Source organism: Oncorhynchus tshawytscha, linkage group LG12, assembly GCF_018296145.1.
Source record: "Oncorhynchus tshawytscha isolate Ot180627B linkage group LG12, Otsh_v2.0, whole genome shotgun sequence".
NCBI lineage: Eukaryota > Metazoa > Chordata > Actinopteri > Salmoniformes > Salmonidae > Oncorhynchus > Oncorhynchus tshawytscha.
The window spans coordinates 29,744,285-29,886,366 of NC_056440.1; the positions used below are offsets into that span (position 1 = coordinate 29,744,285).

General features: G+C 41.6%; 1 protein-coding gene and 1 long non-coding RNA gene across 7 annotated transcripts; both read right to left on the reverse strand.

The window, feature by feature from the left end:
• Positions 1–7,543: 7,543 nt before the first annotated feature.
• On the reverse strand, positions 7,544–17,246 carry LOC112262904. Of its 3 annotated transcripts, none has more exons than XR_002955428.2 (4): positions 16,984–17,246; positions 16,747–16,856; positions 14,954–15,575; positions 7,544–12,602 (listed from the first exon to the last, which is right to left on the reverse strand). It is a non-coding gene; the product is annotated as an uncharacterized LOC112262904 (long non-coding RNA). The 3 variants fall into 3 exon arrangements; XR_006084816.1 differs by having other exon boundaries at positions 14,954–15,061; positions 15,475–15,575; positions 16,747–17,246; XR_002955427.2 differs by having other exon boundaries at positions 16,747–17,246.
• Positions 17,247–72,202: 54,956 nt separating this feature from the next.
• Positions 72,203–121,604, reverse strand: LOC112262905 (transcription factor 7-like 1-B). Of its 4 annotated transcripts, XM_024438744.2 has the most exons (13): positions 121,441–121,604; positions 120,651–121,195; positions 120,413–120,485; positions 120,181–120,308; positions 94,262–94,345; positions 78,375–78,510; positions 78,089–78,191; positions 77,254–77,337; positions 74,674–74,820; positions 74,261–74,423; positions 74,030–74,137; positions 73,743–73,794; positions 72,203–73,097 (listed from the first exon to the last, which is right to left on the reverse strand). In XM_024438744.2, exons 2-13 carry the CDS (start codon positions 120,834–120,836, stop codon positions 72,622–72,624), a joined length of 1,740 nt encoding a protein of 579 aa, XP_024294512.1. In that variant the 5' UTR covers positions 120,837–121,195; positions 121,441–121,604; the 3' UTR covers positions 72,203–72,621. The 4 variants fall into 4 exon arrangements, with proteins under 4 accessions (XP_024294512.1, XP_024294511.1, XP_024294513.1 ...); XM_024438743.2 differs by having other exon boundaries at positions 120,651–121,604; XM_024438745.2 differs by having other exon boundaries at positions 74,261–74,420; positions 120,651–121,603.
• Between the last annotated feature and the right edge of the window lie 20,478 nt (positions 121,605–142,082).

Here is a 142,082-nt window from a genome sequence, read left to right on the forward strand (position 1 = left end):
AAACACACACACAAACGCACGCACGTGCACACACGCACGCGCACGCGCACACACACACACACACACAGGCATTACGGGAAGAGAAGAAGAGAGAAGAGGAGAGAAGAGAAGCAGAAAAGGAGGGAGCTGAGAAAGAAAAATAATTGGTCAAATCTGAAACATTCTTGAAGATGAGATCATTTGGACAAAGCTAATAATTATTTCTAGCCAACATGCTTTTCCTTCTTTAGTCTTTCTCCTCTCTGTCTCCCTCCATACACCACTCATATGCATAACTGATGTAGGACTCCATGCAGCATATTTATTTATTTTATTTATCGAATCTGCATTTTACCAGTCAGGTCAATTAAGAATTCTTATTTACAATGACGGCCTGGCAAAATGACAGGTATGAGAGTGAATACCTAAAAAGTCAAGTTTACTGTGCAAAACAAAATACAAGAAACTCTGATGAATATGCTTTTTCGTGCTTACATATTAAACTCCAAACAGTATTGCAAATGAAAATGATATTTTGTAAGCTGAGTTGCCACTACGATATGGTAATGAATAAAGGTGTAGTGTGTAAATTCATTCCCGGCCTGGTCTGTGAAGGGGTCCTGTGTGTTTTGACTCTGTGTGCTGAGCTCTGTGGTGAATTAGAGGTGACCCGTGAAGACCCCGGCACCACCTCTCCTACCTATGGAAACCACGCGTCATCTGGATCACATTGGGCTAAAATGGAGAGCAGAACCCCTCTGAGACGGCGAGAGGGGATGTGGGAACAGAGTTCTACCAGGATGGACACTGGTGTTTCTACTCAAGCCTGTCTGTATATGTGTCAATGTGCAATACAATACCTTGCCTCTTTCTAATCGAATCAAATCAAAATCACAGTTTATTGGTCACATACACATATTTAGCAGATGTTATTGTGGGTGTCATGAAATTCACACACACACGCATGCACACACACACACACACACACACACATTTTCCAGTCACATTATCAGAATGGAGAATGAGAGGCAGGTGTGTCCATAAACCCAGTCAATGTTTAAAATGGTGTGCAAGTACTAAAGCTCTATTTACCCCAAGCAAAGAAATTAAGTACAAATAAGTAGTGCAGAAGTTTCTGTGGTTAAATTGATATCGGTTACCACTGTACACATGGTGGCTGGATAGCTTTACCATTAGAGAGAGAGTTTCTCAGTCCCACAGTCTTTTACAGAAAGGTAAAAGACTGTGGTCTCCATGGCAACAATGATGGCAGGAAAAAGTGTTCCAGGAGCTCTGTTTTTGTGAGCACTCCTGAACTGTTTTTTATAAATCAATAAATCATCTCACAATGTCTATTATCACCATAGAAAAGTCAGAGTATGAACAAATTATGATAATCTACATCAATGATTTTTTTTTTTGCAAATGGTCGCAATTAGCTACAGCTCTTTGATGAGTTACAATAATGAGGGCTAGGTGAGGGAGGGAGGGAGGGAGGGAGGGAGGGAGGGAGGGAGGGAGGGAGGGAGGGAGGGAGGGGGAGGGAGGGAGGGAGGGAGGGAGGGAGGGAGGGAGGGAGGGAGGGAGGGAGGGAGGGAGGGAGGGAGGGAGGGAGGGAGGGAGGGAGGGAGGGAGGGAGGGAGGGAGGGAAAGAAATTAGTGAGTGACTTGTTGTGACTAACTCTTGCGTGAGACACAGATGTGGGGTGTAGGTTCCCTAGTACCTACAGATGTTGGACCTTAAGTTGATCACCCTGATGCAGGATAACTTTTAAACTTGTAGTGTATTTGAGGTTGAAAAATCATTTCCACCTTAATTTCCTTTGTGAAAAATGTATCAACCCATTAATTAGAGCACACTGCTTCAAATTAAGATCCTACATCTGTACATTGATCTATATGACTACTGTTTTAACCATATCTGTATGAGGGTGAAAAATGTATGTGATTTTCAGCTTACTGGCTCAAACTGAGCCAAAGAGCTTTGGAGCACTTACTGTAAGAGCATGATCCAGGAAAATGTAAAAGCCTTATTATAATCAAGAGCCCAGAGAGTACTGATCAATGTATAGATGTTGAATCTTAATTTTAGCCAGATCGCGACAGCAGGAAAATAATCATGTTGCTTATAATTATTGGACATTTTTGAAGGTATCGATACATTTTTTGAAAGGGAAAATCAAGTCTTAAATTTCAATGTGGAAATGACAAACATCAGGAGTATTTTTAAACTTCAAATACATTACAAGTTTTAATGATTCTGCATTGCAGGAAAGTTGTCCTACAACAGGGTAATCAAATTAAGGTCCTACATCTGTACAATTGCACCACTGCCAGAGGGATTCACAACGACCACAATACACCCTGCACTTTTCCCTTAAAAGGAGTGTGTGTGTGTGTGTGTGTGTGTGTGTGTGTGTGAGAGAGATCTTCTGCTATTATGATTTGTATAGCCATTTAAGGCCATGTGATTTCAGATCATATTAGTCCTTCACATCCCAGGTGGCTGACTTAACCCAGGAAAAACACATCTTTTTAAAGTGGAATAAATGACTCATGTAATGGGATTAAAAATTTGGAGTAAAATATAGCTTTCTTAAGTCATAATAGTGTATAAATTCGCACAAATCCCCAAAGTACATGCAGTCCTTGGTCAAAATGGTATTGCCCAATCATAATATATTATATAATCACTTTAGGCGCAATCTATGGAATTGTGTTCAAGATAAAATGACAGTACTATCATCCTTATTAGGAGTGTTGCAGACCTTGCCCTGGACTGTGTGTATGTATGGGATGGGAGGGCACATCAGTCCAGGAGAACAGCATGGTCTTATTTTGACCTAGTACCTAACCTGGCTAACACACCTGATGCAATGTGACACACCAAGTCCAATCACACCTTTCCCATTGGGCACAGACGTCAATTCAACGTCTATTCCACGTTGGTTCGATGTAATTTCATTGAAATGACATGGAAACAATGTTGATTCAACCAGTGTGTGCCCAGTGGGTTATGACCAAGCAGTTGAGCTATCACAACCAGAAGAGAGTGTGATCTAAGCATGCCAGGCTTATTCGCATCTGCCTTACCTGGGGCGTTACTGCCCCCTGCTGTTAAACACTAAGAATAAAATATGATAACAAGACATGGAGGGTGGGGGAGACCTTGGACCATAGAGCATGATAGAGCACTCTTCTTTGTATCTGTCCTGTGTGCACACAGGCAGCGCCATTGAGACCATCTCCATTTTGACATAGTCAAAGTTCTTATTCTACTACTTCTATGAGTTGGTAAACAAACTAAAGGGTACATACTGCCACCTGGAGTGTGTTGTTTGAACAGGTGTGAAGCCAAGGTTGATGATTTACTGCCACCTGCAGTTCTGGAATGTTTTCTCATGGGTATAATTCATTGGCTGATCCCTTCTGATGACCTGAATTCAATTACGAGATCCTTCCTTAACCCATAGGAAGTCCCACCCGGTTGACAACTTCAAAAACGAAAGTCCTCAATGGTCGCGCCCATGCTAGAACCAGCTTTTGGACCCAAGAGTCCTCTATGATTCTCTATGCCTTGGACACTATTATTCTAAAGAAGTGTACTTATATACAATACCAGTCAAACGTTTGGACACACCAACTCATTCAAGGGTTTTTCTTTAATTGTACTATTTTTCACATTGTATAATAATGGTGACAACATCAAAACTATGAAATAACACGTGGAATCATGTATTAACCAAAAAAGTGTTAAACAAATCAAAATATATTTGATATTCTTCAAAGTAGTCACCCTTTGCCTTGATGACAGCTTTGCACAATCTTGGCATTCTCTCAACCAGCTTCATGAGGTAGTCACATGGAATGCATTTCAATTAACAGGTGTGCCTTGTTTAAAGTTAATTTGTGCGATGTCTTTCCTTCTTAATGCGTTTGAGCCAATCAGTTGTGTTGTGACAAGGTAGATAGCCCTATTTGGTAAAAGACCAAGTCCATATTATGGAAAGAACAGCTCAAATATGCAAAGAGAAACGACAGTCCATCATTACTTTAAGACATGAAGGTCAGTCAATCCGGGAAAATTTCAAGAACTTTTAAAGTTTCTTCAAGTGCAGTCGTTCCATCAAGCACTATGATGAAACTGGCTCTCATGAGGTCCGCCAAAGGAAAGGAAGACCCAGAGTTACCTCTGCTGCAGAGGATAAGTTCATTGGAGTTGCCAGCCTCAGAAATTGCTGCCCAAATAAATGCTTCACAGAGTTCAAGTAAAAGACACATCTCAACATCTGTTCAGAGGAGACTGTGTGAATCAGACCTTCATGGTCAAATTGCTGCAAAGAAACCAGAACTAAAAGACACCAATGTGAAGAAGAGACTTGCTGGGACCAAGAAACACGAGCAATGGACATTAGACCGGTGGAAATCTGTCCTTTGGTCTGATGAGTCCAAATTTGACATTTTTGATTTCAACCGCCGTGTCTTTATGAGACGCAGAGTAGGTGAACGGATCTCTGCATGTGTGGTTCCCACCATGAAGCGTGGAGGACGAGGTGTGATGCTGTGGGAGTGCTTTGTTACTGACACTGTCTATTATTTATTTAGAATTCAAGGCATCCTTAACCAGCATGGCTACCACAGCATTCTGCATCCCATCTGATTTGCGCTTAGTGGGACTATCATTTGTTTTTCAACAGGACAATGACCCAAAACACACCTCCAGACTGTGTAAGGGCTATTTGACCAAGAAGGAGAGTGATGGAGTGCTGCATCAGATGACCTGGCCTCCACAATCACCCAACTTCAACTTAATTGCGTTGATTTGGGATGAGTTGGACTGCATAGTGAAGGAAAACCAGCCAACAAGGGCTCAGCATATGTGAGAGCTCCTTCAAGACTATTGTAAAAGCATTCCTCATGAAGCTGGTTGAGAGAATGCCAAGTGTGCTAAGCTGTCATCAAGGCAAAGGGTGGCTACTTTGAAGAATTTAAAATCTAAAATAGATTTTGATTTGTTTAACACTTTGTTTGGTTACTACATGATTCCATATGTGTTATTTCATAGTTTTGATGTCTTCACTATTATTCTACAATGTAGAAAATAGTACAAATAAATAAAAACCCTTGAATGAGTAGGTGTGTCCAAACTTTTGACTGGTACTGTACATATACCCTGATTTATTTATATTATAAGTCATTCAACCAGATGATGTCTCACAAAGACACAATTTAATATTTAATTTCCTGGGTAGATTACTGTCAACTTGTGGACATTTTGACCATTACAAAGGGTTACAAATATTATACTTATGATGTAAAAAAAAAAAGTGACAATCTGGCATCTTGAAAGTATGCTTTCTTGAATGGACATTGTTGTTGAAGTGCTCCTCACAGTTTGAAGGGGGTTGTTAATCACAGGCGCTTTTCAGCGTTGTGAATATTAAGGGCTCTGCATGTGTCAAACACGCTGTGGTAGTAATCACACTACGCTATGATTACTGCAATCAGGGACCAAATACATAGCCCCAGTCACCTGTCTATCACTCCACAGAGGCATGCTGGGGTGGGCTAGGCAGCCCGGGAGAGGAGTGGCAGGCTAGCTGTGACTGTGTGAATGCTGCCTCCTGAAGACAATATGAGAGAGCCTCCATGGGGGATTTTCACACACTGGAATACAGAGAGAGAACACAGTGAAGTGGCAACCAGCTGTTCTCACAGGGTGATAATATACTTCAAGAAAAATCATTATTGAACTTAAAATCGGTCCAAGAATCACCAGGCTCAGGGGAATGTTTTTGGAACATTCAAAAAATAAATACTGTAGAGGGAAGACGCAAGACAAAGAAGTACTTTTTAAAATAGTTTATTCAACAGAGACAAGGGAATGGTAAATATGTTTTATCAATACAGCAGATGAAATAAAAGATAGTAAGGCTATTATCAGTTTTTCAACATCCCAGCCATATTTTGTGAATAATTCTGTAGTGACACCACACAAAGGACAAGGATCAAAACCACTTAGACACTGTGTTGACTAGTGACGCTTTTGATTGAAGCTACTCTGAAAGACACTAGGTCCTCCAAAGCAAAACTGAACCCACCTTTGACAGTTGAGTCTGTATAATAAATGTGGTCTTAGTTTTTGCTAAATCAGTTCTAAATGTGCATTTGTTTTTACTATTAATCCCCATTAGCTGCTGCCAAACAGCAAAATTAATGCAGTTGTACAATTTGAAAAACATTACAATACATTCACAACAAATTTCTCAACATACTGTGTGCCCTCAGGCTCCTACTCCACTACCAAATATCTACAATACAAAATCCCTGTTTATGTGTGTGTATAGTGCGTATGTTATTGTGTGTGTGTGTGTATATGTGTGTGTGTGCCTATGTTAAGTGTATGTGCCTATGTTTGTGTTGCTTCATAGTCCCTGCTGTTCCATAAGGTGTATTTTATCTGTTTTTTTAAATCAAATTTTATTACTTGCATCAGTTACTTGATGTTGATGTTGAGTTCCATGTAGTCATGGCTCTATGTAGTAATGTGCACCTCCCATAGTCTGTTCTGGACTTGGGGACTCTTGTGAGACCTCTTGTGGCATGTCTTGTGCATGGTTGTCCGAACTGTGTCCAAGCTGTTTGTTACAGACAGACTTTTCTCCATCTTAGCTTCTGTTCTATCAATATGTTTTGACCATGACAGTTTACAATCCAGGGTTACTCCAAGCAGTTTAGTCACCTCAACTTGCTCAGTTTCCACATTATGTATTCCAAGATTTAGTTGAGGTTTAGGGTTTAGTGAATGATTTGTCCCAAATACAATGCTTTTAGTTTTAGAAATATTTAGGACGAACTTATTCCTTGCCACCCATTCTGAAACTAACCGCAGCTCTTTGTTAAGTGTTGCGGTCATTTCAGTCGCTGTAGTAGCTGACGGGTATAGTGTTGAGTCATCCGCAATTGAGTAGAGCCAGTGGCATGTCATTACTACAGATTGAAAAAAGTAACGGGCTGCCCTGGGAAATTCCTGATTCTACCTGGATTATGTTGGAGAGGCTTCCATTAAAACACCATCTGTGTTCTGTTAGACAGGTAACTCTTTATCCACGATATAGCAGGGGATGTAAAGCCATAACACATACGTTTTTCCAGCAGCAAACTATGATCGATCATGTCAAAAGCCGCACTGAAGTCTAAGAAAACAGCCTCTACAATAATTTTATCATCAGCCAATCATCAGTCATTTGTGTAAATAGTGGATGAAGACAACATTGCTATAGCATAACGTTACTCCATAGAAAAAACTGATAGAAAAACATACACACTTAAGGCGTCCTCATGCTTCCCAGTCAACACAGTTCGGAAGAGTTTGTGCATATATTATGAAGACATTATGTGACGTTTTTGTTAGTTTTGGACTTCGGTGGGCTGTTCTGACACATCCAAAACATTCTAGAGGCAAACCGAAGTTCTGAGACGAAATTAACCCCCATTCATCGGTGATTGGTCAACCGTAGGGATTCTTCAATAAAGTCTTTGTTGTCATTTAATGATAGACGACTCGTTTTCATGCACATTTATTAATTGAGAAATACTGCACCAAAAATCTTAGATGTACTATTGCATGACTAAGATCTCCTCTGCAAAAAAGTCTAAATTAATGACAGATTTCCTGAATTATCTTCGATTAATTCTGACTATTTTAAGGAAGCATGTACTGGCTATGGCATCTCAAATTGATAAACAGTACTATTGCTGCTTTTTCAAATTTTCAAGCAAAGGTCTTTTAAGGGAGTATGCGGCAGACTCATTCGGTTCACCTAGCCGAATTTGGCTAGGCGCCAGCCGAACTGGAGCATGCTGAATCCTTAACACTCATTCAGACAAAAACAATGACGGCATCATGCACACAGTTTGAGAATCAATGTACACACACACACACACACACACACGCGCAACACACACGTACACACACACGCACACAGGGGGGGATGGCTTGCTGAACCAAAACCTGATAACTCTCAGCACAACAGTCATTTCAGTTAGTTTGTTAGATAATTAGTTAATTAGTAGGTTAGTTAGTTTGTTAGTTTCTGGGAAGCTGTTTCATGCCCCAATAGTTAGTGCTTTCTCACTCTAGTGCAGGTTAAGTAAAGTGTCACACGATCAAGGACACAGGGATGTCTATCCTCATGACGACTCAGGAAGTAAAGAAACGATACTGCATGGCCTACTAGATGCTGTTTGATCTCACCAAAGGGCAGGATGAAGTGATGGGTGATAAGTTGGTCGCAGCATGGTTAGACAGCATTGAAAGCACCACCACATGTTAGTCTGAGAGAAGATACAGTATGTTAGTAAGAGCAGCAGGTTAGTGTTTTTTGTCATGAATGTTGTTCTGGAGTTCACTCTGCAGAGTGGTCACTAGGTAGCACAACCACAAAGTCATGAAATCTGATGTTAAACCTAATGTTAAATGTATCCTTACCCACAATGTTAGTGCTAATGACCAAAAAACAAAAACATTTATTTTTACAATATAGACCATTTTGACTTTGCAGCTGGCCTATCTAAGGGGAAATCGGTCAGTTCTGCCTTCAGGACAAGACTCATGACAATAAACGTCAACCTGCGTAAGAGCAAAGAATCAATGGCCAAATTCTGAGGCCTCATCTGGGGTTGTTAGTACCAGTCACCACTCAGTTAGTAGTAAAACAGGTAAGGGTTGCTATTTGCTTTGGTTTATCTAATAAGAGAATACACATGTGTCTATGCAGGCTACAAACCAAGCACTGAGCTGCAATACCTTTTAGAGGTTGGCCACACAATGGACAGGGGGACAAACATTTGTCAGCCATTATTTGTTAAACTATTAAGATGGAACACTTTTTACAAAAAATAATACAATTCTTTAGCATAGTTACTGAAACATTTGTAACATGTTTTTAGGCGTCCCCTGAGCAGAAGTGTGTGGTCAACCCAGTGAGCTACAGGTAGGTAGGTGCGCTTTGTCTTTAAATCTATTGGTTAATCCAGCTTCCCATCCCAGATCCTGGAATCATTCTCACCGTTGTGCTTTAGGGGCCAAAAGTAAAACATCTCAACAAGCAACTTACTGAGCTTAAGGTTATGACAGATAGATAAATACATAGTTATTGTATATGATTTTGGGTGATCTGTGTCTGGTGGAAGAAAGGTTTCAGGAAAATGGGAGAAGATTCTGTCTCAGACTCGGTGCACAAAGCAAAGAGTAGTTAATGTTAATGTGTTTGAAATTACAAGCCCAGCCAACATCATCCACAGTACGTACAGGTTAGTATTAATAACCACAGGTCTGCTAGCCAGATCATCCTCGATACAAGTCAATATTCAACGTCCTTCCATGTCTGAGGACGTCGGGAGATGATGTGGAAATTGGCCTCTAAGGGCAACAGTGAGCGCTGTTAGATTCAAGTAGGTTTCAGTTTTTCTAGGGGGTTATAGGTAGGGATGGCAGATAGCAAATGGCATCTGCCTCGTGTCCCAAAAGTTGCGTGTTCAAATCCCTCAATATGAAGTTGTTTTTGAGATTTTTGTTTTAAGCCTATTCCAAACCTTAACCATTCGTAGTTGATACCTAACCTTAGCCTTAAACACTGAAATTTGAAATGTGATGTTTGATAAACATGGATGAACGTCTATTCTGACGTGAGACTGTCAGAGCTAGTTGCAGCATACATTACACACACACACACACACACACACACACACACACACACACACACACACACACACACACACACACACACACACACACACACACACACACACACACCAGAGAGGGGATGGATTGCTGAACATAAACCTCCAAACCTGATAACTCTCAGTACACAATTAGTCATTTCAGTTAGTTTGTTAGATAATTAGTTAATTAGTAGGTTAGTTAGTTTGTTAGTTTCTGGGAAGCTGTTTCATGCCCCAATAGTTAGTGCTTTCTCACTCTAGTGCAGGTTAAGTAAAGTGTCACACGATCAAGGACACAGGGATGTCTATCCTCATGACGACTCAGGAAGTAAAGAAACGATACTGCATGGCCTACTAGATGCTGTTTGATCTCACCAAGGGGCAGGGAGAAATGATGGGTGATAAGTTGGTCACAGCATGGTTAGACTTCATTGAAAGAAGCACCACGTGTTAGTCTGAGAGAAGATACTAACATACTGTAAGAGCAAGAAATCAATGGCCAAAGTATTAGGCCTTATCCAGGGTTGTTGTTCATATACCAGTCACCACTCAGTTAGTAGTAAAACAGGTAAGGGTTGCTATTTGCTTTGGTTTATCTAATAAGAGAATACACATGTGTCTATGCAGGCTACAAACCAAGCACTGAGCTGCAATACCTTTTAGAGGTTGGCCACACAATGGACAGGGGGACAAACATTTGTCAGCCATTATTTGTTAAACTATTAAGATGGAACACTTTTGACAAAAAATAATACAATTCTTTAGCATAGTTACTGAAACATTTGTAACATGTTTTTAGGCGTCCCCTGAGCAGAAGTGTGTGGTCAACCCAGTGAGCTACAGGTAGGTAGGTGCGCTTTGTCTTTAAATCTATTGGTTAATCCAGCTTCCCATCCCAGATCCTGGAATCATTCTCACCGTTGTGCTTTAGGGGCCAAAAGTAAAACATCTCAACAAGCAACTTACTGAGCTTAAGGTTATGACAGATAGATAAATACATAGTTATTGTATATGATTTTGGGTGATCTGTGTCTGGTGGAAGAAAGGTTTCAGGAAAATGGGAGAGGTACAAGTTAGTATAGTACAGGTTAGTGTAAGTAACAAAATGTCTGTTACCAGACATTAGTACTGTTAGGTATTAGAGGGTATTTGTTAGTGTATTTATTAAGGAATGCCAAGAGAGCTGATGGTTTGGTTTCAATGGGTAAGGAAATTAATTACACTAAGAGCCACACTCTTAAACTCAAAATGTACACCTACACCACAGGACTTTGTTGGCACCTTAATTTGGGAGGAAGGGCTCATGGCTGGAGCAGAATGAATAGACTGGTATCAAATATATCAAATATATGGTTTCCATGTGTTTGATAACATTCCATTTGCTCCGTTCCGGCCATTCAAATGAGCCGTCCTACCCTCAACGGGGCTTGGGGTTTAGTTTGGTTGATTATCTTGATTAGTGACTGTTAGATTGTTAGTCCAGGTTAGCAAACCAGGATTACTCTGGTGTTGGTTAGTTCTATATGACTCTAGCTGAGGTTATTGGGAGTTGCAGTACATGCAGAAATCACAAGACAAACCAGGCCTCGGGAGACCATCCAAACACCGCCACAAACACTGACACAACCCTATTAAAGTCATAACATCCTCATAACACTCCTGTAACATTAGAGTAGACTAACGATAACAAGCATGAGCTGCTGGAGTGGTATGGGTATGTCAACTGGGTTAAGACGTCCGCATGCTTCCCAGCCAAAACAGTTCAATAGAATTTGTGCATATATTATGACATCATTTTGTGATGTTTTTGTTAGCTCTGGACTTTAGCAATGTTTTTTTCGGCTGTTCGAGCTCAACATTTTTTCTAGAGGCAAGCCAAAGTCGGTAGCCGAAATCTACGCTCCTTCGTTGGTGATTGGTCAACAGTAGGGATTCTTCAATAAAGTCTTTGTTGTAATTCAACGAGAGACGACATGTTTTCATGCAAATGTTTTCATTGAGAAATACTGCACCAGACATCTCAATTAGATGTCAAATTGCGCGACTAAGATCTCTGCAAAAACGTCAAATTGTATGACGGATTTCTTGAGTTATCTTAGATTCATTCTGAATATTTTGAGTAAGTTTATACTGGCTACGGTATGTCAAAATGGACAATCGGTACTATTGTCGCTTTTTTATTGTTTTCCAAGTGAAGATCTTTTAAGGGAGGATGCAAGCCCACTTGTTCGGTTTGCCTAGCCAACTTCGGGAAGGCGTCAGCCAAACTGAAGCATGCTGACGCCTTTAGGAGCACATCAATTAAATTAGCAGGAAGGCCATCTTAGCAGACTCAACCTTGTTAGTCATGTTAGACATCAGAGGTAGAAGGAAGTGAGTAAGGTGTTAAAAGTGTTGCCAAGGTTACCGAGAAGAGAAAGGTGCTGACAGCATGAGGAGAAGCAGGCATCAGAGAGAGGTGTTAGTCTCTCGCTGCTTTGATCAGCTGAACAGTGTGGAAGGGGATGATAAAGTGTTATTTTACAGTGGAGGGGAGAGAGCTCCCTCAGGTAAACAATATTTAAAGAAATGAAAGCGCCAAAGCATCAGACAACACTAAAACCCCACCCTTTATGGGTCTCTCTTATGGCATGAAATGTGGTCCTGAATGACGTCCTGAATGACGTCGGCATAAAATAGACTACAATTAAAGGGGCCAGCAACATGCCAATGGTACTTCCAAATAATAATAATAACAATAATAATCACTGTAAGATCTCCTTCTAACACAAATCGATAGCAAAAGAAGTGTGCTCCGTCAGTAGCCTTGTAGTAATGTTCATTCGTCAGTGGGTGAAAGCCATAGGTCCCAGTTCCTGTCCCAGTTCCAATTCGGTAAGGATGAACCGCGTTGACAACTGCAGGGGAGATGACATGACAACACAGTCACTGAGTTCTGTTCTACATTACACAAGATGTGTAGACAACTGAGCAGCAGAGAAAGACTGATGGACTGAATAGCAGACAGTTTGACAGGCGCAAAGAAGTGACACCTCAACTAAAACAGGTGGAGGGAGCAGAGAAGCAGCCATTAGTTTAGGCTGACATGGTGCTAGGGTGAAGAGGACAATAGACATTAATTCTGCACCCGAAATGTCACACATTTTGTCGCAAAAATTAAAGTCAAGAGGGCTCTTTGAGTGTGTGTGTGTGTGTGTGTGTGTGTGTGTGTGTGTGTGTGTGTGTGTGTGTGTGTGTGTGTGTGTGTGTGTGTGTGTGTGTGTGTGTGTGTGTGTGTGTGTGTGTGTGTGTGTGTGTGTGTGTGTGTGTGTGTGTGTGTGTGTGTGTGTGTGTGTGTGTGTGTGTGTGTGTGTGTGTGTGTGTGTGTGTGTGTGTGTGTGTGTGTGTGTGTGTGTGTGTGTGTGTGTGTGTGTGTGTGTGTGTGTGTGTGTGTGTGTGTGTGTGTGTGTGTGTGTGTGTGTGTGTGTGTGTGTGTGTGTGTGTGTGTGTGTGTGTGTGTGTGTGTGTGTGTGTGTGTGTGTGTGTGTGTGTGTGTGTGTGAAATGCATGAAATCAGGATTATTGGCCAGGGGCAGGATTTTAAGCTTTAAAGCTTCTGCAAAGAGAGATCCAGAATATGTTTGTGTTGCCTTGGTGAGGACAATCTCCCCCACACCACGGTCCCCCACCCTCAACTCCACTCTCAGCACATATGTAGGCTACCCTTCCACAGCCTCTTTTTCTCTAGCTCTTGGTTGACCTGACCCAACCAAACACATTTTATAGGCTAATCTGGCATACGTCATATTTTAAAGATAATCAGCCATGAAAGCAGGTTAGACAAATCTGATTTAGTTATGGCTCTACTTTCAGGTTGTTTTGCTCTCCACCTCTTCTCTGTGACAGTATAGGGCGACTGCACTGTTATAATGCGGTGGATTTATGAATTAACACACTAAACTAATCCCTTACTTTCCATGTCACCCTCCCTATCATATACCCTCTCATATACCCTCTCTTTTAGATCACTCACAGCCGAAAATATTAATATGTTATATTCATCCAATGTCTGCCACAATTTTGGATGACGTGATGATGTCCCCGCTACTCATGCTGCTCCCTGTGCGCATTGATTGCTAGTGCGCATGTGATGTTGGTCCACTTAAACCAGATGCAACCCGGATATAGACAGTCCATGAATCGGCGTAAGCGAACGTGAGTAGATTACCTTGAAAACAACAGTCAGACATCTTGGACGCATTCTCCATTTCTTTATACCTCAGTGGATAGATCAGGTTAGATACACACAGACCTCGTAGACCGCATGAGAGAGGAATGTACACAACACAACAACGAGAGGGATAGAGACCATTCGTGAAAGTATGCCTTATCTACTTTGAAGAACCAGTAAAATGATTTTGTCAGACAGCTAGGCAGGCTAGCCTAGCTAAATAAGATTACTAAAGCCAGTAGTACAGTATGGGGAGCACAGAGATACCATTCGATGGTTGTCTGGCTGGCTGGCTGTTACTGCCTAAGCAGAGATGAGCTATGACTAAGGCAGTGGGGTCCCCAGAAATAATGGCAAAAAAAATGGGTCCTGCTGAAAAAGTTTCAATACCACTGCTTTAAGGAATTCAAAATAATAAAGTCATCAAATAAAAACGAAGTAATATACACTACTGAAATATTGTATTATTTCATAGTAATTTACTATTTTTCTATTGGATGTCTACCCAATGTGGACCTGACAGAGACAATGGAATATGTTCAATGTTTTGGCAATTAAAGGTTCACTATTGTGGGGTTTGGAATTTCCATTAAAAACTCTAAAATCATTTTAATGCCATTATTCCATAATGCATTTAATTAATGTAAAAAAATATTTAAATCGGATAAGAAGATTATATTTTAATAATCAAACCAACTTCAAAAAGCACTTATCGCTCAGCATGAACCTTCTCTCTTGGCATGAGAACATACTGTACAGTACATCCTCAAACGCAGCACTGGTCTTTGTGTCAGTAGAAGGCCCTTGAACCAGTGTGCAACGAGAGGTCTCATTTGCTCAAAAGCCAATATTCTAACAAAACCTCACAGGCATATCGGGGGAAGAGAGTCCACCTCAGCGTAGGTTTCTGGATTGTCTTTCTAACAAGGGCATTTGAAAGGGTTTTGGCTCTCTCTGAATATAGATTGGCAACAAATATACTTTCTTAATTAATCAATGACTTCAACAAAAATAAATTAGTTTGAGAAATAGTTGTACCTGTTTAGAAAACAGCTTTGTAGACAGCTCTGTCAGTCTGGTCATGTTGTTGACTCGTCTAAATGGCATCTGAGGGCTGGCACCATCTCAGTATCCTCCTCAGCATATCTGGAGAGAAACACAGAGCAGCAAGCAGCAGAAAGTGGAACGCAACCCCCTGGAACACCTGCCCCCAAAACCCTACCAAAGAGAGGCTGGACCGTTGGACTTGACTACTGCCTAAAGATACCATGGGATGCAGGAGGGAAGGGTTAATAAAATTCCCAGAATCATAGGTGATTAGGAACAGTTACTAAACAGTTATTAACCTTTTTTTTAAATCTTATTTGAAATGTTTTACCTTACACTGACCTAATTGAAATTAATATCTTGCTTCGGTAGCTCCCCTAATAAAAACAATAGTCAATACAAATTTAATGGAGGAACGGAGCCTACAAGACATCATTACCACCAATAGTAGTGGTTAATCCTCTGTCTTTAGAAGAACCCCTTCAATATGTGTGGATATACTGGACGCATACCTGTCTCCCTACTCCTGTATTCATCAGTCCATCGGGGACCCCAGGGAATCTCAGTTGTCATGGGGACGTGCCTCCTGCCAGCTGGGCTGTGGGTTTGGCCACTGTAGACAGAGGGCATCCATTAGCCAGCAGCACTGTTCTATTTAAACAGCAGCAGTGGAGGTGGACAGGGTGAGATAAGAACTGTTTATAATAAAACTAGATGGATGCACACGGCCCCTGCTTCATCACAAACTGATGTGGTAGAGGGGCCGCAGGCATGAATTTCTCCTCAAAGAAAAATGTATGATGTATAGGCATATCCTATAATTATTTATTTATCTCCATCATGGAACAGAATAGCTAGCCTAAACGAACAAGGCATATGATACAGTGGTAGCTGACTCACTGTGCAGTTGCTGCATTCGAATGTCTAAATTATTTACTATGTAGGGCTAGACTAGTTGGTCCTGCAGAGATTTGCCTTTAAACTGAAATGGGGGCGTTGAAATGGTATTCAGCTCTCATAAATCCGCATATACAACGAGTGTAAAAAATATTAAGAATACCTTCCTAATATCGAGTTGCAACCCCCCAACCACCCAAAGGCACTTCAATATTTTGTCTTGCCCATTCACCCTATGAATGGCACACATACACAATCCATCTCTCAATTGTCTGAAGGCTTCAAAATCCTTCTTAAACCTGTCTCCTCTCCTTCATCTACACTGACTGAAGTGAATTTAACATCAATAAGGGAGCATAGCTTTCACCTGAATTCACCTGGTAAGTCTATGTCATGGAAAAAATGCAGGTGTTCTTAATGTTTTGTATACTCAGTGTATGCCTGTCACTGAAAGTCTCTCAATTAGCCCATGTCAGTAAAAACAAATTTGACTAGTAAATTAGTCTAGCCAGCTATCTAAATGTATAGTAATTATATCCAAATGACCGACCATTTCATATTCATAATGTTTTGTACGTTGTGTTACAAGACATACTTTCCAAATGCACCTCAGAATGAAGCTTCGTCACACAGATTGATGATTCAATTATGATTAAAACCATTGAACACCATACATTATGACTGTTTTAATCATTTCTCATCCTATATTCTCTTCGGCATAATGATCACGGGTATTATTCTCCCCAGGACAGAAACCAGGCAATGGGACAATAATTGTAGGCTGTCTGAAGCTACGGTTTTGTGAGCGTTTCACAGATTAAAATGAAGAATCAAACATATTTTTAAACGAATATCAGAAGATAGAAAATCGGTCAGTGGTCTCTTACCTTTTGCATTGATGCAAGTTTGACCATCGGTCCAAAATGCACCTGTCTCGCACCATCTGTGTCAGCAAGGATGGCGCGATAAAGGGCTCCAACTGTGTCCGACTAATCCTCTTCGGGTAGAATGAGCGATGTACAAAATTGTCAGTGATATATAGTATAGATATTCGGAATGAAAAGCGAATCTTTATCATCAATGGTTTTGTGATGCCGAGCGCACAAAAACCTATTCCAATTTACCCGTGGAGTGCGTCAGTTTGCCTTGAGCAGAGAGGTCGGGTGAGAGCGGAGCAGCTGCCTCTGATGGGCGGTTAATAATGGAAAGTAAATAACAAGACTGAAGCCTGGACAAAGGAGTGTTTGGATGGCACGAGGAATTAACCCGCAGATGTCTGTATTTTGTATGCGAGCGCTTGTAGGCTACGGACTCCAGCTGCCACAGATCTACGAGTACGTTCTATTGTAATGCAAACTGGTGACAGAATGAATGCCCGTCAGTCTCCTCTACCATCTGCGTTCCCTCGGTAACCAGAAACTTGCCTGTAGGCGCCATCCAAGCGTTTTCACATTGGCTACAGATTATGGCTAAAACAATATAATCTCTGCAGTGAGTCTGAATACAATAGAATGAAACACTTAATCCGGGGATGTCTAGGCCAATGCCATTTTAGCCCATATAGTGTCCAGTTTGGTAAGAAATTATCATATGATTAGCCTTGCCTGCACAGTGCCATGGGGAAATTGAAAGAAAGAACCCTCCTATATGTGTGAACCCCTATAATCTATTCTAAATAATGGCCTCATCTCACACAAAAAGCAATTATATGCTAGAATGGTCATTAATTTTTTTGTAAACTCAGCAAAAAAATAAACGTCCTCTCACTGTCAACTGCGTTTATTTTCAGCAAACTTAACATGTGTAACAATTTGGATGAACATAACAAGATTCAACAACTGAGACATAAACTGAACAAGTTCCACAGACATGTGACTAACATAAATGGAATAATGTGTCCCTGAACAAAGGGGGGGGGTCAAAATCAAAAGTAACAGTCAGTATCTGGTGTGGCCACCAGCTGCATTAAGTACTGCAGTGCATCTCCTCCTCATGGACTGCACCAGATTTGCCAGTTCTTTCTGTAAGATGTTACCCCACTCTTCCACCAAGGCACCTGCGAGTTCCCGGACATTTCTGGGGGGAATGGCCCTAGCCCTCACCCTCCGATCCAACAGGTCCCAGACATGTCCCATTGAGATCCAGGCTCTTTGCTGGCCATGGCAGAACACTGACATTACTGTCTTGCAAGAAATCATGCACAGAACGAGCAGTATGGCTGGTGGCATTGTCATGCTGGAGGCTCATGTCAGGATGAGGCTGCAGGAAGGGTACCACATGGATGTCTTCCCTATAATGCACAGAGTTGAGATTGCCTGCAATGACAACAAGCTCAGTCCGATGATGCTGTGACACACCATCCCAGACCATGACGGACCCTCCACCTCCAAATCAATCCCACTCCAGAGTACAGGCCTCTGTGTAACGCTCATTCTTTCAACGATAAATGCAAATCTGACCATCAACCCTGGTGAGACAAAACCGCGACTTGTCAGTGAAGAGCACTTTTTGCCAGTCCTGTCTGGTCCAGCGACGGTGGGTTTGTGCCCATAGGCGATGTTGTTGCCGGTGATGTCTGGTGAGGACCTGCCTTACAACAGGCCTACAAGCCCTCAGTCCAGCCTCTCTCAGCCTATTGCGGACAGCCTGAGCACTGATGGAGGGATTGTGCATTCCTGGTGTAACTCGGGCAGTTGTTGTTGCCATCCTGTACCTGTCCCGCAGGTGTGATGTTCGGATGTATCGATTCTGTGCAGGTGTTGTTACACGTGGTCTGCCACCACAAGGACGATCAGCTGTCTATCCTGTCTTCCTGTAGCTCTGTCTTAGGTGTCTCACAGTATGTACAATGCAATTTATTGCCCGGCCACATCTGCAGTCCTCATGTCTCCTTGCAGCATGCCTAAGGCACATTCATTCAGATGAGCAGGGACCCTGGGCATCTTTCATTTGGTGTTGTTCAGAGTCAGTAGAAAGGCCTCTTTAGTGTCCTAAGTTTTCATAACTGTGACCATAATTGCCTACCGTCTGTAAGCTGTTAGTGTCTTAATGACCGTTCCACAGGTGCATGTTCATTAATTGTTTATGGTTCATTGAACAAGCATGGGAAACAGTGTTTAAACCATTTACAATGAAGATCTGTGAAGACATTTGGATTTTTACGAATTATCTTTGAAAGACAGGGTCCTGAAAAAGGTACGTTTCTTTTTTTGCTGAGTTTATATTCATTAGCATCCAGCATGGTGCTGTCATCCAACAGTCTGCACTCGGAGCCATTTCTCCACTCTTGTTTGAAGGTTGTTCATTCACTGTTCTCTTTTCTCTTGCTTCCTTTCATCTCTCACATAAATTAATTCTATCCACGATTAAAGCTATCACACAATTTTGTAATTTGGCAGAACTATCCTTTAAACGAAACGCGTTGTAAGATTTGGTCACTTTGGGATTTTGTAGCTGAGGGAAACAAACATGACGTCACGTTGCTACTTCCTGAAAAGATTGAGAGCTTGTTCACTGAATTTAGATTATTTGTCTTTCTTTTTTCCAATGTGTGAAGCATGTTTTGGCATATGATATTAACTATTTTAATAAAACAGAGCTACTGTCAAGTTGCTGTAATGTCAAGCCAAAATAAGTTCATGAGTAAGAATTTGCTTAACAAGTCACATAATAAGTTGCATGGACTCTGTGTGCAATTATAGTGTTTAACATGATTTTTGAATGACTACTTCATCTCTGTACCCCACACATATTTATATGTAAGGTCCCTCAGTCGAGCAGTGAATTTCAAACACCGACTCAACCACAAAGACCAGGGAGGTTTTCCAATGCCTCACAAAGAAGGGCACCAATTGGTAGATGGGTAAAAAAAAGCAGACATTGAATATTCCTTTGAGCATGATGAAGTTATTAATTGCACTTTGGATGGTGTATCAATACATCCAGTCACTACAAAGATACAGGTGTCCTTCATAACTCAGTTGCCAGAGAGGAAGGAAACCGATCAGGGATTTCACCGTGAGGCCAATGGTGACTTTAAAAATGTTACAGAATTTGATGGCTGTGATAGTAGAAAACTGAGGATGGCTCAATAAAATTGTAGTTACTCCACAATACTAACCTTATTGACAGAGTGAAAAGAAGGAAGCCTGTACAGAATACAAACATTCCAAAACATGCATCCTGTTTGCAACAAGTCACTAAAGTAATACTGCAAAAAAATGTGGCAAAGCAATAAACTTTTTGAAATGAATACAAAGTGTTATGTTTGGGCCAAATACAATACAACACATTACTGAGTACCACTCTCCATATTTTCAAGCATAGTGGTGGCTACAACATGTTATTGGTATGCTTGTAACTTTCAGGGACTAAAAATACAGAAGGGAGCGAAGCACAGGCAAAATCCTAGAGGAAAACCTGGTTCAGTCTGCTTTCCACCTGACAATGGGAGAATAAGTCATCTTTCAGCAGGACAATAATCTAAAACACAATGCCAAATCTACACTGGAGTTGCTTACCAAGACGACAATAAATGTTCCTGAGTGGCTGAGTTATAGTTGACTGAAATCTATGGCAAGACCTTGTCTAGGAATGATCAACAACCAATTTGACAGAGACTGAAGAATTTAAAAAACAATAAAATGGGTAAACATTGCACAATCCATGTGTGGAAAGCTCTTAGAGACTTACCCAGAAAGATTGTAATTGCTGCCAAAGGTTCTTCTAGAAATAATTGACTTATAACCTTTATTTAACTAGGCAAGTCAGTTGTGGGTTAACTGCCTTGTTCAGGGGCAGAACGACAGATTTGTACCTTGTCAGCTCGGGGATTTGAACTTGCAACCTTCCAGTTAGTAGTCCAACACTCTAACCGCTAGGCTACCCTGCCACCCAGGGTAGCCACACATTTAGCGTGAATAGGTGTGAATACCTATGTACAGTGCCTTTGCGAAAGTATTCGGCCCCCTTGAACTTTGCGACCTTTTGCCACATTTCAGGCTTCAAACATAAAGATATAAAACTGTATTTTTTTGTGAAGAATCAACAACAAGTGGGACACAATCATGAAGTGGAACAGCATTTATTGGATATTTCAAACTTTTTTAACAAATCAAAAACTGAAAAATTGGGCGTGCAAAATTATTCAGCCCCCTTAAGTTAATACTTTGTAGCGCCACCTTTTGCTGAGATTACAGCTGTAAGTCGCTTGGGGTATGTCTCTATCAGTTTCGCACATTGAGAGACTGAAATTTTTTCCCATTCCTCCTTGCAAAACAGCTCGAGCTCAGTGAGGTTGGATGGAGAGCATTTGTGAACAGCAGTTTTCAGTTCTTTCCACAGATTCTCGATTGGATTCAGGTCTGGACTTTGACTTGGACATTCTAACACCTGGATATGTTTATTTTTGAACCATTCCATTGTAGATTTTGCTTTATGTTTTGGATCATTGTCTTGTTGGAAGACAAATCTCCGCCCCAGTCTCAGGTCTTTTGCAGACTCCATCAGGTTTTCTTCCAGAATGGTCCTGTATTTGGCTCCATCCATCTTCCCATCAATTTTAACCATCTTCCCTGTCCCTGCTGAAGAAAAGCAGGCCCAAACCATGATGCTGCCACCACCATGTTTGACAGTGGGGATGGTGTGTTCAGGGTGATGAGCTGTGTTGCTTTTACGCCAAACATAACGTTTTGCATTGTTGCCAAAAAGTTCAATTTTGGTTTCATCTGACCAGAGCACCTTCTTCCACATGTTTGGTGTGTCTCCCAGGTGGCTTGTGGCAAACTTTAAACAAACTTTTTATGGATATCTTTAAGAAATGGCTTTCTTCTTGCCACTCTTCCATAAAGGCCAGATTTGTGCAATATACGACTGATTGTTGTCCTATGGACAGAGTCTCTCACCTCAGCTGTAGATCTCTGCAGTTCATCCAGAGTGATCATGGGCCTCTTGGCTGCATCTCTGATCAGTCTTCTCCTTGTATGAGCTGAAAGTTTAGAGTGACGGCCAGGTCTTGTAGATTTGCAGTGGTCTGATACTCCTTCTATTTTAATATTATCGCTTGCACGGTGCTCCTTGGGATGTTTAAAGCTTGGGAAATCTTTTTGTATCCAAATCCGGCTTTAAACTTCTTTACAACAGTATCTCGGACCTGCCTGGTGTGTTCCTTGTTCTTCATGATGCTCTCTGCGCTTTTAACGGACCTCAGACTATCACAGTGCAGGTGCATTTATACGGAGACTTGATTACACACAGGTGGATTGTATTTATCATCATTAGTCATTTAGGTCAACATTGGATCATTCAGAGATCCTCACTGAACTTCTGGAGAGAGTTTGCTGCACTGAAAGTAAAGGGGCTGAATAATTTTGCATGCCCAATTTTTCAGTTTTTGATTTGTTAAAAAAGTTTGAAATATCCAATAAATGTCGTTCCACTTCATGATTGTGTCCCACTTGTTGTTGATTCTTCACAAACAAATACAGTTTTATATCTTTATGTTTGAAGCCTGAAATGTCGCAAAGTTCAAGGGGGGCGAATACTTTCGCAAGGCACTGTAAGTATACTATCGAATAGGTCTTGCGGAGGTGTGGTTATAGTTAATTGGATCAACCGAATCTGCATGTAAAATGTCCTATTGATAAGTGTACTATCGAATAGGTCTTGTGGAGGTGTGGTTGGATCGACTGAATCTGCATGAAAAATGCCCTATTAAAAAGTTGTGTACTATTTAACAGGTTATGTAAGAGGTGTAGTCGAGTAGATATAGTATATGTAGGTTTGGCGTTCCACAAGACAGAGATCGGGAATGATGTGACCATTGCACATCAAACAATAACATAATATAGCCAGTTTGAAGTTCCGCGATTTTGTTGTGCCCAATTCGGAGAAAACATTTGTTGGGGAACAATTGCCATACTGTGAATGGATAAACGGGGTAATATTGACGGCCGCTGAGCCAAATACTGTTCAGTCGCCGAGCTGTGAATTGGCCCAGCCGCCGTGCTAAAATATTGACTGTTTCTGATTTCCCTCTTTCCGCTGTTGGTATTCCCCAGGAGATAAAATTATTCTGACAATTGTTATAGAACCGCTTGAATTTGCTAACATATTGTTCCAAGAGGTGATTGCTGAATTATTTTTAGAAAGTATTTAAATAATTAGCTGAACGATTTTTGGTTTTTCTCAATTCTATCGGTATTTCCTAAAGAGATAGAATTACTCTGACATTTGTACTAGAACCGCCTAAATTCACTAATATACTAATCCAAAAGGAAATTGACGAATCATTTCTAGAGAATACCTAAATAAATCGCTGAACAAATTCAAATTACATGCCGGAGAGGCACACACGTAACTGCCACCACATTACTGATAAAATCTTTCTGTGCGAGGGTGGGGGCGCATAAGATAAGATAAGCCTGAGCCAGCACCGCAGTACATCCCTGGTCTCGATCAAGGACGGGCTGAGTATACAAAGATAAAAATAAACACCACACAAAGGACTGACTAAAACCTAGATAACGCATTATACACATTATCAGACGAATGAGATAAAATATCTGCAGCCACCACCCCAAATACCCTCCCCCACAGTAGTATATCCTGCAACAGCAACAGCCACAATGGGCTCAACGGGGCCCCTACACTGGACCATACAGAGGGGGAAACTACCAGTGTTTTAACTGCGGAATTCCCAGTCACTATGCCAGAGATTGCATGAAACCACTCTCCCCGCAGCAACAACAATGGAGAGAAAGAGGACGTGGAGGAGCACCAGGAAGAGAGGAGAGGAGGACCCTCTCCTAATCACATGCAGCAGCAACAGCAAGATTACAACCAACCACAGTTCCAAAGTATGGCAGGGAACACCATGCCCTGGCCATGAAGATGCCCACCACCCACGGCAGGAGAAGGGAGACAACATTTTCAACAGCACACTGAACCAACAATGATGTGCGAAGTTGAGGGTGTCCCCCATCAGTTCCTGGTAGACACAGGATGCACCTATTCTACTATCAAGTTCCCTCAATCATGAGGCTGTAACATTCTCTGATTCCATGAAACACCAGTTCCTGTACTGTCCAAAATGGTCAACCTACAGACGGGGTGGCACCATCTGAAAGTGGAGTGGAAGTCAACCCTCCTTCAACACCTGACCAGTAAGAATTAGGATGCCACCTCCATGTCTGAAACCCAAGAAGTGTACTGGCTAAAGTGCCTACCCACAGGCCCCGCCACCCTCACATCCAGCTTAAGTTCAACCAACTGAAAACTCAAATCTACACTCTGCACCCTTATAAGACTCCCCAAGCTGAGACACTGATGACTGCCCCTACACTGAAGACTGGGACGAAGACATGATGCACCTGACCCCACCTATCAGGTGTTGTACCATTGTGTGTGGCCCAGAGGGGGTGGCAGCATCGGTCATCCTACGACCAAGGAACCTCCATGCACCCCTGGCCTGGACGGCTGAAGCATCAACAGCCATTGCACTCCTGAAAACAGATCTATCACCAGCAGCAGCTCTGACTGCACCTGACTACAAGAACAAGTTCCATTTGGATGTTTCTGAAAAGGAAGGATTCACCTCATCCGTCCTATTCCAGAAACAAGAGGGGGAGAGAAGTGTCTTGATGTACCACTCTTCCAAACTTCACCACATTGAGGTAGGACAGACAACATGCTCCAGATACGTTGCTGCAGTAGCAAAAGCTATTGGAAAAAACAGCTCACCTCGTGATGTGTGACCTGAAGAATGAACCACTGACTAATCCCGACCACTGGCTGTACACTGATGGCTGCTGCTACAAAGGAGAAGAAGGAAACATAGCAGCCTATGCGGTGGTACAGCAACTCCCAGACGGCTCACATGTCACCCTTGAATCAGCCATCATCCCTCAACCAGCACCTGCCCAATTAGCTGAAATCATCGGATTGACGCAGGCCCTCATCAGAGGAAAAGGAAAGACTGTGAATATCTATACAGACTCAGCCTATGCCCATGGAGCAGTCCACACTGATGGACCCAGAACTTTTACGAGAAGCACATGGCCCCACACACGAAGGCAAACTAAAGACCCTCCAAAAAGGTCTCGCACATCTGGTGGCACCCTCACATGAAAAATATGACTGACTTATTTTATGACGAATGCAATGTTTGTGACAGCCACAACCCAAAGAAACCATATCAAACACCAATGGGCTCATACCCAGTACCTAATGCATGTTTTCAGGACATTAGTATAGACTACACCGACATGGGCCCCAACAATGTATCTAACAGTAGTAGGAACAGTAGTGGAGAGGGTAGCAAGTTTTAAGTTCCTCGGCATACACATCACAGACAAACTGAATTGGTCCACTCACACAGACAGCATCGTGAAGAAGGCGCAGCAGCGCCTCTTCAACCTCAGGAGGCTGAAGAAATTTGGCTTGTCACCAAAAGCACTCACAAACTTCTACAGATGCACAATCGAGAGCATCCTGGCGGGCTGTATCACCGCCTGGTACGGCAACTGCTCCGCCCTCAACCGTAAGGCTCTCCAGAGGGTAGTGAGGTCTGCACAACGCATCACTGGGGGCAAACTACCTGCCCTCCAGGACACCTACACCACCCGATGTTACAGGAAGGCCATAAAGATCATCAAGGACATCAACCACCCGAGCCACTGCCTGTTCACCCCGCTATCATCCAGAAGGCGAGGTCAGTACAGGTGCATCAAAGCTGGGACCGAGAGACTGAAAAACAGCTTCTATCTCACGGCCATCAGACTGTTAAAGAGCCACCACTAACATTGAGTGGCTGCTGCCAACACACTGACAATGACACTGACTCAAATCCAGCCACTTTAATAATGGGAATTGATGGGAAATGATGTAAATATATAAACAATGCTACCTTATATAATGTTACTTACCCTACATTATTCATCTCATATGCATACGTATATACTGTACTCTATATCATCGACTGCATCCTTATGTAATACATGTATCACTAGCCACTTTAACTATGCCACTTTGTTTACATACTCATCTCATATGTATATTCTGTACTCGATATCAGCTACTGTATCTTGCCTATGCTGCTCTGTACCATCACTCATTCATATATCCTTATGTACATATTCTTTATCCCCTTACACTGTGTATAAGACAGTAGTTTTGGAATTGTTAGTTAGATTACTTGTTGGTTATTACTGCATTGTCTGAACTAGAAGCACAAGCATTTCGCTACACTCGCATTAACATCTGCTATCCATGTGTATGTGACAAATAAAATTTGATTTGATTTAAAGGCAAACGCTATCTCCTAGTTATGGTAGATAGGTTCTCCAAATGGGTAGAAGCAATACCAACAGCGAAGGGGGATGCTAGGTCAGTCGTTAAGTGGCTACAAACCAAACTAATACCCAGGTATGGCATCTAAAGACAAATCAGATCTGAAAATGGCTCACATTTCAGAAATAAACACCTAAGACAGGTGGAAGAAAGATTTGGCATAACCCACAGATTTGGATCTGTGTACAGGCCCCAATCTCAAGGTCTGGTGGAACGTCAAACCAAAAGCTGAAAGCTAAGATAGCTAAAGTGTGTGCAGGTTCGAAGTTGACATGGGTTGAAGCCCTGCCTCTGGCGTTGATGGCCATGAGAGCCTCACCAGGAGCAGGCACCCATCTCTCTCCTCATGAGATAATGACTGGAAGAGTCATGCCTGGTCCACCAAGGGAGGGAGGTCATATGCCCGCCCTTGATGTACAACAAATTGTAATGTCTAATTATGTGAAAAAACTGACGGTTCCCTCTGCAGCACTCTCTACCCAGGTTCACAAGGTCCAGGAGGGGGAGCTGCCGGGGGACACGCCACCACTGAAGGTAAAGGTTGGTGACTGGGTGAGGGTTAAAGTCCACAAGAGAAAGTGGCTGGAACCCAGGTGGACTGGACCGTACGAAGTGAAGGAGGTTACTTCACACTCAGTCCAGGTCAAAGGTAAATCAGGCGCACCGTGGCACCACCTTACACATTGCACCCCAGCCCCAACTCCTTCCAGAACACTGACTGAAGTCAGAGCTGATTTGAACAGCCTAATTTGATTCCAAATGAAGAAATTCCTGACTCAGGTGATGGGGCATCAAACCCCTCTAACCCTTATAAAGGAACCTCGCCCAGTTAAAGGGATATTTCTCTCTCCCTGGGCAAGGCTAGGAATATCTGAACCAATGTTTGTGATATTCCTACTGATATTTGGAGTAACCCTAGGCACTCTCACATGGTTAATAGAACAACAAACACATACTAAAGCATCAATCCCTCTCACCCCAACCCCTATCCCTGATAACATTCCTAGCACCACTCCCTTCAATCTCACACGCACCAAACGTAGCACTACAGCTACAGACCCACCATGCACACCAGACAAGATTAGAAGCACCACCTTATGTATACCCACGAATGCAACCACCACCAGTGCACTATAGTTTTCACGTCTTAAAAGACGTGAAGAGGGGGACTCAAAATTTTGGTTCCTACCAAATTGTTTGGTTGCTTCATATTTTTGGTTCTATGGTTCACGTCTAGTAGACGTGAAGAGGGGGATTTGTCATATATATATATATTCATACACATAGCTCATATATTATACAGCGCCAAACTAAACCGCCTGACTCAAGTCATTTTACGTATCCCTGCTAAAACAGGAACGAACACACACACCCAGCCCCCCTCAGCTCTTTTGTCTCACGACCCCAGGAAACACAGACATTCTATCGCACGAACACACACACCCAGCCATAAAACTGCCCCTCTCAGTTCTCCCTACCTTACGATCCCCTGACACACAAATACCTTCTTGAATAAACACACACACATCATCCCCCCTCTACTGGTCGGGTGCCCAGAGCAGAAGACTCTGCTGCGCACCAATGGGGCTCCTGCTCTGGCTAGAGCAGGTCCGGCTCCAACCCTTCAGAAGACCAACACGACAAGACTCCACCTACATATTCCATGTATAAAATCTGCTGTAACCAATGTCTGGGTCCCTTTTTGACCTAACTCCCTACTGAGTTGTATGAACTAGGTCCGTGCACGTTAAACTGCAGAACAAGATATCTTTTGACTCATTAAAACTGCCTTTTGTTACAACTAAAATCCACTCTGTCCAGCGTCCGTGATTTGGTCTCAACTCTCCAATAATTGAACACCAACAATTCCCCTCAAGACCTGTTCCCCTGTTCTACTCAGCCAACTCCAACCTCACTCTACACTCCTGTTTTTTTACAACTCATCTGAGATACCCCTGTTCTGCACACCCCATTTCTCTGTTCATTAAACATTTGTACATTCATCCCGGTTTCCACTTCTGAGTCCGCTTTTGGGTTCCCACCCTTCTCTCATCAAAACATTAGATTAGGGAAAGAAGGATTAGGGAAAGAAGGGAAAGAAGGGAAAGAAGGATTAGGGAAAGAAGGACATTTGCCTAAATAAAGGTTGGCAATAGGTTTAGATATCTAAAGCCTTGTTGAAATTGCCAGTTTGAAGTGACTCAACAACAAACAAAAAATGCTAGCTAGCAACTTGTAAACAATTACCTATTCCTATAAGTACTATTTTAATAGTAATGTTAAATAATACATATTGGCTGCTAAGCCAATTATATTATATGATTGTTGCCTCCCTTTGAAGTTGATTGTGATGGTAGGTGGAGGTTGTTAGCTACAATGGTATCTTCAACCTAGCCTAGCTTTTAGCTGGGCCTCCACCACTGCGCACACACCAGTCGTTACCATGACAACTAGTGTAGTCATGTCAGCAAATTACTGCTGTCTGAACACACAAATCAGATTTGGTAGCCCTTATGCACATTCCATGATTGAATGTTCTAAACACACTTCCTACTGGCGTGGCAATTTCCGGTGGCGCATACTATAGAACGGAAGTCAGTCTAGTTGTTATCGACGTTACTACCACTATGTCACAGGTTTTTACTGTGTCTTCAGGACTTGCCTCAAATTAATATTAATGACGTACATCGAATTGTTAAATCAGCCTCAGACTAGCAAGAATGAAAAGGGGTTCAAGATGTATATAGGAAGCTACATAGACAACTATGAAGGTGAGTACCAAGTCAGTGACAGATATAACGTTAGCTAGCTACAATCATATTGGCTCGCTAATTTAACTATTAACTGTAGCTAGTTACTTCGTAAAATGATGTAACGTTGACAGAATCTACCTGAGAATGTGTGTATTTTCGTTAGCTTGGTTAAGCTATGCTTGCTAGCTAAAAAAATACTTGTTATTCATGTCTTCTATATAGTATCTAACAAAGGTACATTGACAGGGGAGATCACCGTGAGGGCTGCCTGTCACAGGTCCATGAGGAATAGTGAAAAGCCGCACAGCATGAGAGTAGGGAAAGATTATAGATAGCAACTAGGGACCTTGTTAAACATCTGCTGTGGGACACTGTCATCATCGTCAAAATGTGTTGGAGACAGTGTCAACGTTTAATCTTAGCAGTAGATAGATATTAATGATTGGTCCCAATCCCAATTTAGAATTGCCCACTTAACAGCTTATTTGGTAAAGATCTGTTGATGCAGTGGTAATTGTGTTACCGAGACACAATGTATTCCTGTATAGTTAAATTAGCCCCTAGTTAAGAAGACTAGACACTACTATGTTTATTATTTATGGACCGCATCATTCTTGTTTCTCACTTATCTTATCTTCACAGATGGTGTTAAAGCACGCCGTACCAGTGATAGTGGTCCATAGCCACTGCTCCTGTGTTGCAGGAAGTTTTATGTGCAATCATCTGGTGGCCCTTCTTTACCAGACAGCGCACTACTCTCAACTAAACATTCCTGCTGCACCACCAGTTTACAGCTGCACAGACACAGAACAGTGTTGGCACAAGCCAATATTCATAAAAAATGCACTTGAAAAGTATTCAGCCTATGTAACAGTAAATCCTTGTTAATTAGGGTGGGAAGCCAGGTCTTGTTGATGGGATAGAGTTCTGTAAACCTACTAACTCATGTGCTGAAGGAATAAGGTAAGTTGGAGGTTACTAGAATGGAAACATTTTAGAAAACATTTTGTGATTTTGTTCAGATGGTGCTTGTGTTACTTTACTCTGCAGATCATTCTTTCAACATGCACTCTCAGCCTGGCAATGGATTGGGTCTCCCTAACCTAATGCGCTGGCATCTGTGTGCATCTTGACAGAAAGGCTGGCTGGTAGACCTTGCACTGAACAATGTCATCTACGAGGAAGCCCTCCACTATAATGGCCATGTCAGGGGTGAGTAAGGAAATAATTCCAGACTGCTTGAAGATCTCCTTGTCACTCACAGATCCAACATACAACAATGACACAAAAGTGACAGCTCCATGTGGTGACATTCCCAACATGCCCTTAAAGGTACAGTGTCTTGTAGGAAGAAAACACCTCACTCTGCAGTAGGAGTGAAGATGGTGTCTGCCAGCGGAGTTCAGTGCAGTCGATCACTACCTGGGTGTCTGGATAGTCCTTGAACTCAGGTGGCCTTTGATGGTTTCCTTGGGGATCCATATCCGTGTTGATCCAAGCAGACAGGGCAAGAATACTAATGTTGATTGATGGATGCTGAACCAATGGGCCAAATCCTTCTGCTTCAGACCCAATGACAGATGAGTCATAAACAAGAAGAACTTGTCGATTGATGGCAGTGATGACTGTTTTAGTACAATACAGTCCTTATATTCGATCCATAACAAAAAGTAAATAATGTTTAACAATTACAGTAAGATCAAATCATATCTTAAGTATTTAATGAAGTTGTCCCTTACCGGTTTTCTTAGAGGTACACTTGTTTCAGATGGATTGGTGCTTGTGACTCTTATAAACTTGGTTTCTGCTGCCCGCTCAATCAAGTGCCAGAAGGCCATCAGGTGGGTGTAGCTTGCAAATCTAAAGACAGACCCAGAGTATTTGAATACCACAAAAGCTCATTACTATTCTTGCCCATCTTCTCTAAGCATCAAGTAGCACTAGACATGACCTAGCTGCTATTGTAGCCTGTTTTTCTTGTTACTGCAATTCGTACTGTAATTCACAGCAGTGAATTTGTTTTAAGTGTTCCGTTATTTAACCTGGGAAGTGGACTAAGAACCAAATCTTATTTGCAGCAATGACCTGGGAGCATTTTGGGGGGTTAACTGAAACCAAATGTAAAGACAATATACATTCAATGTGCCTACTTATGCTAAGATATGCTAGCCTCGTTTTAAATAACAATGAACATGTTCTTAAAGTTAAGATGGACTTTGGGATAATAATAATTCATAGTAAATAATAATCAATAGTAATGTTGGATAATAACAAATCATGACTGTACCTTGTGTAAAAACGTATATCCTTGTCAGCTCACTGGTCACCATAGCAGCACCCACCCATAGCACGCGTTCCAGCAGGTATATCTCACTGGTCACCCCCAAAGCCAATTCTTCCTTTGGCCGCCTCTCCTTCCAGTTTTCTGCTGCCAATGACTGGAACTAACTGCAAAAATCACTAAAGCTGGAAAAAAATCACTAAACTCTTACCTCCCTCACTAGCTTTAAGTACCAGCTGTCAGAGCAGCTCACAGATCACTGCACCTGTACATAGCTCATCTGTAAATAGCCCATCCAATCTACCTCATTCCCATACTGTATTTATTTATTTATCTTGCTCCTTTGCACCCCAGTATCTCTACTTGCACATTCATCTTCTGCACATTCTACCATTCCAGTGTTAAATTGCTATATTGTAATTACTTCACCACCATGGCCTATTTATTGCCTTACCTCTCTTATCCTACCTCATTTGCACATACTGTATATACATTTTTCTACTGTATTATTGATTGTATGTTTGTTTATTCCATGTGGAACTCTGTTGTTGTATGTGTCGAACTGCTTTGCTTTATCTTGGCCAGGTCGCAGTTGCAAATGAGAACGTGTTCTCAACTAGCCTACCTGGTTAAATAAAGTTTAAATAAAAACATTTTAAATTAAAGAACCAGCAAATCGCTGTAGACCAAAGCTGTGTTGGGCGGTCAGTTTCTTTTTCTGATCTCTACATTGACCGGGAAGCTATAGAAGCTCACAATACGATTCGATTTGGAAGAAACTGAACACAGAGGCACTGAACAATGTTCATTAGCACCTCCTTCGCGGGGCTGTAATTTAAACATAGCCATTGCGAACTATTTCAGTCAAATGCACCGACAACAGTTAGAAAGCTAGTAAGCTAATGATAAAAACAATAGCAGAAATCATTCCAGAAGTCATCAACAAGTAAATTACAATGTTGGAGGCGGTATAATGCATAGAGCCTATTGGCTCAGTGTTCTGTCATTCATAGGGACACTATGTCACCGCAAAATCTACAGGGAGAGCTAGAAAGTTCAAGCCCCTTGGGTGCAGCCGTAGATTTACATTAAAAGTGCCCATCCAAGAAGGCTCAAGATCATTGGCCACATATAAAATTACATCAAATCACATTATCTACCATAGATTTGATTGGACTGATCATGTCAACATCATACTTTCAAAATCATAGCTAGCAAGTTAGACAAGCATTCATCATCATGAATCAAGTCTACAATCTACTGGGAAATCCTTTTCAATACTTGTCATATGAAGAGAAATTATAGATAAAATGTATCAGTGCTCATCGGCCATTGGACATAAACATTACACAACAAATTGGAAATTCAACAATGAGTGGTTTGGAACAAATCAGTGGCAAATCAACTGCAAGCATTGCAAAGCAATCATGAGCCAGCTATTTGGTGAAGAGGGTGTGTGGTCCAAGTCTGGGTTTAAGAGTCTCTTTCCAAGCTTAAAAGGATAAACATTCACATGCAACACCATCGGGCCAGAAAAGGTTAAATACATTGGCCATGCTGTCATTCCAGCATGACTTCTGCCGCATTCAAAACAACTGGAAACTTGGAACTGAGAAATCTCAGACTCTCAGTGAGTTCAAGACAACTGTGAACTTGGAAAAAAACAAGCTCAGAATGAGAAAATAAGTTGTGAACATTCATCCAACTCGGAATTCCAAGTCAGGAACTCTGGCCTCTTTCTAGAGCTCCAACCTGAAGATCCCTGACGTTATGATTCAACAGTTTTTTTCCCCAGAGTTCCCAGTTGTCTTGAAAGCACCATAAATCCAGAGAATGCTGCCGCGCCACCTTGTCAAAGTGAGCACAGCACAACAAGGTGAGTCCAAAAAGGTATTGTATGCTGCTGCATAAATGATGGAATATGCCAGGGAGATATGTATACTGTAGCTAAGAAAGTAATACTATGTGTATGTTGCAATTTGGTCCCTTTCCCCCTCATAACATAGCCCACTGTTCTGAATTGGTGGTGCACATGTAGCCTACAGCCTGTTTTAAAAAAGGTCATCGAATATTGGAAGAGCTTTCATTGTCTGCTTATATGCCCCCTTCATATATCCTATGGTTCTGACTTGGTGTACAGGGAGAATACTGTAGGAATGGCCCATATTCTGAATTATGTCTCTGTACATTTCAAAAGTGCTGAACAAATAGTTAGTTATATTGACTATATCGGTCTTAGCTCGCTCATTAATGTCTTAATCAAAATTACGGATTGCCGCTTATCCGCTCACGTTCCCTTATGCCATAGTTTGTACATCTCAATTGTCAGTAGAAACCACATTTGTTTTAGCAAGTCAGCCATATCAGCTATGTTTTTTTTAAAGGCAGTAAATGAGGCTGAATGAACTGTTTCGCTGCCAGACAAGGCTCAACTGATAGCCAGGTGTAGCAGTGGTAAGGATTCACTCCATGGTGCTGAAAAGAAAGCTCTTCTGTTGGGACAGCTTTATGTAGGCCCTACCAGTTTGCAGGCAACGTTTGTCACCGTTATAGTGCTATTAATGTATTGTTTAGTGTTGTGTAGTGGCTTGCTGGCATGCATCTAAAAAAATAATTGCCCCACCAAGATATACATGCTAAAATCACCACTGGTTCTTTTATATTCTCAAACGTACAGCAGTGCCTATATGATGTCCTTCCATACAGGCGTGACATGCTGGAGTGATGCTTCTATGCAAATGTTGTTGATCAGTAGGCTACTATAAGTCCCAAACTGAAGGCAAACAGATTGTTTATCTACTGTAGCACCATAGACTCCACTGATCAGCCAAAACAAGCACAATAACTCAATTCATACACACTCCTACTGAAAATGCATTCACCTGTATTGTGAGTAGACCTATGCCATCGTAATACCATTGGTAACAACAAATGTATTGTTTCATTTTAAAATTGATGCATTAATGCATGCATGGCTGTCTCTGGGAAATTGACATCAAATGTTCAAACTGAATGATATTGAAGAAAGTAATACAAAAATAACAAATCCATATCAGTCGCTCTCTACTTTATAGTTCGCCACTTTTGTCAGGAGCCCTATGGGCCCTGGTGGTCAAAGTAGTGCACTATATAGGGAAAGGGTTGCCATTTGATACGGAACACATGTCTGCACCAAATCAATGCTTTTAGATTTGTGGGATGTAGACTCCAGGTGGCTTGGAATGCAGCCAGATGATTATATCAATTCATGGGCACTTACTTAAAAATGTAATTTTGTGTTGTTGCCTAATAACGGTCTTTCTCCCATATATTTTAACAGTGCCATCGTCATCTGTCCGCCAGTCAGAGTTATCCATGGTCCACACACACGTCACAACGCTGCCTACATACTTCCTTTGGATAATCCGTTTCCATGTGTGTCAAGTCACCAAACACCTCTTCCTCCGCAACGGCAGAGCTGTAAACGACAAGGCTGTCATATCTCGTTTCAACATAACCTGCATCATCAATGCCACACATCAATGACATCACAAACACTTCCACTGCAGAGATGGACTATATCCATATACATGTTAGACCCTCCATCTTCACTTCTGAGTGACTTCTTTGATGAGGTAGCGGATAAAATACATCTCGTTGGGGAGCAGGGTGGACGCACATTGGTTCACGGCAGCGCAAGCATGAGTCGCTCAGCTACACTATGCTTGCTGGGTCTAATGAAGTACCATGGAATAACACTTTGACGCCCACAAACAGGTCAAATCTTGTGGACCTATTATCAGGTCAAATAGCAGATTCTGGTAGCAACTCATCCACCATGAGTGCAAGCTCAGCGGTTGTGCCACGATCACAATAACTTGACATTTATTAAGAGACTAGATATGCTTCCTCTTTGAACTGCACTGTTTGTTAAAATGATCCCCTCTAAACACGTCTTACTATCTTGTTTTATAGAGCCCCACAACGGAGGTGTAAAACCTAGAGGTCAAACAGGGAAATGGTTTCAATAGTTTTTTCCACCAAATTACAAAGGCATGCTTATCTTTCTCAGCTTCACAAATTCCCTCAATAAGGCAAGTGTCCTCTGCATTGTCATCTAATAAGCATCCAAAGACATATTGCGTAATATCAATTTGTTTTAAAAAAAAATGTAAAATATCTATACTGATTAAACCAAGCAAGTGTTCTTCACCAGGAATCAGGCTACTTTTGGATTTCACCGTCAGTTCCTGTCACAACTTGCAGACGTGTTGACGTGCTGCTGTGCGTTTTGTTGATAACCTTTCTTTGCTACCTGACAACTTTACGGTTTTTACTTTTTAATTACCGTTTATATTTTTAGCTTTTCCCTCACTCAACTTTTTTTTTTTCATTCATTCTGTTTCGCTCCAGAAGCTTTATCTGGACGTGGTTGGTCAGGACCTCCACCAGCCGGAGCTAAGTAGTAACATTAACATGATGCCTTCTTATTGCAGTCGCTGTTCTCATAATATACAGGAGAACGATCGCCTTACGGCGAGGATAGCTGTGCTGCAAGCCCAGCTTCAGACGCAATCGTTAGGCATGGGTAATTTCAGTGTAGGAAAGGATGAAACAGCGTCTGTGCCACCAGTAAGTACACATAGTAGTATAAATCCCCTCGCACAATCCCCGCAGCCGGACAACTTTCTCATGGCTTCTGGAGGGAAATGCTGTAGGAATGCTCAACCGGTGTCGCTCATTCAGCCAACAGAAACTTTCAACCGGTTCTCCCCATTAAGCAGCATGTCAGAGGCCGAGCCTTCTCTGGTCTCTACTCCTCCCATTATGGGGTCTGAGACGTCAAAGCCTCCCGCCATTAGCTCTGACAAATTGAAAACCCTAGTCATTGGCGACTCCATTACCCTCAGTATTAGACTTAAAATGAATCATCCAACGATCATACACTGTTTACCAGGGAGCATGGCTACTGACGTTAAGGCTAATCTGAAGATGGTGCTGGCTAAAGCTAAAACTGGCGAGTGTAGAGAGTATAGGGATATTGTTATCCACGTCGGCATCAACGATGTTAGGATGAAACAGTCAGAGGTCACCAAGCACAACATAGCTTCAGCGTGTAAATCAGCTAGAAAGATGTGTCGGCATCGAGTAATTGTCTCTGGCCCCCTCCCAGTTAGGGGGAGTGATGAGCTCTACAGCAGAGTCTCACAACTCAATCGCTGGTTGAAAACTGTTTTCTGCCTCTCCCAAAAGATAGAATTTGTAGATAATTGGCCCTCTTTCTGGGACTCACCCACAAACAGGACCAAGCCTGGCCTGTTGAGGAGTGACGGACTCCATCCTAGCTGGAGGGGTGCTCTCATCTCATCTACAAACATAGACAGGGCTCTAACTTCCCTAGCTCCACAATGAAATTGGGTGCAGGCCAGGCAGCAGACTGTTAGCCAGCCTGCCAGCTTAGTGGAGTCTGCCACTAGCACAGTCAGTGTAGTCAGCTCAGCTATCCCCATTGAGACCGTGTCTGTGCCTCGACCTAGGTTGGGCAAAATTAAACATGGTGGTGTTCACTTTAGCAATCTCACTGGAATAAAGACCTCCTCCATTCCTTCCACTATTGAAAGAGATCGTGATTCCTCACATCTCAAAATAGGTCTACTTAATGTTAGATCCCTCACTTCCAAGGCAGTTATAGTCAATGAACTAATCACTGATCATAATCTTGATGTGATTGGCCTGACTGAAACATGGCTTAAGCCTGATGAATTTACTGTGTTAAATTAGGCCTCACCTCCTGGTTACACTAGTTACCATATCCCTCTCGCATCCTGCAAAGGCGGAGGTGTTGCTAACATTTACGATAGCAACTTTCAATTTACAAAAAAAACGGACATTTTCGTCTTTTGAGTCTCTAGTCATGAAATCTATGCAGCCTACTCAATCACTTTTTATAGCTACTATTTTACAGGCCTCCTGGGCCATATACAGCATTCCTCACTGAGTTCCCTGAATTCCTATCAGACCTTGTAGTCATAGCAGATAATATTCCATTTTTTGGTGACTTTAATATTCACATGGAAAAGTCCACAGACCCACTCCAAAAGGCTTTCAGAGCCATCATCGACTCAGTGGGATTTGTCCAACATGTCTCCGGACCTACTCACCGCCACAGTCATACTCTGGACCTAGTTTTGTCCCATTGAAAAAATGTTGTGGATCTTAATGTTTTGCCTCATAATCCTGGACTATCGGACCACCATTTTATTATGTTTGCAATTGCAACAAATAATCTGCTCAGACCCCAACCAAGGATCATCAAAAGTCGTCCTAAAAATTCTCAGACAACCCAAAGATTCCTTGATGCCCTTCCAGACTCCCTCTGCCTACCCAAGGTCGTCAGAGGACACAAATCAGTTAACCACCTAATTGAGGAACTCAATTTAACCTTGCGCAATACCCTAGATGCAGTCGCACCCCTAAAAACTAAAAACATTTGTCTAGTTCCCTGGTATACAGAAAATACCCGAGCTCTGAAGCAAGCTTCCATAAAATCTGAATGGAAATGGTGCCACACCAAACTGGAAGTCTTCCAACTAGCTTGGAAAGACAGTACCGTGCAGTATCGAAGAGCCCTTACTGCTGCTCGATCATCCTATTTTTCCAACTTAATTGAGGAAAATAAGAACAATCCAACATTTAGTTTTGATACTGTCACAAAGCTAACTAAAAAGCAGCATTCCCCAAGAGAGGATGGCTTTCACTTCAGCAGTTATAAATTCATGAACTTCTTTGAGGAAAAGATCATGATAATTAGAAAGCAAATTACAGACTCCTGTTTAAATCTGAGTATTCCTCCAAAGCTCAGTTGTCCTGAGTCTGCACAACTCTGCCAGGACCTCAGATCAAGAGAGACACTCATGTGTTTTAGTACTATATCTCTTGACACAATGATGAAAATAATCATGTCCTCTAAACCTTCAAGCTGCATATTGGACCCTATTCCAACAAAACTACTGAAAGAGCTGCTTCCAGTGCTTGGCCCTCCTATGTTGAATATAATAAACAGCTGTCTATCCACCGGATGTCTACCAAACTCACTAAAATTGGCAGTTATAAAGCCTCTCTTGAAAAAGCCAAACCTTGACCCAGAAAATATTTTTAAAACTATCGGCCTATATCGAATCTCCCATTCCCCTCAAAAAAATGTTAAAAGCTGTTGCGCAGCATTTCACTGCCTTCCTGAAGACCAACAATGTATAAGAAACGCTGCAGTCTGGTTTTAGACCCATCATAGCACTGCGACTGCACTTGTGAAGGTGGTAAATGACGTTTTAATGGCGACAGACCGAGGCTCTCCATCTGTCCTCGTGCTCTTACACCTTAGTGCTGCTTTTGATACCATTGATCACCACATTCTTTTGAAGAGATTGGAAACCCAAATGGGTCTACACGGACAAGTTCTGGCCTGATTTAGATCTTATCTGTCAGAAAGATATCAGTTGGTCTCTGTGGATGGTTTGTCTTCTGACAAATCAACTGTACATTTTGGTGTTCCTCAAGGTTCCGTTTTAGGACCACTATTGTTTTCACTATATATTTTACCTCTTGGGGATGTCATTCGTCAACATAATGTTAACTTTCACTGCTATGCGGATGACACACAGCTGTACATTTCAATGAAACATGGTGAAGCCCCAAAATTGCCCTCACTGGAAGCCTGTGTTTCAAACATAAGGAAGTGGATGGTTGCAAACGTTCTACTTTTAAACTCAGACAAAACAGAGATGCTTGTTCTAGGTCCCAAGAAACAAAAAGATCTTCTGTTGAATCTGACAATTAATCTCGATGGTTGTACAGTCGTCTCAAATAAAACTGTGAAGGACCTCAGCGTAACTCTGGACCCTGATCTCTCTTTTGACGAACATATCAAGACTGTTTCAAGGACAGCTTTTTCCATCTACGTAACATTGCAAAAATCAGACATTTTATGTCCACAAATGATGCAGAAAAATGAATCCATGCTTTTGTCACTTCTAGGTTAGACTACTGCAATGCTCTACTTTCCGACTACCCGGATAAAGCACTAGATAGACTTCAGTTAGTGCTAAATACGGCTGCTAGAATCCTGACTAGAACCCCCAAAAATTATCATATTACTCCAGTGCTAGCCTCCCTACACTGGCTTCCTGTTAAGGCAAGGGCTGATTTCAAGGTTTTACTGCTAACCTACAAAGCATTACATGGGCTGCTCCTACCTATCTTTCTGATTTGGTCCTGCCGTACAGACCTACACGTACGCTACGGTCACAAGACGCAGGCCTCCAAATTGTCCCTAGAATTTCTAAGCAAACAGCTGGAGGCAGGGCTTTCTCCTATAGAGCTCCATTTTTATGGAATGGTCTGCCTACCCATGTGAGAGACGCAGACTCGGTCTCAACCTTTAATCTTTATTGAAGACTCATCTCTTCAGTAGGTCATATGATTGAGTGTAGTCTGGCCCAGGAGTGTGAAGGTGAACAGAAAGGCACTGGAGCAACGAACCACCCTGCCGTCTCTGCCTGGCCTGTTCCCCTCTCTCCACTGGGATTCTCTGCCTCTAACCCTATTACAGGGGCTGAGTCACTGGTCTACTGGTGCTCTTCCATGCCATCCCTAGGAGGGGTGTGTCACTTGAGTGGGTTGAGTCACTGACGTGGTCTTCCTGTCTGGGTTGGCGCCCCCCTTGGGTTGTGCTGTGGCAGAGATCTTTGTGGGCTATACTCGGCCTTGTCTCAGGATGATAAGTTGGTTGTTGAAGATATCCCTCTAGTGGTGTGGGGGCTGTGCTTTGGCAAATTGGGTGGGGTTATATCCTGCCTGTTTGGCCCTGTCCGGGGGTATCATCGGATGGGGCCACAGTGTCTCCTGACCCCTTCTGTCTCAGCCTCCAGTATTTATGCTGCAGTAGTTTGTGTCGGGGGGCTAGCGTTAGTCTGTTATATCTGGAGTATTTCTCCTTGTCTTATCCAGTGTCCTGTGTGAATTTAAGTATGCACTCTCTAATTCTCTCTTTCTCAGAGGACCTGAGCCCTAGGACCATGCCTCAGGACTAACAGGCATGATGACTCCTTGCTGTCCCAGGTCCACCTGGCCGTGCTGACCTGTTGCACCCTCGACAACCACTGTGATTACTATTATTTGACCATGCTGGTCATTTATGAGCATTTGAACATCTTGGCCACAGCTAGAAGAGGACTGGCACCCCTCATAGCCTGGTTCCTCTCTAGGTTTCTTCCTAAGTTCTGGCCTTTCTATTGCTTGCTGTTTGGGGTTTTAGGTTGGGTTTCTGTACAGCACTTTGAGATATCAGCTGATGTAAGAAGGGCTATATAAATTTGATGTGATTTGAATCAGTTTGGTGCCTTATTTAATTAAGACCTATATCCACAGTTCTGGTATGACAGTGATGCAACTTCGCTACTGAAGAAGAAAACTAAAATTAGTGCCAGATGGAAACAACAACCGATAAGCTTCTGACACCCTGCATTACACATTGGGAGCATCATATCAATATTCAGAAACCTCCATGCATTGATTGAACAATAAATAAAACAATGAAAGGGATTGAACTGACACTATGGAAACCATATCTTTTTTATACTTACTTTTTGTTCCAGTTTAGTGTACTGTGGTCTTGGGTCGGCATCCCGATCGCAACCTCTTTCCCTCGACGCAAAAGGTTATGATCTGGCAAAAATAGACAATAATAGGTCTGTGTCACAACTTGTTTCATTGACCGCTATCTTACATATTTTCATCAAACACATTCATGATATCACTACTGTCTTGGATTTACTTGTTTCGGAGGCATCTTTTCATGGTTTAATTACTCAGATTATGACCAAGAATCAAAAGCTGTAGTGTGTAAATTAGGAACTAAGTACCTTCTGCTTGTTGTGGTAGCTAATGTAGAGCACTGCCACCAACACAGCTGTACACACAATGTAAGCAAAGAAGCTACTGCTCTCTGCCTCATCATGCAGGCCATGGACGTTATTATTATTCAGCTCCTTCAGTTCCTTTCCAAGCTGCTGGTTCCTTTCCAGTAGATGCTCCCGCTTCTGGTTCCTTTCCCACTTCTGGTTCCTTTCCAGTAGATGCTCTCGCTTTTGGTTCCTTTCCAGATGGTTCTCTTGCTTCAGGTTCCTTTCCAGTAGAAGTTCCTGGTGCTGGTTCCTTTCCAGTAGAGGTTCCTGGTGTTGAGTTTTCCTTTGCAGAAATTGTCTGTGCTGGCATATCTGTGACAAGCATCAGCTTGCCATCCTTTACAGGGGAATTAGTTTGAGAATTTGGTAATTGCTCATTTGACTCTCCTTGATGCACACCTGTCAATTTAACACATTACATTAACATGTTGGGCTGATTAAATGCATTTGCTGGACTACCTAGTGAAAACTAAACTGACCGCAGCTACAGTTTTTCTAATTAATCAGACTGTGATACCAATTCTTGGTGTTGGTCATTTCAGCAAGCCATGACACCCACCATCTCAAGATTGTTCTGAAATCTGTTCTGTAGTTAGAAACAGATAAGAGGGCATTCCTGAAATATTATTTAGTATAAATGTTAAGATAATTGATTGCACCCAAATTGGCCCTTTTAAATGTATAGGACTCACATAACATTCAATTAATATACTACCCAACATCTGATTTGGAACAAACGTCTTCCTACCAATGAGTAAGACATGAGGAATTTAATAAAATTGTCACAAGCCACCCACAGACCCCCCTCCACACACACCGCACACCAATCCAATCCCAACAACCAATATCAATTCTCTGTTTGACAAGTAGTATGGAGCTGCGGCTTGGAGTATTGCCTCTTCACCATTTGTAATGTATTCTGGTGAATCTGGTGATGTTCTTTTCCCCCTGTTTAGAGAAATCTGCCTTTTAAGTTGCTTTCATTTACCATAAATTAGTGTGAAAGTGCTCATGATGAAAATAAATTGTGTGGTCAAGCCAGTCCTCCATGAAAGTAATTCAGTTTGTCCTTATCTTAGCAACCTAATGCTTCAACCAAACTCTCATTGAATAGTCCAACAAATGGCAGCTCTCTGAGGGCCATCCGTATGGTGCAATTCTCAAATGAAGACTTTTTTCTACAAGGCAAAAACTTTGATGAAGAAATGGGCTAGTAACTAAATGTGACAACCCCTAATAAAATAATACAATTATAAGCCATTGCATGGTGGTCATATATTTTTCAATACAATTCTTAGAAAAAATCTATGTAGTGTGAGATCAAATTATATTTCAACAAAATGTTTCAGGAATCCTAATCTTAACTGTTAACAACAAAGTATTTCAGAACAATCTGAGATGGTGGGTGTAAAATGATTTTGCTTTTGCTTTTTGAAATGGAATGACTTGTATACACCGAGTATTCAAAACATTGAGGACACTTGCTCATCCATGACAGACTGACCAGTTGAATCCAGGTGAAAGCTATGATCCCTTATTGATGTCACCTGTTAAATCCACTTAAAATCAGTGTAGATCACACGTGTCAAACTCATTCCATGGAGGGTTGAATGTCTGCGTGTTTTTGCTTGACCCTTGTACTTGATTGATGAGTTAAGGTCACTAATTGTATGGAAATCTCTCATCTGGTTTCTAGGTCTTAATTGAAAGGAAAACCTAAACACCCGCAGACACTGTCCTCCATGGAATGAGTTTGATACCCCTGTTGTAGATGAAGGGGAGGAGATGGGTTAAAGTAGGATTTTTAAGCGTTGAGACAACTGAGACGGATTGCATGTGTGTGCGATTCAGAGGGTGAATGCGAAAACAAAATATTTAACTGCTTTTAACGGGCTATAGTAGTAGGTGTCAGGCGCTTCGGTTTGTGTCAAGAACTGGAATGCTGCTGGATTTTCACACTCAACAGTCTCCCAAGTGTATCAAGAATGGTCAACCACCCAAATAACATCTAGCCAACTTGAAGCACCTGTGTGAAGCATTGGAGTCAACATGGGCCACCATACCTGTGGAGTGCTTTCGACACTTTGTAAAGTTCATGCTCTGACAAATTGAGACTGTTCTGAGGGAAAAAGGGGAAGCTGCAACTCAATATTATGAAGGTGTTTCTAATATTTGGTATACTCAGTGTACAGTCAAACAAAGCCCTTAAAAAATGTGGAAAAGTTCTTTACAAGCCAGAATGTTGAATAAAATTACATTTGGACGTACTCTACCAGTTGTCTGTGTGGTTGGTCCTTCAGTGGGTCGAAATTTGAGAGAAGGAAAGTATTATTTAGGACTTTTTAGGACGCTGCTACTGGCGTAAAAAAATCACTTGACACATGCGCAAAACCATGTAAACACCTGCAAGACTTCGATTAGTATGCATGCATCACATGTATGTCATTCTGTCTTGGGCACGTGCCTTAGGTCACGAGCAAACTAAATCTTGATTGCCACACACAGAGAGACACGTTTTGAAGTCAGTTTAATAATACTTTCCTGTGGATATGGTCTCAAATTTCAACCCACTAAAAGGACCAACCCCACGGGACAATCGGCAGAGTAAGTTAAAATATACATTTTATTCAACATTCGTGACAAACAAGGGACATTTAGGTTTTTTCTATGCAATTGTGCGTAGCTAAGCTGCAACCAACAGAGTGGAGCAGAGACCACCTGACTATGTCGAATCACCCAAGGTCAAAACCACTCCATGGTGAAGGAAGTTTCTGATGAACTCCACCAACGGAGTGGAGCATATTATAATTTTTTTGTATAGTTTTTGTAGTTCTGAACCTACTGCCCCCCCAAGTTGTCATGACATTGTCAAGTTCGCCACCCCCTAAACGTTCAGACAATCATGATATTCCCTTTTTTATCCTATTTATTGAATATTGCCACAGAGGCAGGGTGAGACAATGTTCAGCTTTAAGAGGTGGACCATTACTGTGGTGGGAGTTGCATGTTTGTCTGAGTAGCCTTAGCAGAGTTGTCAACAGGGTATAACTTTTACTTTTTGGTCCACCAGCCACTGTGATAGGTAGAGTTAAAATCGACCATTCACTCAAGATTTTTTACCAGCCAAAATATTTTTTCTCCACTAAAATTACACCAAAAAACAAAACAAATTGATAAGCATGCTTTGTAATTTTTCTAAAACAATAAATGTACTAATAGTAATAAGTATTGTGGTATATTGTTTAATTCGATTTTTTGTGACTCAAGTCTTTAACCAAAATATCAGACAAAAAACCTGCCCATTTAAGTGCGGGAGGTTACCGTGGTAGCGCAACTCGAGTCAAGTATGTGCCTGTGAGATTGAGTCTGACTAGTAGAAGTGTTATCTTCTCTTCCCTAGCAGTTGAAACTCAAACATAGAAAAACCTAGCTTGTGAACAAAACAATGTTCTTTGACTTTGTGCGATACATTTACCAGCTATGAAGCAGCAGAAATACTTTGAAAACTGCTACTATAGCATTTACTTTACTGTAAATGTGCTCCTACTTGACTAGTTATTGATATATGCAAGTTGAATGCTCGCACTGTGAAGCCCTGACCTCCCCTAACCTGGCTGGTGAAATATACATTTTACCCTCCAATGCCAAAATCTACCTGCACGTAATTCATTTTAGGCCCTGGTTGCCAACAACTGGATGTTCCGGTTTTCAAGGGGAAATGGTAGAGAGCTTTTTGATGCGACTTTTGGATGTTAACAGAGGAAGAGGTAAAGAGAGGCCCAACTCTGCGGAAATCTGTCTCCCTCCAGCGGGTGGTGTTTTTTCACCCCCACAAAGCAATTACTTTTTGTATGGAGGTCAATGTGAGTGTCGAATTTGGTCAACAAAACAATAAATGGATTATTTGCTACGTGAGGTTTATTTGGTTGAACAGAAGTTCCATAATGCTTAGGTTGTTACGAGTGTGCTGATATAAGTAGAACACGTGACATCCCCGCAACTTTATAGCAGAGTTGTCTCAAGATGACTAGTATCTTTCCAAACATACCCGAATCAAACAACATAAATTAATAGAAGCTTTGTAAGAAAAAACTGAAAGAGCGATGATGCTTATAAACGGGGCAAGGTGACTGGGGACAATAGTTTGGGTAAACGGTACAAATATGATTTACGCAGATCGATCAAGATGGCGAAACTCAAGCATAGAGACAAAGTGCAGGAGCAATTCAACGGGTCGGACACAATGCATATGTGGTAGGGCCTCCGGATTACAAAAAGAAAGCCAGCCACATCACAGTCAGTCACCAACGCCACCCTACCAGACGAGCTAAAGCACAATGACCCTAAGCTGTCGAGGAGCGCCCCCGATGACAACATGGGCTACACACTCACAGTTTCCACTGAGGACGCATGTAAGTCATTCAAACGTGTTAGCCCTTGCAAGGCTACTGGCCCAGACGGCATCTCTAGCCGTGCCCTCTCTAGTCTGCATGTGCAGCAGACCAGCTGCTTTTAAAAAATATTACAATTTGTGGGGTTTTTTCTCTCACTCAAATCACATTTTATTGGTCACATACACAAACTCCAGCCGTGCAGTCGTGTCTAACAATTTGCAGTAAAAACAATGGAATTAAGAAATATATAAATATTAGGACAGCAATGTCGGAGTGGCATGATTAAAGTGACTAGTGTTACATTAAAGTGAACAGCGATTCCATGTCTATTACAGTGCATTCGGGAAGTATTCAGATGACTTGACTTTTTCCACATTTTGTTATGTAACAGCCTTATTCTAAAAATGGATACAATTGTGTTTTTCCCCTAAATCAACACGCAATACCCCATAATGAAAAAGCAAAAACAGATTTTTAGAAATGTTTGCACATTAATACAAATTTTAAAAACACGGAAATAACAGTCATAAGTACTCTAGCCCTTTACTCAGTACTTTGTTGAAGCACCTTTTGGAAGCGATTACAGCCTCAAGTCTTCTTGGATATGACACTACAAGCTTGGCACACCTGTATTTAGGGAGTCTCTTCCCATTCCTCTCTGCAGATCCTCTCAAGCTCTGTCAGGTTGGATGGGGAGCGTGGCTGCACAGCTATTTTTAGGTCTCTCCAGAGCTGTTCGATCGGGTTCAAGTCCGGGCTCTGGCTGGGACAAAAGGACATTGAGACTTGTCCCGAAGCCTCTCCTGCGTTGTCTTGGCTGTGTGCTTAGGGTCGTTGTCCTGTTGGAAGGTGAACCTTCTCCCCACTCTGAGATCCTGAGCACTCTGGAGCAGGTTTTCATCTCTGTATTTTGCTCTGTTCATCTTTCCCTCGATCCTGACTAGTCTCCTAGTCCCTGCCTCTGAAAACAACCCCATAGCATGATGCTGCCACCACCATGCTTCACCGTAGGTTTCCTCCAGGCGTGACGCTTGGCATTCAGGCCAAAGAGTTCAATCTTGGTTTCATCAGACCAGATAATCTTGTCTGACAGTCCTTTTAGGTGCCTTTTGGCAAACTCCAAGGGGGCTGTCATGTGCCTTTTACTGAGGAGTGGCATCCATCTGGCCACTCTACCATAAAGGCCTGAATAATGGAGTGCTGCAGCGATGGTTGACCTTCTGGAAGGTTCTCCCATCTCCACAGAGGAACTCTGGGGCTCTGTCAGAGTGACCATCGGGTTCTTGGTCACCTCCCTGAATAAAGCCCTTCTCCCCAGATTGCTCAGTTTAGAAGCTCTAAGAAGAGTCTTGGTGGTTCCAAACTTATTCCATTTTAAGAATGATGGAGGCCGCTGTGTTCTTGGGGACCTTCAATGCTGCAGAACATTTTTGGCACCCTTCCCCAGATCTGTCCCTCGACACAATCCTGTCTCGGAACTCCTCTGACCTCCTGGCTTGGTTTTTGCTCTGACATGAACTGTCAACTGTGGGACCTTATATTGACAGGTCTGTGCCTTTCCAAATCATGTCCAATCAATTGAATTTACCACAGGTGGACTCCAATCAAGTTCTAGAAACATCAAGGATTATCAATGGAAACAGGGTGCACCTGAGCTCAATTTCGAGTCTAATCGCAAAGGTTCTGAATACTTATGTAAATTAAAACCTGCTTTCGCTTTGTCATTATGGGGTATTATGTGTCAATTGAGGAAAATGTATTTAATCAATTTTAGAATAAGGCTGTAACGTAACAAAATGTGGAAAAAGTCAAGGGGTCTGAATACTTTCCGAATGCACTGTATAAGGTAAAATAAATTAATCAGGCCCTAATCTATGGATTTCACATGACTGGGAATACAGATATGCATCGGTTGGTGACAAATATTTTTTTTTTTTAAAGTAGGGGTGTGGATCAGAAAACCAGTCCATATCTGGAGTGACCACCATTTTCCTCAAGCAGCGTTACACATCTCCTTCACATAGAGTTGATCAGGCTGTTGATCGTGGCCTGTGCAATGTTGTCCCACTCCTCTTCAATGGCTGTGCAAAGTTGCTAGATATTGATGGGAACTCGTTGATGCAGAGCATCCCAAACATGCTCAATGCGTGACATGTCAGGTGAGTTTTCAGGCCATGGAAGAATGCTGAAACATGAAGTGATGGTGGTGGATGAATGGCATGACAATGGGCCAAAGAATCTCGTCACGGTATCTCTGTGCATTCAAATTGCTATCGATAAAATGCAATCGTGTTTGTTGTTTGTAGCTTATGCCTGCCCATCCCATAACCCAACCGCCACCATGGGACACTGTTTACAACATTGACATCAGCAAACCGCTTGCCCAAACAACTCCATACATGCTGTCTGTCTTCTTCCCGTTACAGTTGAAAGCGGGATTCATCTGTGAAGAGCACACTTCTCCAGCATGCCAGTGGCCATCGAAGGTGAGCATTTGCCCACTGAAGTCGGTTACGACGTCGCACTGCAGTCAGGTCAAGAGCCTGGTGAGGACGATGAGCACCCAGATGAGCTTCCCTGAGACGGTTTGTGACAGTTTGTGCAGAAAGTCTTAAGTTGTGCAAACCCATACTGTAGCTTCCTCAGCTGTCCGGGTGGCTGGTCTCAGATGATCATGCAGTTGAAGAAGCTGGATGAGGTCCTGGATTGGTGGGGTTACATGTGGTCTGCAGCCCTGAGTCTGGTTGGACGTACTGCCAAATTCTAAAATGACATTGAAGGCGGCTTATGGTAGAGAAATTAATTAAATTCTATGGCAACAGCTGGGTAGACATCCCTGCAGTCAGCATGCCAATTGCTTGCTCCCTCAACTTGAGGCATCTGTGGCATTGCGTTGTCTGACAAAACTTCACATTTTAGAGTGGCTTTTGTCCCCAGCACAAGGTGCACTTGTATAATGATCATGCTGTTTAATCAGCTTCTTGATATGCCACACCTGTCAGGTGGTTGGATTATCTTGGCCAAGGAGAAATGCTCACTAACAGGGATGTAAACAAATGTGTACACCAAATGAGAGAAATAAGCTTTTTGTGTGAATGGAACATTTCTGGGATCTTTTATTTCAGCTCTTGAAACATGGACCAACACTTTACATGTTGCGTTTATATTTTGTTCTGTGTAAATAGCCAAGAAACAGGAGGACAAAGACACGGTATACTTTGGGGTAAATTTAACCAACTTCTATGCCTGTGGCTTCTAAAAAGGAATCGTTCATCAACACTTCACTCATAGCGCCCCAGGGACTGTTGCTGAGTGAGGTGGGATATATGGGACTACAATTCTTTGTGTGATTAACTACCAGCTTTGAAACAAAACGTCATAAATACTTTTCAAATAGCTACTGCAGTTTTTACTGTTGCTATAAATCACAATTGCACATGTGTCATACTCGACTTTTTCAGTTCACACATCTCATTTTAAGCTTATTATTACTTTTTTTATAGCCTGCCTGTGGTGGTTTGGTACATATTGCGATTTTGGGGTCATGGTTAGGTTTCCTTACAGAGAGAGAATTTAACTGTAGTTAATTTGTTTATTTAAGAAGGAAGAAAATCACGATTACTCAACAATAGCAATAAAATAAGTTGCAATATGTGTGTGAAATCAATATGTAAACATGGCTCAGACATTGTATAGGCCTATGCTTTATTGTTTTCTTACAAAGAGAAAAATATGCTCACTTGTGCGATTCTCATATAGTGCCTGTAGCACGGTACTTCTCATCTCCCAATCCAGGGTAATGTGATGGGCTGTCACTAAATTGCTCTCTGTAGCACTGGAGGTCTATCCATCTGTAGTAAACGCAACAGTGTTTGCCAACTTCAGATTTAGCTTGCTTATATAGAGCAGGCAGTGTTGCCAATTTAGCGACTTCGTCTCTATAATTACCAACTATTCAGGGCCCTCTAGTGACACATTTTCAAAAAAGCGACTAGTGACTTTTTCTGGTGTTTATTGGAGACTGAAGTGAAAGCACATATCGTTCTTACTCTTCTCAACGAGCAGCCCTTTCATAAAGCACTCACAGGCAGCCCAGTCCTCGCGCTGCAGTCAGAGCAGGAGATGTTCACCCCTCGGTGTCCAGACTGCAAATGAATCATGCATGCAGAAAGCTGCCGCTGGCTGATCCTGCCCTGGCTTACATTCAGGGCGGGATGTAAATGTAAAAACAATAATATAAAAAACTAAGTAACTCCGCCAGAATCTCTCTTTTGGGTCACTTTTGCCTTTCCCAAGCCCAGATAAAGGAGAAGGGTTTGAATTGTGACATAAAAAAAACAAGAATCGACAGAAGAAAGTTAATTTGTAGTTCTAAACATATTTGGGGTGTTTTTCACTGACTTTTTGTCACTCCCACACATTATTCCTCTCTCCTACAGCGCCCATCACAATTACATGCAGATGGCCAATTATGCTAAATGTGATTACGTCATTTAGCGACTTTTAGGACAGCCAATAGCTAATTTCCTTACTGAAGAGTTGGCAACACTGAGAGCAGGTACTACCGGTTTGTTGAAATGGGAGCGAGAGGGCGAAGTTCGTAGCGTTGCTCGATCACTTTAACCAGGTGCTGAAACCCCTATTCTCAACCAACAATAATGGGTGCACGTCCTCAGATTGAATGCAGAGGGGAAACAAAGTTGTTTTTTTTGCGTTTCCGTCTTGCTCCGGTGGTAGGAATACTGGGGTGATGTCAGTATTAACGTGTCAACATGTTAGTGTAGGTGTTGGCAGCTGCGTAGGCTATTCTCGTTTAACAGTGGCGACATGGTACTGTTAATTCGTTGTCCATCGCCATTGTAAAGCCAAAATGTTCCAAAACTGGAGATTTCAATGACAATGGAGAATACTCTTGGTTTATCGACCCCACCACTTGACCACATCATACAGAACTAGTTCCCGGATGCGCCTCACAAAAGGAATTTGAAATGCTCAGATTTAAGATTACAGTTTTTATTACAATGTTCTCATAGGCTATATTTTTTTCAGGTTCACAGTGTGGATGGAACAGATGTCCCCATAACGAACAGTTCGGTACGAATACGTGTACCGTTACTAGCTCAACTATGAAATACGATCTTACAGTGTTAAGCTTTCACAAGGCAATTCAGAGAAGCAGATTGTCATTTTTTTGCGCATAGAATGGAGTCATGAGTGCCTTCAGATGTGTGGTCGGGCAAATTTTCTTCACAATACAATGAACATATACAGTGCCTTCAGAAACTATTCACACCCCTTGATTTATTCTATATTTTCTTGTGTTACAGCCTGAATTCAAAATGGATACAATTTCAACAGAAAAATCTCACCCATCTACACACAAAACCCCATAATGACAAAGTGAAAACATGTTTAGATTTCTTTTGCAAGTGTATTGAAAATTAAATACAGAAATATTGTATTTACATAAGTACTCTCACCCGAGTCACTACTTTGTAGAAGCAACGTTGGTGGTGATTACAGCTTTGAGTCATCTTGAGTATGTCTGTATCAGCTTTGCAGATCTGGATTTGGGAATTTTCTCCCATTCTTCCTTGCAGATTTTCTCAAGCTGTTCATTTAGATGGGGAGTGGCAGTGAACAGCAATATTCAAGTCTTGAGTCCAGAGATATAAATGGGATTCAAGTCTGGGCTTTGGCTGGGCCCCTCAAGGACTTACACATTATTGTTATGAAGCCATTCCAGCATTGTTTAACTCTATAGTTTGGGTCATTGTCCTGTTGGAATGTAAATCTTTGCCCCAGTCAAATCTAATTTTATTGGTCACATACACATATTTAGCAGATGTTATTGCGGGTGTAGCGAAATGCTTGTGTTCATTGCTCCAACAGTGCAGTAGTATCTAAAAACGATTCACAACAATACACACATCTAAAAGTAAAAGAATGGAATGAAAAAAATATATAAATATTAGATTGAGCAGTGTCGGAGTGGCATTGACTAAAAGGTAGGAATAGAATACAGTATATACACATGAGATGAGTAAAGCAGTATGTAAACATTATTTAAACATTATTAAAGTGGCCAGTGATTCCAAGTCTATGTATATAGGGCAGCAGCCTCTAAGGTGCAGGGTTGCGTAACCGGGTGGAAGCCGACTAGTGATCGCTATTTAACAGTCTGATGGCTTTGAGATAGAAGCTGTTTTTTAGTCTCTCGGTCCCTGCTTTGATGCACCTGTACTGACCTCGCCTTCTGGGCGATAGCGGGATAAACAGGCTATGGCTGGGGGTGTTGATGTCCTTGATGATCTTTTTGGCCTTCCTGTGACATCGGATGCTGTAGGCCTGGAGGCCTGGAGGCTAGGTAGTTTGCCCCAGGTGAAGCGTTGGGAAGACTGCACCACCCTCTGGAGAGCGCTGCGGTTGCGGGCGGTGCAGTTGCCATACTAGGCGGTGGTACAGCCCGACAGGATGCTCTCAATTGCACATCTGTAAAAGTTTGAGTGTTTTAGGGGCCAAGCCAAATTTCTTCACCACTCTGTCTGTGTGGGTGGCCCATTTCAGATCGTCAGTGATGTGTACGCCGAGGAACTTGAAGCATTCCACCTTCTCCACTACGGTCCCGTCAATGTGGTTAGGGGCATGCTCCCTCTGCTGTCCACGATCAGTTTTGTTGACCTTGAGAGGTTATTTTCCTGGCACCACTCTGCGAGGGCCCTCACCTCCTCCCTGTAGGCTGTCTCGTCATTGTTGGTAATCATCCTAGTGCTGTTGTGTTGTCTGCAAACTTGATGATTGAGTTGGAGGTGTACGTGGCCATGCAGTCATGGGTGAACAGGGACTACAGGAGGGGACTGAGCACGCACCCTTGTGGGGCCCGTGTTGAGGATCAGCAAAGTGGAGGTATTGTTTCCTACCTTCATCACCTGGGGGCGGCCCGTCAGGAAGTCCAGGCCGTGGTGGTATAGGCTTGATGGGGAATATACACGTGTGTGACTATAACCAAAGATAATTCTCTTGGGAGGTAATATGGTCAGCATTTGATTGTGAGTTATTCTAGTTCTGGTGACACAAAGGACTTGAGTTTCTGTATATGTTATCACAATCACACCATAAAACATACACCCACGCCTTTCTTCTTCCCGGAGAGTTCTTTATTCCTGTCTGCGACATGTACTGAGAACCCCAATGGCTGTATTGACGGGGACAGTATATCCCGAGAGAGCCATGTTTCAGGTTCACATCAAGGATTTTCCTGTATTTGGCTCTGCCTTTTTGCAAACTCCAGGCGTGCTGTCATGTGCCTTTTTTCTCAGGCATAGCTTCCGTCTTGCCACTCCCATAAAGCCCAGATTGGTGAAGTGCTGTAGAAGCTGTTGTCCTTCTGGCAGATTCTCCTATCTCATCCAAGGCAGTCTGTAGTTCTGCCAGAGTGGTCATTGTTACCTCCCTGAACAAAATCCTTCTTGCCCAATTGCTCAGTTTTGTCAGATGGCCAGCTCTAGGCAAAGTATTCCACCTCTAGGCAGAGCATACCACCCTGCATCCTGCTGCTGGCTTGCATCTGAAGCTAAGTAGTTCAGTCCCTGGATGGGAGACCAGTTGCTGCTGGAAGTGGTGTTGGAGGACCAGTAGGAGGCACTACTACCTCTGGTCTGAGGAGATCCCAGGGCAGTGAAGGGAACATTTCCCTGCATAGAGTGCCTTCTTTCAGATGGGATGTTAAACAGGTGTCCTGACTCTGGTCATGAAAGATCCCATGGCACTCATTGTAAGAGTAGGGGTGTTAACCCAGGTGTCATGGCTAAATTCCCAACATGGCCACCTAATCATCACCCTCATGTGTAATTGGCATATCACTCCTCACCTCTCCACCTGATAGCAGTTGTGTGGTGAGTGTCCTGGCACAAAAATGATTGCCGTGCTACACATTTATGGTGGTTGACAAGAGTTTCCCCTACTATGTAAAGTGCTTTGAGTACCTCAGTTGGTAGAAAAACACTGAAATTAATTATTAGTCCCATACTTTTTTCAATTTCCCAATGATGGAGACCACTGTGCTCTTGGAAACTTTCAACACTCTAGAAATAGTTTTATACCCTTCTCCAGATATGACCAAGTCTATCTCGGTGCTCTTTGGACAGTTCCTCGGACTTCATGGTATAGTTTCTGCTCTGACATGCACTGTCAACTGTGAGACCTTTATATAAATATATTAACAGGTGTGTTTCTTTCTAAATCATGTCCAAACAATTGAATTGGCCACAAGTTGACTCCAATCAAGTTGTAGCGACATCAAGGAAGATCAAAGGAAATTGGATGCACCTGAGCTCAAAGGGGTGTGAATACTTACAATATGTAAATTAGATATTTCTGCATTTCATTTAATACATTTGCAAAAGAATTCTCAACATGTTTTCACTTCATCATTATGGCGTTTTGTGTGTAGATGGGTGAGAATTATTTTTTTAATCAATTTTGAATTCGGGCTGTAAGACAAAATGAGAAATGAGCCAAAGGGTATGAATACTTTTTGATGGCACTGTAGGCTCAAGGACAACCCAAGGTATAACACCATGTCATCTTGTAACTGTACATCAAACATAGTAGTGATCATAAATGTTGAAACTGTATATTACATGAGTTTTATGATATGGAAATGTGAAGTGCACATTTGGACACAGGTGTTTGGCTTGCTTGTATGACAAAAAGCGGTATTTATTTACTGTAATCCCCAGCGTGTCATCTTTCAAAATGCATTGAGTTCTCATAATTTACAGCATTTTCCTCACTCAGACAGTTGAAGTTGGAAGTTTACATACACCTTAGCCAAATACATTTAAACTCAGTTTTTCACAATTCCTGACATTTAATCCTTGTAAAAATTCCTTGTCTTAGGTCAGTTAGGATCACCACTTTATTTTAAGAATGTGAAATGTCAGAATAATAGTAGAGTGATTGATTTTTATGTCAGCTTTTATTTCTTTCATCACATTACCAGTGGGTCAGAAGTTTACATACACTCAATTAGTATTTGGTAGCATTGCCTTTAAATTGTTTAACTTGAGTCAAACATTTTGGGTAGCCTTCCACAAGCTTCCCACAATAAGTTGGGTGAATTTTGGCCCATTCCTCCTGACAGAGCTGGTGTAACTGAGTCAGGTTTGTAGGCCTCCTTGCACGCACACACTTTTCCAGTTCTGCCCACAAATTTTCTATAGGATTGCGGTCAGGGCTTTGTGATGGCCACTCCAATACCTTGACTTTGTTGTCCTTAAGCCATTTTTCCACAACTTTGTAAATATACTTGGGGTCCTTGCCCATTTGGAATACCTATTTGTGACCAAGCTTTAACTGATGTCTTGAGATGTTGCTTCAATATATCCACATAATTTTCCTTGCTCATGATGCCATCTATTTTGTGAAGTGCACCAGTCCCTCCTGCAGCAAAACACCTCCACAACATGATGCTGCCATCTCCATTCTTCACGGTTGGGATGGTGTTCCTTGGCTTGCAAGCCTCCCCTTTTTCCTCCAAAGATAACGATGGTCATTATGCCAAACAGTTCTATTTTTGTTTCATCAGACCAGAGGACATTTCTCCAAAAAGTACGATCTTTGTCCCATTGTGCAGTTGTAATACAGCCTGGAATCCGAGGAATATGGTTGAAAGACACACCCTATCCCCTCAGCCCTCAAATTAAGTGGACACTTCTGATGACGTATCATGATGTCTGACGAGTATACACTTGCAGGGCAGGGATCAAGGGAGGAAGGAATGATTTTTTAAATGGACCACCCTTGGCCGGAAATTCGTCACTCGTTCATCCCGCGATGATTGTGTTTTCAGCCACCGGTAGCTTATAGGTGCTTTATATGTGCTACAGTCAATTATGAGTGCATGTCTACTTATATTAAATATATCATTATTAATATATGCCTACTATATGATAGTTAACTAATTAATTTGTTAGCTAGCCTGCGTAGCTGGAACTTCTGAAGAAAATGTTTTATTTTTACAATTTCCGAAACAAAAACATATTTACTTTTTACGAGACATGTTTGTGCCATCATGTGCATTAGTAACACAATTTATAACTTATTTGCTTTTAATTTTTACTTACACTTGTGTGTTGACTTCTCCCTTGATGTTGTTTTTATGTTTTCGCTGACTTTTCTTCGCAGATTTACAATCATCGCGAATTGAATTATGGGGAGTTTCAGGCCCCGCAGTGAACATAATTGTACACTGGCAAAGCTGACTAAACTAAGCCTGAGGGGCTTACATTGCAAACTTCCAATGCTTGGCTAATAATTTGGACCACCCTCCAAGATGGCGACGGGGATTCCCCCAAGGGCCTAAGGCGAGGGTAAGTGAACGAGGGTATGTCTTTTAAGTGTTTGGACCGCAGTGTGCATGCATATATCTATATTAGGGGTGATATATATTTTTTTATATTTTCTTTTCATATATATTTTTATTTTTATCAATGTAAAAAAACATCTTATTGCATAAACCAATGGCGTATAAATTAATGTGGGAAAAATATCCACATAGTAATAAAGTTATCAAAAAAGAAAGTTCTCGTAGCTGTATGCAGCTCCGCTCATTAGTTATTTCACTCCAGTGAGAACAGAGCTGAGAGATTGTTGTAGCAGCAATTAGCGTATGAAGGAATTAGCAGTTAGCTAAATGCAAAGGAGCAACATAGAAAGCATTGGCGAGCCAGAACTAGAAGACGCCCCTGTATCATTCAGGTCTGCCATCTGGGAAAATGTTGGTTTCCCTGTAAACTATAACAGGATTGCCAACGAGTGGTGGATGAAACTTCTACAACATGTAGGTTCTGTTCATTGCTGATAGCCTATTAGAGTGGTGGATATGACTTCTACAACATGTAGGCTCTGTTCATTGCTGATAGCCTATTAGAGTGGTGGATATAACTTCTACAACATGTAGGCTCTGTTCATTGCTGCTAGCCTATTAGAGTGGTGGATATAACTTCTACAACATGTAGGCTCTGTTCATTGCTGTGGAGTGGTGGATATGACTTCTACAACATGTAGGCTCTGTTCATTGCTGATAGCCTATTAGAGTGGTGGATATAACTTCTACAACATGTAGGCTCTGTTCATTGCTGCTAGCCTATTAGAGTGGTGGATATAACTTCTACAACATGTAGGCTCTGTTCATTGCTGCTAGCCTATTAGAGTGGTGGATATAACTTCTACAACATGTAGACTCTGCTCATTGCCAATAGCCTATTCGAGTGGCAATACGAGTAACATGATTACTCATTTGCACCGACATCACCCCAAAGTGCCCATCGGTGGAACTAGGCGAAAAAATGAAATGCAACAATATGCGGCTGACTCCGGTAGGGCTAAAGAAATCAATGCAGCTATAGCAAAATTCATAGCGGAAGATATGAGGCCCTTCTCTTTGGTAGAGAATGCGAGGTTCAGAAACATGTTTCAAGTGGTCGAGCCGCGCTTCATCATTCCTTCCCGTAAACATTTTGCCCAGACATTAATACCTGCCTTTTACAAAAGAACAACTTGAGAGCGAGTTGTCAGAAACGCTGTCTGTCACTCTAACACCAGACAGTTGGACGTCTAGAGCTACAGAAACCTACCTTACTGTAACGGCTCATTTCATTACGGCAGAGTGGGAGATAAAAAGCCACGTCCCCTTGAGAGTAGTCACACCAGTATAAACTTGGAGGAAGAGCTAAGGGAAGTTGGAGGGGGATAATGTAACGATTCCTGTGACCACTGACAACGCTAGAAATATTGTAAATATTGTATCTGTGGCCACAATCCAGATAGTGGGATGCTTTGCTCACGTTATTAATCTAGCATCTCAGAAAGCAATGTCAGTGAATCCAATCTCTCGCCTCCAAGCAAAGACTAAAAGCACAACTGCTGCACATGTTTTCAAGACTAAACAGGAGATGTTGGAGCTGCCAAACCACAAACTAATCCAAGATGTCCCTACTAGATGGAATTCAAGCCATGACATGTTTGAGAGATACCTTGAGCAGAAAGTTGTGGTGTATTCTACACTGACTGATCAAGCTGTGAGGAAGAATGTCAAAGATAGTGACTTTGTCAGAAAATGACTAGCAGAGGAAGTTATCAAAGTGTGCAAACCTCTCAAAACAGTCACAACACTGATATGCACTGAGAGCATTCCATCAGTTTCCATGGTCCTGCCTATGAAAACAGTGATCCTGAAATCAATGGGGGCATCTGATGAAGATAAACCCGCAGGAAGGGATGTCAAGACTGCTATTAGAGTTAACCTGGAACTTAGATATGCTGACCCTGGTGTCCAAGACTTCTTACACAAGAGCACCGCTTTGGACTTTTGCTGCAAATGGTTGCTGCTGCTCATCTTGAGAGTCTACAATGAACTCACAGCAGAGATTGTAACCAATATACAACAGGTATTGTATTTATTTTGTTGTGTGACATTTATTATTTTATTAATTAGTGATTTAACAATAAAGTAATAATTGTAATTGTCATAATAGTGTCTGATCTATATTTCTAACAACAAATCATATCTTTAAAGCCACTTCAGAGATAGTAATTTAATTCTGCAGGATCAAGCCACAGATGCCACAGGAACCAACCCCTCTCCAGAGACGGCAGACAACAGGGGTTCTCCTCCAGAAAAGAAGTCTGCCATGTCTGAGCATTTTGGGGAGTTGTTCACGACCCAGGAGCAGGGCACCAAGTCAAAGGTCAAGGTGATAGAGGAGGAGATGACCTCATACAGGGAGGTGGACTGTATTCCCCTGGATGCTGATCCACTTACATGGTGGAAGACCAAAGAGTTAATATAACCTCATGTTGCCATGTTAGCAAGGTGCTACCTGGCTGTGACTGGGACCTCTGTCACTAGCGAGAGGGTATCCTCCACAACGGCTGACATTGTCGCAGCAAGCCGATCTGAGCTCACTGCAGATAATGTGGATAAACTAATCTTCTTAAAGAAAAACTTCAAAATCTGATAAAACATTTTTTTCAAGAAACCAGTGTCAAGTGGTCCCATTTTGTTAATATACTGCTGGACTATGCACTCTTGTTGAAGTTCTGTTTTAAAATACTATTTTATGTCATGTTAAGACGGACAACAAAAAGCAGCGGTGGCTCTTTGTTTCCATCTGCTCCTGGGAATTCCAGCTACTCATGTTTACTATTATAATAAATGGAAAATCTAAATACAAATGACATATTTCTCAGGCATTTATTTTGTCGATGTATCGAAACCGAACCATGACACCACTGTACCGTACCGAACCGTGAGTTTTGAGAACTGTTTCATCCCTAATAAATAAATATACACACACGCCCACACAGCACTAGTAGGTCAAACGAACAAGTCACTCAAAAAAATGAATCATGACTCACGAGTCAGTAAAGAGTCGTTCAAAAAGAACGAATTGTTCGCAAACTGCACATCACTACCTGGAACGCGACCACACTTCGAATACATGAGAAAGAAAACTGCATCAAAGTACTTAGTTTTTAAACCAAAACATGGAGTAGAAACTAGCTATGTGGCACTATCAGTCTTGTGCCTGATTTAGCTAGTTCCCTCCATCCAACAATGATTTGATAAGATTAGCTAGTTAGGTATGACATTAGTTTGTTTTGCTGGTAGCCTCATTGGCCCACCTCATTTGGGGTAGCTATCGTTAGCTGTGCCATCGATCTATCAATCAAATGTATTTCTAAAGCCCTCAAACAGCAAGCAATGCAGATGTTGAAGCGTCCCTCTGATCAGATCGATTTATCTAACGTTAGATAGCCAGTCTCGGTACCCAGCACACGTTAAAGCAAATACTTTGTGGTCAAAGTTATTGTAATGTTACTGAGGGTAAAATAAGTGTAAAAAAAGTAACATTTATCTGCGGCAGTTGTTTTTAACCTTTTTATTTAACTAGGCAAGTCAGTTTAAGAACAAATTCTTATTTACAATGACGGCCAAACCCGGACGACGCTGGGCCAATTGTGCGCCGCCCTATGGGACTCCCAATTACGGCCGGTTGTGATCCAGCCTGGATAGGCATGCACCCGGTCTAGGCTAATTCAGATTAGCAGATTGATAGACTTAAATTAGCGCTATTTGACAAAAACTGAACTTACCTCTGACACCACCAGGCAAATAAACCAGCACAACAAACAGGAATATTGTCCGCATTTTGACTTTGAGACAACAAACATATCTAGCTATAAGAAATTACAACTATGCACAGAAAGCTTTCCCTTAAATGTTGACTCATATGTTATGATAAATCACCTTCCTTCCTTCTAGTGATGGGTCGTTCGCGAACGAGTCGGCTATGAGTGCCGGCTCACACATCAGAAGAGCTGAATATTAAATCAAATAAGCCTAAATGCTCAAGCGCACACATTCGTTCTGACTGTCTGCTCAGACTAACAACCTCACCTGTTGTTCCTGTCAATCAGACATGCAGCGTCAACCAATGAACCAAAGATGTGAGGGAGGGTCGAGCCAACTCACTCACAGTCACACACTTAGCAGCCGAGGAAGGACAGCTGTGAAAACAGCTGGAAAATGAGTCGGAAGCACAGTAGAATTTGGATGCATTTTAATAATGTAGACCATGTTAGAGCATAGTGTAGAATTTGCCAAAACAAAATTTCATATAAAGTCGGTTCTATACACAAACTACACCGGCTTATGCGAACTGTGCACCCAACTGTGAAGCTAGCTGTAGAGAAGCTTCGAGAAACTAGCGGGCCTGCTAGTGATAGTGGTGGAGCCAGCACCTCCACACGTGGAGATGAATCCACTCAGTCAAGTAGGCCTACTCTGCGACCCACAGCAACGCAGTCTTCTATGGACCAGTTTATGCCAAAGTCTGTGTCTAATAAAATTAACATTTTCAAATGGACCCATTAAAACTTGTTGAGGATAGGGGGCAGTATTTTCACTTTGGATGAATTGCGTGCCCATAGTGAACTGCATCCTACTCTGTCCTAGATTGCTAATATATGCATATTATTATTACTATTGGATAGAAAACACTCTGAAGTTTCTAAAACTGTTTGAATGATGTCTGAGTATAACAGAACTCATAGGGCAGGCAATCTTCCAAACAAGAAGTGAAATTCTGAATGTGGGTCAAATTTGACGCCATCGCCCCTTCCCTTCCAAACAAGATATGGATCTGGTAGCACTTCCTACGCCTTCCACTAGATGTCCTCATTCAGTCGAACGTGAAATGGAGCTTCTGGTGTGAACTTTGACCAAATGGGAGGGGAACTAGTCACGGTCTTGTCAGAATGCAATTTCCCTGTGGTGCATTTCTCTGTGGGTGTCACCGTCATTCCATTTTGCTGCAGATGAAAACGTATGATCCGGTTGGAACGTTATTGGATATATATGAAAATAACATCCTGAAGATTGATTCTCTACTTAGTTTGACCAGTTTATTCGACCTGGAATATATCTTTTTGAAGTTTTCCTCCGAGTTGTCCTGGAACAGCGTCAGCTTTTGGGCACGTGAGCTGAAAGTGCTAGCAAATGCAGCTAATTGGACACTAGTATTGGACATTATGGAACAAAACAACGATTTATTGTGGAACTAGGACTCCTTGCACTGCATTCTGATGAAAGATCATCGAAGGGAATATTTATGATGTCATTTCGTATTTCTGTTGACTCCAACATGGCGGAGAAATATATTTACGTCTGAGCGCAATCTCAGATTATTGCATGGTAGGCTTTTTTCGTAACGTTTAAAAAAAAATCTGACACAGCGGTTGCATTAAGAACCAGTGTATCTTTAATTATATGTAGAACATGTATCTTTAGTCAAAGTTCATGATGAGTATTTCTGTTATCTGGCGTAGCTTTCTATAATTCCTCCGGATATTTTGGAGGCATTTCTGAACATGGCGTCAATGTAAACCGAGATTTGTGGATATAAATATGCATATTATCGAACAAAACAAATGTATTGTGTAACATGTCATATGAGTGTCATCTGATGAAGATTTTCAAAAGGTTAGTGATTCATTTTATCTCTAATCCTGCTTTTGTGACTATCTTTGGCTGGGAAAAATGGCTGTGTTTTTTATTTGGTGGTGGTCTAACGTAAATATATGTTGTGTTTTCGCTGTAAAACATTTTAAAAATCGGACATGGGTAGATGAACAAGATGTTCATCTTTCATTTGCTGTATTGGACTTGTTAATGTGTGAAAGTTACCCTAGGGGATCGCCTTGCCATAACAGGTTATAATGTCTTGCCCACACAATCAACCTAATTGTAAGAGATGCTCTGAAGGTGATGAAGCCCACTGTGGACAAAGTGAAAACAGCTGTGGACTACTTCCACAGGAGCACAGTAGGTCTACACAATGCCAGATGGGGATGCCTGAGCCGAGGCCTAAACAACACTGCACTACAAGGTGGAATTCAACATGTCATATGTTCAAGCTGTTTCTTGAGTCAAAGGATGCCGTCATCTCTACCCTGGCCATTGTCAATGCAACTGTTGATGCTCTGACCCAAGAGGAATGGGAGGTGGTGGAGGAGGTATGCAGAGTTCTGGAACCATTTGAGCAGGTCACTGTGGAGATCAGTGGAGAGATGTACAGTAAGCAGTTATTACTACATCATTATTCAACCCAGTATTATATACAGTGGGGCAAAAAAGTATTTAGTCAGCAACCAATTGTGCAAGTTCTCCCACTTAAAAAGATGAGAGGCCTGTAATTTTCCTCATAGGTACACTTCAACTGTGACAGACAAAATGAGAAAAAAAATCCAGAAAATCACATTGTAGGATTTTTAATGAATTTATTTGCAAATTATGATGGAAAACAAGTATTTAGTCAATAGCAAAAGTTTAACTCAATACTTTGTTATATACCCTTTGTTGGCAATGACAGAGGTCAAACGTTTTCTGTAAGTCTTCACAAGGTTTTCACACACTGTTACTGGTATTTTGGCCCATTCCTCCATGCAGATCTCCTCTTGAGCAGTGACGTTTTGGGGCTGTTGCTGGGCAACACGGACTTTCAACTCCCTCCAAAGATTTTCTATGGGGTTGAGATCTGGAGACTGGCTAGGCCACTCCAGGACCTTGAAATGCTTCTTACGAAGCCACTCCTTCGTTGCCCGGGCGGTGTGTTTGGGATCATTGTCATGCTGAAAGACCCAGCCATGTTTCATCTTCAATGCCCTTGCTGATGGAAGGAGGTTTTCACTCAAAATCTCACGATACATGGCCCCATTCATTCTTTCCTTTACACAGATCAGTCGTCCTGGTCCCTTTGCAGAAAAACAGCCCCAAAGCATGATGTTTCCACCCCCATGCTTCACAGTAGGTATGGTGTTCTTTGGATGCAACTCAGCATTCTTTGTCCTCAAAAAAACGACGAGTTGAGTTTTTACCAAAAAGTTCTATTTTGGTTTCATCTGACCATATGACATTCTCCCAATCTTCTGGATCATCCAAATGCTCTCTAGCAAACATCAGACGGGCCTGGACATGTACTGGCTTAAGCAGGGGGACACGTCTGGCACTGCAGGATTTGAGTCCCTGGCGGCGTAGTGTGTTACTGATGGTAGGCTTTGTTACTTTGGTCCCAGCTCTCTGCAGGTCATTCACTAGGTCCCTCCGTGTGGTTCTGGGATTTTTGCTCACCGTTCTTGTGATTATTTTGACCCCACAAGGTGAGATCTTGCGTGGAGCCCCAGATCGAGGGAGATTATCAGTGGTCTTGTATGTCTTCCATTTCCTAATAATTGCTCCCACAGTTGATTTCTTCAAACCAAGCTGCTTACCTATTGCAGATTCAGTCTTCCCAGCCTGGTGCAGGTCTACAATTTTGTTTCTGGTGTCCTTTGACAGCTCTTTGGTCTTGGCCATAGTGGAGTTTGGAGTGTGACTGTTTGAGGTTGTGGACAGGTGTCTTTTATACTGATAACAAGTTCAAACAGGTGCCATTAATACAGGTAACGAGTGGAGGACAGAGGAGCCTCTTAAAGAAGAAGTAACAGGTCTGTGAGAGCCAGAAGTCTTGCTTGTTTGTAGGTGACCAAATACTTATTTTCCACCATAATTTGCAAATAAATTCATTAAAAATCCTACAATGTGATTTTCTGGATTTTTTTTCTCATTTTGTCTGTCATAGTTGAAGTGTACCTATGATGACAATTACAGGCCTCTCTCATCTTTTTAAGTTGGAGAACTTGCACAATTGGTGGCTGACTAAATACTTTTTTGCCCCACTGTACATGTATATGGGCAGTAGATGAGAATGTAGTATCAGTAGACAAAACATGAACCTGAACTAATAAGCTACAGTTCTCTCTTTTCAGCTATGTGTCAGCCTCAAAAATGATACTCCTGTGTAAGGGTCTGCAGCGAATCACAGCCAGCCGCCAGAGAAGCAAATGTAACCACAGGACATGTGACAGAGTTGATGGACACCCTATGTTCATCAAAGTTCCACAGAATGGAATATAATCACGTGCTATCAGAAACCGCTGCACTTGACCCCAGGCTTAAGAAGTTAGCCTTCAGTGATACCAGCGCGATTGATGAGGCTCTTCAAAGAATAACCTCAGCAGCAGGGAGGGACAGCCCCAGCAGTCAGCTGGATCAGCACCAGGGCAACAGGAAGAAGAGGGATCAGATGGAGCAGAAGCATCAGCAGTAGTGTCACAAACGTCTGCTGTTTGGATGCTGTTGAAGGAATCCCTCAGCAGATGCCATAATGGAGGTCCGATCCTATTTGGAGGAGCCCCTCCAAAGATCTGCAGATCCTCTGTGCTGGTGGAAGAACAAGGCCTCTGTCTACCCATGGCTTACTAAAGTTATGACAGGGAGACTACATAGTGGCCACATCCGTTCCCTCTGAGAGGGTCTTCTCGAAAACAGGACAAATAATTACTGAGAGAAGAAACAGCATCAGCCCCTCAAGTGAGACAGCTTACATGTCTGAATGCAAATCTCTCATAAAAAGCTAAATATGGTCAGCATTGCTGTGTGCTGCTGGTTATAACATGGCAAAAAGAAGAGAGAGAAAAGAGGGACCAGTTTAATGTTTTAAGTGGGATGCTGCAATTTTGCACATTGTTATTTATTTTTATTTATGATGCAATATTCTATTATTATGTTGCTCAGATTGTATTATTTTTGAAATGTTACATTTACAGGTGAAGTCGGAAGTTTACATACACTTAGGTTGGAGTCATTAAAACTTGTTTTTCAACCACTCCACACATTTCTTGTTAACAAACTATAGTTTTGGAAAGTTGGTTAGGACATCTACTTTATGCATGACACGAGTACATTTCCCAACAATTGTTTACAGACAGATTATTTCACTTATAATTCACTGTATCACAATTCCAGTGGGTCAGAAGTTTACATACACTAAGTTGACTGCCTTTAAACAGCTTGGAACATCCCAGAAAATGATGTCATGGCTTTAGAAGCTTCTGATAGGCTAATTGACATAATTTGAGTCAATTGGAGGTGTACCTGTAGATGTATTTCAAGGCTTACCTTCAAACTCAGTGCTTCTTTGCTTGACATCATGGGAAATTCAAAAGAAATCAGCCAAGACCTCAGAAAAATAATTGTAGACCTCCACAATGCTGGTTCATCCTTGGGAGCAATTTCCAAACGCCTAAAGGTACCACGTTCATCTGTACAAACAATAGTACGCAAGTATTAACACCATGGGACCACGCAGCCGTCATTCCGCTCAGGAAAGAGACGCGTTCTGTCTCCTAGAGGTGAACGTACTTTGGTGCGAAAAGTGCAAATCAATCCCAGAACAACAACAAAGGACCTTGTGAAGATGCTGGAGGAAACGGGTCCAAAAGTATTAATATCCACAGTAAAATGAGTCCTATATCGACATAACCTGAAAGGCCTCTCAGCAAGGAAGAATCCACTGCTCCAAAACCGCCATGAAAAAGCCAGACTATGGTTTGCAATTGCGCATGGGGACAAAGATCGTACTTTTTGGAGAAATGTCCTCTGGTCTGATGAAAAAATATATAACGGTTTGGCCATAATGACCATCGTTGCGTTTGGAGGAAAAAGGGGGAGGCTTGCAACCCGAAAAACACTATCCCAACCGTGAAGCACGGGGGTGGCATCATCATGTTGTGGGGGTGCTTTGCTGCAGGAGGGACTGGTGCACTTCACAAAATAGATGGCATCATGAGGCATGAAAATTCTGTGGGTATATTGAAGCAACATCACAAGACATCAGTCAGAAAGTTAAAGCTTGGTCGCAAATGGGTCTTCAAATGGACAATGACCCCAAGTATACTTCCAAAGTTGTGGCAAAATGGCTTAAGGACAACAAAGTCAAGGTATTGGAGGGGCTTTCACAAAGCCCTGATAGAAAACAAAGTCCCATAGAAAATTTGTGGGCAGAACTGAAAAAGCAAGGAGGCCAACAAACCTGACTCGGTTACACCTGTTCTGTGAGGAGGAATTGGCCAAAATTCACCCAACTTATTGTGGGGAGCTTGTGGAAGGCTACCCGAAACGTTTGCACTTTGTTTATATACATTCAAAAAGTTATACTTTAAATGCACGTGTAATAGCATCTTTCTTTTTACATTTATTTCAATTTGTGGGATGCTGCAGCTTTGATATGGTGCAAAATCTTTTTGAATGGTTAGATGTATATGCACTTTGTTTATATACATTACAAAGGTATACTTTAAATGCAAATGTTTAATAGCATTCTTTTTCATAACAAACCAAAGCATTTTTAAATACATTGTGGTAAAGGTAGAGTATGATTTCATTTAATAATTTCATTAGAATTGTTTTAACACCAATCATAGTCAAACTATCGCATACTGTTTGACTTGAAAAAATACAAAACATATATTTTTTTAAAGAGCCATTTGGGAGCCAAAAGAGACGGCTCTTTTTTGGTGAGCTAAGCTGAACGAGCCAGCTCACTGAAAAGAGCTGGAATGCCCATCACTACTTCCTTCACTGTTCATAGATGACAAAACCAGGGGTTTATTCATTAGTAGGATTCCGTTGAAAAATGTTTAGTAACGGAAACGTTTACTCTAGGAACCAAACGGAAGCGAAACGGGGAAGGACCTACCATTTGTTTGTCCACGAGAAACTCTCCGTTGCAAAACGTTTTGCAACAGGCCAGGCTAAGCAGGGTTGATCCTGGATGGGAGACCAGATGCTGCTGGAAGTGGTGTTGGAGGGCCAGTAGGAGGCACCCAGTCCTCTGGTCTAAAAACAAAATCCCAATTCCCCAGGGCAGTAATTGGGCAAATTGCCCTGTGTAGGGTGCTGTCTTTCAGATGGGATGTTAAATGGATGTCCTGACTCTTTGTGGTCACTTAAGATCCAATGGCACTTATTGTAGGGGTGTTAACCCTGGTGTTCTGGCTGAATTCCTAACCTGGCCCTCATACCGTCACCTAATAATCCACAGTTTACAATTGGCTCATTCATCCCCTGTAACTATTCCCCAGGTCGTTTCTGTAAATGAGAATATTATCTCAGTCAACTTACCTGGTTAAATAAATATAATCACTCAATCTTTTCTTGGCCAATTACAATATATGAAGGAATCCAGCAGAGGTCAGTACAGGCCTTCTGATGGTGTGATGAACCTTGATATTGATCATCCAGCTTGGCCTCAGAGCCATACGAAACATACAATACATATTTCTGAGCACCTACAATGATGTAGTATGATGTACTAAAGGTCTAGTTATACTGAACAAAAATATAAACGCAAGTGTTGGTCCTATGTTTCATGAGCTGAAATAAACAATCCGAAGAAATGTTCCATATGCACAAAAAGCTTATTTTTCTCAAATGTTGCGAACAAATTAGTTTACATACCTGTTAGGCAGCATTTCTCCTTTGCCAAGGTAATCCCATCCACCTGACAGGTGTGGTGAATCAAGAAGCTGATTAAACAGCTGATTAATCAGCATAATCAGCTCCCGAGTGGCACAGCGGTCTAAGGCACTGCATCTTAGTGCTAGAGGCATCACAACAGACACCCTGGTTCGATTCCAGGCTGTATCACAACCGGCTGTGATTGTGAGTGCCACAATTGGCCCAGAGTCATCTGGGCTTTGCCGGTGTAGGCCGTCATTGTAAATAAGAATTTGTTCTTAACTGACTTGCCTAGTTAAATAAAGGTTAAATGTAAATTAAAAGTTCTACCTTGTGCTGGGAACAATAAAAGGCTACTCTAAAATGTGCAGTTTTGTCACAAAACACTATGCCACAGATTCCTCAAGTTTTGAGGGAGCGTGTAATTGGCATGCTGACTGCAGGAATGTCCACCAGAGCTGTTGCCAGGTAATTGAATGTTAATTTCTCTACCAACATTGTTTCAGTGAATTTGGCAGTATGTCCAACCGGCCTCACAACCACAGACCACGTGTAACCATGCCAGCCCAGGACCTCCAGATCCGGCTTCTTCACCTGTAGGATCGTCTGGGACCAGCCATCCGGACAGCTGACAAAACTGAGGAGTAATTCTGTCTGTAATAAAGCCTTTTGTGGGGAAAAACTCATTCTGAATGGCCTGGCTCCCCCGTGGGTGATGCTGGCTCTCAAGTGGGCGGGCCTATGCCCTCCCAGGCTGGGCCCATGCCCTCCCAGGCTCAAATCCCATAAGGAACATTTTGTTATCCTTCAAGGTGGTTTGTTTTAAGAAATCCATTGTTTGTAATAAGTAAAGGACTTTTTTCTTATATTGAATGAGGTATCCATGCCTGGCTACAGTGTTGTGAACGATCTTACTGTGAACACATTCCTATGCAAATGCTGAGGGATTCACTGGAGTCTGACTACTTCCATGGAGCTGTTGCAATGTGTTTTGTCAATTTGTGTGATAGAAAGCTCTAGATCCTCCCAGGTACAACCAAATAAATGTATTTCAGTAAGTGCAAAATCAAATAAATTGCAATTTGTTGGAGCACATAACCTGAGATTTTGGGAGACATGATAATCATCCAAATGTTAATGAGAGGTATTTGACATCTCAGCTGGAAATGGGAGACCTGTGGATTCTTGTAATGAATGTGTCTTAATTACGGTGTTTGACATTTAGAAATTCAGATGATCACTCTCATTCTTCAGTTCTATTTGCATTGCCTTCTTTAAGGTCAAATGGGTATGAATAATACATTAAGCAGGGGGTTCTTCAGCTCACAGCCAGCTCAGTGCCAGCTGAGTCTTGTCAAACTCATTGAACGTTGGGGATACAGTCAATTAATATCACGTTGGGAAAGCAGGGTAAAAGCACATACACTGGAACCTTCCAGACACTTCCAACATCCTGTATCTAATCGATAGGAGCACCAAGATAATGACAAAGGAAAAAGGAGGCGTGATTGGATAAGGTTCAAGTTTTAATGAGTGCATAGAGACAGTGCAAAAATAAAATACAATGGTCAACTCAGTTAGTCCATGTAGCCATTTTGCTAGCTATTTAGCAGTCTTATTGCTTGGGGATAGAAGCTGTTCAGGAGCCTGTTGGTGCCAGACTTGATGCACCGGTACCTCTTGCCGTGTGGAAGCAGAGAGAACAGTATATTGCTTGGGTGGCTGGAGTCCAACGATTTCCGGGCCTTCTTTTCACACCGCCTTATATAGAGTCCTGGGTGGCAGGGAGCCCGGCCCCAGTGATCTACTGGGCTGTCCGCATCACCCTCTGTAGTGCCATACGATTGAGGGCGGTGCTGTTGCCTTACCAAGCAGTGACATAGCCAGTCAAGTTGCTCTCAATGGTGCAGCTGTAGAACTTTTCGAGGATTTGAAGGCCAGTGCCAAACCTTTTCAACCTCCTAAGGGCGAAGAGATGCTGTCGCGTCTTCTTCACGACTGTGAGCATGTGTGTGGACTATTTTAAGTCCTTAGTGATTTGGACACTGAGGAACTTAAAGCTGTGGACCCGCTCGCTCCACTGCAGCCCTGTCGATGTGGATGGGGGATAAATACAGAAAGTTTACAATACAGGCTGTTCTAAAGTCAGTTTTACTGTATATGTAAACTCTTTGTATAATGTATTACTTTAGTTGACGATATGGTAGCCTCTGTTTGTTCTGGCTGTAGACAATAACACAGTTTAAATGTGAGACTACACTAATTGTGTGTTTTGCAGCTCTGTCTCAGACTCCCAGGCTGTCCATGTAGAATGGCACTGATTACTTACTCAACCTGACTTCTGTTATTATGGCTCATACTTGCTAGCTAGACCTGACTCCTTGTAGCCTATAGGCCACTCCTAGGATTTGATGTCTTTTTGACAGCATGCTACCAGCATATAACAACAGGATGTTACATTGTCTCCTGCATGCCAAACCAAATAGATTTTTCTCTATAATCCCATAGTATGATATATCTCTAAGAATGAACCACTGATATTCTAACCTGAGAGGAATCATATTAACTCCTCTGTCTAATTGGGTCCTTATTTGTGTCTCTACGGTGGAGATGTGTCTATGCAATGTCTCCACATCACGCATTTGAAATATCAAAGGGTTAACCTGGAATTCATTTGTGATCAAAGGAGGGCCCAAAAAATAACCTTGGCAAGAGACTGCAAGAATTTAATGAGCAAAATTAACATGTATTAAAGCTGACATTGTGCTTACATGGCAGATGTCTAGTAGAGCAACCAAATACTACACTTATTATTGCATAAACAATTCAGACTCCACAATGTTGTGCAAATAAAACTTCAAATACAAATATCAAGAAAAGAAAATGTTGTATCCTCTATGTGCAGTATGAGGAAACAAATAGGAGAGGATTTGTTCAAATATGAATTGTACACATTGCAGCTACATATGAAACACCAAAACAACTTACACTATTGCCTCATCACAAATTGTGAAGCTGTATTCCTGTGATCATTTTTAAACAATTATGCAATGGTGGATATTGACTGAAATTCATTGACAGTTATTAGATGGCTTGAAGCCAGCCTGGAATAGCCAGTGTGCTACATTTTAAGTTATTCACCTGGAGTCTCTCAGTTTCATAATGTGTTACTGTCTAAGGAGAATGCAACATTACAATAGATCTGTAGCCTTGAGGAGGCAGTTTCACTGGCTGTGTTTTACAACTCATTACCTGTAATTTCAGTGACGGATAGGGGAAGCAGCTTGAGGGCAGGCAGACATGGCACCAGAGACCACGGCCTCTGCCTGCGATGAGGTAAGAAAGAGAGGCAAACAAGCAGAGACTTATTATAGCTAATGATTGGTTAAAACATTGCTGGGAGACTGACAGCTCCGTTTCTCACCGCAGGGCAAAAAAGGCACAGTCTGTCGCTTGTGGTTCAGACCATAAAGAACCCAGTCTGAGAGAGAGACGCCCTTGTCTGAGGGCATTGTACAGGGTGTTGAGGAAATGGTTCAAGTTATGGCTTATGGAAAATACTAATGAATGACAGCTATTGGTATTGGCTGCATACATAAAACATTTGAATAAAACTCATTTTGACTCTGCTCCATCCTAATTAGGCTAATGTGTATGTTCACAGCCTCTCTATAAGAGCTGATAAGGATACTGAGCATGGTAAGCAGATGAGGGAGTATGCATGTGGTTAACCATTGTTACTGTCAGACTCAGAAGGGGCTACACTGGGCCCTGGGGAACCCACAGAGCTGTGGGTTTGGAAGGCAGGTCAGTCTCCTACCATCTGGATGTTGCAGGAATACAATGCATCAACTAATTGCTTACGTCCATTTGTTTTTTTGAATTACCGAACTGCCAATTATATGGATGGGCATTTCAATGACAATCTACAGTCACAGCAGCTCTGCTTTCGCCCTTCTTTATAAGAAGTGTGGGTAAGGTCTAAAACATAGTCACAAGGTGAAGGAACTTCATGTGCCAGTCCTCCAGCTAGAGGCTAATTGGTCCATCCCTGGCACTGCTCCTCATGTCCAAAGCCACCAAAAACTGTAACCTACAGTGTGTATTTTTTACTAATTGAATTGCCTAATGAGGTCCCAGGGGCTACATCCCAATACCTCAGAGTTAATTAAAGCCTCAGCACTGTGCCAAATGGTGAATAAAGATGCAGTAAAACAGGGAGAGAGCGAAACGGGTTTGGTGTGCTGGGGACGAGTCTGACCTGCTTTTTTGTCGTTGTTATGGGACTCTACATTCCAGGAAGGAACAGATGCCTATTTATTTTTGTTGGCTTCAAATTTTGTTACCTTGGCAGGCTTTTCATTTTCCGGTGTGGTTAGCCTAAATTCACCCAATTAAAGATTAACTAGTGATTCTTCTCCCACTATCGTCATGATCTTCATTATAAACAACTAAATTGACAAAAATAGAAGATGAATGACCACATCCAATATTTATCTTGAAGAATGTCAGAACTTAACAGCTGATGGAGTACTAAAACTCCCAGCAAATAGTCTTCTTCCAAGTTAGTATCTGTACCTGTATTTACAGGTTTGAACCTGTAGGAAATATGTTCATTGCTTATATTGCATATATGTCGTCAAAATTATGTTATTGATTCATATATATTCAAATGAATGTGCGTGATCAGGCAGTGATGGAAAAAAAGAGAACCAGGCGTTTCTAAAAAACAATCTCAAAGGTTTATTTAACATGTCAAAAGAAAGTCACACTCTTGGGAATTTAAAAGGGGCATTTGCAAGGACTGAAATTATTGTCCAGAACTATAAATCAAACTCAATACTAACATTAATAAGGTTTTGGCTAAAAGGAGAGGGTGTTATTTGTTCCTTTTCTTAATTTTCTTTTATACAAGTAGTTTATTGGATAAATGCATCAAAAAAAGAAACCTGTTCTGCAGTAAACTTTACAAAAAATACATTTTGTTTCATTGGAGAGGAGTAGAAAAGGATGGGATCAAATATTGACCAATAATATTTATTCCTTTTCATCATTTAAAAAAAAGTTCTAATATCTATTTTTTGAAAAGTAAAAGCAATATACAGCACAATAAAAGAGAAAAAAAGAATTGCTTTTGTAGATTTAGTCAGACGATTTGGTTACCAACGAGAGGGGCTGTGACTGGAAGAGGGCATGATGGGAATGTAGGGCCGCTTGATGGAAAGGAGAGGGCGGTGAGAGCATTGAGTGGTGCAGGGAGCTGAAGGGGATTGGCCGAGGGAGAATGGGTGTGGAGTGGCTGCCTGAAGTACCAATAGGGATGGAGATGCTTGGGTGGGAAGAGGAGGAGGAAGAGGATGAAGATGACGAAGATGAAGCAGATCCAGAAGGTTTGCCAGTTAGAAAATGGTGGTGCAGGCGTCCTTCTGGTTTGGTGGTGAGGGACAAGGGCTGGGCCTGCTCTGAGTGTGTGGCGGCGGGAGCAGCCGGGGAGGCCAGAGCTGCAGAGGGTGTGGCTGGAGAATCCAGCATGCTGCCGTGAGACGAGGCAGGGCTGTCACACATTTTCTCTGAGGGCAGGTATTGTACACACTGCTTCTTGTTACTGATTGAGAAGTCTGGAGAAACAAAAGGAGGGGGCTTTGTCAATATTGCTGTTAAATAAGCCTATAATCTGTTACAAGTCCTTCAACAGTGCCAGTTCCCTTGCATACATGATAGTTGGCCAAAAATACAAAACATTCACAGACAATGTACAGAACATGGAAAACCAAAAGGTTTGGGACAATTTTTTTAAACTTCGAATGAATGTTAAAAAAAGAAGAGAAAACAAAGAACACTACCGCAATGGTTGAAATGCACAACTAAATGGCATAGGTTTTTAGAAACTAAAAAGTTTGGGCGAAAAAAAAGTGTATGTCTGTGTCAATAACACATTAAATGCCTGCATGTAAATGAGGTTTGACTGCTGTGCTGCAACAGACCAGACCAAACCACTGCGGGTGGAGTGGAGAGCAGTGTCCTGCAGTTCAGCCTTACTGGTTCATAACAGCAGACATACCTGCCTCAACGTCACAATTAGCACTGCACTTCATATGCTGCTTGTGAAAGTATAGAGGGAAGAGAGGAGTTAGTTAGGAGTTAGTGGCAAGCCAAGTGTAGCTAGCAGCACTGTTTCACACAGGCCTATAGATGGAGTTCTTTCTGCCCTAAATAGAGAGGATAGGTCCAAGAGAAGAACAGAGAGAGAAAGGACCCCTTACCCTCCGGTGTTGAGTCTGGCTTATTATCTCTCTTCCTCTTTTTCCGCTTTCCCTGCACAGATAAACAAAACAATGTAGTCAGAAAAAAACAGGTTACTATCAAAATGAAAGCAACATGCTTCAACACTACATCAAACAACTTCAGTGAATGAGAACAAAAGTCTTGTCGATCATTAGAATCACAGTATATGGAATTATTTTTTAACCAACTGGAAATGAGGCGCTTACTTCCATAACCCACATTTCCCTCCCTTGTTGAAAGATCCATGGGAAAAAGCCCTACTCACATAGTTATCTCGTGCTGACCAGCCTGGGTAGAGTTGGGAGTGGAGTTGCCTCTCTTTCCTTGCCAGCTCATAGTATTTGGCTTGCTCTTCTCTCGATAGTGAGTGCCACTGAACACAAACATGACAAAAGTCAGAACTGGCCAAAGCATGTACAGAATTTACACACACAAACACACCTGCAAACTGTGGTGTGTCTTTCTGTGGTCAGGCAGTGTGTTGTGCTGTGCTCACCCTTCGGCCCAGTATCTGGTTGATGGCAGCGCTCTCCTTCAGGGTGCACTCAGCCACCACCTTGGCCCTCATCTCCTTCATGTACAGCATGAAGGCATTCAGAGGCTTCTTGATGTGGGGCTTTTTGTCCTCCTCCTTCTTCACCGGGCCGGGAGACTTTCTGCTGAGACACAAAATACACATTGCAAATGTCACTTAAAATAGTCCTCCTTGTGTATGAGGTCCGATTCCCATCCAGAAGACCTGGCTGACCTCTTACAAAGAAACAGGATGCTTTAGAATCCTGGCCCTCCAAATGGAATTATGAATAGAGACGGGATACTCAGTCAACAACCAATTTTAATAAGAGTAAATAAAGTGTTTATATGTTTGGATAAAGGTAAATGTGAAGAATCTCAGTTATCGGTCCTTACGAATGCATAGAGGGGCTCATGTGGTCATGAGTGTTTGGTTCCTGCTTGATGGCTGGTGATACGATAGCAGGATGAGGGATACCAGTCTGGTGCATGCCGTGGGGGTGGTGGGGCATCATGTGGGGGGAGAAACGGCTGGACACCAAGCTGGAAACAACAAAGACAACACAACCCTAACAGTTAACAAACTTTCAACAAACTTCTTACACACTCTTTCGGTCTGACCTGTCAAGTCAACTGTTTGTCTGGAGTCTAGACTAAAGTAATGTCCACAATGAGCTACATATTTCTTTTTTTTGTTCTTTTTTTTGTTCAAATAAAGGCTTTTTCAAAAGTCCCTTTATCCAACCATGCCTGGAGAAAAGTGAAGTGTATGGTAACCATGGTGACAGAGGGGACCTGACACCGGAAACCACTGCTTCCCGTGTTCAAAACCATGCAGGGTCTTTCTTCCACAGATATCAGAACAGAACACCTTCAGATAGCTGTTGGAAAATGAGAGTGGTGCTAACACAATGGTACATTGTACATGGACAAAGGGGGAAATTAAGTTCCATACTCCTCTGCCACACATTCTTGTTAAATACACGAAAGGAAAATCCTTTAATGCTTCATAAAAATCTCAATTTAACAGACATATATGGTTTTGAAAGTCCAAAATACACTATAAGCTTGTACTTCATGCGAGTGTGTCCAAATGCTTTTCTTGCTATAAAAAAGGTTACTTAACAGTAGCACGTCAAATTGAGGACACCCCATTCGTAATTAGGTGTACACTTTAATCTCTCCAATATCTTTCTACTTAAACTATCATGTCATAGATAAAAGAGGGGGCTCTTCCACCATTACGATCCCAGCAGCCACTAAAAAACGAGCTGAGGAGAAGGAAAATATAAAAGAGTAGAACATCAAATACAGTGGCTTGCAAAAGTATTCACCCCCCTTGGCATTTTTCCTATTTTGTTGCCTTACAACCTGGAAGTAAAATGGATTTTGGGGGGGGGGTTGTATCATTTGATTTACACAACATGCCTACCACTTTGAAGATGCAAAATATTTGTTATTGTAAGACAAACAAGAGATAAGACAAAAAAATGAAAAAAACTTGTGTGCATAACTATTCACCCCCCCCAAAGTCAATACTTAGTAGAGCCACCTTTTGCAGCAATTACAGCTGCAAGTCTCTTGGGGTGTGTCTCTATAAGCTTGGCACATCTAGCCACTGGGATTTTTGCCCATTCTTCAAGGCAAAAAACTGCTCCAGCTCCTTCGAGTTGAATGGGTTCCGCTGGTGTACAGCAGTCTTTAAGTCATACCACAGATACTCAATTGGATTGAGGTCTGGGCTTTGACTAGGCCATTCCAAGACATGTAAATGTTTCCCCTTAAACCACTCAAGTGTTGCTTTACCAATATGCGTAAGGTCATTGTCCTGCTGGAAGGTGAACCTCCATCTCAGTCTCAAATCTCTGGAAGACTGAAACAGGTTTCCCCTCAAGAATTTCCCTGTATTTAGCGCCATCCATCATTCCTTCAATTCTGACCAGTTTCCCAGTCCACCTGTGTGCAATCTAACAAATTATGTGACTTCTGAAGGTAATTGGTTGCACCAGATCTTATTTAGGGGCTTCATGGCAAAGGGGGTTAATACATAAACACGCACCACTTTTTTATTTTTATACATTTTTGAAACATGTTATTTTTTTCATTTCACTTCACCAATTTGGACTGTTTTGTGTCTGTCCATTACATGAAATACAAATAAAAATCTATTTCAATTACAGGTTGTAATGCAACAAAATTGGAAAAACACCAAGGGGGATGAATACTTTTACAAGGCACTGTACATACAGTATTATCATATATTTATGACAAAACTGTCAAATATTACATGAACAAGCCTTGTTCAGGTGGGACAGACGGCAAGACAAACTTTGTAACACTGTGGCAGGAGCTGAGAATACTATTGATCATACAGAGACCCTGATGAATATTTCATCCCATACTAACACCGGAAGGCTCGCTACAAATCTTTCAAATTTTGACAGTCGGGCAGAAAGTTCAATCAGATGGGAGTTGTCGGTTCAGATGAGCTTTGATTTGTCGTAATCGATTCTCAGCCCTTTCATCTTTGTGTGTGTGTGTGTGTGTGTGTGTGTGTGTGTGTGTGTGTGTGTGTGTGTGTGTGTGTGTGTGTGTGTGTGTGTGTGTGTATAGCAGATCAACTGAGAACATTGGCCTGGCCAGGGTAGTATAGTTCACAGAAAAGACTGTGCCGTCTACAGCGTAGGGTTCTGAATGCCAATAATCTGTTCACGCTCTCTTTGGAAGGAAGGCTGAGCTCGTTTTTAGAAGGCTGAGCTCGTTTTTAGAAGACTTAGCACCCCTATTCCTTTGTAGTCCCTACCCACTGGCTGTCCACGGTTGGATACCCCTGTCCTAAGATTGTTATAAACTCAGCAATGAGAACATCATAAACATGACTACAGAATGCATTACAACCACAAGATATTGCTCTCTTTTTGGGGATGGCTAGGGGTTGGTGAGACTGGGTGACAAAGAGCAAAGCGATCCACTCACCTGGACATAGATGCATTCATTGCGAGGGTGGGATAGGGGTGCCGGAATCCCCCCGGGGGGATAGAGTACATGTGCTGGCCCTGCCTGAGAATCAGAGGAGTAGAGGAAGGCACCAGTGAGAAGAGGACCAGACACAGCTGACAGATAACGCACCAGCACTAATCCAGCACTCAACTGCAATCCCCTGCTTGCGGAAAAGCACCGTTCAAATTGGTTACAAGACCCATAGCAAAACCCATAGAATGTGAAGAATTTATCCTAAATATCTAAAATATGTCAGTGTTTTATTATCAAAATTGCATCAGAATGTGCCTATACCGCAAAGTTTGACAAACACTGTACATATTATACCGTATTCAAAGTTTCTCCTATACTATACCAGGTTAGGACTGTACTTTGAGATAAATGCACTTCAACAAAACTATTCTCCATGTCTATGAGTTAGGAGGATGTGGGTTACTCCACAGATACATGACATATTGCCATGGGGCAGAGAGGAAAATGTGCAGTTTTATAGCAAATCTCATGCTATTCTACATATTTTGCAATGAGGCTGAGAGTATTTTGCATTTTTATAGCTAATTTCCTACTATTCTACACATTTTGCTATGAGGCTGAGATTATTATATATTTTCGGTCATTTTAAACATTTTTTTTGCCATGGCTTATGACATGTTCATATGCTATCTGGGGAGAAGGGTGTTTTGTGGTTGTGGCCCCCAGAGCCCGTAGCAACCTCCGCCCCTCCCCCTTGTGGGGGATGCAAGGGTGTATGGTATGCCAATGCATAAATATGTATATAATACTCTTCTATTTAATGCTGTGTGTTACTCACTGTGGCACCAGCCATCCTAGAGGGTGAGGGATCTGTCCCACAGCACCTGGAGACAGGGGGTAGTACGGAGAGAGCTCTGATGGATGGGGAGTCCGAGGAATGCCTGAAGGGAACACAGAGGGGACAATTGAAGCAATAGATAATTTAAAGTCACAGTCAAGGTCATTTTCTCTAAGAAATTAATAGATATATAGACTGCAGTTTAAGTTTAATGCAAGCCATGTAATGCTTGCATTGAGGTTGTGTGTGTGTGTGTGTGTGTGTGTGTGTGTGTGTGTGTGTGTACCGGTCTTTGGGTCAAGGATCTCCGGGGAGAGGTGTGAGGGAGGGGTTCCGGGGGAGAAATGTTCATTGCTGTAGGTGATGAGGGGGGTCAGCGGGTGGACGTGGTGAGCATGCTGCACCACTGGGACCTTGTTGGACTGTAGGAGAGACGAGAGGAGAGGAACACACAGAGGGGCTTTAGACACCAGAGAGAGAGGACTAGATAGACCAGGGGTTTAATAGTCTCCCTGGGTCTCCAAAGACTCAAACAGAAACAGGCTCATTCATAAGTCTGACATTTGTTGTGCCTGATGCTTGCCATGTATGACCAACATGCATAGCCCTCTGCATCCTAATGCAAACTGTTCCAAATCCACCATGGACTCTGTTGGCATAAAGGTCATGACACATGTTGTTGGTAGTCACTGTATCATGTGGGTAAAGGTGAGTCCCTTTGCCTGAGAATGCTGCCCGTCTGCCTGCCTCCCTCCCTCCCTCCCTCCCTGGTAAACAATGCAGGCTGTGGCTGTGTGTGTGACAGGCCCTATGATGCAATCTGGATCCCCACCTAGACACAGTGAAAGCCTGCAGATGCATACCAACACCATTACGACCATTACGTGGAGGAGAGAACTGTTTGTTCAGCCCAACAGGCAAAACAACAGGGCCCAAGATCTGAAAGTTACACCAACACAAGCCCCCAGTACTGTAGGTAGCTCAGTGCCCATACACATGGCTAATCCCTAATCTCAAGCCGCTAATTTGCCCGCACACTATTCAGTTCTTCATTGATCCATGTAGGATGACATTAACCCTGAACAGTGTTTTTAGTTCCTCATTGATATGGTTGGAGTACACTGGTACTAGAGCTATCGATCTAGTCTAAGGGAATCAAATCCTATACACTCAAAGCACTCACAATACAGCATCAATCACAATGGGAGGTGGTGTATATATACACTTCAAGGAGTTAAATAACTGATTTTGTTGGAGCAGACTCATTGTTATTTCAGCTATTTTAATAGGGCTGTGTGGTGGCAGAGAAACGCCATATCCCCTGACTCTAGTGCAGCTAGCTAGCGGACCTGGCCAGGACAGCCAGGAGGACGATGATAATAATAATAACCAGCGTCTCTACTTTCATTAGGCAGCGTTCAGCCTCACAGTTATTTCCTCTGGCTGCCCTGCTCAATGAAACGCTTGTTGGCCCAACTCGTCACATGTGAGGGCCAGGGGTGGGGGGAGAAAGGAGTCTTGTTCCTCCAACCTAACCTTTCTTCAATATCCCTCCCAACCCCCTTCTCAACCTCTCGTCTAACCAACGAGGTCCAGGATGGAACAAGGTTTGCATTGAAACGACTGTACGCTCTCTTACTTCATGCTGCTTAGAATTGTTCCAAATATCAGGCATGCATTTTCTGCCCTTTTTTTAAAGCAGTTCCAACCTCTCCCCCTTTTTAAGTCTTAGCAAACGTGTTTCTCCTGCTTCCAAAGCCTGCTTTGATTTCAATAATGTCCGTTGTGATGATGAAATTGCAGATGCAAAGCCTTGTAAAAGGTAAAGTACATATTAGATGTAAATAAAAAAATAAGCCAATGATACATGGATAAAGCTTTCATATTATAGGATTGCGTACGTACGATGATAATACATACACCTAGTTGAAGTTTACATACACTTAGGTTGGAATCATTAAAACTAATTTTTCAACAACTCCACAAATGTCTTGTTAACAAACTATAGTGTTGGCAAGTCTACTTTGTGCATGACACAAGTCATTTTTCCAACAATTGTTTACAGACAGATTATTTCACTTATAATTCACTGTATCACAATAACAGTGGGTCAGACGTTTACGTACACTTTGCTTGACATCATGGGAAAATCAAAAGAAATCAGCAAAGACCACAGAAAAATAATTATAGAGCTCCACAAGTCGGGTTCATCCTTGGGAGCAATTTCCAAATGCCTGAATGTACCACGTTCATCTGTACAAACAACAGTACGCAAGTATAAACACCATGGGACTATGCAGCCGTCATACCACTCAGGATGGAGACTCGTTCAGTCTCCTAGAGATGAACCTACTTTGGTGCAAAAAGTGCAAATCAATCCCAGAACAACAAAGGACCTTGTGAAGATGCTGGAGGAAACGGGTACAAAAGTATCTATATCCACAGTAAAACAAGTCTTATATCAACATAACTTGAAAAGCCGCTCAGCAAGAAAGAAGCCACTGTTCCAAATCCGCCATAAAGAAGCCAGACTACGGTTTGCAACTGCATATGGGACAAAGATCATACTTTTTGGAGAAATGTCCTCTGGTCTGATGAAACAAAAATAGAACTGTTTGGCCATAATGACCATCGTTGTGTTTGGGGAAACAGGGGGAGGCTTGCAAGCCGAAAAACACCATCCCAACCGTGAAGCACGGGTGTGGCAGCATCATGTTGTGGGGGTGCTTTGCTGCAGGAGGGACTAGTGCACTTCACAAAATAGATGGCATCATGAGCAAGGAAAATTATGTGGATATATTGAAGCAACATCTCAAGACATCTGTCAGGAAGTTAAAGCTTGGTCGCAAATGGGTCTTCTAAATGGACAATGACCCCAAGCATACTTCCAAAGTTGTGGCAAAATTAAGGAAAACAAAGTCAAGGTATTGGTCAAGGTATTGGAGTGGCCATCACAAAGCCCTGACCTCAATCCCATAGGAAATGTGTGGGTAGAACTGAAAAAGCGTGTGCGAGCAAGGAGGCCTACAAACCTGACTCCGTTACACCAGCTTTGTCAGGAGGATGGGACAAAATTCACCCAACTTATGGTGGGAAGCTTGTTGAAGGCTACCGGAAACATTTGACCCAAGTTAAACAATTTAAAAGGCAATGCTACCAAATACTAATTGAGTGTATGTAAACTTCTGACCCACTGGGAATGTGATGAAATAAATAAAAGCTGAAATAAATCAATCACTCTACTTTTATTCTAACATTTCACATTCTTAAAATAAAGTGGTGTTCCTAACTGACCTAAAACAGGGAATTTTTACTCGGATTAAATGTCAGAAATGGTGAAAAACTGAGTTTAAATGTATTTGGCTAAGTTGTATGTAAACTTCCGACTTCAATGTACATTAGAGGTCGACCGATTAAAATCGGAATGGCCAATTAATTGGGGATGAATTCCAGTTTTCATAACAATCGGTAATCTGCATTTTTGGACACCGATTATGGCCGATTACATTGCACTCCACGAGGAGACTGCGTGGCAGGCTGACTACCTGTTACGCGAGTGCAGCAAGGAGCCAAGGTAAGTTGCTAGCTAGCATTAAACTTATCTTGTAAAAAATAATCATTCTTAACATAATCACTAGTTAACTACACATGGTTGATGAGATTACTAGGTTATCTAGCTTGTCCTGCGTTGCATATAGTCGATGCGGTGCCTGTGAATTTATCTTCGACTCACAGTCAACTTCGCCAAATGGGTGATGATTTAACAAGCGCTATCGCGAAAAAAGCACGGTCGTTGCACCAATGTGTACCGAACCATAAACATCAATGCCATTAATAAAATCAATACACAAGTATATATTTTTAAACCTGCATATTTAGTTAATATTGCCTTCTAACGTGAATTTCTTTTAACTAGGGAAATTGTGTCACTACTCTTACGTTCTGTGCAAGCAGAGTCAGGGTATATGCAGCAGTTTAGGCTGCCTGGCTCGTTGCGAACTGTGTGAAGGACATTTCTGCCTAACAAAGACCGTAATTAATTTGCCAGAATTGTACATAGTTATGACATAACATTGAAGGCTGTGCAAAGTAACAGCAATATTTAGACTTAGGGATGCCACCCGTTAGATAAATATTCTTTCAGTATTTCACTGAAAGAATAAACGTTTTGTTTTCGAAATGATAGTGTCCGGATTTGACCATATTAATGACCCAAGGCTCGTATTTCTGTGTGTTGTTATATTATAATTAAGTCTATGATTTGATAGCAGTCTGACTGAGTGGTGGTAAGCAGCAGCAGGCTCGTAAGCATTCATTCAAACAGCACTTTCCTGCATTTTCCAGCAGCTCTTTGCTGTGCTTCAAGCATGACACTGTTTATGACTTCAAGCCTATCAACTCCCGATATTAGGATGGCAATACTATATTGCCTATAACAACATCCAATAGTCAAAGGTATATGAAATACAAATGGTATAGAGAGAAATAGTCCTATAATAACTACAACCGAAAACGTCTTACCTGGGAATATTGAAGATGTTAAAAAGAACCACCAGCTTTCATATGTTCTCATGTTCTGAGCAAGGAACATAAACGTTAGCTTTTTTACATGGCAAATATTGCACTTTTGCTTTCTTCTCCAACACTTTGTTTTAGCATTATTTAAACCAAATTGAACATGTTTCATTATTTATTTGAGACGAAATAGATTTTATTGATGTATTATATTAAGTTATAATTTTAAAGTGTTCATTCAGTGTTGTAATTATTACAAATATGTATATATATTTTTTGAAATTGGCAGATTAATCTGTATCGGCTTTTTTTTGGTCCTCCAATAATCGGTATCGGCATTGAAAAATCAGTATCGGTCTACCTCATGTATATACCTAATACCTAATGTATATACATACATACATACAGTGGGGAGAACAAGTATTTGATACACTGACGATTTTGCAAGTTTTCCTACTTACAAAGCATGTATAGATCTGTAATTTTTATCATAGGTACACTTCAACTGTGAGAGACGGAATCTAAAACAAAATCCAGAAAATCACATTGTATGATTTTTATTTAATTAATTAGCATTTTATTGCATGACATAAGTATTTGATACATCAGAAAAGCAGAACTTAATATTTGGTACAGAAACATTTGTTTGCAATTTGAGAGATCATACGTTTCCTGTAGTTCTTGACCAGGTTTGCACACACTGCAGCAGGGATTTTGGCCCACTCTACCATACAGACCTTCTCCAGATCCTTCAGATTTTGGGGCTGTCGCTGGGCAATACGGACTTTCAGCTCCCTCCAAAGATGTTCTTTTGGGTTCAGGTCTGGAGACTGGCTAGGCCACTCCGGGACCTTGAGATGCTTCTTACGGAGCCACTCCTTAGTTGTCCTGGCTGTGTGTTTCGGGTCGTTGTCATGCTGGAAGACCCAGCCACGACCCATCTTGAATGCTCTTACTGAGGGGAAGGAGGTTGTTGGCCAAGATCTCGCGATACATGGCCCCATCCATCCTCCCCTCAATACGGCGCAGTCGTCCTGTCCCCTTTGCAGAAAAGCATCCCCAAAAATGATGTTTCCACCTCCATGCTTCACGGTTGGGATAATGTTCTTGGGGTTGTACTCATCCTTCTTCCTCCATACACGGCGAGTGGAGTTTAGACCAAAAAGCTACATTTTTCCTCATCGGACCACATGACCTTCTCCCATTCCTCCTCTGGATCATCCAGATGGTCATTGGCAAACTTCCGACGGGCCTGGACATGCGCTGGCTTGAGAAGGGGGACCTTGCGTGCACTGCAGGATTTTAATCCATGACGGCGTAGTGTGTTACTAATGGTTTTCTTTGAGACTGTGGTCCCAGCTCTCTTCAGGTCATTGACCAGGTCCTGCCGTGTAGTTCTGGGCTGATCCCTCACCTTCCTCATGATCATTGATGCCCCACGAGGTGAGATCTTGCATGGAGCCCCAGACCGAGGGTAATTGACCGTCAACTTGAACTTCTTCCATTTTCTAATAATTGCGCCAACAGTTGTTGCCTTCTCACCAAACTGCTTGCCTATTGTCCTGTAGCCCATCCCAGCCTTGTGCAGGTCTACAATTTTATCCCTGATGTCCTTACACAGCTCTCTGGTCTTGGCCATTGTGGAGAGGTTGGAGTCTGTTTGATTGAGAGTGTGGACAGGTGTCTTTTATACAGGTAAGGAGTTCAAACAGGTGCAGTTAATACAGGTAATGAGTGGAGAAGAGGGCTTCTTAAAGAAAAACTAACAGGTCTGTGAGAGCCGGAATTCTTACTGGTTGGTAGGTGAACAAATACTTATGTCATGCAATAAAATGCAAATTAATTACTGAAAAATCATACATGATTTTCTGGATTTTTGTTTTAGACTCCGTCTCTCACAGTTAAAGTGTACCTATGATAAAAAATTACAGACCTCTACATGCTTTGTAAGTAGGAAAACCTGCAAAATCGGCAGTGTATCAAATACTTGTTCTCCCCACTGTACATACAGTCAAAAGTTTGGACACAATTACTCATACCAGGGTTTTTCTTTATTTGTACTATGTTCTACATTGTAGAATAATGGTGAAGACAACACTGTTGTAAGCAAAAAAAGTGTTAAACAAATCTAAATGTATTTTAAATTTGAGATTATTCACAGTAGCTGCCCTTTGCCTTGATGACAGCTTTGCATAATCTTAGCATTCTCTCAAACAGCTTCATGAGGTAGTCACCTGGAATGCATTTGAATTAACAGGTGTGCCTTGTTAAAAGTTAATTTGTGGATTTTTTCCCTTCTTAATGCATTTGAGCCAATCAGTTGTTTTGACAAGGTTGGGTTGGTATACAGAAGATGGTATTTTACCAAATAGGACTAAGTCCATATTATTGCAAGAACAGCTCAAATAAGCAAAGAGAAAACGACAGTCCATCAATACTTTACGACATGAAGGTCAGTCAATTCGGAAATTTTTAAGAAATTTGAAATGAACTTTGAAACGCTCTATCATGAAGAACACCACAGGAACGGAAGACTCAGCGTTACCTCTGTTGCAGAGGATAAGTTCATTAGCGTTAACTGCACCTCAATTTGCAGCCCAAATAAATGCTTCACAGAATTCAAGTAATACACACAACATCAACTGTTCAGGAGACTGTGTGAATCAGGCCTTCGTGGTCAAATTGCTGCAAAGAAACCACTACTTATGGACACCAATAAGAAGAAGAGACTTACTTGGGCCAAGAAACACGAGCAATGGACATTAGGACAAATTTCCACCGGTCTTTGGTCAGATGAGTTCAAATTTGAGATTTTTGGTTCCAACCGCCGTGTAGGTGAATGGATGATCTCCGCATATGTGGTTCCCACCGTGGTGTGATGTGTGGGGATGCTTTTCCGGTGACACAGTCCCTGATTTATTTAGAATTCAAGACAATTAACCAGCATGGCTACCACAGCATTCTGCAATGATACGCCATCCCATCTGGTTAAGGCTTAGTGGGACTATCATTTGTTTTTCAACAGGACAATGATCAACACACCTCCAGGTTGTGTAGGGGCTATTTTACCAAGAAGGAGAGTGATGGAGTGCTGCATCAGATGACCTGGCCTCCACAATCCTCTAGGCCTCAACCAAATTGAGATGGTTTGGGATGAGTCGGACCGCAGAGTGAAGAAAAAGCACCCAACAAGTGCTCAGCATGTGAAACTGTTGGAAAAGCATTCCAGATGAAGCCGGTTGAGAGAATGTACAAAGCTGTCATCAAGGCAAAGGGTGGCTACTTTGAAGAACCAAAAATGTATTTTGATTTGTTTAACACTTTTTTCGTTACTACTTGATTGCATGTGTGTTCTGTCATAGTTTTGATGTCCCCACTATTATTCTACAATGTAGAAAATAGTACAAATAAAGAAAACACATTTTCCGGGATGGAAAAATGCCAACAGTATAAACTTAAAGGGATATTTGGGGATTTTGGAAATGAGGCCCTTTATTTACTTTCTCAGAGTCAGATGAACTCATGGATACCATTTTTATGTCTCTGCTTGCAGTTTGAAGGAGGTTGCTAACTAGCATTAGTGCAATGACGAAGTCAAATGGGTATCCCCTCCTTTCTGTGACTGTTGCCACCGCTGCTAAAGAAAACTAGAGAAAAAGACTGGATGGTTGCATAAAGAATTAATGTATAATGTAGAAAAACCAAAGCCCAAATGTCATGTATACTTTAGACATTCTTTGTTGTTCCACTTCATGTACAATGTGAGTGAATTTTCCCTATATTGTGAATGCTGTTTGAGACCTCTAGACCTGAGAGCCAACATTTTTGGGAAGCACTTCAGTAAGAATTGGAAACGATCGCCATTAATAATTCATACTTTGGAATACACCAATCATGTGTTCGCTCAGAAGAGAGTTTAAAGTTTAACAGCGCCAGTTTCAACATGAAGACCAGTCTGCATACGAGTAAAGCTAGCAAAACAATGGAACAGAAATATGTAGACGTGGGCTGTCCACATGCAAAAGCATTTAGGCCAGCGGCCTACCTGCTTAAACCATCTTCAGAGGAGAGGTCCCATTGTGGTCTACCTTTAAGTACATAGATGGTTACCTCATCAACATTTACTGGGTTATTAGGTGCTGACAGAAAAGCAATAAGCAAGTCCCTCCCTCTCGATCAGAATATTGCGAGTAGTTACAATGAAATAAAAGCATTGGTATTACACTTCTTCATTCTGTCACATTGAACTTTCAGTTGGATAGCAGTTCAACAGTAGTTACCAGTTAGCCAACATGAAAAAAATAAATTGCCCAAAAAACAAGTTGTCTTAATGTGTAAAAGTGAAGAACACCAACTTAAATCATGGTTCTAAATAAAAGGAGGAACTCCCCAGCCCATCAATACCTCCATTCAGCCTCTAATTACCCCTTCACCCATCACAGCCTCACATGCTTGGGTTCATGAGCAATCTGGAGACAGACGGGACCTGCATTGACACACAGACATCGTGCTCTCTACATAGACCTGCCTGCTCGTTAAACTACCCAGTCCACTGTAACAAAGCACAATGCCTTCACAACTGACGTGTGGCAACACTGTTGAATGATATTGGATTCGAGTTGACACGGTAACAGGAAAATGAAAAATAGCAAAAAGTTGCTGAGCCAGTGCAGAGACAAGGTGGCTGTCTGTTAAGCGGTTTGAGGCAAAAGAGGCCAAGGTGGCAGTACCTCACTGGGCCGTTAAACTTGGAACACTGCTAAGAAAAGCTTAGTCCTTGGTCAATGTGGGTGGAGGGGTAGATTTCATTCAAATAAACATGTTTTTGGATCCTGCACATCTGAATTGAATTACTAGGCAAACAGCCGATGGGGAAGAGCGCTCAGAAGAAACTGAATAACCCCAGAGCTTTGTGTGTGCCTTTCTGCTACGTGACCCCTTCTGGGTGGGAGGCTCAGAGGCTTTTCAAAACTCCAGGAAAGAAAGAGTGAAAAGAATGCATGGCATGCTGAGAAATCCAATAATTGTTTTCAATGCCAACAGGAAAAAGGACATAAGAGTGGACTGACTGTCATATGCTTTTAGAACAAGCCCACCAAAAACTATGGCAGACAAGTTGCGTCGCTTTACGTCTGAACAGTCATCCCCACTGAAAGGGTCAATGGCAATTACATTTAAAGTTAACAAAATGGCCGTGTCACGTTGCAGTTGCTAGACACCAATAAATAATTGAGTGTTTCACCTAGGTCACGAGGAACTGAGAGGGCAAGCGAAAAGGCAAGCATTGACACAAACATAGTCACCACTAGTTACCACAAAGTCAGATTCCGGCCTATTTGTTCAACTTATCTTCTTTAAATGTGATTTCAAACCTAACCACACTGCTAACCTTATGCCTAACCATACCCTTAAAATAAAAACAAAAAGCTACATTTTGTTTTCATGAATTTGTGGCTGTGGTAACTACTGGAAACCTACAAACATGGTGAAATTACTAAAAAAGGATGTAGAGATTATTCACCACTGATTAATCAAATAGCTGATTTTGAAAGTTTTGGTTTTCAGATGACTGTGTACTTAGATGTCGGGACCTGGTTCCTATATTTGACTTTCACTGAGGTACTGAGTCCAGTGTGTGTCTATAAAAGCAAGGTTTCTGCAGAGCCATGGAAGGACTGCAGCCTTCCCATCAGTATTCAGTTAAGGCTTTCCAAAACCTTTGATTTTATGATGGACTCTGGTTGTTTAATGCGTAATGCAACATGGCAAATCTCAGAGCACACCCAGTAAAACAAATTGACTGCAAGCTAGCAGAAAGTAGCTTTGCCAAAACCAACCTGTACCATTCTCATTCGATGTCTTTACAAAAACTGCTATTCAGTCTAACGTGCCGAAAATATCAACGGAAACTCCATGGACAGGCCATTTTTGGATGCACACCCATGTCAATGCTGAGCTCTTACTACTTCGATTCACTTAACAAGCAATCTGGTGACCTCCATCCTGCTCTAAGTGAGTTATGACAAGCTGCTGACAGTGACCAAGACCAACGGAGCGTTGTTGTCAACATGATTGTTCTGTAATGGGGTACTGAAACACAAGATAGAAGAATTCCTCTGTCTTTGTCAAATTCAGAGCATGAGGCCATTTTGAGCTGTGAGTACTGATGATCTGATGACTGGACTGGGCAGACAAACACTGAAGTTAGGGCTATCCGATCTCATTAGGAAGTCACATTCTTTGTAAACATCCCCCATTGATGTTTTAACTTTCGCTAGTGAAAATTATGTGGACACCCCTTCAAATTAGTGGATTAAGCCATTTCAGTTACACCCGTGTATAAAATGGACCACACAGCCATGCAAACTCCATAGACAAACATTGGCAGTAGAATGGCCTTACTGAAGAGCTCAGTGACTTTCAACGTTGCAGTCATAGGATGCCACCTATCCAACAAGTCAGTTCGTCAAATTTCTGCCCTGCTAGAGCTGCCCGTCAACTGTAAGTGCTGTTATTGTGAAGTGGAAACATCAAGGAGCAACAACGGCTCAGCCGTGAAGTGGTAGGCCACTCAAGCTCACAGAACGTGACCACCGAGTGCTGAAGCACGTATCGTGTAAAAATCGAGTCCTTGGTTGCAACACTCACTACCAAGTTCTAAACTGCCTCTGTAAGCACCGTCAGCACAAGAATTGTTCATTGGGAACTTCATGGGTTTCCATCACCAAGCAGCCGCACAGAAACCTAAGGTCACAATGTGCAATGCCAAGTGTCAGCTGGAGTGGTGTAAAGCTTGCCGCCATTAGACTCTGGAGCAAGGGAAACGCGTTCTCTCAAGTGATGAATCACGCTTCACCATCTGGCAGTCCGACAGACAAATCTGGGTTTGGCGAATACTAGGAGAACGCTACCTGCCCCAATGCATAGTGCCAACTGTAAAGTTTGGTGGAGGAGGAATAATGGTCTGGGGCTGTTTTCATGCTTCGGACTCAACCCCTTAGTTCCAGTGAAGGGAAATCATAACACCACAGCATACAATGGCACAATTCTGTGCTTCCAACTTTGTGGCAAAAGTTTGGAGAAGGGCCTTTCCTGTTTCAACATGACAATGCCCCCGTGCACAAAGCAAGGTCCATACAGAAATGTTTTGTCAAGATTGGTGTGGAAGAACTTGACTGGCCTGCACAGAGCCCTGACCTCAACCCTATTGAACACCTTTGGGATAAATTGGAACGCCGACTGCAAGCCAGGCCTAAATCGCCCAACATCAGTGCCCAAACTCACTAATGCTCGTGGCTGAATGGAAGTAAGTCCCTGCAGCAATGTTCCAATATCTAGTAGAAAGCCTTCCCAGAAGAGTGGAGGCTGTTATAGCCGCAAAGGGGGGACCAACTCCATATTAATGCCCACAATTTTGGAATGAGATGTTGGACGAGCAAGTGTCCACATACTTTTGTAGTGTATAAATACAGTGAAGGACACATCAGGGTTTCCATTAGGAAAAAGTGCCGCTTGACATTTGACCGGTAACATTTGAATTTACTGGACATTTGAGAAATGTACCGGACCCATATGCATTGGGTGCATAACCTGATTAGGGTGTCCATTCACAGTGCTCAAAATGACAGAAATCACATTTAGATTATGGTCATTCATATTAACAGAACATGCAAGTCGAAGATGCAACAATGTGCGGTCCTTCTTACCAAATTCTGATGCGCACTTTGAAGATGCTTAGAATAACTGTCCACATTTACTTTTCCTCAACCTACAAGAGGAGTAACGCACAACAAAATCACTAGCCTTTGTCAATCTACTATCCCCCATAGTAGGAAAGTTGACCTGTTCTATTTGGTCAGCTTGTTGAGAAGGAAATAGCCTATTCCAAACAGACTCTGGGACAGTTGTGGGAAGATGGATCCCAAATTCATACAACCAGTAGGCCTTGGCTACATCTAACATGTTTTTTTTTTTTTTAAGCAATGCGTCTGATGAAACAGATCAGAACGTTTAGCTTAAAATGTTCTTCACATTATAAGCGCAGCAATCCACACAAGGCAGTAGGCTACACGTGAATGTTTGTTTCGCAATGCAATTAGCAGGAAAACACCATTGTCAAAAGGGCACTTTCATGTGAGAGGTTTCATGTGACAGATGAAAATATCCACTAAGAGATCTAGTAGCCTACTTTGAAGCAAGGAAATACATGCCTCATAATGTATTCAGCCATTCAGGTTTCAAACAATGATGTATGTTGTTTTCAAAATGCATAGCCTACTGCCTCCAGCTCATTGCAGAGTGGTGTGTGACACGGTGATGAGGCCTGCCTTCTCTTGGCATTTGAGATGCTGCAGCAGCAGCTCTCGCGCTGTCTGACAGATGTCCCACTCAAAGGCTCTGTATGCTGTACGTGTGTGATAAATAAGGTACATGATGAATATACTGCAGAATACACTCGTCAATTTAATTCCACTAAATTATGCCAATTAACATATAGACCGATAAGCATGACCAGTCAAATGAATTTCCATAGACTGGTATTTCCATCAATGAATAGGCTAAAAAGCATGACTTCGCAATGGGATTTTCTTCTTTTCCCCGACAATTGGCCAGAGTCAATTTGATTTAAAAATCAACTTCTCTACCCTGGTACACACACTAAAAAGGTAAAAAATATGTTTTTAAGAAAGTAGTGTTTTTTAGACAAGGGCATTACTTGAGTTGGTATGATGGGAAGTTGTGATGTCATCAGCCTCCCACTCCATTGCAATAGAGAACAAAAGAGGAAAGACCCACCCTCCTTGTGATGTCATGACTTACCTGGACCACCTATTGAGATGTGCCTTTTGTTAACTAAATCAGGTGATAAATGAGGTGAAAAGGAGACTGGAGTGCCACTTTAATGTTGAGTCACTTATAACTAATGACATGTCGAACAGTCTAACATGGACCAATCAGTAGGAATGTTAGAATGACCTGAAGGAGCGGTATTGGCAGCATGACCTCCATGATTATGATCGGACTGCATTACTCTAGTTTGAGGAGTGCGTTATTGCTGCTGTGCAAATGCACATGATCTGTGGTACCAGATGGCAGACAGCTCTCTCCCTGTCCAGTCTGCTCCAGCAAGGCCGGACACTACTGGTGGAAAGACAATGCAAGGGCTGACTCCCACAATACATCAACTGGCCCTGCATCGCCATTGATGTATAATGAATGAAGAGGTAGCCCTCTGAGTATGATATGGGGGCAGGGGTGGGTATTCACAGACAAGCAATGTTCCCTTCTATTGTTCCCTTCTCCCTAGTCTGCCCACCCGTACCACCAAAAGCAATACCAACTGAATGCTAAACAAACCTGTCTCGTAAATAATTGAGGATCTCGGCCGGAGCAGGCTCTGATTAGCATACGGGCCTTATGGACCCAATCTGCACAGCAGCTACAGGACAGAATTCCCCGTTCCACAGGCTTCTCATATCCAAACAAGGGTTGAATTTCTTTTTCAAAGCTTCCTCTCGCTCCTGGTCCACTAAGACAACGAGAGGAGTCCAAGTGAGACCAGCTCCATCATTCATTACAATTGACATTGTTGTCTGCTGCAGGCCAGGCACCGTGAGGGACACTTGATGATCTGAGTCACCAGGAATCTGATCATCAGCGATGGCATCATCTCATTACTGCTGTAGAACTGCTGCTAAATGACTAATTCATCAGCAAATACACTAAGGGGGAGAATGCCTTTCTACAAACACATTCTAGGGCAGATAAGTCATCAGTAAAAGGGTCATATGTGTATGAACAATTTCAGATTCTGAAGGTACATGCATGTGCGCATACTTGATGGTCACCTCCAGGAGTCCCACAATCAATATCAGAGAAAAACGCTGTCTCCACGCCAGCCATCATGAATATACAATTATGACATGTAATGAGTGCTTGCAGAAGAGAGCAGGAATACATCAATATTGTGGTTGATGGAAGCCCTGCTGCTGTCCCCTGGCTCCCTCTCCTCAGGTCCCTCTGGCTGGTGTTGGCCCTGGCCCCTGGGCAGTAATCCCTGGACCCCCGTGTACCTCTGCATGTTCCCATCCGCTCCCATTGCTCTCATTAGTGCAGTGCTGGGGCCCTGCAGGCCTGGAGAGCCTGCCTCCTGCTCCCCCTCTCTGCTGCCTGGGTAATGAGCACATAATCAGCCTGGCTCCCTGGCAGCAGCTCACCAGAAGGGCATGTGGGTTTATGGCCGTGGTGTGTGTGTGTGTGTGTGTATGTGTGTGTGGGGGGGAGGTAAGGGCACAGTGAGGTGTTTCAATCTGAATCCCCAGTGGCCCAGCCTTCCTTTGCTACACTCCCTCTGTATCAGAGGATGCTTCTGCTCACACATTTGATGACCCTTTGTCTCAGATCACCTGATCTAGAATGGCTACTTCCTCTTCTAGTTCACATGACCCAATACTCTATTGCCAGAAAAGATTTAAGGGGAAGAACATATAAAAAGTGAAAGACAGTGACTTGAGATGGGAACCAGCAAACTGTCCACTACCAAATCTAAAGTTAGGCAATTAAAATAAGTCAAATATTCTCCTTCAAAATTAGCTACAGTAAATCCTCATGCCTGAATGGCAAAGTACACAATAAGTCTCTCTCTATTTGACCTTCCTGGTTCAATAGACGTCGCACAGATATAGAAGGCTCGCCACAACAGAGAAATCCGGAGTTCAGCCAAGGCAGGGCAGCATGGAACCAAGCCTGAGTCCTCAGTGTTCACGTCAAGTCTTCAATAGTCTCTTTCAATTCCTCCTGATTCACTTCCCATTACTCTGCTCCTTATTCACATTTTCTGCTATTCCATAATGCAAGACCATGCATTTCATAATGTTATATATTAAGTAAATAAAATAAAATCCATTGGCAGGAACAAAACAGGGCACAGCGGACAAACGAGCCATGCTCACAGAGTCACCGACAGGTCAGCACTTATTGTAATAAAATATATTTAAATTGGCTTCCAAGACCATTTTAACAGAGAGTGAAGTCAGCTACAGAGCAGCTCTGGATTCCCCAGGGCAAGGCCTGCACTACTCCCACTGACAACAGCTTCCCATTGACACCACTCAATGAGGACTTTGTCAAGTGCATCATTGCGTTTATGAGATCCGACAAACACACCAAACTAAACAGACCCGTCTAGCCGGGATTACTGAGGTCACAGGCTGAGTCACTGTGGTTATTTTCCCACAGCGTGGTGACTGACACTGGTTCTCTCTGAGCACATCTACAGATCACTTCCCTAACCCCAGATCAGCGAGATATGCTGTTCTATCTCTCCCCACTTCATGGTATGTTGATCCCTAGTGGCGTTTATCTAGTGTTATCACTAAAACATGGTTCCATATGAGGTGTAACAGGCCCAGCAGGTCCTGCACGTCCAGAGGTGCACAAAAGAGGCTGTGCCAAAACATAATCACGGATGACTTCTCTACGGAAAGGCACATGAACAGGCCGGACGCGACCTTAAACTATATGATAATTAATGATAAATGATGTGTTGGACTGGCATGGTATGGAATGACTAGATGACTGTTGTGTAATGATGTAGTGTAGTGAAGGGTGCTGTGAGCTGTTACTAGACCCAGTGGATAGATGGTATGGTGTACTCACTAGGTGTCCTGGGGTGGGGGAGCGGGAGTCTTTGAGTCCAGCAGCTCCAGGGACATCCAGTAGAGGCCATTTCATCTGCAGGTACTGTGGGGTGAAGGAGTAACATGAAATCAGGATTATTTAGATAGATTCAAATGAAAGTAATCACAGAGAAAAGGAATGTATTTCTATACCTAATCTGCTTCATATACAGGGTAAAGCTACAATCACACAATTTTACACCATATGCTATTATCGAACCTGCTATAATGTGTCGAGACTAACTCGCTAATGCTTGTTGAGAATGAATAGCATGAAATATGGTTTAGCTATTCCAGAACAGACCACAGTGTAATAAATGGTGTGGGAGCCAGCAGAGAGCCATAACTCTGACAGACACCTGTATGAGACTCATATGCTGTTGGAGTCAGACACCGGCTTTTGGCAGCAAGGGGAGAGGGATGTGAACACAGCGGACTGGAGGGGGACTGTGAAATCGCAGTTTGTCAGGGAAAAAACAAGATTCCAGCTGTGGGCGCCCATCGACTAGCGGGTGGGAAGGGACAGCTGGAAGGAAGCTTCATCAGGAGAGGGGAAAGGCAGGGGTGGGGTCTCCGCACTAAGCCTATGGCATCCTGGTGAATTGTTTTGGCCTTTTGACCCAAACCAAACTAATCCACTTTTATTGTTAACATTTTTCAACTTGCTATCATAGTTGTTATCATTGGCTTAAACATTACTGTTTTCTTTTCCATTTTTTTGGCACAGAGTTTAACACAATTGTTCATTTATGGCCGCCCAGCCCATGTGTAACTCCCCATGGAACAGCGTCATGTATGGAGGAGTTGTTTTATCTCCTCCTGAAAGCAACACGTTTAAAATAGATTTTCTAGATCAGTCTTGGTGCGGTGTGTGGAGCTGGTGCTCAGACCGATGCAGAGCTCGGCCATCTGGTTTGTGAATCAGTTTAAATACCGAATACAGCAGACTGTCATACATGTGCATTTTCTCCATGGTATCCAATGATTTCAAATGAATTAAAAGGGTTTTCCTTTCAGTTTCTGCTGCATTTGTGGTATCATAGATATTCTACATTGCCTTTTGGGCATAGAATACAATACCAACTTGATTCCAAAGCCTCAGCATGTGTCAGTAGTAATGCAACAGCATTGCTGTTTAGTAATTGAGAGTTGTTTTGCACATTACTCCATAGTTTAATTCATGTTCACTATGACACTCCCCAAAATGGCTGGGTCAGCAGCAGGCTAAATAGAGAAGGAAGAACGACGTGCATCTCAGAGTCCCCATAATCAACCTCTGCCACTGGGGCTTGGGTTTTATCAGGCAAACTGACTGTTTCGCTGTACTGATTTGAAGGGTTTAAGACCATTTTAACAGTTTAGCTGTTTCAGCTATTTTACTCATCTTTCTCTCAAAATCCATATCCCAGATGAAAATAAAATATCTATTTTGCATGGAAAAAAGCCATATTGTACAATAAGACATGGCACGTTTCCTCATCTTACATAAACCAAGGCTGTGCACTTAATACATTATACTGTTGCAAAGTCTATGGGGGAGAACTCGCTGCATGCACGTGAAAGATGACAAAAACCTTTTCAAGGCTTAAAAGGAGTTGACAATCATCTGTGCAGGATTAGATTTTTAAAGCTTCATTCATCACTCTGAGTTCATATGGAGGAAGGAAGCTTGGATGACTGCAGGTTAAAAATGGAAAAGACATAACAGGAGGGGGAAAGGGAGAGGGGGAGAAAAACATTTTCAGGAATGAGTTTGTCGGAGCAGGCAGAGGGTATTGTTTCCTGACAGCTGGGGCCCAATAGAATACTGAGGGAGGGGGGGGGGGAGGGGACCCTTATACCCATCCAAAATGGGTGGGGGGATTCTTGGAGTTGACATCAGTCCTCTTCATTTTCACCACACTGCTCAAGGCTGAATCGCAGGTCCTAATGGGCCCAAGTCCATACAACTATCAGGAGGCCCTTGCTTTTAGATGCTGCTAGCTCCCTATTGAAACTTTATTTTGTTCTGTGCATACTGCTTAATGAATGCTGCTTTCTGGAGGGATAACCAAAACAATACATTTTTCACTGTCTAATCTATGTCAATCACAAGTCCCTCCACAAATGAAACAAGCCCTATTGTGAGCATTTGGTCTACCCTGGCCTGACCATGCCAGCCCCCAGCTCTCCCACCCCCTCCTTCCCTTATTGAACAGCTTCTAAGGGGACTGGGGAACATACATTTAAAAGTGCCTCAGGGTAAAATGAGCCAGCCTCCTTCATAGAATTGTCACTGTACTTGATGGAGCGGCTGGTTAGAGAAAGACCCCTTCAAAACGACCATCTTCCCCAACCCTCCCTGTAAAATGTCTACCTCACACACCCAGTATCAGCAGTTCCTACATCACTGTAGTCAACTACACACCAGCCGCACACTACGAGAGAGGTGGTAGGGGATCAACTCAGGGGGGCTTCAGAGTTATTCAACTGCTTTCTAGAAATCTTTCCACACACACACACACACACACACACATAGGTCAGTGTTCCTCATGCAGGAAAAGCTGAGAGTCTAGATTTTATATAGATATTTCCTTCACTCCAAGTTCGGGGCAGAAGCCTCAAATTAAAGTGGGAATGCAATGTTCTCTCTTCAAAATAACAGAACATTTAGGCTAAGAATCAAGGGACCCTTATTCAATCAAAATCAATGAAAAATTCTGTTTGACTAAAAACACAAAAACCTGGTCAACAGATTTGAATAAATCCCCCCAAAATAAATGCACGTACATAAAACCCAGAAAGGAACACATGGTAAATGGGAAGATACTGTTAAAATGGTTATTCCCATGGCTGAAGTCTTGTTGAATAATCTGTAAAAGATTGAAACCATTGAAACTAAAATCAGCAATTACACTTTACAATAAACTTCAGGCAGTCAAGTAATGCTTTGTAGATGCCCTTAATTTCATTAGAAACAAACACAATTTGAGCAGGCCTAGGTTGGCCTCCATAGAGACACTGGTTTCACTGTAGAGTCTGCTCTGGTGACGAGTTTCAGAAGCTGTGAGAGCTGTGCAAATAAAAGTCAACTTCTGCAACTATCTGATCCATTTCCATGCCTCTAATTGTCTTCCAGCCTCCCTCTGCCTCCAGAACTCAGAATAGACATCAGTAGAATACTGTGCTACTTATCAGGGACCCAGATGCAACAAAGGTGGCAGTCACCACAGAAAATTTCCCAAAAGCCAAGATGAAGCCCTTTGGTTTTTCGAACAGAGAGAATACAACATATGCTCTGGGGCATGCGGACTGCCAGAGTTGGGTTCTAATTGTTACATTTCTCTCACAGAGCAGGGGGAAACATGGCCAAGTGTCTTTGTCATCTCTGAAGTGTGTGCCGTCATACTGCTGGCCAGGCAACAACATCAGAGCATGGAGGAGGAGAGAGGCAGATGTCTGGACATTTGTTGTCAAAGTAAGTCAGACACTCTGCCAGAGACAGAAAAAACAGCCCAAACTTTTCCACTAACTATCTGCCGTGTCGTTACAACTCCTTGAAAAGGTTTCATCAAATCTGCGATTGACACATCCTCAGGTTCTTTTGTTCTATAGTCAATCAACTACAAAAATGTGTCTTTGAAAATGTCTATAATGTCTATTTTAGGGACCACACACACTGCACCAAATGCTGATCTGCCGTTCATTCGGCACGGTGTGTTTTAGGGTTCACTCGCTGGTGGAAGTCCTTTCTGCACGGTTCTACATGTAGAATCGGTTTGCACTAGGTTTCTACATTATGGCCGGCACTCTGTTCAGACGTTTTAAGTACTATCGGCCAGCAAACACTACCGTGTGTCTGTGCCGAGCAACCTTGGCTAAAATCCTATTTCTTGCTCCCCACATCACCGTGAATCTCAGTGTTTGGAAATCACTGTTTAATGTTCTAACTTTTGATGATGTATATAAAGTTAAGTTGTAGCTGATGACATCTTTTTTTGAAATGCGTATTTTTCGCATACAGTATGTTGACACTGGTATTGTGCTGGAGACAATAAAAATCAGGTTGAAAAGTGGTGGAGTTGCCCTTCCAATACCAGCAGATGAATTGACAGGGACACTCCAGGGCAGAAAACCTGCCTGGCGGGCAGGGTGTCTGCTCTGGGCTGGGGCCATCAACCCCACTCTCAACACTCTCTTCCCCAAACAGCAGGGAAAGAGAAATGCTTCCAGGGATTGCTCCAGCATATATGTCAATCACCTACTTTGTGGAGAGCCCCTCCCCATTGTTTTCTTTTGCCCCTCAACAGAAAATGGGCCACACAGCTTGCTGTTAAGAGTGAGCTGTTAATGATCCTCTACCTATATGAACAGCAGCACCACACAATGGCCTTACCAATCCTTACGCCATAGTCCCTCCCTGTTTATTTCCGCTCAAATCACCTGCTTATGCGAGCCATTGCCACCTCTACTTGATCTATGCATGACATAAAATGAAGAAAAAAAAAGGTCTAAATTTGAATTAAGATCCATTGTTTGCGGACATTACAGGCAATTACATAGACAATTATTAAGCAAACTCCAGCCCTCATTGTGCTAATTAGTGGTTAACTGACAGGGAAACGATGGGAAGTTATGCTGGTCAGCTTGGCTGCTACTGGCCACAGAAATAGCTGTTAGTGGAAAAACAGCCCATTATCCAGTCTGCAGTAAAGTGGATTACCTTATAAGAGGAAGTTGTCCATGAAAACAATCCTCAGGAAAACGAAGGAACTTACACAGAGAAAATATTATGGTGCCTACATAATTGATGGAAATAACAATTAGTTACCATGAATATATCCACACCCTGTATTTACCATTTCTTATGTAAACGTAGATACACTGCTCACCTTTATGGAGTTGTCAGCTATTAACAAAAATGTTTTCACATTAAAGAAAAATATTACCTTGAATAAAAGTTGATGAGCTAATCCAATGCAACAACTAGAAACACTATCAATTCACTTTCAAAGTCCCAAAAACAGTCCTTTAGAGGATAAACTGTGTGCCAAATGCACAAGCCTTCAAATGGATACATTGAAAACTATGCCATTTTGAATCTGAGAACATAAAAATGATAGATGTGTTTGGTAGGATGTGTGAATAGCGGGGTGATATTTCCCAACGCCCCAGCCCAGAGCAGACACCCAGGTTATGCATGGGGTTAACCCCGAGAAGGCTGCTGTCTCAAGCAGTGTCACTAGCATCCTTCTAATGGCTAGCACATTCAAAGTGTCCATTAGTACGTGGAGGAGTGAAGTTAAGTGACTGTGACAGGGGCACTCCCTCAGCTCTCTGGGCCTCTATTGTGACCAGGTTGGTCGCCCTGCTCTCTTATTCACAGCCAAGGAAAAACTGGGTCAAAGGTCAGCCATCCAGAGTGCACTGGTTTCTATGGCAACATGGCCTATTAAGGCCAGGCTCATAGGCCTCTTAACATGCTCTTGTATACAAAAGAACTATTAGCGCAAAGAGGGAAAGAGAAGAGTGAAGAGGGGAGGCAGCATGAGGGAGGTCTTAAAAACACAGTGGAGGGGCTTTGCCAAGATTCTAAATCAGTTACACACTGTGCCAAACAGTCCCAGATAAATCCAACATAACAACCATCCATGCTTTCTTACAACCATCAGTCTTGGTCAAATAAAGAGGTGACATCACTGGTCCATGCTCGTCTACAAACTACAAAGTTAACGTTTAAGACACAGAAAAACAAAGAAAAACTTGCAGAATCATCAACACTTTTTTTTAAATTCAACCTTTATTTAACTAGGCAAGTCAGTGAAGAACAAATTCTTATTTACAATTTTGGCTTACCTATGCGATGCTGGGCCAATTGTGCGCCACCCTATGGGACTCCCAATCACGGCCAGTTGTGATACAGCCTAGAATCAAACCAGGGTCTGTAGTGACGCCGCTAGCACTGCAATGCAGTGCCTTCGACCGCTGCGCCACTCAGGAGCCTAATTGGTTTGATGCTCAACAGTAAAAAGGCAGCTTGCGTTCTTCTACACATGCATTAGATTCATTTGTAAGGAATTATAAATGACACAAACTAAATAGATTAAATTGTATTGAACTCAGTGAGCTTTAGTGTCATATGACTAGTTAATGTATATTCTGAAAAATGCCATACTGGTCTGCAAGCCCTGATTTATTTAGGCTGTTAAAAATCAGGTTCTGTTTGTAAAGTCCCCACTCATGAATTTTGACTTCCGTCTCATTCCACTAGGCTAGCTGCAAAAACAAATGTATACAGAATCTATTTTTACACAAACAAACAGTGCAAGCCCAAGATATACTTCTTATTTTGGCCTTTCTGAATAGTGCCTTGAGGGTTTTACTAGAGAGAAAAAGACTGTGGCTTTAATGAGACTGCATTTTTTTTGTATCTCAAGCAGTTATTTGTATCAGGATTCATTTTTATTGGGGGTTTGACATGATCAATAACTATTGCCAGAGTTTAAAGAGTGTTGCTACAGCAGAACAGTGAATGTCTCTTTAAACGATGTACAGTATCGTTTTACTTTAAGGCAATTTCAGATCAGATGTGGTTAGGAAAATAAGCACTTGTTGGGGTGAAAGTTTGGAATAAGTTAGCAATTGTATTACAGAAAACAACGGCAAGCTGGTCAAATAAAACAATGTATAATTAAAGCCACAAGAAAATAATGTGTCTGGCAGGAGGCTCACTTTCTCATTCAAAGAGAGTAGGCAGTCACGCTGTTACACTCAATTATTTGAAGTCAATTATGTGGTATCTGGTTTCAATTGTGATAGACTACACTGGTAAACTCAGTATTAATGCGGTCCAATGTCAAGGCATGCTACACTTTTAACGGAGGAGACATTGTCAGTCTTTCACGTAATTTCCCCTGGCACCGTTTGTCCAGTAACACAACATTTTATTGTTTGGGGAGCAGCCTACTTTCATTGAAATGCACAGCCGTAAACCTCTGTAATTAACTCCAGAACTAGTTGTGACTAACAGTGGTTGGCTGGATGTTTAATGTAAAGCTCAAGAGAGAAATCAAATTAACTCTCTCTGTGTGTGTGTGTGTGTGTGTGTGTGTGTGTGTGTGTGTGTGTGAGAGAGAGAGAGCTAAAAGTGCAATATCTACACAAATGACATCAATGAAACCTGCAATTTTCATTTATACCCAAACACAAATGTACTGACAGAGACAGCATGGGTTACCAACATAGAGTGTGCTGTGCCAGCCAAGCAGGTTATGATGCGGTAATAAGTCCACCATACACCCCCACACAACAGGGTAAATACCTCTACACAATAATCACTTCTAAACTGAGGTAGAAACAAAAAATACTTTTTCCAGAAAATGTAGATAAATATTTACACCTCTGGGTAAATTTGATCTTAAACGAGGATAAGTCTGCCAAATTTTATATAACTCCTCAGACCAGCTGACACAGGCAGGAGGCCATGAAGCATCTTTGAGAAAAAGTCAGTATAAAAGAGGAGTGGTTAGGTGGGGTGCTGGGGAGAAGGAGAGAGAAAAAGGGCCTAAATTAAACACATTTGTTTCTGCTCTCACATACCACAAGTCTTATGAAAACAGAGGGTTGATTGTGTTCACTCTGCACCCCGCCCCCCCTCCAACTACCCCCCTTCCCTGCCCCAAGCACCAGCCCCTCCCCCCACACACAGCTGCCTGCAGATGCCTCCTGTGTTTGCACTGAGAGTAGGCACAAATCTCAGGGCCTGAAGTCTCAGCCCTGCCTCATCTCAGTTTTACTGCCTGACACCCCTCTTACCCCACTGCTAACCTAGTCTCTCTCTGACACACACACTGTGGGTATGCATGCCTGAACTTGCAGCCCATACATCAGAGTTAAGTTGTTCAAGTTTAATATGGCAGCATTTTGGACTTAAAAAAAATATTCACATAAAAAATTAGTAATCAAACAAAGTCAGCCCTTATTGCTGATTCACCTTTTTAGAGATCAAAATGTGTAAAAATGCACCAAACAAACAATAAAAAAAGGACAAATATTCAAATGTTCACTAGTACAAACATATAAAATTACACTTTCCAAAGAAAGTGAAATTTCTGAAGAATTTAGGCCAATGGAAATCACCCTGCCTACCAGTCCCCTGCCTGCCAGTCCCCTGCCTGCCAGTCCCCTGCCTGCCAGTCCCCTGCCTGCCAGTCCCCTGCCTGCCAGTCCCCTGATTCCAGAAACATCAATCTTTAGGAGGGACACGGAGCAAAACGAGCCTGGGTCATAAGGTCCTCTACCTCTTCAAGGTTCACCAAGTCGTCAGAGCAAAACAACAGAGTAGTAAGCATATGCAAGGAACCTTCCCCTTCCCGAGCACACAAGAACCGCTCAGTCCCTGTCAACACTCAGGAAAAACCTCTGGAACAAATACTTTCCGGAGTGTTTGGCGAAAAAGGGAGGAGAATGAAATTCAGTGAGCTTAAAGAAAGAAAAAAATCTTTACGGATAATAAATGCCATGTCAAATTAAATCAAATGATCTGTATCTGAAAGGGATTATAGGAAGTACCAAAAGGCACAATGCTAGCCAAGAGTCCTGATGAATGCCAATGATATCATGGAGATTTTCATGATATCAGGGAGAATGGGGGCCACTAAATGTCAATGGAATGATATTGAATCAGAGTTGGGGTCAATTCCATTTACATTCCAGTCAATTCAGAAAGTGAACCAAACTCCAACTAAAAAGCATTGAAGAGAATTGGAATTTTAGTGTACTTCTGGAATTGACTGAAGTTAAATGAAATTGACCCCAACCCTGATAGAAATCCATACACCAACTCATGGTTAACCTTGCCAATTTCAAAAAAATATTCCTGTCTTTGCATATTACTATCATTCAATCTGAATACATTCTTATGAGAGGGGAAAGGTGATTATGACCAGGGGCTGCAGCAAATATCAGATTCCCAGGCAGGGGCAGAGCTAAGGGGAGGCCCCTACCAATTATACTGAGTGTTCAGGAAAGCAGAGCCAAGACCATGCTGCCACAGACCTACCTGAACACCAACCACTCTCCACAAATCACCACTAGAAATACTGCGTATACTGTTCAGCTCGCATAGTAGTTTTGTTGAGATTGGAGAAAAAAAATATTTATATCTTGATATAGTCTTACCTAAAAAAATTTTTTTTAAATCTCTCCCACTTCACAATGCAACAACTTCTTCCAAATCCAAAGTGCTCACTCCTGCAAACAATTAGAGATGACCTGAGCACTGTAAGCTGTGTGTGTCAGATAGAGAGGGGGAGAAGGAGCTGATGGAGGAACGAAGGGGGAGAGAAGGGAGAGGGGAGCTTGTGCACAATTACAGCAGGGATTTATGGCCTGAGAAACAATTTATAAATCACAGCGCCTGAGCTAATGTGATCCAGATTGCTCGCCATGCAGCTGCAATTTTGGTCTGTGTGAAACTGCATAATAAACCTGACTGGAGGTCATTTGTTGGGTGGTGGCGGGGCGGAGAGAGACTGGAGTTGTGGGTGGGGTCTAACGAGGGTGAGGTCTTTGGCTCGCAAACTCTGGAGGTGTTTTGGACAAACATGCTGGGAGTCTTATATGTTGGGTGGGAAGTTTTGCTGAGGTGCAAAACAGGATTGTTGATCTTGACAGATGCTCGAGACGAAGTGTTCTTGCGTAAACCTCACAGTGACTTTTCACATGCAAATAATAAGTCAGACGTTTATAAAAAGCTCAGTAAATCAAAATGCCATTTTGTATTGCGGTGAAAGGTAATTGAAGAGGAGAGCAGCAAAGCAGGCCTCTAGCAAAAAATAATAATCTTGTCTTTGAACAAATCATATTTCTATAATGGCAATAGCCTAGCTTGCAATAAGACGCTATATCCATGTCTCAGGCACAAGTTCTAAGCCAATGTCATTGCACCCATGTGAAAGAATTTAGCCACCATAATCAAATCAATGAATTAGACCGAAAATGAATTTTAGATTGCGATGAGAAAAAAAGAATAGTGTGGCTTTTTCCCCCTCTTTTCGTATCTTAGGGCTGGTGTGAAAAAGGGAACGGATGTGCTCAGTGAACCCGGGGCTTTGGTGACCACTCAGCAAACTGGCCCTGAACCTTGACCTCTCACCCTTCACCCTGGGGGGCAAACAAAGCTCTGAGTGACATCTGAAACAGGAGACCCTATGGGGAGAGAGTGTCTGGACAGGGCTGAACTGACCCATTAACTCTGCTGATAAGATTTAGTGCCTTTTTTGTTGTTTCGTGTCTTAAACCATGGGGTAGCACACAGCTCAATCAAAAATAACGAAGCAAGCAACGAATTTGAGGTTAAAGTCTTCATCTCATTTATTTGCCAACGCCTCCATATTATACGAAAACAAACAAAAACTGTTCCCTAATGAACGACTTCACCCGCCTGACGCCAAGCTTAGCTGTGATTACCAACAACAAGCAGGGGGGTCCATGGAGCTAGTGTTAATACATGTTTAACGAGGGGCTTTGCTAAGCCCAGACTAATATGAATTATAGCAAAGGAGGAGGTGGGAGAACAGAATAACATGGCAAAACACATTACTGAAAAACACAATAAAGATGAACCAAACAATTCCCAGTCTGTTTATAAGGAGCTCACTGAAGATTATTCACCACTCTTCCAAAAAGTTGCAACACAATAGCTCATGTAAATAGCCTTCTAGCATTAGCATGATGTAAACAAAAACACTGGAGAAAGTTGATGGAGAATGTGGCGTATAGAAGTGATGTGGGCCTTGGTCTCCTGAATGCTTAAAGCCACTGTAGTATTTAAATCAGGCAAGGAGGGAGGAAGACTGGGTGAAGGCAGCATTCTGTAGCTCAGCTGTGAGGCTCTAAGCCGTTGCCCTAGGGTCTTTGTCCTGCCTTTCAGGGCAGGTCTGAGGTAGTCAAAGACCCTATTCATGAACAGCGCTCCCCCTGCCAACACCCATACAGCCCCAGTCAACTCAGCCCACAGCTATAGAGCCTTTCCATTTCACACGAGAATCAGACTTGCCCCCAAAGCCTGCTTCAGGGATTTCCAATAGCAGTCCTTTCCAGCCCATGTACAAATCAAACAAAAGGATTCCTTGGACTATTCCATGTCATATAGGCTTGATTAGAGCTATTTTTAAATGTAGCTAGCTGGTCAGACTATGCAGCAAATAAGTCATTCACATTTGTAAGGATTTTGTATCAAAGCATGTAAATTGATGAGGGATTATGCCAGTGGAAGGTGTAGAGGGGTGTGCATCCCAAAGAGTCGCCATATTGCAACTGAACATAGAGACCCCACACTATATATTTTTTATAATACATTTCAAGTCTTATTCTTTAGCATACCATTGATCAATCATGCTAGTGGACAACCATTTCAAAATTCTGAAAAGTGTCAAATGAAGGAATCACAAGGACAATCCAAAGCAGAAGGAAAAATCCCAATATCACTTGAAACCGATGCTTTAGGATCTCAGCTGGAATTCATCGGTGTGTAGAACATTGCATCATGGTTTTAAATATGCCATGAAAGGCCATAAAACCACAAATCAAACTATGAAAAGCAGTAAAAAAAATTAAAAAATTAAGAATATATACATACATAAAATATACACACATCTCATCTGACTAACTGGATCCACAAGTCTAGGTGGAGACAACGAAGCTACACATTTCAGATTACTCGAGTCTTCGCTTTGGCTTTAATCAAATTTGACGCTCTGTAGAACATTGTGACTCCTTAACAAGTACAATTGGTTTACAGGGGTTATGTGGAGGTAGCTAAGGGCACCCAGGGGCAATAGAGAATTGCATGTTAGAACATCATCCACATCAACAAGCTGAATGATAACTAAATAACCATTTCCTTTATGGCGTTAAACCGAAAGCTCTGTCAGCATCCATCAGCTGTGCTCCTAGGACTGACTGTCACAATGTGCAGAGCTGGCGGTCCAAAACTGCTGTTCCACCTATATGCCTTATCCCAGAGCAACCTTGGTTTTTGATTTAACCCACCTGGAAGACCAGGTGTGTTGAATTTAGGCAATCACTGAACTGATCAATTAGCACATTTGGTCAGATGTGGGGCCTAGTTGGACCAAAATCCTGCAGTACCTGCGACACTCCAGGAACAGGGTTGCCTACCCCTGCCTTATCCTAAGAACCTTGTCTGGGGAAGATGCAACACTTTCAAACATCTTCCTCTCAACAAATTAATAATTTGAGTGAAGGTTTGTAAATTGGGTACATAAAGTAGATACACTCTTCCAAGATACATTAATTTGCTGCTTGTAAATGTATTCAAGCTTACAGTGCATGTACTATAAACACTAGCGTTATTACACTGTAAATATGTATGAAATTGTAATAGGAGTTGAAATGAGAGTAGCACACCAGTTCACACTTTAGTGAACTTGTTACACATTGTATTGACACCATGAACACTCATATTTCTGACAAATGTTTTGAAGTGTCATGTAATCACCTAGGTATGTACAATTTATAACCGACAAACACTTATGTATGCCCAAGAAAACACATTTTCATCCATCTGTGTTAATGTGGCATCTAGGACCTTTCTGTGGAATGAATGCAGGTGCAATATGCTGTCTCGACATCCCTTATCAGGAGACTTGAGCCGGGACGAGCAGTGCAAAGCCACAGCACCGTTATGGGGATTTGCTTTTCTGGAAGGAGACGAACTGATTTACAACTTCAACAAGAAGAACAGCTGCTCTGCTCACTAAACTCATCCTGGAAAGATACCCATTCATGTATTTTTATAAACTGGGTGGTTCAAGTCCTGACTGCTGATTGGCTGAAAGTCGTGGGATATCAGACCAAATGCCACAGGTATGACAAAACATTTATTTTTACTGCTCTCATTACATTGGTAATCAGTTTATAATAGCAATAAGGCACGCGTTGGGTTGTGCCTAAGAGCAGCCCATAGCTGTGGTATATTGGCCATATAGCACACCCCTTCGGGCATTATACAGTGGGGCAAAAAAGTATTTAGTCAGCCACCAATTGTGCAAGTTCTCCCACTTAAAAAGATGAGAGAGGCCTGTAATTTTCATCATAGGTACACTTCAACTATGACAGACAAAATGAGAAAAAAAAAAATCCAGAAAATCACATTGTAGGATTTTTTAATGAATTTATTTGCAAATTGTGGTGGAAAATAAGTATTTGGTCAATAACAAAAGTTTCTCAATACTTTGTCATTGCCAACAAAGGGTATATAACAGAGGTCAAACGTTTTCTGTAAGTCTTCACAAGGTTTTCACACACTGTTGCTGGTATTTTGGCCCATTCCTCCATGCAGATCTCCTCTAGAGCAGTGATGTTTTGGGGCTGTTGCTGGGCAACACGGACTTTCAACTCCCTCCAAAGATTTTCTATGGGGTTGAGATCTGTAGACTGACTAGGCCACTCCAGGACCTTGAAATGCTTCTTACGAAGCCACTCCTTCGTTGCCCGGGCGGTGTGTTTGGATCATTGTCATGCTGAAAGACCCAGCCACGTTTCATCTTCAATGCCCTTGCTGATGGAAGGTTTTCACTCAAAATCTCACGATACATGGCCCCATTCATTCTTTCCTTTACACAGATCAGTCGTCCTGGTCCCTTTGCAGAAAAACAGCCCCAAAGCATGATGTTTCCACCCCCATGCTTCACAGTAGGTATGGTGATCTTTGGATGCAACTCAGCATTCTTTGTCCTCCAAACACAACGAGTTGAGTTTTTACCAAAAAGTTCTATTTTGGTTTCATCTGACCATATGACATTCTCCCAATCTTCTTCTGGATCATCCAAATGCTCTCTAGCAAACTTCAGATGGGCCTGGACATGTACTGGCTTAAGCAGGGGGACACGTCTGGCACTGCAGGATTTGAGTCCCTGGCGGCGTAGTGTGTTACTGATAGTAGGCTTTGTTACTTTGGTCCCAGCTCTCTGCAGGTCATTCACTAGGTCCCCCAGTCTGGTTCTGAGATTTTCGCTCACTGTTCTTGTAATCATTTTGACCCCACGGGGTGAGATCTTGCGTGGCGCCCCAGATCGAGGGAGATTATCAGTGGTCTTGTATGTCTTCCATTTCCTAATAATTGCTCCCACAGTTGATTTCTTCAAACCAAGCTGCTTAACTATTGCATATTCAGTCTTCCCAGCCTGGTGCAGGTCTACAATTTTGTTTCTGGTGTCCTTTGACAGCTCTTTGGTCTTGGCCATAGTGGAGTTTGGAGTGTGACTGTTTGAGGTTGTGGACAGGTGTCTTTTATACTGATAACAAGTTCAAACAGGTGCCATTAATACAGGTAACGAGTGGAGGACAGAGGAGCCTCTTAAAGAAGAAGTAACAGGTCTGTGAGAGCCAGAAATCTTGCTTGTTTGTAGGTGACCAAATACTTATTTTCCACCATAATTTGCAAATAAAATCATTAAAAATCCTACAATGTGATTTTCTGGATTTTTTTCTCATTTTGTCTGTCATAGTTGAAGTGTACCTATGATGAAAATTACAGACCTCTCATCTTTTTAAGTGGGAGAACTTGCACAATTGGTGGCTGACTAAATACTTTTTTGCCCCACTAATATAGTAGAGGTTGGAGAGTCTACTCCGGCCATACTAGTATATACTTAAGAATGATTATTATTTATTTTTTACCTACGGTAACCTACCTGTAGTTACTATACTTACTGTACCCTGTGTTCTTGGAAGTAAAGATTGCAGAGTAGACCCAGAGAAAGCATTTCCATGGCCTTCATATGAACTTAGGTGAAACCAGATTAATATCTGAGTACCAAGGAATCTAGAACTGTACGATCTGATAGTATCATGCAGCTGTCTGATTGGCCTGCAAGGGAAGGGCAATGCATTCTGGTCCACAGCAGAATAGCGCTCTGTGGGGGAAGAGAATCCCTCAGATAAGAGAGCCTCAAGGTCTGGAAGCTGGCCGACCTCAGGATAACAACCAAAAGAATAGAAAGGCCCATATCTACCCCAGTTTATGCTCCCACCACCACCACCACATCTCATCAACAATCTCTCCTCTTCCCTTCTCAGCTCCCTCTGTCTCCTGCAGAGCTTAAATTAAAACCAGCTGTTTGGAATACCATACCGATGAAAACCTATTTAGATTTTTTTCTTCCTGCTGTACAATCAGGTTTTATAGCGTGGAGTGAGGACTTTAGTGTACACTTTAAGAGAGCTAACGTTACTTAATGTGCTATAAAAACGGGGCTCCACGACATGAGGACCACATACAGAAGGAATCCCAAAGCCCTGAGTAGTGGTGCCTTCACTGTGTCCCATTCCCATCCATCAGCCAGGGCCCAATCACCTGGGAGGCAGATTGATTACCCAAGACCCCTTGATAAAACCAGGGAGCCAAACTCCCTCCTAAACGGAGGCTTACTCCTAATACCGGAGACCATAGACATTAGACATGCTGGCATTAACATGATATTATCCAGCCTCCACAACCTCCTGCTCATGTCATGACAACCATTTTATTTTCAATACAATTAACAGCTGTATGGCCTTGCTAGGAGCTCCATTGTTTAGGGGAGGATTCCACATATCACGATGGTGGTGTCATGGCTTAGCCCTTACCTCCATGCCGAAGTTGACAAGTTTGTCTCCGAGACTCAAATTGCATTGCTTCTACCTTAGCTCATCTGGCTCTCTGAGCCCCATGACGGCCCATCCCGAATACGCTAGAAAAATAAGAGCATCTGCTAACAGAGGGCTGTCCATGTACACCACACAGCCTGTGGTATGTTGAGAGCTCTTTTCCCTTTAGGCATGGGGGAGGTCAGGAAACTGCCTTCACAGTGACAGTGTTGAAGTTATATTATGTGGAATGAGTGGCATACAGGCATACATGATCCACACTCTGGTGTCCTGAAACCTGCTGCTGGGGTTTAAATTGATAGTTCGAGATTTTTTTATATTTTTATCTACTTCCCCAGAAGCAGATAAACTTGTGGATACCATTTGTCTCTGCATTCAGTGAAGAAAGTTCCCAACTTGCGTTAGCACAATAAAATTGAAGTTTATGGGAATCTGTTCCTGTAGACTGCCAGTCATTGCACTAACGCTAGTTAACATTTGCTCGCAAAACTACCTCAAACTTGGTTCATACTGGACAGAGGAGTTCAGCTGACTCCAGGGCAGTAGATAAAGGGCTTCAGAGCCAAAATCCCGAACTATCCCTTTAATGATCCGCAACGTGCCATTGACTCATCTCACCTTTTAAATGTGATAAACACTTACTCGCTACACTTATTCAGTCGATCCACAGACCACACCGTCATTTACCATGTGTGCGCTTGGGTGGTCTGTTTTTTGGAACAATGCACATGTTTTGGTTAACCCGATACCTCAACGGTCCATGCATTTCTAGACTCCCAAATAGCAAAATTCACAAAGGGGCGATAGCAGAGATTCTTGTTGTCTTCTCACGTTGGAAAGATTACCAGCACTGTACACTTATTTGAAAGAAAAACTACTGCATATTTAAATAATAACTACATGTAATGAAAGTGTAGTTTTTTTTAAACATTACCTTGCTACTCCGCTAGCAGCTTGCTAGCTAGCTGGCTAAAAACAGCAAGCAAGCAAGCCTTTTATCTTAGCACATCTCCCCCATGTGAAATAATATGCCCTGGAAAATATTATTATACTTGCCAGTGTAACCTACATCATCCCAGTTTGATATTTTTTTATATAATTAGGCAAGTCAGTTCGATTAGCCTTCGATTACTGGCCCAACGCTCTAACCACTAGGCTACCTGCCGGCCCTGATATGCTGCTTGAATGCATCAGATAAAAATACAGCACATAGTTACAGCGGTTTTTACCCCTTCAAAATAGCCTACAATCATGTAATTATTGCTTCTAAACAAAATGCATTTGGTGGGGGGGGATTCTATTAAGGCTATAATGTTGCTTGGTTTATTGTTTTAAAACAGTCGCTGAGATTATACATTTGGTTATCAATGCAAAATAGACTGCCAGTTTGATGCATATAGATCAGATCAATGAACCAAGCGAGTTGTTTCAGCCTCATTATCTTCACAACACTGCCCCTACCCGAAGGAAGGAATAATGCGATGCTTTTCAAAATTTGAGTGCCGTATGCAGGCCTATGTACTACAACAGGCCGCCCATTTTGTGATGAAAAACGACATGCATTTAATGCGCTACGATCTAAGGTGCCTGTCAACCAGCTCCTTACTTACACCTGTAAAAGTAGGCACAGTGAGTTTGTGTTATATATTTTAAAAAATGTTTTTTTTACAAACATGTTATTTCTACATACTGTATCAAGTAAAACAGACACTGTCAATGTGGATTTGAAAGGTATTCATGCTTTGGCTGGCAGATCTATCAAGTTCAACAAAAAGTAGTCCCGATTTTTTCATGAAGAAAAGTACTGTACCACATCTGAAACTCTGAAGTAGTTCTGGCCAGACCTAATGGATGTGAAAAACACATATCTGGGATAAATAAATTGATAAAAACACATTTGCACACATATTCATCTTGGCACTTCAAAGGGATTCATTGATGTCACAGAACGTAGGGAGTCTTTGGCTGAGGGGGGGGGGTGTTATCCTTTCCTCAAAGGGTGCTGAGATGCTCCTGATGGGCCCTGCTCTTGAGAAGCCAGCGAGTGCTATAAACAGAATTTCTAATGGCAGGCGGGAGGGTTGGTGGGTAGGTGGTGAGCTAGCAGGAGAGGGGTGGCGGGTGGAATTGAAGCCAGCTCATGCTTTTCCACAGAGACCAAAGAGGGAGGAATAGAAACCAGGACTGGCACCATTTCACACACACTTCAATACAAGTGCTGTTATGAACTGTACATGAACAACCCTGAGTCTGAAAGATGAAATACAGAGAAATAGCCCTCCTCCCAGAGACACCGGAAAAGAGGTAGGCTGAGATTCTAGAGCAATGACCTAAGTAACATCTTCACCACTTCATGAAGTAATCAGTAGAAATGTTAATGCCAAAACAAATGCAAAATCTCTCAAGTGTAAAACCAAGTTCCTGTAGTGTTAAAAGTGGTTTGTACTCTTTTCATTCAATTACTATAGAAGGGGTGGGTACGCCTACTAGAGAAAGGTTTTCATACAGACTTTAGGACATGCAGTGCCTTCAGAAAGTATCCGAATCCCTTGACTTTTTACACATTTTGTTATGTTACAGCCTGATTTTAAAAATGCATTACATTGAGATTGTGTCACTGGCCTACATGTCAAAGTGGAATTATGTTTAGACATTTTTACAAATTAATTACAAATGAAAGGTTGAAATGTCTTGAGTCAATAAGTACTCAACCCTTTTGTTATGGCAAGCCTAAATAAGTTCAGTCGTAAAACTTTGCTTAACAAGTCACATAATAAGTTGCCTGGACTCACTGTGTGCAATAGTGTTTAACATGATTTTTTAATGACTACCTCATCTCTGTACCCCACACATACAAGTATCTGTAAGTGAAATTCAAGCACAGATTCAACCAAAGACAAGGGAGGTTATCCATTGTCTCGCAAAGGGCACATATTGGTATATAGTTACAAATAAAAAAACAGACATTCAATATCCCTTTGAGCATGGTGAAGTTATTAATGACACTTTGGATGGTGAATCAATACACCAAGTCACTACAAAGATACAGGGGTCCTTCCTAACTCAGTTGCCAGAGAGGAAGGAGAGGGCTGCAGGTAGCCTAGTGGTTAGAGTGTTGGGCCAGTAACCAAAAGGTTGCTGGATCGAATCCCTGAGCTTTCATGGTAAAAATATGACATTCTGTCCCTGAACAAGGTGGTTAATCCACTGTAGGCCGTCATTGTAAATAAGAATGTGTTCTTAACTGATTATATTTAAAAAATTAAGTGAAATAAAATATTAAATTTAAAAAAGGAAACCGCTCAGGGATTTCACCATGAGGGTGACGGTGACTTTAAAACAGTTAGAGTTTAATGGCTGTGATAGGAGAAAACTGAGGATGGATCAACAACATTGTAGTTACTCCATAATACTAACCTAATTGAGCTTTCCACACAATTCAGGTGTGATAAGCCCTTGGAGTCTTACCCAGAAAGACTCACAGCAGTAATCACTGCCAAAGGTGTTTCAACAAAGTATTGACTCAGGGGTGTGAATACTTATGTAAATGAGGTATTTCATTTCCAATACATTTGAAAAAATGTCTAAAAACTTGTTCATTATGGGGTAGATGGGTGAAAAATAAATATTAGTAATCCATTTTGAATTCAGACTGTATGTGGAATAAGGGGTATGAATACTTTCTGAAGGCACTGTATCAGAACTTTAATCTGGGTTACAGCTGGATATTAAAAAGTGTTAGTAGAACACGGTTATACAGAACCTTATTTTCCTTTAGTTTAGCCAAATAAACTTGTAGGACATTTAAATTTACCCATTGCAAGCAGTAAGCCCACTTATGACAAATACTGTATACCATTTTAGAGGCGAGATGTTTGCAGGCCTTGACGTTCCTGAGGGCGCATGCAATCTTTTTTAATCGAAATGCTGCCACTAAATTGATGTAGATTTGTTTGCCTTTGAAGAAGAAAAAAATCCTTTCCAAAACATAAACCTAGTCCAAAATGTTGCTCTGTTTACACAGTCCTTGGTTAAAAAAATATTTGCAAGCTTACATCGAGATTACTTTCAGCAGTCGCACACAGCATCGAGGCTTGTCAGAATGAGAGCTCTGGACACTGTTCCCTCTGTAGCAGAGCACAGACAGAACCTCCCCTGCTGCTCTCCTCACCACACCCCTCCACCATTGGGACGACAAGGTGAGTGGAAAAGGCAGTGTTCTACCTGATTAAAAGACAGCTCCACACAAATGCCACACTTCCGACTTACCCCCACACCAGTTTTTTGCCAGTGTTTTATGTTAATGTCAACTCTAGTGTAATTGTGTTTCCATAGCTAGGCCTGACAGTGAGACTTGTGAAGAGCAGAATCAACATCCTCTGCATAATCAAATCAGTTGCTTTGTGAGAAGGTGTTAAAGTTCAGTTAGGCATTGTTATGTAAATGGTGGCTGAAAAGTACCAGTGGCCTGTCTGGCTTTGGCCCCAGGTGAAAAACTGGTCCGCCGGAGCCATGGCCCAGTGAGACATGGGTGCCAGCCCCCGTAGATGGAAACAGAAAAGTCTGAGCCTTTTGGGTAAAACACTGACGTAAATCCTCAGTGGAAATGCGCCAGAATACTGTTTGCTTATACAAGGTGAGGCCCTTTTATTCAACAAGACAATGTCACTGTTTACTTTTCTTTGTCTACATATTTTTAAGCAGCAAAAAGACTGGAAAAAGGAAGACGTCAGAGAGGCATGCAATTGTAGTACTGACATGTTCAGACATTGTAGCAGCACATTCACGCCCTGACTGACTAGCACACATGCATTTGATTCAGTTGTATCCAGGTGACTTCAGCCTACCTGACAGACTGCACACACAAGAGATAATTCACTGTTTACTGATACAACATTGTAAAAAGGGAGTCCCTTTAAAAATATATCTTGACTGAAATAAAATAGGGCCAATAAACATGAGTGTTTTGAACAATTCCTCCAGCACTCTTCACTGAGAATTCCTAATCACATCCATCTACAATAGGCCTAAAAAACAACACTGACAATCTACCTCACAGGGGGAAGCCTTCTTGGCCCTCACCCATGACAAAAGTCTGGTGAAACGCCTTTCCAAATGCAAAGTTCCTCCTGAACTCTCAGCGGATTACAGCGGAATTTCAGCTCAGAACAGCCACTAAATCAGTTATGCTTCACCCTCTAGAGATTTGTGTTGTGCTGAGCCAAAGTGTCTTACATTGCTCATGATAGGGTTGTCATATGCACATTCTAAAGTTGTGCCTCAAAACAATAGACATACCATACTAGATTAAACCAGAAACACTGGACTCGGGTGTAAAAACAAGGCGTACTCTACAGAAAGCATGCTGGTCTCTTGAGAAAAGCCTAAGAATAATGCTTATTCAGCTGTTACGGTTTTCTTCGTCTGGATATTACATTACTTCTAAAAATATGGAATATCAATTGATTGAAAATACCCATCTATTGTCATAGAAATAAATATTTGAGTAATTTAAAGACTATCACATAGCTTGCAATTATTTTATCCAGTTACTGGGAGGCCAGAAGGGGGAGTTGTTGACAGTATTGTTCGAGAGGGAGAATGTACCATGGGGAGAAAAAGTAAGACTTCCCTAAGTCTCACCTAAAAGTGAGATGCAAAATTGGCAAGGCAGAGTTGTTGAAGCATCTCTACTGCTCCTATGTTTGTGTTTACGTTCCTTTTTCTGATCCACAGGTGTTCTGAACTCTGTTTTATTCTTATTCCTGATATACATCTTTAAAAACAGACACTGCAGGCCAAATCCATTGTTGTTGTTTATTTTTGATGTAGTAACTTCAGAGCTGGAGAGCAACATATTTTCAACACCAGACTACTGTATGAAACAACTTTCCCCCCCTTTGGAATTAAAACTTGAAATCTGCAGCTTGAGGGCTATTAGGTATTCTGTTTGAGAGGCTTAACTGTTATGCCCTTCATTTATATACATAGGAGAGGACCAATCTGGAGCAATGATGTCAAAGTCAACAAGACAAAGTTCTGGTATGAGCCTGTATAGAGATCTCAATCACAGTCTCCAGCTAACGAACCAATTAGGAAACATTGCAGGTATGTAAACAGAGCAAATGTACAGAGCAAATGTTACTGTGGAACTCATTAGTTTAACAAACTTGTGTACCCAATGTTTGAGCAGAGACCAATGACCAAGTATTCGCCATTAAATGCAGCTCTATCCAACTCGGCATACCAATTTTAAAAACTATCATTGTAGGCTAAAAAGATTATAAATTCAATATCAGATTATTCAAAGTCAGAGCATTTTCTACTAAGTCCCAGGCAGTGAGTTTTATTCAGCTCCATATGGCAATACCAGTAAATCAGTCACAGTTTAAGACTACTTGTTCAGTAAATATCCAGAGTATTCCAGCCAGCCATTGTCTCACTGTGGCTTCTCTACCATGGTGGTGCTCTTTGACAGAGCGGGTTCAACATGGCCCATTAACCTGATTATTTCCTCCCCCTATAGTTTGGGGGAGCTCCAAAAGTATTGGGACAGTGACACATTTGTTGTTGTTTTGGCCCTGTACTCCAACACTTTGGATTTTGAAATGATACAGTGCAGACTGTCAGCTTTTATTTGAAGGTATTTTCATCCAAATTGTCTGAACCGTTGAGAAATTACAGCACTTGTTGTACATAGTCCCCCCAATTTTAGAGGATCAAAAGTATTGGGACCTCATTTACCTTTATTTAACTAGGCAAGTCAGTTAAGAACAAATTCTTATTTTCAATGACGGCCTAGGGTGGGTTAACTGCCTGTTCAGACTTGTACCTTGTCAGCTCTGGGGTTTGAACTTGCAACCTTCCGGTTACTAGTCCAACGCTCTAACCACTAGGCTACCCTGCCACCCCAAAATACAGTATACAGTATGTATATTAAAGTATTCAAGCGTTTAGTATCTGGTCCCATACTCCTACCAAGCAATGATTACATCAGGTTTGTGACTAAAAAAACTTGTTGGATACATCTGCTGTTTGTTTTGGTTTCAGATTATTTTGTGCCCAGTGGAAATGAATGGTAAATATTATATTGTGTCTTTTTGGAGTCACTTTCATTGTAAATAAGAATTGAATACATTTTTAAACACTTCTACATTCATGTGGATGCTACAGATGCACACATATCAAAATGCTAACCTCACCCGTTATTGTAACGGTGAGAGGCTAGCATGTCTTTGGCATATAATATGTGTCTGTATCTTTCTCACTCATCATTATTTATGATTAATTCAGGACTATCCATAATCATAGTAGCATCCACATTTATGTAGAAGTGTTCAGAAACATACTCTATTCTTATTTACAATAGAATTGACTCCAAAATAGCACAATACATTATTTAGCATTTATTTCTACTGGGCACAAAATAATCTGAAACAACTAAAACAAGCAGCAAATGCATCCAACAAGTTTGTAGTCACAAGCTTGATGTAATCGTTGCAAGCTAGAAATATGGGACTAAATACTAAACTTTTGACTACTTTAATAGACAGTGAATTTTTCCCCAATACTTTTGGTCCTCTAAAATGGGTAGACTATGTGCAAAAAGTACACCTCATTACCTCATAGTCATAGCATCATTTAAAATCCAAAGTACTGGTGTACAGAGCCAAAACAACAAGTGTGACTGTCCAAATCCTTTTGGAGCTCACTGTAGCTCCAGCATTGGTACACTTAGGGGGAATGTGGATCCCTCCCTAAAGCAACTGAAATTGAGAAAGAAAACCGACAGCACTCCTGACTCACTTTTTGCTTTGGAGTTTTTTTTCTTCTTTTTCTGAACAAAATCAAAACCATGGTGGGAGGTAGAGCTCTGGGTCCCAGCATGCTTTGTGAGGGGTCATGGAGGAACAACATGAGGTCAAGACAGGGTTTACCAAAATGTTATCATTTCCCTCACTCAACATAATAAATAGGATATTTCTGCTAAAATACTAGGTCAATTTTCTGTATCTGGAATTGGTTTTCATTGTAAATAACATTAGTATATGGGGGCTGGCACATTTACAAAAAACACCCAGAAATGTTTTTGAAATTTCACTGACCTTGGATATGTTTTACATTTTGGTAAACTTGCACACAAAAGACAAAGGGAGGAGAAAGGAAGGAAAAATATCCAGAAGGAAGCAACAAGAGTGGAAATATTGTATATTTGTCCATACAATTAATATTATTGTGATGTGAGTGAGGTGCATGGATTGCTTGCAAATACATGGATCATACAAAATGTTCTAAACAAAATGGTCTTAATTTAAACAACTTTTCATCTCATTGCCAAATTCCAGATATGAATCCACAAAAATAATTAAAATGATAATCTTAGATCGAAGGAACCCGAAATTAAGGCAAACATCTGAATGTATCCAGAAAAATGTCAAAAAAGGACATATATAAGTGAAAAGTACAAGCAGAAAACACAGGCCTTCTACTTAAACTACCATTTTCTTTTGACTATTCATACAAAAAAAAAATCATGACTTGAGGAACAAACAAATATCTCCACAGTGGTATGAACCTTGTGTGTAGAGTAGCCATTTAGTTAATGAGCCCCAATGGAGACCTCCAATGAAGCCATCAAGCGCCTGCTCAGAATAACAATGGTCAACTAACGCCTCACTAATTGAATGGAAGGTCCATGGAGGAAGGGAGAGTTGGTTTGAAACAGTGAAAAGGAGACAGAAAAAAGCAGATAAAGGAAGGGGGTTATTGCTTTTCAGTGAAATGCTTCACTGGTCCCATCCAAATCACTCGCTTTTGGGGCTGAGAGAAGGATTGTGGGATGGAAATGCTCTTAACAACAACAGTATTTCATTAGGTGGTGTTTCAGGGAAGTTTATGCTAGCCACATTGTTTTTTAGTTGATTTGATGCACAGAAAGGATATTTTCTTTAACTGTTAATTATATACAACGGATAACAATATCTACATGAAATGCATAGAGAAATCTGAAGTGTGTACATAATTCTTCCCTATAAGCAGGCCTCGTAATAGTGTATTAGATTAGTGCACACTGTTTTTCCATAATATGCCACACAACCTGCTATATATTGTGGTATATGGAAAATTGATTTATGGGAAATAATGTCATTACAGTAGGCATCATTTTCTTTGGGGGGGGTGACACTTTAAATCATGGGCATATGATTTTGGGTAAATAACTGGTCTAAAGCTAATGCTGACATGACAGTTAATTGAAGAAAACAAGGGCATTCAGCAAGATAGCTTATGGGACACTACTGTGACCTACCTCTTATGGGACACTACTGTGACCTACCTCTTATGGGACACTACTGTGACCTACCTCTTATGGGACACTACTGTGACCTACCTCTTATGGGACACTACTGTGACCTACCTCTTATGGGACACTACTGTGACCTACCTCTTATGGGACACTACTGTGACCTACCTCTTATGGGACACTACTGTGACCTACCTCTTATGGGACACTACTGTGACCTACCTCTTATGGGACACTACTGTGACCTACTGCATCTTGTTTTGATCAGGTATTTAAACTACAACATCTGATGCCATGTGCATCAAGTGTCTAAGAGTACAGGTATCATGCACCCATAAATTTTTATGCAAATTGTTGAATTTGGGCTCTAGGGAACATTGAATGGGCTTGAAACTTATGGATCTCAATGTAGTATGTACTTAGTTCTGGAGTCTGATGAGTTTTTGCTGATAACTACTTTATTGAGGAAAAGTGTAATTACTACGATATGTGGTTGTCCCACCTATCTTCAGAGGAACACACAAACTTTAAGTCACTCCGGATAAGAACGTGTGCTCAATGACTGAAATGTAACAAGTTGTTGCTAACCAGGCCAGTGCCACAGCTTCAGTTGAAGAATCACATTTACAAAATGACGATACTGCTCATATTTATCATATATACACTTCTTCCTCGAAATAAATAGATCAACGTCTTGATTAATCATGGACTTCATGAGAATTGGAAATTGAGTCTAAATTGGCAGTTAGTATCCTACAGAAGGCTGACGGGGGAAAATCCCCAAAGAACAAAGAACTAGTTACTCCTTGAGAGGCCACACTAAGGGAATATGGCGGTATGGTTATGCAGAATTAACTTTTATGCATGCCTTCAGTGGACAGCAGATGCAGATTAGTGGCAACACTGAAGAGTAACTTTTGCTGGACTTTGTTATGGCCACTCACCGTTCTTGCGCTAGGGGACAGGGCCCCATTGGATAGGTAGGGGTTGGTAAGATCTGGGATCATGAAAATTGGGTACCCAGGATAATGGGGACTCTTGAAAAAGCCACCATCTTGCTGTCTTCTGAATGCTGTAGGGACAGAGCATGGAAGTCAATATAGAAAAGGGACATCACTGTAAATGTAATGCATTAAAAATATATTAAGCAACAGCATTGCAAGAGGTAGTTTTTACCTTCACTAAAGTAATCCCTGGTTTTCTCGTAACTGTCTAAGTCTGGTCTTGGTTGAGGGCGCCTCTCTGCTTGCTGATAAGGACAGAGGCACACACAGAACAAGGGGAAACATGTTATTGTAGGCTCGTCTATTTCAGCAATACGTTCATACCAGAAAAATATTGTTTGAAATGTGATGTATATGGCCTATTTAGGACAAGCTGTTCAGTAGATCACCCTTCACTGCAACGTCCTTACCTCGGAGTCTGATGAGCTACTGTTGTTTTCCGATTCGTTTACTAAAGAAGACTTCAGATCATCCAAATCCCTCTCGGCTGATACATTTTCGGATATTTTTTCCTCTTGCTCCCCTTCATCTTTGAATGATATCATTTCATCATTCGCCCCTAAATCATCGCCGCCGCCTCCGTTAAGTTGTGGCATTTTGTGGATAAAAAAGTTTCTCCCTGATAAAGTTGGCAAGAAGGCGCGATCGCTCCAACAATCCGAAATAAATAGTCAATTTGCAAAGAAGAAAAGTCCAGTTTGCGCAGTAGTATAAACAACACTGACAGTGTGAAAACAAATGCCACGTTTTCACATCTCCATTTTGATATACTGAATCTCCCACTTTTCCATGATGATGAGCTCCAATAATCCACCAAATACAACTGTTTTAATTTCGGCGTCAATATCCGGATAAAACAATTTCGCAAAGTATCTTCTTCACTCTTCCCAGTCGGTTACCTGTAGCCCACTCTCCCTCTGTATGGGTGCTGAAGAATGCAACTTCGATATTCTTCCTGAAACGCACACAGGCAAACAAACTGGATACGAACCAATTGAAATTGAAGACTGACGTCCAATTTCACCTCCTAAAATCCATCCATACGTGAGTTACAATTCGACAGACAAAATATGTCTTATTATAAGCATGGAACTCGAACCACATCTATTGCTTTCTTTCTCAGGTCACTCTCTCGTTAGTAAATATAGTTTCGACCAAAACTATATTTAGTTCGAGGAAGTTTACCTTGTTATAACTAACCTTCGTATGTTCAAAACATGAACTGAAATTATATCCGGTGCAAAATCGATATTTTCGGGTAGGTCGACCGAGGTCTTTCCCTCCACATTAGCTGACGGGGAATGCGCTCAAAAACTACTTGGTTGTTCAAGTGGAAGTAAAAGCGCAGCCTGTTCAGAATGCAGAGGAGGAGTTAGCAGAGAAAAACGACACTTAATTTAGCATGTAAACGGGGAATGCTTAAAGGAACAGTTTGACCATATTATACGTTACAAAGTTACCATTCATATTGAAATAGTATCCTGTTGTTTCAACATCAGTAAGATATCGATGGTTATGTGACTAACAATTCTTCCAAGATCTATGACAATGTTATAGGTATTTCACTTTAATTTAGACCTTTAAAATGACAGTTTAGTAGGCCTAGCTACATGACTACAATCCATTTAGCTATTATTTATTAGGCTAATTATTCTATGAAATAAATAAAGTAATATTCATAAACGTTTGTTCTAGGGTGCACTTACTGACAGAATTTGGCAGAGAGAGTGAAGTTGGACTTTCTATCAAGAAAACCAAATATTTTGGAATTTCTCTAGGAGGGTATAATAACTCCTATTATAATAGCCTATACAGTAATCTTTAGAAATACTTAATCCTCCAACAACAGTGTATTTATTTTCTTTGTGCTGCTGTGTCCAGAAGCAGCAGCACTGTCTTTCATCCTTGTGTGTTCCCATGCAGCCCTATCTCCTGTCCAAGCTGTGAACCCAGCAGCAGCCATGCTGCCTACAGCCATGTGATAATGACAGGCTCAGTAAAAGAGTCTTAATTACACGCTGCCATGCTAAATGTGTGTTGGTGTGTTTTCTTGGAACAATGCACTTGGAAAGGCAAGGCCCAGCATCACGGGGATAAGCATGGTCTGTTTGCAGGGCTTTAGGTTTGGCTTGGTAATAAAATCCTCTCACTATATGAGGTTGGATCCCCAGCCCTCCCACCCAGACAGGACTGTCCTGGCCATATCACTAACATTGCCTGCTTGATGCCCTCTGCATTGAGTTAGGGCTTTTGGATGTACCATTGAGAGGAATCTACATGTGTTTTGTGATGTTGACTAATGAAGACGCAGCTAACGACTGTAACGAACACTCAAACCGGACAGTTTTATCTCAATCTCTTCATTCAAAGACTCAATCATGGACACATACTGACAGTTGTGGCTGCTTTGCGTGATGTATTTTTGTCTCTACCTTCTTGCCCTGTGTGCTGTTGTCTGTGCCCAATAATGTTTGTACCATGTTGTGTTGCTACCATGTTGTGTTGCTAACATGTTGTTGTCATGTTGTGTTGCTACCATGCTGTGTTGTCATGTGTTGCTGCCTTGCTACGTTGTTGTCTTAGGTCTCTTTTTATGTAGTGTTGTCTCTCTTGTCGTGATGTGTGTTTTGTCCTATATTTATATTTTACATTTTTAATCCCAGCCCCCGTCCTCGCAGGAGGCCTTTTGGTAGGCCGTCATTGTAAATAAGAATTTGTTCTTAACTTGGCTTGCCTAGTTAAATAAAAAATAAATATTGAGGGATTTTCCCTGCTGCAGCTAATATAAGTAGTAGCAATATATATATATAAATTTAACTAGGCAAGTCAGTTAAGAACAAATTCTTATTTACAATTACGGCGTACCCTGGCAGTGCTGGGCCAATTGTGCACCGCCCTATGGGACTCCCAATCACAGCCAGATGTGATGCAGCCTGAATTTGAACCAGGGACTGCAGTGCTGCCTCTTGCACTGAGATGCAGTGCCTTAGACCGCTGCGCCACTCGGGAACCCAATACATTTTTACTGAAATTATTCTACTCATCTTATATATTTCCAACGAGTTGTGCTATATTCCCAAAGATCCAAGATAAATATGTTTTTTAATTGTAATTCAAGATAAAAAACGCACCCCCCTTCGATCATCACCTATTATGAATCAGGAATAGCTGTCACTGTTACTTGTACATCAGATCAGTTCAGAGAATGTGGCAAAGAAGAAAAATAGTCAAATGATTGCTATTAGGGGGATACCTGTCACTGTGCATGAATGTTATAGCATCTACCTGCCACAGGCAATCTTTACCTAACCCACATTTTTCTGTGACAAAAAAATACAGCCCTGGAAATTTTGCATCTTTCTAGGCTGAGCATGACATATTGGTGTGGCCTAGTGCATGAAAATGCATAGCTGATCAATTCTGTTATATCAATAACAACAAATGTACAACTGTGAAACTGAAGCTTACCAAGGAAAACTGTATATATTCAAGCCATTTCTTCCCTGCATGGAATCTATCTATTGATCTGTACTGAAAACATACATTGTGAAGTGTCAGTGAGGACTGGTATAAATGTTACAACGATTACAACAACTGTCATGAACATTTAGTTGAAGTCAGAAGTAATTTGCCCTGATCTGATGCACATAATGAATGATTCATAGTAAACAGATCGACAATATTATTCTGGAGGAGTGGCACAACAGAAAATACTATATACTTTCCTTTTGCTTTTCCTCTTCTTTCCTCATGTCCTCTCAAACTTCCCTCTTCATCTTTCTCACTGAAACTTCCGATTCCCTTCTCTTCTGATGCAATCTGACAGGCTTCTCTGTTTGAGAAAATCTTATTGAAGTTGTCGACCGTGTGTCGGCTAGCAGAGGTTTGATTGACAATCCAGCAGGGTCTCCAAGGGCCTCATTAGAGTCCCACTCCCCCTGTATGTGTGTGTGTGTGTGTGTGTGTGTGTGTGTGTGTGTGTGTGTGTGTGTGTGTGTGTGTGTGTGTGTGTGTGTGTGTGTGTCCATGCGCATGTGTGTGTGATCGAGCAAGAGATATAGTGTGTGAGATTGTGTATGTGTTTTGCAAGTGCATACCATATCACTATGAAGTGCATGTATGTGGATCATGAACAATAGACCCAGCTTAAAGTTCCTCACACAGGTGCATTTTTGCCCCAATTCCTACATCTTAGTGTCTTCCCCTACTGCCGCATACCCAGCACATAATACAAAACCTTTCCCTCATGATGCGTAGAAAACTCTTGCACTTGTATTTCCAAATGGATAACCTAACCATAACCGCAATAGTTACTCCCACGATTGTTGGTGCTTACACAACTTTTCAGGTGTTAATTACCTTACACAAGTCCATTATCATGAGGATACTTACAGGACAAATTATAATGTTCTTTGTTTCAAACAATTATTTTCAAGGATTTTCGATTTCTAATCACTGAAGGGCACCTTGCATCACATTACATATTAGTCCTTCGAGTGGTGTGTGTTTGTGCGTGTTCCAATAGACATAATTCACACACCACACACTTAAAAATAATTTACTCAATCAAATATTAGATGACGACCTTAGAAAATGTATTACAATTACATATATTTGACGTTTTAGCTCTTCCTGATCCAAAAAATCTCCAACACACGAACACTTCTAATGCATGTATCAATGACACTGAGTACTACTGCTGTTGTACATTTAAGAACCAACAGCAGCACACTGCAACATGGCACTTATATGATGAAGTGAAAACTCAAGGGAGTATACAGAAAATTAATTACTAATACAGTAGTGTTTCGTCAATACGTATTTTTCTTGAAGACAATTGCAGTCTGTTTTACCCATTATAGCACTTCTACAGTTGATTACAGGATCTCTATCTCTTCTAAATATCCACTCCTATCATATCATTCTATCATTTTCTCATTGTCTCCCTTGTTGATAGGGATTCGTTTTAACTGGGAGCTGATGAGGGGTCAGGAGAGATGCGAACCACCACAATCTTAGCCTGAGGGCAGATCGACTAGGGGCCAGAAAATGTATTCAGAGGGTGCTGTCCCTGCATCTGCCTTACTTTGAAGTGGCTCTCTCAACTCTGGCTGAGAGAGAGGGAGAAAGAAAGAGAGAGCGGGAGAGAGAGGGATACTCAAGGTCATTCTTTCATGTTTTGCCAAGCTTCGCTCAATCAGTTTCCCATCAAAGTAATGCTTAATTCAGAGCTAATTCCAGCCTCCTAGTCACGAATTTGCCTCACTGTTGTCTAGGTGTTAGGGGTGCTATTTTCTGTGCTCTGCTCTGCAGTGCTATGTTGAACACATGGCATGCAGAGCCCATCTACTCACTGTGTCATGTATGTGTTGCTGGATAGAGACATGTCAGACTCCACACTGGCTGTCCCCTTCTGTCACAGTCAACCCTTACAGGTTCAAGTTTTACTCCACCGTCCACAAGTTAAAAGCTTGATCCACACATAACACATGTGCTGTTTTATTACCCTCAGGCCCATTCAGTGTCACAAATTTAACAACAAAGCCAGTTAACTGTGGATATAACTACTGATATAACTGGTTTCACAGGTGGAAGAAGAATACGTTTATATTTTCTGTCACACTGATCATTGATCTACTTCAGAACATATACATTCTCTCCTTAAGTGGGATTTTTCCATAATACCTTTATTGTTATTCAGAGAACTTCTTTATGACAGTTGTTGCCGGAAGTTACTCAGGCACACAATGTATAATCTTCTCTCTGTTATTCAGAGAGAATGTTTTCTGATGTTTTGTTGATTGACAGGGCTACCCACAATCCTACTGCCATGTCCCCATGTTTATATAGTTGTCTCTCTCCCCGTCCTATCTCTCCTCCACACACATCACTCAGACTTTTAGTGAGAGTGCCTCATGCAATCATGCATTTTATTAAATTACACCATATCCGTTTTTCTCGAAAGAAAGACCTATTTTTCAAGCTGGTGGGGCGTGCGTGCTATTTAAGACTGCATGAGGACACTATATTAGATGACAGTTTTCACTGCCCATAGGGTGTAACTGAAACACTAAACTATGCAGAGAAGATAACATTTTTAAAAAGTGTTTTGGCATGCTATTCCTCCTTCTGTTTCTCTTTAGAGTTGTATTTCACTTAAAGTATTCATTTGCAAAAAGCTGTATTTTTCAAGTTACAGTAACCACAGGTGTCAATTCTCACACACACAATTCACATTATCTCTGTCTAAATTCAGTGAATCTTAACACTGTATATAATCCCAATTTCATCCGTTTTAAAGCTCATATGAGCACAATTACATTTTTCATACTGAATAATCCTGTCATACAGTATACAGTTGTACTTTATATGCAAAACACTGTCGAGGAAAAAGATGAAACATGTATCAGTGCATCTTCCATTGTGGGTTTACGGTTTACATAGCTGCCTACAAGTGCCCGAGCCTTTGATTGAAATACCCGTTCGTGTTCTCTGTAATGCAGAGGATGCTTTTAAGGAGCATTATTTCTGAGAACTTCAAAGCCTGCCAAATGCACTCTGCTTGTGAGTGTGCGGCCTCTTGAAAATGTCCTTATATTTTCCAAATGGACAGGAAGAGGCACTCACTGGTATTGAGGTGATGTTAATGCAGTGCAGTGCTTGTTTTCCACATAACCCTGTTTGTCCCTGGTGACTGAGCCAGCACTGTACTCAGCCCTATTGAGATCATTTATATACAACTCTAGATTAACCTTATTTACCATCTAATGAAGAGGGAAGAGTGCCATGCATGACAACATAATGTTACTAACTACCCTGTAAAAAAAAATACTTGATGCTTTCTACATTTGCTTGAAGCAATTCCTTATTTTCAAAACTGAAAAAAAGATCTGGTACAAAATGTAAAGTTACATCATCATCAAAGTTATATCATCAACTATATCCTCTGGCTAGATTATTCACAATTAGTTCAGTTTGCATGCAATTGTAAGATTATTGTAATTTACCTAAATCACTGTTAAAAATGTAATATACTCTATTGTACTATTGGACTGTGCAAAATAAATTGATGCCCTCTCTGGATACGGGACTCTCCCATTCTGCCGTCAAAAAGTCTATTTATCCAGTTAAAGGCCCAGTGCAGTCAAAAACGGATTTCCTGTGTGTTATATATATTTCCACTGGTTGGAATAATACTATGAAATTATGAAAATTATGATAATGCCCTTTTAGTGTAAGAGCTGTTTGAAAATACATTTCAGCCTGTTTTGGTGGGTGGAGATTTGGCCTTCCATGGTGACATCACCATGTGGTAAATTACTTTATAGACCAATAAAAAAAGGGTTCCAAACCTCTCTGCCAATAACAGCTATTTTTCAGTTTTCCCCTCCCTATTCAGACCACTCCCAGACAGTCCTAGCAAAATTCTTGCTTGAGAAATTACCCTATTTTTGTTTATTTTTTACCATTTAATTGAGAACAATCCCAGTAAGGTACTTAATTGTTACCCAAAAATTATTTGATATTGAGATAAAAATGGCTGCATTAGACCTTAACATGATCAGTTACAAGACAATCCCTCTATCTGTCTGATGTTTTGTCAGCTGAAGATGCACAGCAGAGCTCCTTGGAAGATTGGAGGTCCTTTCCTGTGATGTAAACACTATACAAGTGAGAAGCTGTTGACTTTATTTCATATGTTTCCCAGATTTGATGAGTTTTACATGCATGAGATGGTTTGCATTATGCATGAACCATATGTTGAGCAGTGGCATGCATCACTGTAGACAGCTGGAAGTAACTCGAGCCACTTAGTCACTTATCAGTACTGGCATCCTTGTCATTTCCCATAGCCATCCTCAACCAAGAAGAATCTACCCATTGTTTTAATTTCTGTGAGCCCTGTGTTAACCCAGCAATGCCTTGCTGATTGCTGCAGAGATATTTAGGAACATTTTAGATGTGTCTTTGTCCACATAACACTCGTCTTGTGACATCCAAGTCTGTGTGTGTGTGTGTATTTGTTTGTGTATTGAGGGGGGTTGGTTGGTAGAGTTCGAGAGAGAAGCTGCACCTGCCCTATATGTCAACACAGGGGTCTGGAGCAGACACTCAAGTAGAGAGATGGCTTTCACACCACTGCCCTCACTAAAGCTGCTTACTTTTCTAAGACAACAATAACCGCTCTGCTGTGCTGTGGAATGGCCAGGGCCAGGGCCATTCTTCCACACAATAACCTGGGCGCCTGCTCTGTGTGGGCCCCAGATTAACTCTCGACTGAGCCTTGCTATGTTCAGGTTTACTGGCTTTCCTCATGTCCCCTTGTTTTTTGGGGTTTAGAGATTCCTGGATGCTTTCTAACTGTCTGTTTTACACATAGAGACAGGATCCCCTGTGGGGCGTTGTTTAGAGGTTACAGCGGGGTAGTAAAGAGGTCAGGGAGAAACTGTCAGTCTATTTCCTTTCTCTGGCCTTGGGAAACAGCACCACAAGTCGTTTGCATATTTTTAGTGTCCGAGCTGTTTTTCTCAATATGAATCCACAGGAAATGATGCAGTTATTTCTAGTTTATAGGATCTTTCATTTCTCTGATGGATTACTTTTTAGTCTCTTTTTTCTTTCCCTTCTTCACATAAGATCATGTCCAGCACAGAGTTGGTCAATATAATAGTCTGGAAGCTATCATTTTTATGTGTTAGTGCTTAAAACTCTGGACCATAAAATTACTCAACCGTGTGTCAACCGTGTGTCTTCAGCTGTGATTTGGGTGTGAAAGGAATGTAGGCCTTAGTGTTATTTATTTTCTCTTCGCCATCGGTGAGACTATACTAATGGGCACACATCTCTTTATGCCGATCTGAGATACCTTAATGTATTACCTCAGATAGTAAACACTATAGGCTAAAAATATGTACAGGGGTTATTTTCTGATGTGGAACTTTACTGAAGGCTCTCTTCAAAATGTAGAAGTCATCATGTTTGAATGGACAACTTGTTTTTCTTTTTTAGTGTTTAAGGGCTGGCATAGAATTTCTGTTTTGGTAAAGTGCAAATCGGGATATTCAGTTGGTGCTGACCCCTCTTCCCTCTGTGACAGACCAGTCCTTCCCAAGGCCTTGCCAGGTGCATTCAGATGTGAAGGTACTCATAAACCTTGTAAGCAGTCATGCTGATTCACATTAAACCTGTCTCACCGATTGCATGGCAGATACTATCAACAGACATCCTACCTGCCCCTCCACATTCCTCCCTGTGTTTAGGAATTACACATGCACATCACAATACCACCCACTACTTCACCATGTTCTGTCATCATCTGATGATTGACAGACTGACCAATCACCCTATTGTGCTAGCGGATAGTGAAGGTCACACTGTTGTGTTAAAAAAGCTACTGTAAATAAAAATACTAATAGCAAGGCCTCCCGAGTGGCACGGTGGTCTAAGGCACTGCATTGCAGTGCTAGCTTTTGCCACTAGAGATTTTGGGTTCGAGTACAGGCACTGTCGTAGTCGGCCGTGACCCGGAGACTCATGGGGAGGCGCGCAATTGGCCCAGGAGAGGGTTTGGCCGACAGGGATGTCCTTGTCCCATCGCGCACTAGCGACTCCTGTGGTGGGCCGGGTGCAATGCATGCTGACACGGTTGCCAAGTGTACTGTTTCCTCCGACACATTGGTGCGGCTGGCTTCCGGGTTAAGTGGGCATTGTGTCAAGAAGCAGTGTGGCTTGGTTGGGTTGTGTTTCAGAGGATGCATGGCTCTCGACCTTTGCCTCTCCCAAGTACAGGAGTTGCAATGATGAGACAAGACTGTAACTACTAATTGGATACCATGAAATTGGGGAGAAAAAGCGGTAAATAAATAAATAAATACTAATAGCAAACAAATTATCAAAAACACCCAATAACAGAAAACATATTTGTGCACATTAAAATTGTCTTAACCAGACTGTTGTCCTTTTTCTCCACTGATTCTGCAACGCAATTATCACTTATAGTGAAAGGACTTGTACATGCCAATAAAAACAAGTAATTTCTACTTAGCACTGGCCTACTTACTTTCTAATGCTTGGCTGTGCAGCTGCACTGTGCTCTGAAAAACAAACAGTGCTGTGCAGCTGGGCTCTTCAAGACACAGGGAAAGGGGAATTTTAATCCCATGTTTTTTTTGTTCTTTGGCAGCAGTCAAATGTATTTGGTCGTAAGAGAGGAAATGCACCGCACCATCTGAAGAGGCTGGGGAAGTGGGAAAGTCATGCCACAGCCAGTTGTAGACGAAGAAACACAACGTGCCAGGAAATTAATCCAAAGGGGTCAAAGTGCACCCAGAATATTCAAACCACACAGAGCCTAATCAGTTCAGTTAGTGGCACATTGCTAGCATACCTTAACATTTTAGGCCAATGACCCAGCCCCAGAAACACACATGATGATGAACACTACTCTGGGTTTGCTATTAGTTTATAAAAGCGAACATGCAGCAATATAGGTTTTATAATTGTGAGAGCATTGTATGCCTCCTAAACATGTGACAAAGTACTGAAACCAGATCCATTTCCTGTAGCCTGATATGAAAATAAACTATCCATGGACCCTAAAACCAGTAGTAGTAGTATTCACTGTAGCATTTACTGTGGTATACTATAGTATATTGTAGTATTTACAGTTAACTATGGTATTTACTGTACTGTTTTTGCAGACTAATATACTGTTGTGTTTTGCAGACTGTACTAGACTGTAGTCTTTACTGTTGTGTTTTTGCAGACTGTAATATACTGTAGCATTTACTGTTGTGTTTTTGCAGACTGTAATATACTGTAGTATTTACTGTACTGTTTTTGCGGACATTACTGGGTTATTTTTTAAATGATCTTTAACATCGAAGTGGAGGCTTTCTCCTTCAGGAAACCTACTGGAGAAATACTAGAAGAGCAAATGTTCCATAACCTGTACAGTTGTGTCCAAAAGTTTTGAGAATGACACAAATATGAATTTTCAAAGTCTGTTGCCTCAGTTTGTATGGTGGCAATTTGAATACACTCCAGAATGTTATGAAGAGTGATCAGATGAATTGCAATTAATTGTAAAGTCCCTCTTTGCCATGCAAATGAACTGAATCCCCCAAAAAACATTTCCACTGCATTTCAGCCCTGCCACAAAAGGACCAGCTGACATCGTCAGTGATTCTCTTGTTAACACAGGTGTGAGTGTTGACGAGGACAAGGCTGGAGATCACTCTATCATGGTGATTGAGTTCAAATAACAGACGGGAAGCTTCAAAAGGAGGGTGGTGCTTGGAATCATTGTTCTTCCTCTGTCAAACATGGTTACCTATAAGGAAACATGTGCCATCATCATTGCTTTGCACAAAAAGGGCTTCACATGCAAGAATATTGCTGCCAGTAAGATTGCATCTAAATCAACCATTTATCGGATCATCAAGAACTTCAAGGAGAGCGGTTCAATTGTTGTGAAGAAGGCTTCAAGAAAGTCCAGCAAGCGCCAGGACCGTCTCCTAAAGTTGATTCAGCTGCAGGGTCGTGGCACCACCAGTACAGAGCTCAGGAATGGCAGCAGGCAGGTGTGAGTGCATCGGCACGCACTGTGAAGCGAAGACTTTTGGAGGATGGCCTGGGGTCAAGAAGGGCAGCAAAGAAGCCACTTCTCTCCAGGAAAAACATCAGGGACAGACTGATATTCTGCAAAAGGTACAGGGATTGGACTGCTGAGGACTGGGGTAAAGTAATTTTCTCTGATGAATCCCCTTTCCGATTGTTTGGGGCATCCGGAAAAAAGCTTGTCAGGAGAAGACAAGGTGAGCGCTACCATCAGTCCTGTGTCATGCCAACAGTAAAGCATCCTGAGACCATGTGTAGGGTTTCTTCTCAGCCAAGGGAATGGGCTCACTCACAATTTTGCCTAAGAACACAGCCATGAATAAAGAAGGGTACCAACACATCCTCCGAGAGCAACTTCTCCCAACCATCCAGGAACAGTTTGGTGACGAACAATGCCTTTTACAGCATGATGGAGCACCTTGCCATAAGGCAAAAGTAATAACTAAGTGGCTCGGGGAACAAAACATCGATATTTTTGGTCAGGAAACTACCTAGACCTTAATCCCATTGAGAAGTTGTGGTCAATCCTCAAGATGTGGGTGGACAAACAAAAACCCACCAATTCTGACAAACTCCAAGCATTGATTATGTAAGAATGTGCAGCCATCAGTCAGGATGTGGCCCAGAAGTTAATTGACAGCATGCCAGGGCGGATTGCAGAGGTCTTGAAAAAGAAGGGTCAACACTGCAAATATTGACTCTTTCCATCAACTTCATGTAATTGTCAATAAAAGCCTTGGACACTTATGAAATGCTGGTAATTATACTTATTCCCTAGTAACATCTGGCAAAAATATCTAAAGACACTGAAGCAGCAAACTTTGTGGAAAATGTATATTTGTGTCATTCTCAAAACCTTTGGCCACGACTGTAGGTAGGTAGGACTTGGGTCTGAAGGGATGGTTCAACACTTCTGTTATTTTCTATAACCTGTAGGCAACAAAATATATGGTCTATACTTAGCATGTAGGTTTCTCACTTATGGGTGGCACAAATTGTAATATGGGGAGGGGAATGGACACGATATATGCTAATTAAATATTGGAGAAATTACTATAGTTAAAAAGTGTGAAATGTAGTGTTTTTGCAGACATTACTGTAGTATTTACTACAGTATTTATTTTGCGGATAATACTGTAGTATTTACTATACTATTCTAAAGTATACTACAACATTTTATAGTAAGATCTACACATGATCGAGGGATACTACAGAATTTTATAGTTAATACTGCAGTATTCTATAGTAACTGTAGTATTTATTCATGAGGGTATGTAACTCAAGCTGCAAGTATCGTGCTCAGAATTGCCTTTGAATGGAACAAATAAGCCTAGCCACATGTAACAACACTGGATCATATTTTAGTTGCCTATCACTTTAAGCCATCACACGAATACAACTACAAGGAACACAGAAGAACCATTTTCTGTGTGCAAAAACAGTTTGAATACTTTAGAAGTAGAATGGCAATCTATTGAGTAGCAATTGGTTCATAGAAGTAAGAGCTTTAAGCACTTTGAGAGCTGCAATATTATTACACAAATATTGTTAACCATTTTCAATCTTTATAATTGACTGTAATGTACTGTAACAACCTGTGACCTGTGTGTTGATGATGCAACAGATAACATGTCAAGATGAACATGCAGTAAGCTTACAATACCCTGGCCAAAGAGCATCTGAAATTTCACACAAAGCTACAGTCTAGGTACCATTAAAAAAAGATGAATGTGTCTCTGAGAATGTCCAGAGACAACACATAGACTTGTCCCAAACCCTCAAGACACAAGGTTTGAGGACAGACTGGAGGTCTTAAATCTCTCTTTGGTTAAACTGTACTAAGCTCAAGGGCAAGAGCATGTGTGCACTGAATATAGAATTAATTAACTTATGCCCCGATAAAGCAAGCAGAAAATGTAGCCCCACATCAAACTAATTTAGATTAGGCTATGCACAATTATTTTATGAGAAATGTTGTATTGTAAAAAATAATATAAATAACACACACACCAAAAAAAATTACCATACCATTTTACTTTTTTTATGTGAAACATGATTAAAACATTGTACTCTACTGCTTTAGATGTATCCTGGCTGTCATACATTTCCGCCACTTCTCTCTCTCTCTTGGAAAATCACTCTTTCCTCCATATACTTGGCTTCTATTATTCTGATTTTAAGCCACAGGTACCCAGTGTGGCTAAAAAAGCTCTGATGCACTTATATGCCACACTTCAGTTGAGTGCAAGGCCTCTCCTATAAACGATAATAACTTTAGCAAGAGCCTCAGCTTGAGAAAAGGTCTAGGAGAATGATGCATTATTGAGTTGAAGTTGAAAGTTTATATACACTTAGGTTGGAGTCATTAAAAATTGTTTTTCAACCACTCCACAAATTTCTTGTTAAACCTCTCTGGGATCGTTCGGGACGCTAGCGTCCCACCTTGCAAACAGCCAGTGAAATTGCAGGGCGCCAAATTCAAAACAACAGAAATCCCATAATTAAAATTCCTCAACCATACAAGTATTTTACACAATTTTAAAGATACACTTCTCGTTAATCCAACCACAGTGTCCGATTTCAAAAAGGCTTTTCGGCGAAAGCAGAACATATCATTATGTTAGGTCAACAACTAGTCACAGAAAGCATTCAGTCATTTTCTAAACAAAGAGAGGTGTCACAAAAATCAGAAATATAGATTAAATTAACCACTAACCTTTGACGATCTTCATCAGATGACACTCCCAGGACTCAATGTTACACAATACATGTATGTTTTGTTAGATCAAGTTCATATTTATATCCAAAAACCTCAGTTTACATTGGCGTGAAATGTTCAGAAATGCCTCCAAAACATCCGGAGAAATTACAGAGAGCCACATCAAATAACAGAAATACTCATCATAAACTTTGATGAAAGATACATGTTTTACATAGAATTAAAGATAAACTTGTTCTTAATGCAACCGCTGTGTCAGATTTCAAAAAAGCTTTACGGCAAAAGCACAATATTCAATAATCTGAGAACAGCGTTCAGCCACAAAAGCAAGCCATACAGTTATCCGCCAAAGTGTGGAGTCAACAAAAGTCATAAATAGCATTATAAATCTCCACTTACCTTTGCTGATCTTCGTCGAAATGCACTCCCAGGACTCCCACTTCCACAAGAAATGTTTGTTTTGTTCGATTACGTCTATACTCATGTCCAAATGCCTCCGTTTTGTTTGCGCGTTTAGTTCACTATTCCAAAGGCACAATGCGCGAGTGCAAAATCCAGACGAAAAGTCAAGAGTTCCATTACAGTTTGTAGAAACATGTCAAACGATGTTTACAATCAATCCTTAGGGTATTTTTTATAATAAATCTTCAATAATATTCCAACCGGACAATAGCATATTTATTACAAAGGAAAAAGAAGGAACAGAGCGCCCGCATGACCGCGCAGTAAACAACTGATTGGCCTCAGCCTAGTCCACTTGTTGAAACAGCTCTTATTCGACACCCTTCCACAATAGAAGCCTCAAACAGCTTTCTAAAGACTGTTGACATCTGCTGAAAGCTATGGGAAGTGCAATCTGGCCCCAAAAACACAGCATATTGGATAGGCAATAACTTAAATGAAACTACAAACCTCAGATTTCCCACTTCCTGGTTGGATTTGTCTCAGGTTTTCGCCTGACATATGAGTTCTGTTATACTCACAGATATCATTCAAACAGCTTTATAAACTTCAGAGTGTTTTCTATCCAATACTAATAATAATATGCATATATTAGGATCTGGGACAGAGTAGCAGGCAGTTTACTCTGGGCACCTTATTCATCCAAGCAACTCATTACTGCCCCCGTCACCAAGAAGTTTTAACAAACTATAGTTTTGGCAAGTCGGTTAGGACATCTACTTTTTGCATGACAAGTAATTTTTCCAACAATTGGTTACAGACAGAGTATTTCACTGTATCACAATTCCAGCGGGTCAGAAGTTTACGTACACTGAGTTGACTGTGCCTTTAATTAAACAGCTTGGAAAATTCCAGAAAATGATGTCATGGCTTTAGAAGCTTCTGATAGGCTAACTGACATCATTTGAGTCAATTGGAGGTGTACCTGTGGATATATTTCAAGGCCTACCTTCAAACTCAGTGCCTCTTTGTTTGACATCATAGGAAAATCAAAAGAGATCAGCCAAGACCTCAGAAAAACCATTGTAGACCTCCACAAATCTGGTTCATCCATGGGAGCAATTTCCAAATGCCTGAAGGTACCACGTTCATCTGTACAACCAATAGTACGCAAGTATAAACACCATGGGAGCACGCAGCCATCATAGCGCTGAGGAAGGAGACACGTTCTGTCTCCTAGAGATGAACATACTTTGGTGCAAAAAGTGCAAATCAATCCCAGAACAACAGCAAAGGACCTTGTGAAGATGCTGGAGGAAACAGGTACAAAAGTATCTATATCCACAGTAAAACGAGTCCTATATCGACATAACCTGAAAGGCCGCTCAGCAAGGGAGAAGCTACTGCTCCAAAACCGCCATAAAAAAACAGACTACGGTTTGCAACTGCACATGGGGACAAAGATCCAACTTTTTGGAGAAATGTCCTCTGGTCTGATGAAACAAAAATATAACTGTTTGGCCATAATGTTATGTTTGGAGGAAAAAGGGGGAGGCTTGCAAGCCGAAGAACTCCATTCCAACCGTAAAGCACGGGGGTGGGAGCATCATATTGTAGGGGTGCTTTGCTGCAGGGGGGAATGGTGCACTTCACAAAATAGATGGCATCATGAGGTGGGAAAATGATGTGGATATATTGAAACAACTCAAGACATCAGTCAGGAAGTTAAAGTTTGGTCACAAATGGGTCTTCCAAATGGACAATGACCCCAAGCATACTTTCAAAGTTGTGGCAAAATGGCTTAAGGACAACAAAGTTAAGGTATTGGAGTGGCCATCACAAAGCCCTGACCTCAATCCTATAGAAAATGTGTAGGCAGAACTGAAAAAGCATGTGCGAGCAAGGAGGCCTACAAACCCGACTCCATTACACCAGCTCTGTCAGGAGGAATGGGCCAAAATTCTCCAAACTTATTGTGTGAAGGTTGTGGAAGGCTACCCGAAATGTTTGACCCAAGATAAACCATTTAAAGGCAATTCTACCAAATACTAATTGAGTGTATGCAAACTTCTGACCCACTGGGAATGTGATGAAAGAAATAAAAGCTCAAATAAATCATTCTCTCTACTATTATTCTGACATTTCACATTCTTAAAATAAAGTGGTGATCCTAACTGACCTAAGACAGGGAATTTTTACTTGGATTAAATGTCATGAATTGTGAAAAACGGAGTTTAAATGTATTTGGCTAAGGTGTATGTAAAACTTCCGACTTCAACTGTAGGTATGCATTACCAAACAAGCAGTTGTGGTCAGCTGCCGTTGTTTTACACAGCATAGCAGTTGCAAGAGAGAACAAGTCTGAGTTGTTTCTGCTTCTTCATTGTATACACAATTTCCTTCAATATTCTTCTGATAAAGCTGTTCATTTATCAACTCTTCAGCATGATTTTCAGACAGTATTGACTTTGCCAGACCTGGCGCTCTGTAGCTGAGGTATAGTATTGTGTGCTAGAGAATCCAAGATACAAGCAGTCCTTTCTTAGTTGCTTTATCTCTTTAATGATCTATGTTACGCCCAATTTGGTCAAAATGCATTACCCATACTTCTATGGGAAGTTGTCCCCATCTGAAGGAAATCACTATATTGAAGGACCTAATAAAGACATACAAAGAAAGCAAAGAGGGAACAGTGGTCTACTCAGATGAAGAGTTGACTAAAGGCAACCAGGAAATGTATCATGAAATGGTCAGTCATTTTATTGTAGCCAGAAACCCTGAAACACATTCTTGAAATAAGGGTGTTTTAGAATAAAAGAGAAAGGCAAGAGAGCAAAAATAATCCATTTTAATATTTTATTTTTTCTAGAGGGGAAAGCTCTTTATCATGCTTCACATCCAACCTCTCACCTCCCCCTTTCGGCCTTAAGGAGCATCCTGTGACCCCTAACCTCCTGGACAATGGAGGCCAGGACATTTCCCAGTGAGCAGCGACGTAGCCAACAACAGGAACATGAGATGTGCTCCTGGGAAACAAACTGTTTATTGTGTGACAGGATGGACAAGGCCCTCCATCTCCCACTCACTTAGTTTCACACACACTCATGTGCACATAGTTACATACACACTCACAAATGCCTCCTGTTGATTCGGGAAATGCAAGAACGTCTCCACCTACACTACCATTCGAAAGTTTGGGATCACTTAGAAATGTCCTTGTTTTTGAAAGAGACCATTTTTTAAATAAATAACATAAAATTGATCAGAAATACAGTGTAGACATTGTTAATGTTGTAAATGACTATTGTAGCTGGAAAAGGCAGATTTTTATGGAATATCTACATAGGCGTACAGAGGCCCATTATCAGCAACCATCACTCCCGTGTTCCAATGGCACGTTGTGTTAGTTAATCCAAGTTTATCATTTTAAAAGGCTAATTTATCATTACAAAACCCCTTTGCAATTGCTGGCACAGCTGAAAACTGTTGTTCTGATTTAAAGAAGGAATAAAACTGGCCTTCTTTAGACTAGTTGAGTAACTGGAGCATCAGCATCTGTGGGTTCGATTACAGGCTCAAAATGGCCAGAAACAAAGACCTGGCCAGCATCCCGGAGTCGCCTCTTCACTGTTGATGTTGAGGCTGGTGTTTTGTGGGTACTATTTAATGAAGCTGCCAGTTGAGGACTTGTGAGGCGTCTGTTTCTCAAACGAGACAATCTAATGTACTTGTCCTCTTGCTCAGTTGTGCACTGGGGCCTCCCACTCTTTCTATTCTTGTTAGAGCCAGTTCGCTCTGTTTTGTGAAGGGAATAGTCTACAGCGTTGTAACAGATCTTCAATTTCTTGGCAATTTCTTGCATGGAATAGCCTTAATTTCTCAGAACAAGAATAGACTGACGAGTTTCAGAAGAAAGGTCTTTGTTTCTAGCCATTTTGAGCCTGTAATCGAACCCACACATGCTGATGCTCCAGATACAACTGTCCTTTAGACTAGTTGAGTATTGCTTCTTCAAACAGAACAACAGTTTTCAGCTGTGCTAACATAATTGCAAAAGGGTTTTCTTATGATCCATTTTAAAATGATAAACTTAGATTAGCTAACACAACTTGCCATTGGAACACAGTAGTGATGGTTGCTGATAATGGGTCTCTATACCACTATGTTGATATTCCATTAAAAATCTGCCGTTTCCAGGTACAATAGTCATTTACAACACTAACAATGTCTACACTGTATTTCTGATCAATGTCATGTTATTTTAATGGACAAAAATATCTGCTTCTCTTTCAAAAACAAGGTCATTTCTAAGTGACCCCAAACTTTTGAACGGTTGTATATGTCTTGTCAAAACCTGTTACTCTGAAATGTTTTACAACAAATAGGGATTCTCCCTTCACTTTTCTGTGGGCTTCTGTGTCTGGTCATATTGGGGATGGTCCTCGGTTTCTGGTAAGGAGTGGGGGGACATATATTTTTCACAAGATATTGCATACATCCAAGTGCATCAACTAAACATGTTAAAAGACTTCAGTTTTCTTTTTTTGCTAGCCTTATGCCTTTCTTTTTGTATTGCTTGACTGTCCCCCTTCTTTTGTGGTCGACTCATGAAGTAAATGGTCCTTCTCTATCTTTTGTTGTTTTTATTCAATAAAGCATAAAAAGCCCTGTGTCTGTTCTTGGTTTCAAGGACACAGTCAATAGGGAGGGCACTTCTTTTGTGAAGAAATAAAGTGCATTTTCTTACAAAACCCCTTGGTCCTGTATGGTTCAGTTGGTAGAGCATGCGCTTGCACCGCCAGCGTTGTGGGTTTGATTCCCGCGGCCACCCAAAATGTATATACGCATGCCTGTAAGTCACTTTGGATGAAAGCGCCTGCTAAATGTTATATTCATTTCATGTATATTTGAATTAACACAGTTGAGAATCTCCCCTTAGGAATGTAAGCACTTCGAATCAATTGACGAAGACAACGGCCAATGCATGTAAACATTTCTGTCCACAGTTTTCTTTAATATCTCATCTACAGGAAATACGAGTAAAGAAGTAAATAGAAGCTTGTAAATTCCACAGTGTTGTGGCAGCAGTATTCAGAAACACTTCTTCTTCTCGTAATGGAAGGTGAGTGTCAGCATGGTGTCAATAAACACAGCAAAGCCCACAAATACTGCCTTCCCACTGGGCACAGATGTCAGTTCCATGTCTAGTTTTTATTTACGTTTGGTTGAGTTGGCAACTAATGTGAATTCAACGTGAAATCAACAAAATGTTTCACCAGGTCATTAGGTTAAAAGTTGGGTAAAAAAAAAGAATAATCCCATTACATTTTTTGTTGAAATGACATGGTTCAACCAGTTTTTGCCCAGCGGGATCTGTCTGTCTGCTCAGCATCAAGACATGTCTGAGAAAACAGAAGAGCTGCACTATGGTCTCATGTTACTGCTTTTTATTATTATCACATGGCTGGGTTGGTTCAGGTAGACAACAGTTAACATCAGTGTAGTACATCGCTGGCTGATTAGACTTGTACCAGATGTACTATTTGGTACTGCCACGGTCTGTCTATTTGAGAGGAAATCTCTTATTTGTTTCTAAAAGAAGCTTAGCAAAATTGGACAACCTAGATATATTTTTTTTATTACACTTTTTTCTCACTTTTCCTACTAGCACTGACTTTGCTGATAACTACTTTGTTGGTGAAAATGTACTTGCTACGATTCTGATATTTTGTTGTCTCACCTAGCTATCTTCAGAGGAATGCACTATTGTAAGGCGCTCTGGATAAGTGTCTGCTAAATGACTAAAATGCATGAATGTAAATGTAGAAGACAAACAGCATGAAAGCATTTACTTGTGTTCAGGCTGTGACTGTTCCAGAGACTGCAACAACTGTGTCAGTTAATGCTCAGGACTATTCATTAGTACGGCTCTGGAGACCACTCATAGCAAGGACAGTGTAGTAAAACAACTTTTCCAGCAGGCACATTGCCAGCCTTGCAGTTAAACAGACAGACACAGGGGGTGCAATGCTCCTCCCTAAAATGCTTACCCCCCAAGGATTACTGGCTCTGGTTGAGTGTGAAAGTTTTCCTCGTTCCTCAACATGTTTGATGGGTTGAATATCACATCGAGAAAGAGAGTCTTTATTATTTTGGAACTTCTGTGACTGGATTGTTTACTGTTCATTTTTTATGTTTATTTCACTTTTGTACATTATCTACCTGACTTGCTTTGGCATATGTTTCCCATGCCAATAAAGCCCCTTGAATAGAATAGAATAGAATAGAGAGAGGGGGGGCAATTTGGCTCACCATCTCCTCATCCAATGTATTTTTAGAAGCTCTGAGAAGTTCTTTGGGCCATAATGTTCATAGCTCCTTGGGGGGGATGGGTACTCATGTCTGTCTGAGACTATGGGGGGCTGGAATAAAACTTGGGGGAGGGAGGAGGGCTGACTGCTCTAATTGTTGTTACAATGGTCTCCCTGATAAACATGCTGATGTAATCCTGTGGAGGACAATGGGATTCGTTATTTGACAAAAAGGTGATAAAAGTGTTCATGATGGCTGTTTGATTTGGCCCACCTCTTCAGCACATCCTCTTCTTTACTTTATATTAGTCAGTTACAGAGGTGTTATACCTTTACTTTATATTAGTCAGTTACAGAGGTGTTATACCTTTACTTTATATTAGTCCGTTACAGAGGTGTTATACAGAATACCTTTACTTTATATTAGTCAGTTACAGAGGTGTTATACCTTTACTTTATATTAGTCCGTTACAGAGGTGTTATACAGAATACCTTTACTTTATATTAGTCAGTTACAGAGGTGTTATACCTTTACTTTATATTAGTCCGTTACAGAGGTGTTATACAGAATACCTTTACTTTATATTAGTCCGTTACAGAGGTGTTATACAGAATACCTTTACTTTATATTAGTCAGTTACAGAGGTGTTATACCTTTACTTTATATTAGTCAGTTACAGAGGTGTTATACAGAATACCTTTACTTTATATTAGTCCGTTACAGAGGTGTTATACAGAATACCTTTACTTTATATTAGTCCGTTACAGAGGTGTTATACAGAATACCTTTA

Coding starts and splice junctions, on each gene's coding strand:
- LOC112262905 (XM_024438744.2), bottom strand. CDS start 120,836: ATGCCACAACTTAACGGAGGCGGCGGCGATGATTTAGGGGCGAATGAT. Junction 120,486..120,650: donor GTAGCTCATCAGACTCCGAG/GTAAGGACGTTG, acceptor TGTCCTTATCAG/CAAGCAGAGAGGCGCCCTCA. Junction 73,795..74,029: donor GGTCAGCACGAGATAACTAT/GTGAGTAGGGCT, acceptor TTATCTGTGCAG/GGAAAGCGGAAAAAGAGGAA.